Source organism: Culex quinquefasciatus, chromosome 2, assembly GCF_015732765.1.
Source record: "Culex quinquefasciatus strain JHB chromosome 2, VPISU_Cqui_1.0_pri_paternal, whole genome shotgun sequence".
NCBI lineage: Eukaryota > Metazoa > Arthropoda > Insecta > Diptera > Culicidae > Culex > Culex quinquefasciatus.
In genome coordinates this window covers 140,408,471-140,552,649 of record NC_051862.1, presented here as the reverse complement: position 1 = coordinate 140,552,649, position 144,179 = coordinate 140,408,471, and the positions used below count along the sequence as shown (strand labels likewise).

Below are 144,179 nucleotides of genomic sequence, written 5' to 3'. Positions count from 1 at the left end.
TCTGAATTTAACCATATTAAGGTCTCCAATTGCAATTATAAAATCAAAACTCATTGAAGCAATCATTGAAAATTAACCTCAATTTCAAATTTCTTGTAAATTTGGGAGGGGCGCCAAATTGATGCTTCGCCAAGGGCGCCGTGGACCCAAGGTACGGCTCTGATTGTAGTACTTTTTTTTCAAAAACAACATTAAAAACAAATAGCTTCGTTACCAGCTTAAAATCAACCGCAAATGATGCCTTGCTTAGCCCCATAAAACAAATCAAAAATATTCGAACATTTGGAAACATGTACGTATTTTAAGAGGTTTTTAGTAATAAAATATGAAATAAAACATATTTTTTCTGTGTTCCTATTATTCTGAAAAGTCCCAATTATAACCTACGACTTTACCGGAGACAACAAATCGATCAGAAAACCCCTCCTCAAGATTTTTGAATATTCACATGCTCATTTGGTATGACCAGTTCTTGTGCGAATAAAATAACAATGCCAAATGGCTTCTTTTGACAAAGGAAATACATGGTCAAAGTTTCATTCAAATAAATAATTTAAAAAAATCGATTTGGAAAAGGGTCACAGTTACTGAATAATGAAGGTAACATTTTCAAACAAAATGAAATCTGGAGTTTTTTTTAAAGGTCCTATAAACCAAATTTTCAGATTTTGCTTTTTGGATGTTTTTTAATACCCCTGAACCAAGGCGGTTTCAAAAACACCCAGAAAGCAAAAACTGAAAATTTCGTTTATTGGACCTTCAAAAAAAAAAAAACTCCAGAAATGAATATCAGAACAGTTACAAATTTAATTACTTCAACATTTCCCAACTCCACAAAACAACACCGTCTATAATGTCAAAACAGTAGTTTATCGGACCATTAGTTCGATTTGCAACCGTGAAAAAAAACCCCACAATCCGAGAGCCGATGGCGCTTTCGATCGAGTAATTTATGGACATTTTATACTTCTTTTTTTTCTCCACTCACTGCTGCTGAACCATGTGTTCAAGCCCACTCCGGATAGTGTTTCCTGTTCCGAGGAGCAAGGTCGAACGGGTTTCGCAACAAGTTGGCAAATTTTGTGCTGGCTGGCCACTGTGTGCTTTTGGGTGAGCAGCCCTGATGAAAGTTTGGGGTAGGAGAGTTTTCCGGGTGTGTGTGATAAATATGGCTATTTGTCTGACACTGGCCGTTAATATATGGTACGTGTGTGTGTGTGTGTGTGTAAACATGTGTTTGTATGTGCAGTTGGGGGGAGAAAATATGTTGTTTAGAATACTCTTGTTTAATGATGTGGATGATAGCGTCTGCAAGTTAGGCGATGAGTGTGGCTAATGATGTGAAAATGATCAACATGTTTCTTTTTTTCTTTGTTCTGAATTTTGTGGAAGCGATGAATATCAATTGGAAAATTTATGGAAATTTTATCGATGCTTGGAAAAGGTCAGTGGATTGTGAAATTTCCCACGATTTGAATGCGAAACTGTTTTCAAAACCTTTGTTTCGATTTTCACCCTTATTATTAGTTTTGGGTAAAAGTAAAATGATACATTTAGCTGCATAATGAAAAATTGGAATGAATATGAGGAAAAATGTGTAGCGTCGATACACAGTTGCACAATCAAGGTAGATGGGACTCATCTGGCAATTTTTTGATATTGACATTTTTATCATGTCAGTAAAATGTCATATAATCATATTTTTTGAATAATTTTGAGTGGGAACGAGTTGTTGTTAATTACTTATTCGAGCGAAAATTATTTTTGTCTTATTTCTTGTCATTTATCCTACCATCTGTCTATACCATATATGAACAAATTGCATAAACTAACGATACTTACAAAACTACACACAAAGAAAAAATACTATAAATTTAAATAGATCGTTCGTTGGATTAAAAGTTCGCGTTGGTAAATACTCGTAGAAAGTTCAAACTGTTTAATTCAAAAGTTGGAAAGTTGTTGATACTATTACGCATTTCTGGAACAAAATCGTTGTATCGGTAAAAGTTTTTTACTTTTAATATAAGAAAAAACTTTTTATGGCAAGAGTAAATTCCATTTAACATTACAGTGATGATTTCCGAAGAAGGTGATGGATTTTATTACAATATTTTAATATTAAAACAGTATGTTTTCGATTTTTTTCGTATTTCACGCGTCTGCTTATGATTGGCCAACTTCCGCGCTCAAGCTGTACCGATTCTTACGGTACGCCCCCGGTCACGTCCGGCCTTCATTTTGGAGCGCGACAGCGATGTAGAGAACAGGGTGGTCTCGTTGCCGGCCATCATTTGGACAGGCTTGGAGGAGTTGGCCATTGCTTGTTGATTCGGGAAGGGAAGTCGAAGTTTTCCGGCTGGGAAGTGAAGCGGTTGAACCAATAGTTGCCGATCACTTCGTCCTCCTTCGAGATGATACAGATGTTGCCAACTCGCCGTCAAAGCTCATCCGGCCGAAGCTGCGCCGGCGCGAGATGAGCGTTTGCCGGCGGGAGTTGCTGAAAGAGTTTGAAAGTAAATTAAATTGGCTAGACACTGAACACATTCTCAATACTCACAGGTGACTTCTTCGGTATTCCAGGTAGATGTTTTTGACCAAGTTCGTTGGATCTCGCTCGAACCTTGTAACCTGCCTGCTGCAGTTTACCATCGCAACAGTAGGAGTCTGCGAATAACAAGAAGAATGCCCTAAGCCATCCCAATCAGGGCAAAATTTAATCTTTTGTCTTCTAGAATTTTTATAAAACCACTACACTTACAACACAAACAAGAAGCCAAGAACCATCATCATCATCGATCGCGGCTTCCCAGCAGCCGATCGATGCCGATTGCGCGCTTACTCTCGCGAGTGCGTGATCTCCCAGCTAACCGTACGCACATAAGGCACGTATGCACTAGATATTGGGCAATTTCAAAACCGAAGGCCGATCGTTGGATGATTACCTAGCACAAAACACAACATGCACATCCACCGATTATGTTTATGCTCATCATCACATCAACATACCGGACCGACATCAACCATGCCAGCATCAAACTAATTTCCCGTTGGGGAAATCAAGTCGAGCAGCCACCCTGGCGACGCCCCGGTACTCACTCTCCAATCTCTTATCGGCCGACGCCAACTAGAGCCGTGAGTGATAAAGCGAGGCGCGATCGGTCAGGCAATATAGCCGATCGTCGCCCGCGGATCATCATCAGTCACTGGTTTATCGTAAAGGAGACCGCGTCGATCGTCAACCCGATATATTTTCCGCCAGACGATCGACCTGAAGAAGAAGTTTAGTTCGAGGAATTTCTGTGGTGAAAACCGTCTCACCAGTGTAATTTTTTGCGGATTTTGTGATGTGAGCGTAAATTTAAATGTAATTTTGATTGTTTCGCCTAGGAGGAAGAACAAGGCGTGGAATAATAACCGCACTGGAGTGCGAGGTGCCGCGACACCGTAAATTGGTCGTGGTGGAGAGGTAGAGTGGCGACCCTCCCTCGTGTGCTTAATTGGTGTTAATTTGAGTTTTTTTGTACTTTTTGTGTGCTAGTGAGGTGGCGTCTACGATCAGCATGGAAAGCATGGCCATGCTGGAGTAGATAGGAGTACTTGAGATCGGTAAGAAAAAGCTGCTAAACCGTCTCTAAAATAAGTCCCAAAATGTGCTTCGTCCCTGAAATGTGTGCTAATTTCTATTGTCTGCCATTGTGCAGGCCTTCATTTCCTGTTTCACAAGCTGAATTCCCGAATCATCAAAATCAAAACCATCCAAAGATAAGGAGAACAAGAAGAAGGAAGATGAGTCAGGGAAGAAGAGTAAGAAGAAATCGAAATCTAAAGATGATAAGGGAGGTGCACCTGATTTAGACCTTGATAAGCCACCTAATTTAGATGATGTTAAGCCGGATGACTCTGAAAAACTTTTGCCACCTGGATTTAACATAAAATCAGCTTCTTTTGATAATGTTAACTTTTCAAATAATCCGTTGTTTTACAACATGAACACTTCTGGTAGGGCGAATAAGAAGACTTTACCAATTTCGCAGTGGCCCATCAAATACAGTGGCACAGACAATGGTATAGGGTTAAATTTGTTTTTGCGCAGAGTAGAATTTTTTGCTCATTCTGAGCGGGTGACTAAATCAGAGCTTTTTGAGTCAGCACATTTGTTACTGGTTGGGCCAGCTCAGGATTGGTTTGTCTCGAAGTGGCCGACTTTTAGGAATGAAGATTGGGATTTTTTCATTCATGCTTTGAGACATCAATACCTACCGAACAACATTGATCATTACATCAAAGTGAGATCGTTTTCTATGTCACAAAACAAAAATGAAACTTTTTCAAACTTTTTGGTCAGGATGGAGCAGTTCTTTTGTGCCGAACTACACCACTAGCTGAAGAGGACAAATTTGATATTATTTGGCACACCATGAAGTGGCACTACAGGGACAGGTTGGCGCTAATCAAGAGAAAGGGAATGAGCATCAATGAGCTGGAAGATCTGTGTGGCAGAATTGATAATTGTAATGAAGGGTTGATGAATCGTCTTGTACAGTCGTTTGATAACCAAAATATTCACGAAATCATTACGGAAGGACCATCTACGAGTTACAAACCGCAAGAACCTCATGAGCGTAGGAAAAATCAACAAAATCAGAGCCAGGTAGTTAATCAAAGTCGTGAGAATAGTCATGTAGGTCAATCAACAACAAGAAATGATCAAACAAATCAACAAAATAGTAACCGATACAATCAAACAAACCAAAATGCCACAAGAAATAGTCAGTTTAACCAAAATCAATCAAATACAGGTCAGTCAAGTTCATACAATCAAAACAACTATAGAAACAACCAGCAACAACAACAAAATTACCAGAATACAAACAGAAATCAAAGTACTCAAGAAAGAGGAAGAACGCAAGAAGAGTTCTATCCAGAGAATGGTTGGAGATCGTTGAATAGGGAACAAATTTTGCACTATTACAAACAACCTGATGGTCGTATTTGTTTAAATTGTCGTAAGTTTGGACATCATTTTAGTACTTGTTATTCTCGTCGTAATGTTTTTGTTGTATTTGTGGTTTGCCAGAATTTCATTATGAGGAGTGTCCGTTCTGTGAAGAAAAAACAGGCGAAGGGAAAATTGAAGGAGGTGGTTTTCCCCTCCCCCGCAAATCCTCCAGTTTGTAGAACTGAACCGATGATAGATTTATTTCAGCAAATAGCAGATGAAGTTGATGTGGGTGGAGAGTGTGCATCTGATTCAGAGCATTCTGATAGGGAATATGAAAGGACATTTGAAAGTGTGAATGAAGTTTGTGTTGATTTTAGTGGCGATCAGCGATATTTTCTAAAATTCAATGTTTTAGGGTTGCAACTGCATGGATTGTTAGACAGTGGTAGTAATGTGTCAATTGTAGGAGAAAATTTTGGAAATCTTACTAGCTTTTTGGAGATTCAACCGTTAGAGAATGAGATTTCAATTTCGACAGCGAGTGGTGATCCGATGGATGTTTTAGGTTTTGTTGATGTACCTTTTAATGTGGATAGAGTTACTAAAATTTTACCTTGTTTAGTTGTACCAGAGTTAGACAACAGGTGCATACTAGGGATGGATTTTTTTAAACTGTTTAATATTACTTTGTCATTTTCTGGTTGTGATCGTAATAATGTGTGTTGTATTGAGCAGTCAACTTATTTTGTTAACAATACTGAATCTAGTCAAAATCTAAATCCCGATTCTCATGTCCTCACTGCTGAGCAAGCAGAGCAATTGAAAGTAATCTCTGATTCATTTAAGGTGTCAAAACCAGGGACTTTAGAAACGTGTAATGTAATGGAACACACAATTGAACTTAGTGATAGCACTCCAATTCATCTTAATCCACACCCATTTTCACCTGCGATTCAAAAGAAAGTTTATACAGAAATTGATCGTTTACTTAAGATGGAAATTATAGAACCTTCAAGATCTGACTGGGCTTTGCATGTTGTTCCAGTTCAGAAAGAAAGCGGTGAAATGAGGCTGTGTCTTGATGCTAGAAAATTAAATGCAAAAACAATTAGAGATGCTTATCCATTGGCTAGTACGATGAGAATAATTAGTAATTTAGGCAAAAACAAATACTTTTCTGTGATAGATTTGAAGGAGTCGTTTCTGCAAGTGATGTTGTCTGAGGAGTCTAGAAGATTGTGTAGTTTCAAAATAATAGGAAGAGGTTTATACCAATACAAACGATTACCATTTGGACTAATAAATAGTAGTGCAACTTTGTCCAGGATTTTAGATAAAGTTTTGAAAGAGGGAATGTTCGAGCCATATATTTTTCCTATCTCGATGACATTATTGTTGCGACAGAGACTTTTGAAGATCATGTGAAGTATTTAAAAATTGTGTCCGAGTGTTTACGTGAAGCAAATCTGTCTGTGAATATTGATAAATGTAAATTCTGTCTGCGTAAAATCAAATATTTAGGTTTCATTCTTTCTGAAGAGGGCTATCAACCCAACCCTGAGAGAGTAGCAGCGATCTCCAAGTTTGTTAGACCGCAAACTCCAAAGGAGATTCGCAGATTTTTGGGAATGGCAGGATATTATCGTAATTTTATTCCAAATTTTGGCGGGATTTCGGCCCCAATCTCAGATTTGCTCAAAGGTAAACCCAAGAAGGTTCAGTGGAACGATCAGGCTGAGCATGCTTTTATTAAACTAAAAGAATGTCTCATGTCTGAACCTGTTCTCGCTAATCCCGATTGGTCGAAAGAATTTAAAATTCAAACTGATGCAAGTGATCTTGCCATTGCAGGTATTTTAACGCAAGAGGTTGAGGGGAAGGAACATATTATTGCCTATTTTTCCAGGAAGTTGAGGTCGTGTGAGAAAAAATATGCTGCGACAGAAAAGGAAGGATTAGCTGCACTTGAATCAATTGATCATTTTAGAACATATGTTGAGGGTTCACATTTTGAATTGATTACAGACTGCTCAGCGGTAACATACATTCGAGATTCTAAGTGGAGGCCAGGGTCACGGTTGTCTCGCTGGTCAGTGCAACTGCAAGGCCATGCGATGACCATTAAGCATAGGAAAGGTAAGGAGAATATTGTCTGTGATACTTTGAGCCGAGCGGTATGTGCTATCTTCACTGTTTCCACGTCAGCTTGGTTCACAAATTTGAAACAAAAAGTAACTAGCAACCCCGAAGACTACCCGAATTTCAAAATTGAGAATGGAGATTTACACAAATTCATCGCGGCAAGATCAGACTTTGAAGGTAACCGGTTTGAGTGGAAGTTAGTTGTTCCACCAGACAAAGTCACACAGTTAGTCATAGAACAACATGAGCAACTAATGCACCTAGGAACTGATAAAACGTTAGAAAGAATCAAATTAAAATATTACTGGCCAAAAATGAAATCAGATGTGAAACGAATTTTGTCTAAATGTGCTAAATGTAAACAAGCAAAATATCCAACTGTTGCAACTGTACCGCCGATGGGGAGCATAAAAATGCTACTCGTCCTTTTCAAATGATCGCGTTAGATTACATAAGTGGTTTTGTTCGTAGTAAACATGGTAATATGGATTTGTTAGTTTGTTTAGATATTTTTACAAAGTTTGTCAGATTATTTCCTGTGAGAAAGATAAGTGTTGAGAGTTTAACTGAAATTATAGAAAAGAATGGTTTTAAAATACGGTTCTCCGCAAGTTGTGATATCGGATAATGCTGTGACGTTTCTAGGCAACAAATTTCAAGATTTATTACAAAAATATCATGTTCATCATTTTAAAAATAGTCGGAGACATTGTCAAAACAACCCTGTAGAACGCGTCAACAGAGTTATATTAGCTTGTATTAGAACGTACTGCCAGGAAGATCACCGAGTGTGGGATAGTCGCTTATCAGAAATAGAATTTGCAATTAACAATACAAAACATTATTCAACCGGATTTACACCTTTCTTCTTAGCGCATGGTTTTGAGTCGGTTCTAGATGGGAGAGATCATCATCAAGGTGGTCAAACTTCTGACCCATCACCTGACCGATTTGTCCAGCAGAGAAGGGCAGTGCTTGGTCCGTTGTATGAAAAAGTGATTGAAAATAACAGAAAACAATTTGATAAATACAAAAAGAGTTATGATAGCAAACATAAAACTGTACCGCAGGGATTTAGTGTTGGTCAAAAAGTGTATAAGAAGAACTTCAAAATTTCAAGTGCCCCAGATAATTATGCAGCTAAATTGGGCCCAGTTTATGTTCCATGTAAAGTGATTGGGAGAAAAGGCGCTTCATCTTATGAGCTAGCCGATGAAGAAGGAAGAAATATTGGTATTTTTGCTGCTCAGGATTTAATACCCGCATAGATTCGTACTAACTGATTAGGTTTCAATTTTAATGTGTTGTGATTATTTATTTAAGTGAAATTAGTGTGATGTAGGATGATTGATAGTATAAATGAGGGTTGGCCACCCAATTAATGAGTGAGATTGTTTGATAGTGAGAGTGATTGGATAAAAATGATTGAAGTGATTTAGTGTTGATTTTAAAGTGTGTGAAAGTTTAATTTATTATTTTAAAGTGTTGCATGAACGACTTTGAATGAATGGGATGAATTCAATTTTACCTAGGAATTTTTGAAAGACTGTGTGTACCAAGAATGTATTTATCGAAACCTAATTGAATGTACTGAATCAAGAATCCAATTTATGATCAATGAACAAATGGACTATCAAAAAGAAAAGAACGGTATCATAATAAGACACTGGGATTGTTTTAACTGTGAGTTTATTAAATTGGATTCCGCTTGTCTGTTGTGGGAGAGTGGGTTACGAGGAGTGTCTAGCGACCACAGCAATACTGGTCTTAGATATCTTCCTTTGGTTGATACTAATCCCATATTTCTGTCTGGTGTGGGGGTATTGTAACCTGCCTGCTGCAGTTTACCATCGCAACAGTAGGAGTCTGCGAATAACAAGAAGAATGCCCTAAGCCATCCCAATCAGGGCAAAATTTAATCTTTTGTCTTCTAGAATTTTTATAAAACCACTACACTTACAACACAAACAAGAAGCCAAGAACCATCATCATCATCGATCGCGGCTTCCCAGCAGCCGATCGATGCCGATTGCGCGCTTACTCTCGCGAGTGCGTGATCTCCCAGCTAACCGTACGCACATAAGGCACGTATGCACTAGATATTGGGCAATTTCAAAACCGAAGGCCGATCGTTGGATGATTACCCTAGCACAAAACACAACATGCACATCCACCGATTATGTTTATGCTCATCATCACATCAACATACCGGACCGACATCAACCATGCCAGCATCAAACTAATTTCCCGTTGGGGAAATCAAGTCGAGCAGCCACCCTGGCGACGCCCCGGTACTCACTCTCCAATCTCTTATCGGCCGACGCCAACTAGAGCCGTGAGTGATAAAGCGAGGCGCGATCGGTCAGGCAATATAGCCGATCGTCGCCCGCGGATCATCATCAGTCACTGGTTTATCGTAAAGGAGACCGCGTCGATCGTCAACCCGATATATTTTCCGCCAGACGATCGACCTGAAGAAGAAGTTTAGTTCGAGGAATTTCTGTGGTGAAAACCGTCTCACCAGTGTAATTTTTTGCGGATTTTGTGATGTGAGCGTAAATTTAAATGTAATTTTGATTGTTTCGCCTAGGAGGAAGAACAAGGCGTGGAATAATAACCGCACTGGAGTGCGAGGTGCCGCGACACCGTAAATTGGTCGTGGTGGAGAGGTAGAGTGGCGACCCTCCCTCGTGTGCTTAATTGGTGTTAATTTGAGTTTTTTTTGTACTTTTTGTGTGCTAGTGAGGTGGCGTCTACGATCAGCATGGAAAGCATGGCCATGCTGGAGTAGATAGGAGTACTTGAGATCGGTAAGAAAAAGCTGCTAAACCGTCTCTAAAATAAGTCCCAAAATGTGCTTCGTCCCTGAAATGTGTGCTAATTTCTATTGTCTGCCATTGTGCAGGCCTTCATTTCCTGTTTCACAAGCTGAATTCCATCATGGCTGGAGCCGTGGTGTGGAGCAGTGCGCTGCTGTGCATTCCTGCCGACTGGACGGCGGGGCTAATGCACCGGATGGCCGGCGTTCTCGCCGGTGACCAAGCTGGGTTCTGCCCGGGCAGCAACGTTGTTCCGGATCGTCGAGGGATACACGGGGATCACACACACACACACAGGTTTACACCCGCAACTCTAGTTTTAAGGACGCCAACTAGGTTTAATTCGTCAATATAGATGTAAGTACGCTAAAATCCCTCTTTTATTTCTGTGTAGGTTGAATTTATCCTTGTCTTGGGAGGGCTGGTTGATTATCTGGGATTCTGTTGGAATTCGACCCATTTTTATTGTTTGCTGTGTTCTTTTGCATCTGTGCAGGAAATAGTACTCCTGCTATTCAATAGTCCTCCATCTTGTCTCATGCTCGCACTTTCCCTGGAAATGGGAGGTGACAACCTCTGGAAGTAATCCGAGTACGACAGCTCCAGGACCTGCGGCTTTCGTAAAGACGGTCCTTCCAGAACTGGATGTTTAGGTAATACTCGTCAAACATGTCCCGCAACGAGAAATGGACTGCGAACCCTAGGGACATCCCACACTGTCCCATCATCACTTCCGGCACATAATGCTGCTGATGGTCGTAAACCGCCGACATTGAGTGCAACATGCCGCTTCTCGTCGTTTTCCTCTTCTGTTGGATCACTCTCCTCACCGTTTAAATTAACTTTATCGTACTTTTAATGTAGCAAATTTTGACCACTTTTTCTTTCAAGAGTAAGTTACTTTTGACATTACAGTAATATTTTTTTGTGTGTAGCAATGGAACCGTCTGGAGCATTTGTATTTTAACACTGGAACGCCCAACGCATGTCAAACTTTCACGGACGCCCGAGCCTCCAAAAAAATGGAAAGGTAACTTCTGGATTTTTTTGAAAAGGTCCAATAAACCAAATTTTCAGTTTTTGCTTTTTGGGTGTTTTTTAATACCCCTGACTCAAGGCGGTTTGAAAAACACCCAAAAAGCAAAAACTGCAAATTTGGTTTATTGGACCTTTTCAGAAAAAAAACTCCAGACTTCAACTTGCTGGTTCTCCTCTGGGATGGGACTGGGACATTGTATTTCCACGAATGCCCTGGACACTATTTGCCGTGGTTATAGCGCCACAACTCGCTCTCACACGGGTGAACTAGTTACACAAAATGGCTTCTTTGGTCATGGGGAAGGCCTCCACAAAGTTTGAGCCAAATAAAAAATACATTTAAAAATCCACTTTCGGGTTTGTTGGAGAATTGCTCTCCTTATAATTTTCTTAAATTTAAAAGTTCTTCTTTTTAATGCTTCTTTAAGATCAATTTTGTACATCGAAGCCCGCCAAAATGCGGGGTTGTATTGTAGAGATTTCAATGCTCATTACTGAAAAATATTTTGAATTCAATTAGCTTTAGAGAAAAACAAATGAAAAATCGTGACGGCTTTTATGGACTAATGCATCAGTTCGCAATATATTTCTTTCAAGATATCTTTAATCGCGGCGCAGCGAAGAATTGCTTCATCTTCCCGATGTCGATCTTGCTTTACGGTGAAATTAGTCGCTCGCAATTATGTGTGGAATCAATCATATAAGAGCAATTCTAGCTCAAATCAGGAATTTTTCTGGTACTTTTGTACCCGACCCTCTCCGATTTCAATGAAACTTTGTAGACATCCTAGGCCTATATCAGGCATTTTTGTGTATATGGAGCCAATAGTACTCGAAAATAACATTTGAGAAGGGCGTAAGGTATTTAAATATTTTTGTATTTTGCAATTTAAAAATTACTGTATCTCGAAGCCGTTGCAACGTATGAAAAAGTGGTCAAAGACAAACTTGTAGGAAATTGGACGGGCTTTCTGAAAAAAATACACTGAAACAAAAATACACGCTACTTCTATGAGATTTTTCAGTTTTTAAGTTTAAAAGTTAAATTTGATGGTGATGTCACGATTTTTTTTCGCTCAAAATTTTTGACGAAATAGCTTATAATGTTACAAAAAGACTCACGAAAAATGCAGGATGGTATGTCTCTCTTAAAAAATACAAAAATCATTTACTACAACTGTTTTTTTGAAAAGTGGTCTAGACGTCAAAATTTTTCAGAATCGATAGTGGGAATCGATTTCCCAGACAATTTTACATAAAAGTCTCCATATTGACCATTGTCCTATGTCCAATCCTTGGGAAGATACAGCGGTTTAAAAAAAAATGTTGAAAAAATGGGTTTTTTGGTGGTTTTTGGCAATTTCTATATGACAGACTTGGTTTTTCAGTCTCGTTAATATTTTTACCGGAAAGCTCGTCCCATTTTCCATAAGTTTGCCTTTGACAGTTTTTCAATTTGACTTGTCTTATTATTTACGTAAGCTTATTTACTATCCAGGTTTCTACCACACTGAAAAAAATATTCTATTTACAGTTATGAGCGATGTAATTAAACTTATATCTGTAAGCCCATACAAATTCCTGATTTGAGCTGGAATTGCTCATAATTTGTATAGAGACGAGTTTGCATTTTGCAAAAACGCTCAACCAAACCACAATAATATGATATTCGAACTTTACGATTCGTGAGCTTGAATAAAAATCTTAAATTTGTTTTATGGTAAATTGAATCATCTGACAATTTTCAACTGGGCAGACCTGTTTCAAATCACAACCAAAAGTAAACGTCCTTTCAACTGGCTATGATGATGTCCATGAAGTTGGACTCTCCTCCCAAAAAGGACCATTTCTTCAAATTCCCTCAAGAGACAACACAGCTTGCTCAAAGTTCCTGTGGCAAAGTTTAAAAGTTACGCCGATAAAATTCCCCTCCCTGTAACCGTCCCCTTAGGTCCTCCTCCCGAACTCATCCCACGGGAGCAATGGTCTGTAATTGTGTGCACACAGAAATTCAACCTCAGGGAGTGTGGGCTGTGGTTATGTTTTGTAATGTGCTGTAAAAAAAAGAGGGCTCTGAATTGGGTGAAATTAGATTTGGCTTGTCAATTAAGGGGTGCGCGCGCCCGTGTACGTGACGAAGAGGGTGAAATTATCCTGGTTTTGTGCGGTTGCAAAAGGGATTAATTCGTTTTGTGGCACGTTAAAACTCAAACAACCCTAACGCTGTCCTTCTGGGGAATTGCGAAGGGGGACCCGGCGGCGATGACTTACGACGTGAAATGGACTAATTTGAATTGCTCCTCTTTGAGCGATGCTCGAGGGCACAATGTGGTAAATATTAGCCTTTTTATTGTTTCTGGTAATTTACATCTGGTACGATTGTCTTTTTTAGAAGATATTAAATAAATTTTAATATTTTGGAAAGTAAAAAGTATTTTTTTCGGGCCCGTATTTACAAAACGGGTTCAATAGCTAATTCTTGGTTTTATCCCTTATCCCCGAATCCCACTTTCCCGAATCCCATATCCCCGAAAATCATTTCCCCGAAAATTCCACATCCCCGAAAATCATTTCCCCGAAAGTGCCACTTCCCCGAAAATCATTTTCCCGAAAATTCCACATCCCCGAAAATCATTTTCCCGAAAATTCCACATCCCCGAAAATCATTTTCCCGAAAATTCCATATCCCCGAATGTCATTTACCTGAATGGCCATTTTACCGAACTGCCGTTTTCCCGAATTTACATATACCCGAATGGTTACTTTACCAAAATATCATTTTTTCCGAATGATGACCTACATATAAACTAAATTGTTATTTAGGGTTTTTTATAAAAATATGACGTTAATATTAAATTCTCCTACGTGTTTTGTAAGATTAAAAAAAAACAAATAACTGTAGAAGGCCATTAATAAACCACGCGGACACTTCAAGAGTGCGGGGTATTGAGATCATCCACGCTCCATAAAAAAAGATTTTTTTTGTAGCGGCCATTTTCAGCAAAGGACAATTTTCCAAAACGGTATCTACGTGGTAAGGATAGAACAGCAACGATAGCTTCATGCGACGACTCGATGCGCAGGATTCAGTTTGTTCTAGATTTTGTTTATCTGAACTAATTTGTCTTTATCAATTTTGGCTAGATGAAGGCTTTGAACAATTATTTTTTATTTTTTTACGTCCAATTCGAGTTCTGCGACCAACACTTTTAATCAAATCTAAATAGTAAATTATTGAATTACAAAAAGCATTTTTTGAATATTTCATCACCGCCATTTTAGATTTAAAATAACTAAATCACTTTAAAGTAGTTTAGGGGCTATACTTAAGCTCGACAGCTGATTTTGGTTGCCAAGGTCCCGAGTAACAATTACAAATTTTTGCGGTAGTCGGGCCTGAACGTGTGTCAAACACGTTCTGACCTGAAATCCCTTTGGCCAGTTGTCGCACTTACATCAATTTGAATATTCAAAATTCAAGTGAAGCTCGGAATTTTTTGAACGTTCAATAGAGTAATCAACGTTCGTTTGTATTGCGTGTACGTACACAAAAATTGAGTGAGGTTAAATTTTGTCTGCCATCAAAATAAAATGGTGCACTAGTGTGCGTACGCGAAACGTCATAAAGCTCTATTGTGGACATGATACTTTATTGATCGCTACTTCCCCGAACCCGGTTAGGCGGGTATGGCCGTTGTCCAGAACCGCGCGCGGTTCTGGGCAACGGACATACCCGCCTGACCGGGTTCGGGGAAGTGGCGTTCGGGGAAATGGCCGTTCGGGATTATGGTCCTTCGGGAAAATGGTTTTCAGGGATGTGGAAAATTAGGGGAAGTGGCCATTCGGGAAAATGGTTTTTAGGGGAAGTCGCCATTCGGGGATGTAGCCGTTTGGGGAAATGGATCGTTCGGGGAAATGATTTTCGGGTAAATGACATTTCGGGAAAGTGTCTTTTCGGAGATGTGGCATTCGGGGAAATGTCTCTTCGGGAATGCGGGTTTCGGGGAAATGTCATAGATTCCTAATTCTTAACTTAATGTTAACATGTTGAGGTTAAGGCTATCGGGCAGCAAATCCAAATTTTTTGGGAGAATATTTATTTCTCGAATTCTAAGATGTTTTTCAAAAAACCGTCTTTAACATATGTTGACAACATCCCAAAGTATCTCTGGGTAAAATTTGAACATGATTCATTGAGTTTTACGTAAAATATTGGCTATTTAGTGGCATATTTTGGTAGTATGTCGAATTCGCATGAATATTTTGTACATATAAAACACAAATTTAGGCATGATATTTTATTAGGTTGTAGTCGAGATAATTCCCTACAATTTGGTGTATAGAAAGTCATAGTTTGCCTAACAAATATTTGCATATTTGGCTATTTCCGAAAAAAATTTGAAAGCAAATATTTCCACGTGTTTTTGCACTCTCACGCTCTCTCCCGCTTTTCTGCTGTTGGGTCCGATTACAGTGATGCCAGAATAATTTCTTGTATTTCTTCGTAAAAGTTTATGGTACAATATTTTTATTTTGAACATAATATTTGGTGAAACTATTTTTGGGAAAGTCGACAAAATAGCATGTGACCACCGGCATGTTATGTCAGTTATGTCGATTTCTTGTTATGTCGACTAAGGGTTTTGTGATCATGGTATGTTGATTGTCGAAAAATATTTTATCATCAAACCTTCGGACATCTACTAGTATGAGGTATTTTCGACTTGGAGGTCATGCTTGCGTAGCTTCAGGGTGTCTCGGGAATTTTGTATGTAGTGATGTTTTAGGTCATCCAAAGATACTCTATTGTTCCTGTAGAGATGTTTGAAGTTCTCCAAGAACTTCCGGAAGTTACGGCCCAAGGATCTACCGTCGTAACAAGATAGAGGTGGTTGGTTCCTGACCTCACGTCATATACGGATAGCCTCAGGGAGGTTCAGGGACTTGTCAACCGATACGTGGTGATGTTCTGGGTCTTCTATAGAGTCCCGGAGTTACGGCCCATGGATCTACCGTCGTAACAAAGTAGAGGTCGGTAGTTTTTGACCCCAGATCATATCCGGATATCTTCAGGGAGACTCAGGGACTTGTCTACCGATACGTGGTGATGATCTGGGTCTTCTGTAGAGTCCCGGGAGTTACGGCCCATGGATCTACCGTCGTAACAAAGTAGAGGTCGGTAGTTTTTGACCCCAGATCATATCCGGATATCTTCAGGGAGGTTCAGGGACTTGTCTACCGATACGTGGTGATGCTCTGGGTCTTCTGTAGAGTCCCGGAATTACGGCTCATGGATCTACCATCGTAACAAGGCAGAGGTCAGTGGTTTTGACCTCAGATCATATCCGGATAGCCTCAGGGAGGTTCAGGGACTAGTCTAACGATATGTGGTGATGTTCTGGGTCTCCTGTAGAGTCCCGGGAGTCACGGCCGATGGGTCTACCGCCGTAACACGGCAGAGGTCGGTGGTTTTGACCTCAGATCATATCCAGATAGCCTCAGGGAGGTTCAGGGGCTAGTCTACCGATACGTGGTGATGTTCTGGGTCTTCTATAGAGTCTAGGAGTTACGGCCCATGGATCTACCGTCGTAACAAGGCAGTGGTCAGTGGTGTTTGACCCCAGATCATATCTGGATAGCCTCATGGAGGTTCAGGGACTTGCCTACTGATACGTGATGATGATCTGGATCCTCTGTAGAGTCCCGGGAGTTACGGCACATGGGTCTACCGTCGTAACAAAGTAGAGGTCGGTAGTTTTTGACCTCAGATCATATCCGGATATCTTCAGGGAGGTTCAGGGACTTGTCTACCGATACGTAGTGATGTTCTGGGTCTTCTGCAAAGTCCCGGGAGTTATGGCCCATGGATCTACCGTCGTAACAAGGCAGAGGTCGGTGGTTTTTGACCCCAGATCATATCCGGATATCTTCAGGGAGGTTCAGGGACTTGTCTACCGATACGTAGTGATGTTCTGGGTCTTCTGTAGAGTCCCGGGAGTTATGGCCCATGGATCTACCGTCGTAACAAGGCAGAGGTCGGTGGTTTTTGACCCCAGATCATATCCGGATATCTTCAGGGAGGTTCACGGACTTGTCTACCGATACGTGGTGATGTTCTGGGTCTTCTATAGAGTCTAGGGAGTTACGGCCCATGGATCTACCGTCGTAACAAGGCAGAGGTCGGTGGTTGTTGACCTCAGAATCATATCCGGATATCTTCAGGGAGGTTCACGGACTTGTCTACCGATACGTGGTGATGTTCTGGGTCTTCTATAGAGTCTAGGGAGTTACGGCCCATGGATCTATCGTCGTAACAAGGCAGTGATCGGTGGTTTTTGACCCCAGATCATATCTGGATAGCCTCATGGAAGTTCAGGGACTTGCCTACTGATACGTGATGATGATCTGGATCCTCTGTAGAGTCCCGGGAGTTACGGCGCATGGGTCTACCGTCGTAACAAAGTAGGGGTCGGTAGTTTTTGACCTCAGATCATATCCGGATAGCCTCAAGGAGATTCGAATACTAGTCTACCAAAATGTAAAGGTATTTTTGATTTTCTGTAGTGTCCCAGGAGTAAACAATATAAAAATACAAAAATACAAAAAAAACAAAAATACAAAAATACAAAAATACAAAAATACAAAAATACAAAAATACAAAAATACAAAAATACAAAAATACAAAAATACAAAAATACAAAAATACAAAAATACAAAAATACAAAAATACAAAAATACAAAAATACAAAAATACAAAAATACAAAAATTTAAAAATATAAAAATATAAAATATAAAAATATAATATAAAAAAATAAAAATATAAAAATATAAAAATATAAAAACATAAAAATATAAAAATATAAAAATATAAAAATATAAAAATATAAAAATATAAAAATATAAAAATATAAAAATATAAAAATATAAAAATATAAAAATATAAAATATAAAAATATAAAAATATAAAAATATAAAAATATAAAAATATAAAAATATAAAAATATAAAAATATAAAAATATAAAAATATAAAAATATAAAAATATAAAATATAAAAATATAAAAATATAAAATATAAAAATATAAAAATATAAAAATATAAAAATATATAAATATATAAATATATAAATATAAAATATAAAAATATAAAATATAAAAATATAAAAATATAAAAATATAAAAATATAAAAATATAAAAATATAAAAATATAAAAATATAAAATATAAAAATATAAAAATATAAAAATATAAAAATATAAAAATATAAAAATATAAAAATATAAAAATATAAAAATATAAAAATATAAAAATATAAAAATATAAAAATATAAAAATATAAAAATATAAAAATAAAAAAATATAAAAATATAAATATATAAATATATAAAAATATAAAAATGTAAAAATATAATAAATATATTATTATTCAAGAAAAAACTAATCTGATGTAATATTGAAATAAATTATTCGGGAATGTAACAGGTAATCACCAGCTCAACTAATTTGAGGTTGCTATACTCAAATATGACTTCAAAAATACCCCAAAGCACACAGAACGACGCCATCTTGGATTACACATTCCCTGTGTACTCTGGAGTATTTTTGAGGTCATATTTGAGTTTAGCGACTCCAAATTAGTTAAACTTCAGATGCTGATTGCTTGCTAAACTTCTGTATAAACATTTCCAATATTCTACTACCACCATATTGGACGCCATCTTGGATTACACATTCCCTGTGTACTTTAGAGTATTTTTGAGGTCATATTCGAGCTCAACGACCCCAAATTAGTTAAATTTGAGATGCTGATTGCTTGCTAAACTTCTGTGTAAACATTTCCGATATTCTACTACCACCATATTGGACGCCATCTTGGATTACACATTCCCTGTGTACTTTAGAGTATTTTTGAGGTCATATTCGAGCTCAACGACCCCAAATTAGTTAAATTTGAGATGCTGATTGCTTGCTAAACTTCTGTGTAAACATTTCCGATATTCTACTACCACCATATTGGACGCCATCTTGGATTACACATTCCCTGTGTACTTTGGAGTATTTTTGAGGTCATATTTGAGTTTAGCGACCCCAAATTAGTTAAACTTGAGACGCTGATTGCTTGCTAAACTTCTGTATAAACATTTCCAATATTCTACTACCGCCATATTGGACGCCATCTTGGATTACACATTCCCTGTGTACTTTGGAATATTTTTGAGGTCATATTTGAGTTTAGCGACCCCAAATTAGATAAACTTGAGACGCTGATTGCTTGCTAAACTTCTGTATAAACATTTAAAATATTCTACTACCGCCATATTGGACGCCATCTTGGATTACACATTCCCTGTGTACTTTGGAATATTTTTGAGGTCATATTTGAGTTTAGCGACCCCAAATTAGTTAAACTTGAGACGCTGATTGCTTGCTAAACTTCTGTATAAACATTTCCAATATTCTACTACCGCCATATTGGACGCCATCTTGGATTACACATTCCCTGTGTACTTTAGACTATTTTTGAGGTCATATTCGAGCTCAGCGACCCCAAATTAGTTAAATTTGAGATGCTGATTGCTTGCTAAACTTCTGTATAAACATTTCCAATATTCTACTACCGCCATATTGGACGCCATCTTTGATTACACATTCCCTGTGTACTCTGGAGTATTTTTGAGGTCATATTTGAGTTTAGCGACTCCAAATTAGTTAAACTTCAGATGCTGATTGCTTGCTAAACTTCTGTATAAACATTTCCAATATTCTACTACCGCCATATTGGACGCCATCTTGGATTACACATTCCCTGTGTACTTTAGACTATTTTTGAGGTCATATTCGAGCTCAGCGACCCCAAATTAGTTAAATTTGAGATGCTGATTGCTTGCTAAACTTCTGTATAAACATTTCCAATATTCTACTACCGCCATATTGGACGCCATCTTTGATTACACATTCCCTGTGTACTTTAGAGTATTTTTGAGGTCATATTCGAGCTCAGCGACCCCAAATTAGTTAAATTTGAGATGCTGATTGCTTGCTAAACTTCTGTATAAACATTTCCAATATTCTACTACCGCCATATTGGATGCCATCTTGGATTACACATTCCCTGTGTACTTTGGAATATTTTTGAGGTCATATTTGAGTTTATCGACCCCAAATTAGTTAAACTTGAGACGCTGATTGCTTGCTAAACTTCTGTATAAACATTTCCAATATTCTACTACCGCCATATTGGATGCCATCTTGGATTACACATTCCCTGTGTACTTTGGAATATTTTTGAGGTCATATTTGAGTTTAGCGACCCCAAATTAGTTAAACTTGAGACGCTGATTGCTTGCTAAACTTCTGTATAAACATTTCCAATATTCTACTACCGCCATATTGGATGCCATCTTGGATTACACATTCCCTGTGTACTTTGGAGTATTTTTGAGGTCATATTTGAGTTTAGCGACCCCAAATTAATTAAATTTGAGATGCTGATTGCTAGCTAAACTTCTGTATAAACATTTCCGATATTCTACTACCGCCATATTGGACGCCATCTTGGATTACACATTCCCTGTGTACTTTGGAATATTTTTGAGGTTATATTTGAGTTTAGCGACCCCAAATTAGTTAAACTTGAGACGCTGATTGCTTGCTAAACTTCTGTATAAACATTTCCAATATTCTACTACCGCCATATTGGATGCCATCTTGGATTACACATTCCCTGTGTACTTTGGAATATTTTTGAGGTCATATTTGAGTTTAGCGACCCCAAATTAGTTAAACTTGAGACGCTGATTGCTTGCTAAACTTCTGTATAAACATTTCCAATATTCTACTACCGCCATATTGGATGCCATCATGGATTACACATTCCCTGTGTACTTTGGAATATTTTTGAGGTCATATTTGAGTTTAGCGACCCCAAATTAGTTAAACTTGAGATGCTGATTGCTTGCTAAACTTCTGTATAAACATTTCCAATACTCTACTACCGCCATATTGGACGCCATCTTGGATTACACATTCCCTGTGTACTTTGGAATATTTTTGAGGTCATATTCGAGCTCAGCGACCCCAAATTAGTTAAATTTGAGACGCTGATTGCTTGCTAAACTTCTGTATAAACATTTCCAATATTCTACTACCGCCATATTGGATGCCATCTTGGATTACACATTCCCTGTGTACTTTGGAGTATTTTTGAGGTCATATTTGAGTTTAGCGACCCCAAATTAGTTAAACTTGAGACGCTGATTGCTTGCTAAACTTCTGTATAAACATTTCCAATATTCTACTACCGCCATATTGGATGCCATCTTGGATTACACATTCCCTGTGTACTTTGGAGTATTTTGAGGTCATATTTGAGTTTAGCGACCCCAAATTAATTAAATTTGAGATGCTGATTGCTAGCTAAACTTCTGTATAAACATTTCCGATATTCTACTACCGCCATATTGGACGCCATCTTGGATTACACATTCCCTGTGTACTTTGGAATATTTTGAGGTCATATTTGAGTTTAGCGACCCCAAATTAGTTAAACTTGAGACGCTGATTGCTTGCTAAACTTCTGTATAAACATTTCCAATATTCTACTACCGCCATATTGGATGCCATCTTGGATTACACATTCCCTGTGTACTTTGGAATATTTTTGAGGTCATATTTGAGTTTAGCGACCCCAAATTAGTTAAACTTGAGACGCTGATTGCTTGCTAAACTTCTGTATAAACATTTCCAATATTCTACTACCGCCATATTGGATGCCATCTTGGATTACACATTCCCTGTGTACTTTGGAGTATTTTTGAGGTCATATTTGAGTTTAGCGACCCCAAATTAGTTAAACTTGAGACGCTGATTGCTTGCTAAACTTCTGTATAAACATTTCCAATATTCTACTACCGCCATATTGGATGCCATCTTGGATTACACATTCCCTGTGTACTTTGGAGTATTTTTGAGGTCATATTTGAGTTTAGCGACCCCAAATTAGTTAAACTTGAGACGCTGATTGCTTGCTAAACTTCTGTATAAACATTTCCAATATTCTACTACCGCCATATTGGATGCCATCTTGGATTACACATTCCCTGTGTACTTTGGAGTATTTTTGAGGTCATATTTGAGTTTAGCGACCCCAAATTAATTAAATTTGAGATGCTGATTGCTAGCTAAACTTCTGTATAAACATTTCCGATATTCTACTACCGCCATATTGGACGCCATCTTGGATTACACATTCCCTGTGTACTTTGGAATATTTTGAGGTCATATTTGAGTTTAGCGACCCCAAATTAGTTAAACTTGAGACGCTGATTGCTTGCTAAACTTCTGTATAAACATTTCCAATATTCTACTACCGCCATATTGGATGCCATCTTGGATTACACATTCCTGTGTACTTTGGAATATTTTGAGGTCATATTTGAGTTTAGCGACCCCAAATTAGTTAAACTTGAGATGCTGATTGCTTGCTAAACTTCTGTATAAACATTTCCAATATTCTACTACCGCCATATTGGACGCCATCTTGGATTACACATTCCCTGTGTACTTTGGAATATTTTGAGGTCATATTTGAGTTTAGCGACCCCAAATTAGTTAAACTTGAGATGCTGATTGCTTGCTAAACTTCTGTATAAACATTTCCAATACTCTACTACCGCCATATTGGACGCCATCTTGGATTACACATTCCCTGTGTACTTTAGAGTATTTTTGAGGTCATATTCGAGCTCAGCGACCCCAAATTAGTTAAATTTGAGATGCTGATTGCTTGCTAAACTTCTGTATAAACATTTCCAATATTCTACTACCGCCATATTGGACGCCATCTTTGATTACACATTCCCTGTGTACTTTAGAGTATTTTTGAGGTCATATTCGAGCTCAGCGACCCCAAATTAGTTAAATTTGAGATGCTGATTGCTTGCTAAACTTCTGTATAAACATTTCCAATATTCTACTACCGCCATATTGGACGCCATCTTGGATTACACATTCCCTGTGTACTTTGGAATATTTTTGAGGTCATATTTGAGTTTAGCGACCCCAAATTAGTTAAATTTGAGACGCTGATAGCTTGCTAAACTTCTGTATAAACATTTCCAATATTCTACTACCGCCATATTGGATGCCATCTTGGATTACACATTCCCTGTGTACTTTGGAATATTTTTGAGGTCATATTTGAGTTTAGCGACCCCAAATTAGTTAAACTTGAGACGCTGATTGCTTGCTAAACTTCTGTATAAACATTTCCAATATTCTACTACCGCCATATTGGACGCCATCTTGGATTACACATTCCCTGTGTACTTTAGACTATTTTTGAGGTCATATTCGAGCTCAGCGACCCCAAATTAGTTAAATTTGAGATGCTGATTGCTTGCTAAACTTCTGTATAAACATTTCCAATATTCTACTACCGCCATATTGGACGCCATCTTTGATTACACATTCCCTGTGTACTTTAGAGTATTTTTGAGGTCATATTCGAGCTCAGCGACCCCAAATTAGTTAAATTTGAGATGCTGATTGCTTGCTAAACTTCTGTATAAACATTTCCAATATTCTACTACCGCCATATTGGACGCCATCTTGGATTACACATTCCCTGTGTACTTTGGAATATTTTGGAGGTCATATTTGAGTTTAGCGACCCCAAATTAGTTAAATTTGAGACGCTGATTGCTTGCTAAACTTCTGTATAAACATTTCCAATATTCTACTACCGCCATATTGGACGCCATCTTGGATTACACATTCCCTGTGTACTTTGGAGTATTTTTGAGGTCATATTTGAGTTTAGCGACCCCAAATTAGTTAAATTTGAGATGCTGATTGCTTGCTAAACTTCTGTATAAACATTTCCGATATTCTACTACCGCCATATTGGACGCCATCTTGGATTACACATTCCCTGTGTGCTTTGGAGTATTTTGGAGGTCATATTTGAGTTTAGCGACCCCAAATTAGTTAAATTTGAGATGCTGATTGCTTGCTAAACTTCTGTATAAACATTTCCAATATTCTACTACCGCCATATTGGACGCCATCTTGGATTACACATTCCCTGTGTACTTTGGAGTATTTTTGAGGTCATATTTGAGTTTAGCGACCCCAAATTAGTTAAATTTGAGATGCTGATTGCTTGCTAAACTTCTGTATAAACATTTCCGATATTCTACTACCGCCATATTGGACGCCATCTTGGATTACACATTCCCTGTGTGCTTTGGAGTATTTTGGAGGTCATATTCGAGCTCAGCGACCCCAAATTAGTTAAATTTGAGATGCTGATTGCTTGCTAAACTTCTGTATAAACATTTCCAATATTCTACTACCGCCATATTGGACGCCATCTTTGATTACACATTCCCTGTGTACTTTAGAGTATTTTTGAGGTCATATTCGAGCTCAGCGACCCCAAATTAGTTAAATTTGAGATGCTGATTGCTTGCTAAACTTCTGTATAAACATTTCCAATATTCTACTACCGCCATATTGGACGCCATCTTGGATTACACATTCCCTGTGTACTTTGGAATATTTTTGAGGTCATATTTGAGTTTAGCGACCCCAAATTAGTTAAATTTGAGACGCTGATAGCTTGCTAAACTTCTGTATAAACATTTCCAATATTCTACTACCGCCATATTGGATGCCATCTTGGATTACACATTCCCTGTGTACTTTGGAATATTTTTGAGGTCATATTTGAGTTTAGCGACCCCAAATTAGTTAAACTTGAGACGCTGATTGCTTGCTAAACTTCTGTATAAACATTTCCAATATTCTACTACCGCCATATTGGACGCCATCTTGGATTACACATTCCCTGTGTACTTTAGAGTATTTTTGAGGTCATATTTGAGTTTAGCGACCCCAAATTAGTTAAATTTGAGATGCTGATTGCTTGCTAAACTTCTGTATAAACATTTCCGATATTCTACTACCGCCATATTGGACGCCATCTTGGATTACACATTCCCTGTGTGCTTTGGAGTATTTTTGAGGTCATATTTGAGTTTAGCGACCCCAAATTAGTTAAATTTGAGATGCTGATTGCTTGCTAAACTTCTGTATAAACATTTCCAATATTCTACTACCGCCATATTGGACGCCATCTTGGATTACACATTCCCTGTGTACTTTGGAGTATTTTTGAGGTCATATTTGAGTTTAGCGACCCCAAATTAGTTAAACTTGAGACGCTGATTGCTTGCTAAACTTCTGTATAAACATTTCCAATATTCTACTACCGCCATATTGGATGCCATCTTGGATTACACATTCCCTGTGTACTTTGGAGTATTTTTGAGGTCATATTTGAGTTTAGCGACCCCAAATTAGTTAAACTTGAGACGCTGATTGCTTGCTAAACTTCTGTATAAACATTTCCAATATTCTACTACCGCCATATTGGACGCCATCTTGGATTACACATTCCCTGTGTACTTTGGAATATTTTGGAGGTCATATTTGAGTTTAGCGACCCCAAATTAGTTAAATTTGAGACGCTGATTGCTTGCTAAACTTCTGTATAAACATTTCCAATATTCTACTACCGCCATATTGGACGCCATCTTGGATTACACATTCCCTGTGTACTTTGGAGTATTTTGAGGTCATATTTGAGTTTAGCGACCCCAAATTAGTTAAATTTGAGATGCTGATTGCTTGCTAAACTTCTGTATAAACATTTCCGATATTCTACTACCGCCATATTGGACGCCATCTTGGATTACACATTCCCTGTGTACTTTAGACTATTTTTGAGGTCATATTCGAGTTCAGCGACCCCAAATTAGTATAATTTGCTTCTTGATACCAACAATAAGCACCTGTTTTGAATTCGTGTCTTGCCTATAGTGTAAAACACACAGTCTGGCAGCACGGCACAGCAACGAGAGAGTTTTCGTCGCATTCGCCGCTCGCGCTGAGAGCGACAATAACGTAAACAAAAAAGCGAAAAAATCGCCCCGCCGGCCTGACCTCAAGCCTTAATGCTAACATTCCATAGGTCGCCTTCACTACACAGTAAAAAAAATCATGATAAAATTTCATCTAAAAAGGCGTACATCTTTTATGTAAAAAAGCTTTAATTTTACCTCTAATAATGTGTAAATTTACATCTGGCAGACGCTAGGGAAAAATATCTAAAAAAATCAAATCAAATTATTCGCTCTACAGCATTGCCCTGGCGTTCTCGATTGCGAGATTGTTGAGGCAATTGCAAACCTCTTTTTACACCTTAGCTTCCATCCACCCCGGGATTCGAACTGACGACCTTTGGATTGTTAGTCCAACTGCCTACCAGCGACTCCACCGAGACAGGGCCCAGGGAGACGACTCCTGTACCTGGACTGAGCTAACGACCTAACCACTAGGTTAGACCGGGACCAACATTTACTTCCCTGTCCGACGGAAGGCGTGATCAGACAAATCTCGTCTCAAAATTTACCACCGGGACCTTCTGGGATCAAACCCAGGCCGACTGGGTGAGAGGCAACCACGCTTACACCTACACCACGGTCCCGGCCCTATATGCAGTAAATATAGTATACAATGTACGGAACACATAGAGCTACATTGGCTTTAATCGTACAGATTTTCACAGCGGCGAGATGGCCGTGCGGGTTGGGGCGCTCACATTATTAGAGGTAAAATTAAAGTTTTTTTCTGACATAAAAGATGTACTCCTTTTTAGATGAAATTTTACCACGATTTTTTTTTACTGTGTAAGGTGTCGTAATAAGGTCCAGTTCGTGACGATACACTACCTTCCCTTTACTAAGGAATCGAATCCAGAAGGGAAAAGATCACCAGTTTTGTAGGTCCGAGTCGAGATTTAATCCGGATTTTCAGAAAGATTGGACAATAATCTGAAAGAGTTTTTGTTTCTGCAATGTAAGGTTGACTTATCATTGCCTTGTAAAACAATTCTGATTTTTCTCGTATATTTATCATTTATCTGTTTTGATTTAATTACAAAATTGGCACATTGAAAAGTAAATCAAATTAACATACTTATTTGTTAGATATAAATTTTGGTATGAAATTTAACCACTTCATTCCTCAAATTCGTATCACCTTTTCCTTACAGAATAACAAACTGATTATTGTTGATCATCCTTTGTGATACATATGTTTATCAAAATATCAACCATTACCATTTTTTTCAAATCTCATCAAATATTGTTTGACGAGATTATTAATTGGAGCCCATTTTTTCCTCGAAATTAGCATGCTGAACAAAAGGTTCACAAATTTCACGGACCATACGGCAATTATTGATGGTGCATTGATTGTTCGGTATGGCATCTGTCTATTTAAATTCAATTCAATCAACTCAATCAATACGAACAGAGGCTTCATTATTGGTCAAATATTTAAAACGTGGTCATCATTTTCGGTAATAACAACCCACTCTTTTGGTTGATCTGAATTTTATTGAGCTCACTCATTCTTCACATTTTTTTTTGATAGTTCATATAATCCCACGAAATACCCCATCCGAGCCTAGGGCAAAATACCACTCACTGTCGCTCCAGTACGTCCGGCTTGAAGTTGCCGCAGCGGGGAAAATCGGCAGGCGGTTTCGGCATTTGGTCCACCTCGCCCACCTGGAGAACCAGGCCCATGCCGGTGGCCAGATGCCACTCGAAATGGCAGTGCACGAGCCAGAATCCTGCGAATGACAGTTGGTGAAGATTTTTAGTGGAAAATGATTTATTTTGGGGTTGAGTGCCGTTTGTTTACTATGTAAAATACTATGACTTTAGTTACACGTACTAATTGCTGTCTTTGAAAAAAGGTCTTTTTAATCCAGAATCAAAATATTTTTTATTAAATCCTTTATTTAAAGCTTTGTATGTAGAAATTTTACAAAAACCATACATTAATTTTGGACTAGGTTTTAACTGTGCACGCCATTCATACACATTGCAAAGAATAGTCGTATTCAACTCAGAAGTACCTACATACAACAATCCGATTTAACTTGGCATTGATAGGATTACCACGGCTCGAAATACAAACAAATTATACCTGTTACTATAGGAACATGAATTTTGATTGTGATTGTCATTGATTGAGAAAGTGAAAAACAAAGACATGTATAAATATGCCTTTAAAGAATACTTAACCAACTTTAAACGTATCTTCTGCGAAATTAGATGTAAATCAAATTAGCTTCACTCAATAAGGTTTAAAAAGCTAAGGGTTACGAAATAATAGTACACATAAAATCCGCTTTTGATGCAAGCTTTCTATGATCCGTTTTTATGAGCGGTTATGTTCGATATCAGGTAAAGCTTTTAGTATTATGGTTAATTAATGCGGATGAGGTGGCGAGTGTTGGTTAATACGCAGTCCAGATTTGATTTTCCGGGCGGTTTTAGAAAAGCTCAACATCGACTCATTTTTATTGCAGGTTCTAAATTCAACAGGAGGTCTTGATCTTGATACACGGTAAAAAAGTGGTTATTTTTAATTTAACTTTTTGTCACTTAAACTTGATTTGTAAAAAAACACTATTTTTATTTTTTTTTATTTTTTGATATGTTTTAGAGGTCAAAAAATGCCAACTTTTCAGAAATTTCCAGGTTGTGCAAAAAATCTTTGAGCGAGTTATAAATTTTTGAATCAATACTGATTTTTTTTAAAAATCGAAAAATTGGTCGCAAAAAATTTTCAACTTCATTTTTCGATGTAAAATCAAATTTGCAATCAAAAAGTACTTTAGTGAAATTTTGATAAAGTGCACCGTTTTCAAGTTACAGTTGACTCTCTGGTTGTCAATATCCAAGGGACCGTCGAGGAAGTTTACAGTTTACAGAACGATGCAAAATGAAGACTCGATTGAAATAGTAGTTTATGCAACAAGCTGCAAAAAGATGTTTTTTCAGAACGAGTCGTACATTTATCCAACGAGGTTCACCGAGTTGGATAATTACGAAGAGTGCTGAAAAAATCAAGTTTTGCAACGAGTTCCATACAACATTTTTTGCAATTCCAAAAAACACACACTGAGTGGAATTTTATGTCAAATTTTCATGTATTTTGTCAATAAATCGTTTAAATCAAAAAAATGTTGAAAAGTGTTACTTTTCGAAACAAGTGCTGAAAAGTCCAACTTTTCAGCACCCATTTGAGTGCTGAAAAGTAGAACTTTTCAGCATTTATTTTGAAAAGTGTTGCTATTCGATTCTGCTATTTTTGGTACAGAAAAGTAGTCTATTTCGTCGTTCAAGAAAGACAGGAAAAGTAAGTAGTTTCACGACGGAATTGCAAAAATATTTTTTCTTGATACCCAGCTATGGGAAAGAAGCATGGCAACGTCCATCAAACAAAAACAAACTAATGTCAAACACCCTTCAAAGCTTCGTTTCGCCAAGAAAAATCTCTATGCAAGCCATAAGAAAGTGAAATTATTGACAACCGGAAGAGATTTTTAAAGCAAACAGAATCCAAGGGACCGTCGAGGAAGAGATCCTTCAAGCAAGGGAAAATATCGAGGAATGAAGATAATTGAAGTATGCAGATTGAAGGGACTGAAGAATTCATCGATAGATGGAGAATTATTGATATCGAGAAGATCGACAGCCAGAGAGTCGACTGTAAATCCATTTTTAGGTGACTTTTTTGAAAATAGTCGCAGTTTTTCATTTTTTCTTTAAATTAGTGCACATGTTTGCCCACCTTTGAAAAAAAAATTTGAAAAGCTGAGAAAAATCTCTTTATTTTGCATTTTTGAACTTTGTTAATACGACCCTTAGTTGCTGAAATATTGCCATGCAAAGGTTTAAAAACAGAAAAATTGATGTTTTCTGTGTCCCACCCAACAAACACACCATTTTCTAATGTCGATATCTCAGCAATTAATGGTTCGATTTTCAATGTTAAAATATGAAACAATGGTGAAATTTTTCGATCTTTTTGAAAAAAATATTTTCAAATTTTTTAAACTGAGACTAGCATTTCAAAAGGGCCAAACATTCAATATTACGCTCTTTTAAAATGTATGTCTTGGTTTAAATTTTTTTTAAATATTTTTTTTCGAAAAGATCGGAAAAACAAATGTTTCATATTTTAACATTGAAAATCGGACCATTAGTTGCTGAGATATCGACATTAGAAAATGGTGTGTTGTTTGGGTGGGACTCAATTTTCCTGTTTTTAAACCTTTGCATGGCAATATCTCAGCAACTAAGGGTCGTATCAACAAAGTTCAAAAATGCAAAATATAGAGAATTTTCTCAGCTTTTTATTTTTTTTCAAAGGTGGGCAAACATGTGCACTAATTTAAAAAAAAATGAAAAACTGCGACTATTTTCAAAAAAGTCACCTAAAAATGGACTTAACTTGAAATCCTTGCACTTTATCAAAATTTTATTAAAATACTTTTTGATTGCAAATTTGATTTTACATCGAAAAATAAAGTTGAAAAATTTTTGCGACCAATTTTTCGATTTTTTGAAAAAAAAAAAAACAGTATTAATTCAAAAATGAATAACTCCACATCGGTAGAACTTGAGATTCAAAAAGAGGGATTTATACAGTGCTGCCTCTAGCGGTGGAGAGCTCCAACTTTTATAACAGATTTTATAATAGATTTAACCGAGGGGTTGATCAACAGCACGATTTTTTCTCCAGCCTGAGCAAATAACTCGAAACACAACTTTAGAACCCCTTGACTGATAGAAACTGGAATAAACTGTTATACACATAAAAGAAAACAACATCGTAGCTGGCCATGCAAAAAAAAAAAAAAAAACAATTTTCTAATGTTTACAAATTTCCGTCCATCTTCAGGAACCATTTCCGTTCATATTCCATTGCGTCCTAAAAGAAACGGATCTCCATAAAAAAAAATTGATGAAAAATGTTTAGTGTGAACATCATTTAATCGAGAACCGGAGAAGTGCCATCTGAATGGATTATTTTCCGGTGGTTGGGGATAGTTGGATTTGTTACGAGCATTATTTTTATGAATCTTGTACAAAGAAGACATTAGTTGAACTGAAATAAACATTACGCTTGAAAGGAACGGTAGTTATTTGAAAACAAGTGGTTCAATGAAGCAATTTTAAATATGCCTCCAAGTGATCACTTCTGTTGTCTTAGTTGATGTCACCAGGCCAAGTTTTTTTTAACTTTCAATCTGTACTCTTGTTAAGATGGTTGTTTATGGAAGACGCAAAACGCAAAACGCTTAACATTGCGTGTGATGGCCAGTTTAACGGAAACACATTTTTACTCAATTTTTAGTTAATAAAATGTTGCAAATCGTGATGAGCTTGTTTGTTTTGATTCGTTGCCACGAATGTCAGTCTAACTGGTATACATTTTCTTTTATGAGATCGTAGTGTGCTGAGAAATCATCCAGGACAAATTTATCGTAGAACACTAATGAACTGATTTCTCGTCACACTTTTTGAGCAGAAATTTGTTCAGAGTTCCACGGATGTATAACTCGCTCAAAGATTTTTTGCACAACCTGGAAATTTCTGAAAAGTTGGCATTTGATGTCCTCTAAAACATATAAAAAATAAAAAAAATAAAAATAGTGTTTTTTTGCAAATCAAGTTTTAGTGACAAAAAGTTAAATAAAAAATCACCAATATTATTATTTTTACCGTGTATCATTTTTTCCAGTGTAGTCCATATCCATACCTACAACTTTGCCGAAGACACCAAATCGATCAAAAAATTCCTTCAAAAGACACAGATTTTTGAATTTTCATGCATCATTTTTGTATGGCCAGCTGCCAAATTTGTATGGAAAATTAATGATGCAAAATGGCTTCTTTGGGCATATCGAAGGCACCAAAAAAGTTTCAGTCGAATTAAAAAATACAAAAAAAAAATCGTATGACCGAAATCTGAGAGAACTGCTCATTTATAGAAAAATCTGATCGGCGTAAAACTTAAATTGCGTAAGAAAAGCATAATATCGACATGGTCTGCTTTGTCTGTTTCAACATCATGTTGTGGTATTTTATCAATACTTGTCCGCCCCTCGCCCAGTGCACACATACATACCGGGATTATTGGCTCGGAAGCGCGTCCGGACGAAGCCCTGGTTCGGTATGGACACGGTATCCTTGTACGGTGGGTTGTAGTCGGTGCCCGGTTTGCGGGCGTGCTTTCCCTGCTTCAGCCGCTGAAGTCGCTCGTGCAGTCCTAGCTGGGGCAGGCGGCCCATGTCGGTGACGATGAACCGGTGTCCGTGGATGTGGAATGGGTGGTAAAAATCTTGCGCATCTGTCCGAATGGAATTTTCCAAATTAGGGGGTCGCCGACGTATAATGCTTGTTTGCTGGAATAAAACCACTTACACGGTGCCGTGTCGTACAGCACAATCTCGACAATGTCGTTAAGGTCTACCTTCAGCAGGTGGGTACAGAAGCAGTGCGTTCGGTTTGCGCATTTCGGTGGGAGATTTGTCTCGTTGCAAAATTGTTGCTGTACGTCCGTAATTTGCTCCGGCTGGGTCAACAGGGGAAAGCTGGGTGGCACCAAGCTGATGTTGTTCGTCACGCCAAACACGTTGAACGCATCGCGTACGGCTGAATGAAAGTTAAATTGAGTAGGAATTTGACGAATCGATAGCCTGAAATGCACTTACTGGTAAACCGAACGAATCCCTCGTTGGAGAACAGCCAGCTGTTGTCCGCCTCAACGATAGTGAATCCCCAGTAGAACTGCTTGTCCGGCACAGCGTCAATCAGCGCACTATCCCGATGAACTTCGTGAGATTCAAGCTTTGAGGTGCAGATATTCTCGTCCTTGCCTCGGTAGCAGGAATCCGTGTGACGGTTTAAGATTATACCTTCTGGATATTCGTGCTCGTACTTAGGAGGATCTTCCTCGGGATAGCTGAGCGCTTCCGTCGAAACACTTGGATCGGCGTAAGACAGCACCGCAAAACCTTCGACCGGGTTCTTGTTACAGAACGCAATGCCACGAACTCGGATCCAGTAGTTGCCCGGTGGTTGATCGGCCGTCAGTACAAAGTCGTACCGTTCACCGGATAAGGAAATCAGGGTGTCCACCATTTGGGGTTGGACCGCGCCTCCGTCCGTGGAAATGATTTCCATCCGGTGTTTCTCGATCTGCATCTTGAACGGGCAGTACTGGCTGCCTCCGCTGATCATCCTGAACCGGTAGCGTTTGTTCGGTTGTACTCGGAATACCGCCAACGGGACAGCCGTGGCCCACTTCTTGGTGTAGTTCTGGAATATTTTGTTTTACGTTTTTCACGGTACGTTTTGTATTATTAATTATAAAAAAATGACGGGCTGTTGAAAATTTATGGTGATTCTATAAATGAACAGCATAAAAATATATTTTTTTCTGACAAAGGGGATCCTCGAAACTATAGTATACAATCAATAATAACGGCAAGAAAGACCTTGGGTCGTTCTAACCATAAGTCCTTTCAGGATGCTTCCTTCGAGTTGGCTGCGCTTATGTCCAATAAGATTACTAGATTGATGAAGATTTCATTGTATTTATTATACCTTTTTCAACTTACATTATAGTGCCGCCCACGTCCATTGATCAATATGGAGTCCACCTTCAGTGCCGAGCTCTGCTGTCCGGGGATCCAATTTTCCACCGTATGTTCCGACCAGTCGGAAAGCAGCATCACGTGCTCGGTCAGATCGTAATCGTACAGGTTTATGTTCACATCGTGGGGATTCCTCACGACTGCCACCCCGAGATGTCCGTTAGCCTTCTGGTAGCCGGAATGCGAGTGATACCACTGAGTTCCCGGGTCCACTGCCTGGAACCGGTACCGGAAGCTCGTTCCCGCCGGAATTGGACACTGCGTTACCATGGGGACACCGTCCATCCAGGGTGAGTCGAGCTGGTGGAATCCGTGCCAGTGAATGGCCGTCGCAAGGCCGTCCATCTCGTTCGAAACGTCCACCACGATGGTGTCGTTGCGGCAGACCACGATCGGTGGACCCGGCACCTTCCGGTTAATCGACACGATACCACGCTCCCGACCACTACCAGTTACGCACTGTGCGTGAAAGCAGTGGGCACGATTCCCGCGAATACAGTCCCAGCAAGATCTGCAAGAAGTATGTTCAGCAACATAGTCTCGACACAAAACCGTTCCATCTTACGATCCCATTGCGGTGTAGCTCTCCATAATCCAGTGGTAGTAGCAGATCCTGGGAGGTTCGTTTGGATCACAAGGTCGGTCACACTCTTCCCCGGGGTACTCCAAAGGATGGTTGACGACCAGGACACTGGTGGGAATCAGCAATTCCCGCCATAAATACTCTAAGGACCATTATCAGGTGAGATTCTTCAACGATTCTTAACAACATTAAAACAAAACTCACTTGGTTCGGTAATCAGTGGGAATCCGAAAAATGATTCAACATCCTTGCTCAAAACGGTTAATCCTACAACATAAACTAGCAAGTTCATGGCGACACAGCGCCGTACTCGCGGCTCGAGAACAAAACAATGACTAAAGCAAGTGGAGTGATTTGTTCTTGGGTAGTCGTTTTTTTCTACCGATAATCAGCTTCCCGAATTTTTGGCTTATCGCGTTGTCTTACATTTCATAACGTTAGGAAACCCAGTCATACAGTCTATATGGGAAGCTGTGACCTTCTCAACGTTGGAAAACGTAGAGATTTCATTCTTAAATCTGATTGATAGTACTTACTAATTACTGAGTAGAATGGCAGGGTGGTCATTTGGAGTTCACATTATTTCCGGATCGTGTGACATTTTTTAAAATTTTTATTCTATGGCTCTGGTGATTGTTCATATCGCTTTGATTTTAAATTCTTTCGGTATTAACTTGCGTGTACTCTTCACATCGCGTCTCGTTTCATTTAGTTTAACAAATAGTTCAAATTTAATCAATATGAATAGAAGGAATGCAAATTGTTTCTAAATGGATATTTTCCAACACAGGTCGTGAGTTTACACAGCATGCCCCTGCTGAGTAAGATAAGTACGATGACAACAACATCTTTTTCGATCCTGAAAAAAAAAATCTTTGAATCGTATCGTAAATTGGTTGTCGAAACTACCGACTTTTCATCGATTTTCAGCATCCATTTGAGATTACTTTTCAGTAGTTTTAACGAAAAGTAATACTTTTCGATGGGATTTAGGACTTATTTTGAAGGCAAACAGCATTAAAGTAGGGACACAAACGTTTAACTGAAAAATCAAATTGAAATGGAATTTTCCGGAATTGCAAAAAAAGGTGTTTCAACTCGTTGCAAAACATGATTTTTCAGCACTCATCGTATTTATAATAAAATAATTACAGAGGACAGATAAATTACAGAGGATTTTTTTTATTTTAATTTTTATATTTTTCAATCCTGCTGAAATTTTTTTGGTGCCATCGGTATGCCCAAACATGCCATTTTGCATCATTAGTTTTTCCATATAGGGACCATCCATAAACCACGTGGACACTTTTTTGGGAATCTCTTACCCCCCCCCCCCCTTCGTGGACAATTGTCCATACAAAAAAAACTTTTTTGTATGGATCGTAGACAATCGCCATACCCCCCCCCCCTCTAAAGTGTCCACGTGGTTTATGGATGGTCCCATACTTTTCCATACAAATTTGGCAACTGTCCATACAAAAATGATATATGAAAATTCAAAAATCTGTATCTTTCGAAGGTATTTTTTGATCGATTTGGTGTCTTCGACAAAGTTGTAGGTTTGGATACGGACTACACTGAAAAAAAATGATACACGGTTGGTGATTTTTTATTTCATATTTTGTCACTAAAACTAGATTTGCAAAAAAAAAAACACTATTTTTATTTTTTTTATTTTCTGATATGTTTTAGGGGACATCAAATGCCTGCTTTTAAGAGATTTCCAGATCAGGCAAAAATACCTTTGACCGAGTTATAAACTTGTGAATCAATACTGATTAAAAAAAAAAACAATTTTACAGTCGCAAAAATTTTTCAACTTCATTTTTCGATGTAAAATCTAATTTGCAATTAAAAAAAAGTTTAGTGAAATTTTTATACAGTGGACCGTTTTCATGTTAAAGCTATTTTTAGGTAACTTTCTTGAGAATAGTTGAAGTTATTATTTTTTTAAATATGTGCCCATGTTTGCACACTTTTGAAAAAATATTTTTGAGAAGCTGAGAAAATTCTCTTTATTTTTTTTTACTTTGTGGATACGACCCTCAGTTGCTAAAATATTTTTTTATTTGAAGAAATCAGTTTTAATTCAAAAATTCATAACCATTCTGAAAATTTCTGAAAAGTTGGAATTTAATGTCCCTTAAAATTTTTATAAAAAAAATAGTGTTTTTTTTGCAAATCAAGTTTTGGTGACAACAAGTGAAATTAAAAATCATCAAACAATTTTTTTACCGTGTATCTTCTTTTTCAGTATAGTCCTTATCCATACCTACAACTTTGCCGAAGACAAAAAATCGATCAAAAAATACCTTCAAAAGATACAGATTTTTTGATTTTCATGTATCATGCTGCCCAATTTTTATGGAAAATTATATGGACAAGCTAATGATGCAAAATGGCTTCTTTGGGCATACCAAAAGCTTCAAAAAAGTCTCACAGAATTGCTCAATTCATCACTCTTGGACGATGGAAAGCAGGCTATTTTGTCACTTAGGAAGTACAGAAAAATAAGTAGTTTCATAGAGGAGTTGCAAAAAATATGTTTTTGCAATTCTGTCGTGAAACTACTCGCTTTTTTTTCGGTGAACCTTGTTGGATAAATGTACGACTCATGCTGAAAAAATCCTCTTTTTGCAACTTGTTGCATAAACTACTATTTTTTTTTGCAGATCCATTGCTTTTAATTTTCTTTTTTTTTCTTCTTTTCATATATTGGGTCACTTGAAGTTTGTTTTTTTTTGTGATTTATATTAGGAACAATCTCTCTTAATTTGATTGGTCTTCTCGTTCCTGAGATACACATTTTTTAATAAAAAGTAACAATAACTGCGAAAAATACTTTGCCCGTACTCTCTAGAAATATAAAAACAATTTTAAGGCTGTGAAAGGCATCATTGCATATCGTGATTATTTTTGTATTTCTATTTAATATTTCTGGACCCTTGTTTCTGAACCATCAGTCAAAACCCCAAGATTGAAACACTTTTTCTACGACTTTAAAGTGCGGATTTTTGGAGTTCCATTTTTGAGTAGTAGTTTTTCGGAATAGTTTTTTTTATTGGATTTTTTTTTCTGGACAGGATTAATTGATGTCTACAATTTGTCAAAGATACCAAATGAATCATAAAATGTATTTTTTTAAACAGTCCGGAAAGCTAAGAACATTTCACAGAAAAAATGATGGCAATATTCTTAAGGAAATTGTGGCAGAATTTGTGTCCAAAAAATGTGTAATATTACATCAGGAATTGGTGAATTTTCATCAGTATCTGATGAATATTCATCAGGTTCACATTTTTACTCTTTTTTGTAGTAGTACTAAAAAAATGTGAAATATTCAACCAACCAAGTTTACAACATCCCAAAACTCAACATTTTTTTGCAGTGTTGTTATTCATCGTCTCGACAACAACATCAGATGTTTGCCTTGAGAGAAATAATCAAAACCCTAAATAATTAAACGAAATTGTCTTGACAACAGCATTCGATTGTAAGCCTTGGAAAAAACTCGCACACTATGATAATGATCGCAACCTGTCGCAACGCTTGCTTAGAGTATATCCCAGACCTATTACCTTCACAGAAAAAAATGATGGTGATATTCGTCAGGACATGGTGACAGATTCTGTGTCAAATTTTTTTTATAAATTTTACCCCAGAAAATGATGAATTTTCATCATTTTTTGAGGGCATCGTGGCGCGGTGGTTAGCGGCTTCGGCTGCCGATCCCTCAGTGTCTGGGTTGATTCCTGCCTTATCCTCATGGCCTTCTATCGGATGGGGAAGTAAAACGTCGGTCCATTTGGGTGACTCACCACACATAACCTTCGGATGCCTAGAAATGAGCAGAAACTTGCAGCAGAGCCCACAAAAGACCTGGGGGTTGTTAAAGTGGATTGCTTTGCTTTTTTTTCGTCAGGTTCACATTGTTACACATTTTTATGTAATATTATTCAAAAAAGTGGTAATATTCAACCAACCAAATTTTCAACATTCCAAAATTCAACTTTTATTTCTGTGTTTCCAAAAACTGTACAACTCCAAGCAATGCTTACTAGGTGATACCAAGAAGAAATTCCCTTATCCCCTTAAAAAAGCGGAACATTAACACTTCTTGTCTTCCAACTCCTTCTCCTTGTCCATGGTGCGCGGTGAAGATGGGAGCGGTCGGCATTGAAAGGCAGTCAAGGTGGTGAGAATCTGGTTCAGGTGGAATTGGTGTTATTCCTACACTCAAAAAAATAAGTTCGCGTAAACGTGATCAGAATTCATGCCACCGGGAACCAGGAAGAAAACTGTTCAACTTTTATAGTGCATTGCACCATGAAAGTGAACAGTTTTCTTCCTGGTTCCCGGTGGCATGAACTCTGTTCACGTTTACGCGAACTCATTTTTTTGAGTGTAATTGTCGATTCCTCGGCAACATGGGCTTAGATAATCACCACATCACATGGCGAAATCCTGTCTGCAATCCGCTAAAATCACCGTCTCCTAGCGAAGCAAAATTGCTGAATAAAAATTTGGTGTTCTACAGATTTCACAATAAAAAAATGGGGGCAATTAAAATTGTGTCGCGAGGTTTTTTGACAGTGCAGTGCAATGAATTTCGGACAGTTTAGAAATGAAAAATACATCACCTGGCTGTATATGAATAATACTAATCCGGTACTTCAATCTTTATTTTCTCTTGATTTTGTCATACACTTTTCATTATTGACTTCGATTGATGAAACATTTGCACTATCTAATGGTTACATATATATATATATATTTTTCTCTTTACTTCAAACAATATAAGTCTCATTTTGTTAGTAACACAGACTACAGGACAGGGCGAGGAGGATCTGATTACTGCACAGGGGAAAATTGCACCAGTTTTATTTTTTCAAACTTCTCTTCAACAGACTTTTTTAAACGGAGTAACTTTTACCTCTTCCGCAGATAAAAGGGCGGTTCGAAAAGAAAAACTATTTCAGTGGAGAGAGAAAGTTCCTTTTTACATGGTTAAAAAACGCTGCATTGGTAGAAACCTAAAATTAAATTTACATTTCACTTTGCCTCTTTTTCACATTCACTTCCTCGCTTCTTTTCTCTCCCGTTTGTGGAAGGGATGCAGCTGCTGAGCTTTGCCTTCTGTTAGTGTTTGCCATTTGTCGTGTAACCGGGTCAGCATCCTGCCTGCTGGGCTTGAGCTTTCGGGGCCACGTGGCACGGTGCCTTCATTGAGCATCACCGGAGGGAAACCAACCTGACGTGGCAGTTTTTTTCCGGCTGTGATGGTGCGAAAGGGAATTGGTTTGATGTCATTTTGTTTTTGAGCGCCGAAAAGTAAAAAAAAATTAAAAAGTTTAAAACAATGAAGATCACAAAATATTAAGACTTTTTATTATTAGGTTCTATAAACATATAAAACACAATAGCTTAAAGGATCTTCAAAAAAACTCCAGATATGACTTGTTGCAAAAATGCAATTATTTGATCTGTAAGTGTTAAGTGAGTATTTTGGCCTTAGGCATTCGTATTTTGTATTTTTTGTATTTTTGTATTTTTGTATTTTTGTATTTTTGTATTTTTGTATTTTTGTATTTTTGTATTTTTGTATTTTTGTATTTTTGTATTTTTGTATTTTTGTATTTTTGTATTTTTGTATTTTTGTATTTTTGTATTTTTGTATTTTTGTATTTTTGTATTTTTGTATTTTTGTATTTTTGTATTTTTGTATTTTTGTATTTTTGTATTTTTGTATTTTTGTATTTTTGTATTTTTGTATTTTTGTATTTTTGTATTTTTGTATTTTTGTATTTTTGTATTTTTGTATTTTTGTATTTTTGTATTTTTATTTTTGTATTTTTGTTTTTTGTATTTTTGTATTTTTGTATTTTTGTATTTTTGTATTTTTGTATTTTTGTATTTTTGTATTTTTGTATTTTTGTATTTTTGTATTTTTGTATTTTTGTATTTTTGTATTTTTGTATTTTTGTATTTTTGTATTTTTGTATTTTTGCATTTTTGTATTTTTATATTTTTGTATTTTTTTTGTATTGTTGTATTTTTGTATTTGTAATGCTTTTAACATTTTTATTTTTTTTTAAATTTAAGATTGTATATCATGTGTACTAGCGTATAATGTGCTTTGCGAATTAAATAAAAAAAATAAAGGTTTTTTTCTCCGTTTATTTTTGTGGCAATTTGCGAAAACGTTGAGAATTATCATCAGGTTTGTTGATTGAATTAAACCAAAATCTGGTGATGCTTGCACCTCGACACCGTGGCACGTTCCGAATCTCAATCGCTAGTGTAAATTGATTTGCGTGGGTTTCCCAGCTACAAACAATCGTTCCATTCACACAATATAATGCTAACAATGGTAACTTATTCCTACTCCCACTCATCTACTCTCTCACACATACACTCACACACACATACACACATGTACAATTTCGTATTACATTTTGTTTTCACTGTTTAACCTAATTTGGCTCCAGGAGCTGGCTGGCGCCACCCCAGCTGTGTGTTCCGTCGTTTTGTGCATCAATCCGGGCCCGCCGCTCCGCCTTCACCGGCCCACTTTCACCTGGTTCACCTCCGGGTGGTCTCAGCCACCGGCGGGAAAGCTCGCGCCAACTGCCATCGGCGTGGCAAGTGGCGACTTTCGGGTTGCGCCAGTGCCAGCAACAGTAACAGCATCAGCAGTAGCAACTGGCGCAGTGCCGCGGCCGTGGCCACCACCGGGGCACTGCCGCTCGTGGCCGCCGCTTTGGTGGCCGGATCCGCTGCCTGGTCCAGGTTGCCACCGCCGCCGCCGCCGCCGCCCTGACTTCGGTTGGCGTGCTGCATCGCGGCTGGCTTTTCACCTGGAGCGGGGAAAAAAAACGAGTTGAAAGTTAGTGGAGTTGTTTTTTTTTGTGGAGTGGGAGGGAAATTAAATTTTTATGTGCAAATAGTTGAGGTGTGCTGCATGCTCCCGCAAGGGAACGAGTTGAGAGTTGGGTCGTTGTTAGTCAGTCAGCGGTGATGGAGGAGGTGGCGGAAGTGGTGGCTGGTTGGCAAATGGAAATTTATGAAACACTGTAATTAGGTTATTTTGGGAGAGTTTTCCAGCGTACTTGTGGACCACTTTGTGCTGCTCAATTCAATTTCAATTTTACATTTAGTTGGGGGAGATTGTTGTGGGGAAGCGTGGTGGCTTGGTGGCAGCTGCAAAAAAGATCAAAAGATTGCTACTCAACTCAAGACTTTTTTTTTAAATATTGTCCAGGCCTCGTGGCGCGGTGGTTAGCGGCTTCGGCTGCCGATCCCTAAGTTGCTATGGGGCGCGGGTTCGATTCCCGCCTTATCCTCCTGGCCTTCTATAGGATGGGGAAGTAAAACGTCGGTCCATTTGCGTAAAAGAGGTTTTGGGTGACTCATCACACATAACCTTCGGACCTCAATCGCGATACCTTAGGTAGATAGCCATTGGCGTCGCGAGCATTGAAAACTTTGAAAACGATATAAACGATGAAAAGCTTAGAAAGCTTCTATTGGAATCCGATTAAACCTGTTAAATAAACTTACGAAATCACGACAAAATGAAGCCTACTTAAAGGCGATTTAAGGAGCACACGGGTAACAAATTATTTGTAGCCGGATGGAATGTCCTTTGTCACAAAGTTTTTGCATGAACATTAGACAGTTATCCAAAAATGGAAAGGGCAAAAGAAACCGAAAAGCTACGATATCTTACATGTTGTAGGAAACATCGGTAGACAAGCTACTGCAAACGAGTATATCTCGAGCCACAAAATATATGCGCCAGTATTCGAAGCTCAACTTGATAACTTGGCGACGAAGCGTTGAAAATCGATGCAGTGTGATTTTTTTTGGCGATTTTTCCGATTAAAATTCATGCTGATTCGTAATATTTACGAAGATGAAAATGTTGTCCAGCCACGATTATGGGAACTCTTTTTTCTCCGTATAATCTCATCTAATTTAATGAGTAGTGCGGTGCCTGTCCTGTTTTTTCGTGCTATTTTCCGTCTCTTTTGTGTCGCTGTTCGAGTGCATGGGGTGATTGGTCATTATAATTAAATAATGGCATCAGTAGTGCGGTGCCTGTGTGGACGCGCAGTCCTGTTTTTTCGTGCTATTTTCCGTCTCTTTTGTGTCGCTGTTCGAGTGCATGGGGTGATTGGTCATTATAATTAAATAATGGCATCAGTAGTGCGGTGCCTGTGTGGACGCGCAGTCCTGTTTTTCGTGTTATTTTCCGTCTCTTTTGTGTCGCTGTTCGAGTGCATGGGGTGATTGGTCATTATAATTAAATAATGGCATCAGTAGTGCGGTGCGTGTGTGGACGCGCAGTCCTGTTTTTCGTATTATTTTCCGTCTCTTTTGTGTCGCTGTTCGAGTGCATGGGGTGATTGGTCATTATAATTAAATAATGGCATCAGTAGTGCGGTGCCTGTGTGGACGCGCAGTCCTGTTTTTTCGTGTTATTTTCCGTCTCTTTTGTGTCGCTGTTCGAGTGCATGGGGTGATTGGTCATTATAATTAAATAATGGCATCAGTAGTGCGGTGCCTGTGTGGACGCGCAGTCCTGTTTTTTCGTGTTATTTTCCGTCTCTTTTGTGTCGCTGTTCGAGTGCATGGGGTGATTGGTCATTATAATTAAATAATGGCATCAGTAGTGCGGTGCGTGTGTGGACGCGCAGTCCTGTTTTTTTTGTGTTATTTTCCGTCTCTTTTGTGTCGCTGTTCGAGTGCATGGGGTGATTGGTCATTATAATTAAATAATGGCATCAGTAGTGCGGTGCCTGTGTGGACGCGCAGTCCTGTTTTTTCGTGTTATTTTCCGTCTCTTTTGTGTCGCTGTTCGAGTGCATGGGGTGATTGGTCATTATAATTAAATAATGGCATCAGTAGTGCGGTGCGTGTGTGGACGCGCAGTCCTGTTTTTCGTATTATTTTCCGTCTCTTTTGTGTCGCTGTTCGAGTGCATGGGGTGATTGGTCATTATAATTAAATAATGGCATCAGTAGTGCGGTGCCTGTGTGGACGCGCAGTCCTGTTTTTTTGTGTTATTTTCCGTCTCTTTTGTGTCGCTGTTCGAGTGCATGGGGTGATTGGTCATTATAATTAAATAATGGCATCAGTAGTGCGGTGCGTGTGTGGACGCGCAGTCCTGTTTTTCGTATTATTTTCCGTCTCTTTTGTGTCGCTGTTCGAGTGCATGGGGTGATTGGTCATTATAATTAAATAATGGCATCAGTAGTGCGGTGCCTGTGTGGACGCGCAGTCCTGTTTTTGTGTTATTTTCCGTCTCTTTTGTGTCGCTGTTCGAGTGCATGGGGTGATTGGTCATTATAATTAAATAATGGCATCAGTAGTGCGGTGCCTGTGTGGACGCGCAGTCCTGTTTTTCGTGTTATTTTCCGTCTCTTTTGTGTCGCTGTTCGAGTGCATGGGGTGATTGGTCATTATAATTAAATAATGGCATCAGTAGTGCGGTGCGTGTGTGGACGCGCAGTCCTGTTTTTCGTATTATTTTCCGTCTCTTTTGTGTCGCTGTTCGAGTGCATGGGGTGATTGGTCATTATAATTAAATAATGGCATCAGTAGTGCGGTGCCTGTGTGGACGCGCAGTCCTGTTTTTGTGTTATTTTCCGTCTCTTTTGTGTCGCTGTTCGAGTGCATGGGGTGATTGGTCATTATAATTAAATAATGGCATCAGTAGTGCGGTGCCTGTGTGGACGCGCAGTCCTGTTTTTCGTGTTATTTTCCGTCTCTTTTGTGTCGCTGTTCGAGTGCATGGGGTGATTGGTCATTATAATTAAATAATGGCATCAGTAGTGCGGTGCGTGTGTGGACGCGCAGTCCTGTTTTTTTTGTGTTATTTTCCGTCTCTTTTGTGTCGCTGTTCGAGTGCATGGGGTGATTGGTCATTATAATTAAATAATGGCATCAGTAGTGCGGTGCGTGTGTGGACGCGCAGTCCTGTTTTTTTTGTGTTATTTTCCGTCTCTTTTGTGTCGCTGTTCGAGTGCATGGGGTGATTGGTCATTATAATTAAATAATGGCATCAGTAGTGCGGTGCCTGTGTGGACGCGCAGTCCTGTTTTTCGTGTTATTTTCCGTCTCTTTTGTGTCGCTGTTCGAGTGCATGGGGTGATTGGTCATTATAATTAAATAATGGCATCAGTAGTGCGGTGCGTGTGTGGACGCGCAGTCCTGTTTTTTCGTATTATTTTCCGTCTCTTTTGTGTCGCTGTTCGAGTGCATGGGGTGATTGGTCATTATAATTAAATAATGGCATCAGTAGTGCGGTGCCTGTGTGGACGCGCAGTCCTGTTTTTCGTGTTATTTTCCGTCTCTTTTGTGTCGCTGTTCGAGTGCATGGGGTGATTGGTCATTATAATTAAATAATGGCATCAGTAGTGCGGTGCCTGTGTGGACGCGCAGTCCTGTTTTTCGTGTTATTTTCCGTCTCTTTTGTGTCGCTGTTCGAGTGCATGGGGTGATTGGTCATTATAATTAAATAATGGCATCAGTAGTGCGGTGCGTGTGTGGACGCGCAGTCCTGTTTTTTCGTATTATTTTCCGTCTCTTTTGTGTCGCTGTTCGAGTGCATGGGGTGATTGGTCATTATAATTAAATAATGGCATCAGTAGTGCGGTGCCTGTGTGGACGCGCAGTCCTGTTTTTTCGTGTTATTTTCCGTCTCTTTTGTGTCGCTGTTCGAGTGCATGGGGTGATTGGTCATTATAATTAAATAATGGCATCAGTAGTGCGGTGCCTGTGTGGACGCGCAGTCCTGTTTTTCGTGTTATTTTCCGTCTCTTTTGTGTCGCTGTTCGAGTGCATGGGGTGATTGGTCATTATAATTAAATAATGGCATCAGTAGTGCGGTGCGTGTGTGGACGCGCAGTCCTGTTTTTTCGTATTATTTTCCGTCTCTTTTGTGTCGCTGTTCGAGTGCATGGGGTGATTGGTCATTATAATTAAATAATGGCATCAGTAGTGCGGTGCGTGTGTGGACGCGCAGTCCTGTTTTTTCGTATTATTTTCCGTCTCTTTTGTGTCGCTGTTCGAGTGCATGGGGTGATTGGTCATTATAATTAAATAATGGCATCAGTAGTGCGGTGCGTGTGTGGACGCGCAGTCCTGTTTTTTTTGTGTTATTTTCCGTCTCTTTTGTGTCGCTGTTCGAGTGCATGGGGTGATTGGTCATTATAATTAAATAATGGCATCAGTAGTGCGGTGCCTGTGTGGACGCGCAGTCCTGTTTTTTCGTGTTATTTTCCGTCTCTTTTGTGTCGCTGTTCGAGTGCATGGGGTGATTGGTCATTATAATTAAATAATGGCATCAGTAGTGCGGTGCGTGTGTGGACGCGCAGTCCTGTTTTTTCGTATTATTTTCCGTCTCTTTTGTGTCGCTGTTCGAGTGCATGGGGTGATTGGTCATTATAATTAAATAATGGCATCAGTAGTGCGGTGCGTGTGTGGACGCGCAGTCCTGTTTTTTTTGTGTTATTTTCCGTCTCTTTTGTGTCGCTGTTCGAGTGCATGGGGTGATTGGTCATTATAATTAAATAATGGCATCAGTAGTGCGGTGCCTGTGTGGACGCGCAGTCCTGTTTTTTCGTGTTATTTTCCGTCTCTTTTGTGTCGCTGTTCGAGTGCATGGGGTGATTGGTCATTATAATTAAATAATGGCATCAGTAGTGCGGTGCGTGTGTGGACGCGCAGTCCTGTTTTTTCGTATTATTTTCCGTCTCTTTTGTGTCGCTGTTCGAGTGCATGGGGTGATTGGTCATTATAATTAAATAATGGCATCAGTAGTGCGGTGCCTGTGTGGACGCGCAGTCCTGTTTTTTCGTGTTATTTTCCGTCTCTTTTGTGTCGCTGTTCGAGTGCATGGGGTGATTGGTCATTATAATTAAATAATGGCATCAGTAGTGCGGTGCCTGTGTGGACGCGCAGTCCTGTTTTTCGTGTTATTTTCCGTCTCTTTTGTGTCGCTGTTCGAGTGCATGGGGTGATTGGTCATTATAATTAAATAATGGCATCAGTAGTGCGGTGCCTGTGTGGACGCGCAGTCCTGTTTTTTGTTATTTTCCGTCTCTTTTGTGTCGCTGTTCGAGTGCATGGGGTGATTGGTCATTATAATTAAATAATGGCATCAGTAGTGCGGTGCCTGTGTGGACGCGCAGTCCTGTTTTTCGTGTTATTTTCCGTCTCTTTTGTGTCGCTGTTCGAGTGCATGGGGTGATTGGTCATTATAATTAAATAATGGCATCAGTAGTGCGGTGCGTGTGGACGCGCAGTCCTGTTTTTCGTGTTATTTTCCGTCTCTTTTGTGTCGCTGTTCGAGTGCATGGGGTGATTGGTCATTATAATTAAATAATGGCATCAGTAGTGCGGTGCCTGTGTGGACGCGCAGTCCTGTTTTTGTGTTATTTTCCGTCTCTTTTGTGTCGCTGTTCGAGTGCATGGGGTGATTGGTCATTATAATTAAATAATGGCATCAGTAGTGCGGTGCGTGTGGACGCGCAGTCCTGTTTTTCGTATTATTTTCCGTCTCTTTTGTGTCGCTGTTCGAGTGCATGGGGTGATTGGTCATTATAATTAAATAATGGCATCAGTAGTGCGGTGCCTGTGTGGACGCGCAGTCCTGTTTTTGTGTTATTTTCCGTCTCTTTTGTGTCGCTGTTCGAGTGCATGGGGTGATTGGTCATTATAATTAAATAATGGCATCAGTAGTGCGGTGCCTGTGTGGACGCGCAGTCCTGTTTTTTCGTGTTATTTTCCGTCTCTTTTGTGTCGCTGTTCGAGTGCATGGGGTGATTGGTCATTATAATTAAATAATGGCATCAGTAGTGCGGTGCGTGTGTGGACGCGCAGTCCTGTTTTTCGTATTATTTTCCGTCTCTTTTGTGTCGCTGTTCGAGTGCATGGGGTGATTGGTCATTATAATTAAATAATGGCATCAGTAGTGCGGTGCCTGTGTGGACGCGCAGTCCTGTTTTTGTGTTATTTTCCGTCTCTTTTGTGTCGCTGTTCGAGTGCATGGGGTGATTGGTCATTATAATTAAATAATGGCATCAGTAGTGCGGTGCCTGTGTGGACGCGCAGTCCTGTTTTTTCGTGTTATTTTCCGTCTCTTTTGTGTCGCTGTTCGAGTGCATGGGGTGATTGGTCATTATAATTAAATAATGGCATCAGTAGTGCGGTGCGTGTGTGGACGCGCAGTCCTGTTTTTTTTGTGTTATTTTCCGTCTCTTTTGTGTCGCTGTTCGAGTGCATGGGGTGATTGGTCATTATAATTAAATAATGGCATCAGTAGTGCGGTGCCTGTGTGGACGCGCAGTCCTGTTTTTCGTGTTATTTTCCGTCTCTTTTGTGTCGCTGTTCGAGTGCATGGGGTGATTGGTCATTATAATTAAATAATGGCATCAGTAGTGCGGTGCCTGTGTGGACGCGCAGTCCTGTTTTTTCGTGTTATTTTCCGTCTCTTTTGTGTCGCTGTTCGAGTGCATGGGGTGATTGGTCATTATAATTAAATAATGGCATCAGTAGTGCGGTGCGTGTGTGGACGCGCAGTCCTGTTTTTTTTGTGTTATTTTCCGTCTCTTTTGTGTCGCTGTTCGAGTGCATGGGGTGATTGGTCATTATAATTAAATAATGGCATCAGTAGTGCGGTGCCTGTGTGGACGCGCAGTCCTGTTTTTCGTGTTATTTTCCGTCTCTTTTGTGTCGCTGTTCGAGTGCATGGGGTGATTGGTCATTATAATTAAATAATGGCATCAGTAGTGCGGTGCCTGTGTGGACGCGCAGTCCTGTTTTTGTGTTATTTTCCGTCTCTTTTGTGTCGCTGTTCGAGTGCATGGGGTGATTGGTCATTATAATTAAATAATGGCATCAGTAGTGCGGTGCCTGTGTGGACGCGCAGTCCTGTTTTTTTGTGTTATTTTCCGTCTCTTTTGTGTCGCTGTTCGAGTGCATGGGGTGATTGGTCATTATAATTAAATAATGGCATCAGTAGTGCGGTGCCTGTGTGGACGCGCAGTCCTGTTTTTTCGTGTTATTTTCCGTCTCTTTTGTGTCGCTGTTCGAGTGCATGGGGTGATTGGTCATTATAATTAAATAATGGCATCAGTAGTGCGGTGCCTGTGTGGACGCGCAGTCCTGTTTTTTCGTGTTATTTTCCGTCTCTTTTGTGTCGCTGTTCGAGTGCATGGGGTGATTGGTCATTATAATTAAATAATGGCATCAGTAGTGCGGTGCGTGTGTGGACGCGCAGTCCTGTTTTTTTGTGTTATTTTCCGTCTCTTTTGTGTCGCTGTTCGAGTGCATGGGGTGATTGGTCATTATAATTAAATAATGGCATCAGTAGTGCGGTGCCTGTGTGGACGCGCAGTCCTGTTTTTTCGTGTTATTTTCCGTCTCTTTTGTGTCGCTGTTCGAGTGCATGGGGTGATTGGTCATTATAATTAAATAATGGCATCAGTAGTGCGGTGCGTGTGTGGACGCGCAGTCCTGTTTTTTCGTATTATTTTCCGTCTCTTTTGTGTCGCTGTTCGAGTGCATGGGGTGATTGGTCATTATAATTAAATAATGGCATCAGTAGTGCGGTGCCTGTGTGGACGCGCAGTCCTGTTTTTTTGTGTTATTTTCCGTCTCTTTTGTGTCGCTGTTCGAGTGCATGGGGTGATTGGTCATTATAATTAAATAATGGCATCAGTAGTGCGGTGCCTGTGTGGACGCGCAGTCCTGTTTTTTCGTGTTATTTTCCGTCTCTTTTGTGTCGCTGTTCGAGTGCATGGGGTGATTGGTCATTATAATTAAATAATGGCATCAGTAGTGCGGTGCGTGTGTGGACGCGCAGTCCTGTTTTTTCGTATTATTTTCCGTCTCTTTTGTGTCGCTGTTCGAGTGCATGGGGTGATTGGTCATTATAATTAAATAATGGCATCAGTAGTGCGGTGCCTGTGTGGACGCGCAGTCCTGTTTTTTCGTGTTATTTTCCGTCTCTTTTGTGTCGCTGTTCGAGTGCATGGGGTGATTGGTCATTATAATTAAATAATGGCATCAGTAGTGCGGTGCGTGTGTGGACGCGCAGTCCTGTTTTTGTGTTATTTTCCGTCTCTTTTGTGTCGCTGTTCGAGTGCATGGGGTGATTGGTCATTATAATTAAATAATGGCATCAGTAGTGCGGTGCGTGTGTGGACGCGCAGTCCTGTTTTTTCGTATTATTTTCCGTCTCTTTTGTGTCGCTGTTCGAGTGCATGGGGTGATTGGTCATTATAATTAAATAATGGCATCAGTAGTGCGGTGCCTGTGTGGACGCGCAGTCCTGTTTTTTTGTGTTATTTTCCGTCTCTTTTGTGTCGCTGTTCGAGTGCATGGGGTGATTGGTCATTATAATTAAATAATGGCATCAGTAGTGCGGTGCCTGTGTGGACGCGCAGTCCTGTTTTTTTGTGTTATTTTCCGTCTCTTTTGTGTCGCTGTTCGAGTGCATGGGGTGATTGGTCATTATAATTAAATAATGGCATCAGTAGTGCGGTGCCTGTGTGGACGCGCAGTCCTGTTTTTTTGTGTTATTTTCCGTCTCTTTTGTGTCGCTGTTCGAGTGCATGGGGTGATTGGTCATTATAATTAAATAATGGCATCAGTAGTGCGGTGCCTGTGTGGACGCGCAGTCCTGTTTTTTTGTGTTATTTTCCGTCTCTTTTGTGTCGCTGTTCGAGTGCATGGGGTGATTGGTCATTATAATTAAATAATGGCATCAGTAGTGCGGTGCCTGTGTGGACGCGCAGTCCTGTTTTTGTGTTATTTTCCGTCTCTTTTGTGTCGCTGTTCGAGTGCATGGGGTGATTGGTCATTATAATTAAATAATGGCATCAGTAGTGCGGTGCGTGTGTGGACGCGCAGTCCTGTTTTTTTTGTGTTATTTTCCGTCTCTTTTGTGTCGCTGTTCGAGTGCATGGGGTGATTGGTCATTATAATTAAATAATGGCATCAGTAGTGCGGTGCCTGTGTGGACGCGCAGTCCTGTTTTTCGTGTTATTTTCCGTCTCTTTTGTGTCGCTGTTCGAGTGCATGGGGTGATTGGTCATTATAATTAAATAATGGCATCAGTAGTGCGGTGCGTGTGTGGACGCGCAGTCCTGTTTTTCGTATTATTTTCCGTCTCTTTTGTGTCGCTGTTCGAGTGCATGGGGTGATTGGTCATTATAATTAAATAATGGCATCAGTAGTGCGGTGCCTGTGTGGACGCGCAGTCCTGTTTTTGTGTTATTTTCCGTCTCTTTTGTGTCGCTGTTCGAGTGCATGGGGTGATTGGTCATTATAATTAAATAATGGCATCAGTAGTGCGGTGCCTGTGTGGACGCGCAGTCCTGTTTTTCGTGTTATTTTCCGTCTCTTTTGTGTCGCTGTTCGAGTGCATGGGGTGATTGGTCATTATAATTAAATAATGGCATCAGTAGTGCGGTGCGTGTGTGGACGCGCAGTCCTGTTTTTCGTATTATTTTCCGTCTCTTTTGTGTCGCTGTTCGAGTGCATGGGGTGATTGGTCATTATAATTAAATAATGGCATCAGTAGTGCGGTGCCTGTGTGGACGCGCAGTCCTGTTTTTCGTGTTATTTTCCGTCTCTTTTGTGTCGCTGTTCGAGTGCATGGGGTGATTGGTCATTATAATTAAATAATGGCATCAGTAGTGCGGTGCGTGTGTGGACGCGCAGTCCTGTTTTTTTTGTGTTATTTTCCGTCTCTTTTGTGTCGCTGTTCGAGTGCATGGGGTGATTGGTCATTATAATTAAATAATGGCATCAGTAGTGCGGTGCGTGTGTGGACGCGCAGTCCTGTTTTTTTTGTGTTATTTTCCGTCTCTTTTGTGTCGCTGTTCGAGTGCATGGGGTGATTGGTCATTATAATTAAATAATGGCATCAGTAGTGCGGTGCCTGTGTGGACGCGCAGTCCTGTTTTTTCGTGTTATTTTCCGTCTCTTTTGTGTCGCTGTTCGAGTGCATGGGGTGATTGGTCATTATAATTAAATAATGGCATCAGTAGTGCGGTGCGTGTGTGGACGCGCAGTCCTGTTTTTTTTGTGTTATTTTCCGTCTCTTTTGTGTCGCTGTTCGAGTGCATGGGGTGATTGGTCATTATAATTAAATAATGGCATCAGTAGTGCGGTGCCTGTGTGGACGCGCAGTCCTGTTTTTGTGTTATTTTCCGTCTCTTTTGTGTCGCTGTTCGAGTGCATGGGGTGATTGGTCATTATAATTAAATAATGGCATCAGTAGTGCGGTGCCTGTGTGGACGCGCAGTCCTGTTTTTTGTGTTATTTTCCGTCTCTTTTGTGTCGCTGTTCGAGTGCATGGGGTGATTGGTAATTATAATTAAATAATGGCATCAGTAGTGCGGTGCGTGTGTGGACGCGCAGTCCTGTTTTTTCGTGTTATTTTCCGTCTCTTTTGTGTCGCTGTTCGAGTGCATGGGGTGATTGGTCATTATAATTAAATAATGGCATCAGTAGTGCGGTGCGTGTGTGGACGCGCAGTCCTGTTTTTTCGTGTTATTTTCCGTCTCTTTTATGTCGCTGTTCGAGTGCATGGGGTGATTGGTCATTATAATTAAATAATGGCATCAGTAGTGCGGTGCGTGTGTGGACGCGCAGTCCTGTTTTTTCGTGTTATTTTCCGTCTCTTTTGTGTCGCTGTTCGAGTGCATGGGGTGATTGGTCATTATAATTAAATAATGGCATCAGTAGTGCGGTGCCTGTGTGGACGCGCAGTCCTGTTTTTTCGTGCTATTTTCCGTCTCTTTTGTGTCGCTGTTCGAGTGCATGGGGTGATTGGATTTCTTCTTCTTCTTTTTTCATTTATTTTTTGTTCGCGCGTTCGTTGGCCGATGAGTTTTATTTTTGTTCTCTTTATATAGTTTTCGATACAAACGATCCGATTTTTGTTTTTTGAGACAAGCAAGTCGTATTGCTGGATTAAGTCCTTTCCATATCATCGAGGATCGGAAGGCACGTCGACGGATATGTTTTAAGGCTTATGATATAAAATAATTTTAATGAATGAAGCCCTTCCTACATCACCGTTGATCGGAAGGCACGCCGACGGAGAATTTCTGAAGAATCGCGGTCGAATTAATACTATATTTAAATCCCTAGATAGGTATCTTTCCGCAGCCGGCTGCCTAAGATTTTTAAAATTTCAACCCATAAACAAATTGCTCATGGTCGCATCACCTACCACAGTGAATCCTGACCTCATACCCATCTTACTAACCCCTCAAAACTCATGTGATACTTTGTCGGAGACGCAGTCGATTTGGCGGTCCCATCACTCAAGTATCGGCTAACATTCCCATCCACTTCCCCGTGTCTTACCACTGGTCGTGGCCGGCGTCGGTATTGATCAGCACGATAGGGACCTTTGAAAATTGCAAAGGGGTGATGATTGGTTCCTACTTTTCATCTGTGGTCCACGGAGCAATGTTTGGGGGTCCTGGTCAATAACGAAGTAGCAGCTACGGGTAGACACCAATGCTATGCTATGCTATGCGTATAATCTCATCTAATTTAATCAAACCCTACACCCAAAACTGGCAGCGCTAGTCCGAGAGAATGATGGTCTCGAGTCGAGAGAATAGTGGTACCATTCACGGACGCAGAGAACACAGCTCGAGATGGGCGATAGAACTATTCTCTCGAGGTTCATTTGCAAAAAAAGTTCATCCGTCAAACAAAAAACCAAAAGTGTCGACAACGGGAATCGAACCAGAGACCTATTGACAAACCAATCCAATGACTTAGCTGCCTCGGCCACCACAGCTTGGTGACTAAGGAGAAGTCAGAAGTCGATGTATGACACTTGTTGGAGATTTATTGATTCAACTAACGAATGAACTCATTTGTTATGATGGTGTGAGTTGGTACCATTATTCTATCGATTTTGACACTGAGCCCTCAATAAATTTTGAGAGAACGATTATCTCGACTCTGAATTTTGGGTGTAAGATGATCTAACAGCACTGCGGATGTAGGTGGGCTCCTTCCGAGATGTCTCTCGTCTGAGCGTCAACCGAAAATGTATTCATCCGCTATTGGCCTGTAGAAAATATGCGTCATATTTTCATGTGAAAAATGAAAGTATTGTAGAATTAACTTTCTACGACCTTACCCCGCCTCTAGTCGGGCTTCGATTTAGAAAAATCGCCAAAAATCTACTTTTCATTTTGCATTGGAAAGAATAACTTAAAAAAATAGAAAGTTTTAGTGTTGGAAGTTTTACTTGCGTTATGTGACTTTGCCAATGTTTAAAAAAAAACAGTTTTTTTAGGGGTCAACTATGACTGCGTTTTTTACTAACATTTCGTATATTTTAAATAGTATCCCAGACTATGCCTCGACGCATTTTTTTTCAATTTAAATGATAATAGTGTTATTTTATAGCAGAAAATGTGAAAAACAAACAAAAAATTTGAAAAGTCACCGTAAGAACATGATAAAACTATATTGGCAAAATATAATGATAGGAGGTGGTAGAATAGGCCAAATACTATCAAAAACAAACATATACTAAACAAGATAAATGCAAATTATAATACTAAAAATGAAACAAGAGAAGTAAAGTATTTCTTGAAACAAAAATGGGAGACATTGGCTATAATCTCGCTATCGGGAGCGAGTTGTGGCGCTATAACCACGGCAAATATTGTCCAGGGCATTCGTGGAAATGCAATGTCCCATCCCAGAGGGTCCCGGAGTACCAAACCTTCTCCCAATGAATACAACCACATCTCGGAGCGTATGGTGGTGTGTCCCCACGCTTCTTCCTCCCCTGTCGATTCAGAATTGTGTTGTTGTTCGAACACTCAGTGCCAGCGATGGAATAATCATCATCAAAAGAAAACCATTGGATGTTCATCGAGAGAAAAAATCCGAAGGGAGCATGCTCTCTTCTCTCGCGCACGAAAGATCGGTAAAAAGAATCTAAAAAAAATCATCATCTTGATTATTCGGCGGAACATCTTTATCACTACTACACTTGCAAGTGTAACGTTACACGTCGAAAATTGACCTGTCACATTTTGTAGATGGGCAATGTGTGGAAACAAAGTGAAATCAATCATTTTAAGTGGTGCTGACAAGGAAATTAAAAAAAAATCAACAGCAGATTGATTTTCTGGGAGAATTTCAGGAGCGATTTTCTTTTGCTTGATTTGCCTCCTCTCTCTTTCGCGGGTGAAAAAAGTTCGCAAGAGAAATTGATTGTTTTGCGATTATTCCATCCCTGCTCAGTGCTCAAACTCAACCCAATTACGAGTCATCTCTGCGATACGGATTTGCGCAGTAGGCCTGGCTGCTTTAACGCTTGTGATGTTTCAATGCATTCTAATGCAATGGCGCACTACAAATGTTAATAAATGACAAGAAGAGTGCTAGGCGTCATCTAACCTAAGGCACTCTCCAGGATCCCTTCGAAAGATTGGATGCGCTAGGGTCTGATTAGATTAGATTAGATTAGATTAGATGGGAGACATTGGCTATAATCGTATGAAAAATCATACTTACTTCATAAATTTATATTGTTTTGGAATCGGTATGATGTTAACTATCGATTGCACTTAAGTTTTCACAAAAATACGTATTTTTCATGTCTGTTAAAAATGTAATGTTTTCGAAAAAATACTCAAAAAAATTTTTATTGCATTGAATGATCGGGATTTTTTATACAATAAGAATTTTTTTTTTGAAAATACTAATTTTTCACAAAACAACGTATTTTGGAAAAAAGGACTCAAAAATTCAGTTTTTCACAACATAGGTATCAAACGATCAGGATTTTTTCATACATTTAGAAAGTTGTAACACATTTTTTTGAAAATAATCAATTTTTTCACAAAACTACGTATTTTTGAAAAAAAATACTCGAAATTTCATGATCGTTTTTTTTTTATATATTTCGAATGTAATGAAATTTTTTTTAAATACAAAAAAATCACAAAACTACGTATTTTCGAAAAAAGTACTCAAAGTTTCAGTTTTTTTCAATATAGATAACAAATGATTGCCATTTTTTCATACATTTTGAGTATAGTATAATTTTGTTGAAAATACTAAAAAAAAAAAATGCGAAGCTACATATTTTTGAAAAAAAAAAACACCAAAAAATTCTGTTTTTTACAATATGGTCATCAAACGATCAGGATTTTTTCATGCATTTCAAAAGTTGTAACAATTTTTTTGAAAATAATCATTTTTTTACAAAACTACGTCATTCAAAAAAATAAAAAGTGCTAATAATTTTAGTTTTTCACAATATCGGCGTCAAATGATCAGATTTTTTCTTACATATCGTGTGTAATAACAACCTCCAAATTTTAAAATTTATTGCATTCGAATGTCGAATGTTTGAAAAAAAAAAAACGGATCATTTGTTACCCAACTGAAATTTTTAATGTTGTTTTCGAAAATACGTAATTTTGTGAAAATTTTGAGTATTTTCAAAAATGGTTGTTATTACTTTTGAAATGTATGAAAAAATCCGATCATTTTATACCCATGATGTGAAAAAAAGAAATTTTGACTGTTTTTTTCGAAAATACGTAGTTTTGTGAAAATTTTGAGTATTTCAAAAAATGTTGTTATTACACTCCAAATTTATGAAAAAGTTCCGATTGTTTGATACCCATATTGCAATAAACTGAAATTTTGCGTATTTTTTCGAAAATATGTAGTTTTGTGAAATATTTTAGCATTTGATACCAATACTTCAAAAACTTTAATTTTGATTATTTGTTCAAAAATACGTAGTGTTGTGAAAATTTTAAGTATTAAAAAAAATGACATTCGAAATGTATGACTAAAACACGATCATATGATACCAATGTTGCAATAAAAATTTTTCTTTAGAGTTTTTTTAGAGTATAAACGTGGCATTTTCAAAATACATGAAAAATACGTATTTTTGTGAAAATTATCATGTAACTATAATTACAATTGATTGCTGCCATCATCCCGATTCCAAAACACTATAATTTTTTGATGTTTGTATGATTTTTCATTCGATTATAGCCAATGTCTCCCATATAGTTAAAATCCCATAAGCTCTGTGCTTCAGTTATGCACGCCTCGGTTTTGCATCTCCCGTATGCGGTGCTAAACCGAGGCACGACTGTAGTAGAAATAAATCTTTTTGAGTCTTTTAAAACTTTAGGGTTGATTTGAAAATTTAAAATATTTTCATTCGAGGGTTTTTAAAAATTCCACGATACGTTCTTTTTATGACTCTGAAAATTCAACGCCGTTTTGGTGAAAACCTCGTTTTTCTTGTGTAACCTTTTTTCGGAGGCTGTATCGTTGGTCTAATCTTTAACATGGATAACGGCCATTTAAAACTTCAATGCGACTTAAATCAATTTTTAAACTAGACAGATTGTTTGCATACGGCTTATTTACCGTCTGCCAAACAGAGAAGTTTTTAAGATACGGCGTTTTTAACTGATAAGTACGTGTTTCCTGAATATATATTCTCTAGTTAAATTTGCATGGTAGATTACTTATTTTTACGCAATTTTGACCGCCATATTGGATTTAAAAATTTCGTAAGTCTGGCATGTTTAACTCGAGGCTCGAGCCAAAATTCTCACTGGGCTCAAAATATGCATTTTAATCATGTTAAAATCTGTTACAAAATGAGATTTTTCAGAAATATATTTTCTGCGTATAATCAATTTTTTTCTTGACCTATTATTCAGCGTCAAAAGTGCTCTTCTGTTCCTAACGCCGAGACTCTATCGTCACTCGGTAAACTTTTGAATGACCCGCAATTAAACTTTACACTCTATCGCGAATCGCTTTTCCTTCCCGCCTGACTGACCCAGGACAATACGATCTCCAAAAACCAACAATCTCCCCTCATTCTAAACTCACCCTGCAGCACGTGCACGGTGATGCTGGCCGGTTGCGTGTTGGACGGGGCGCACGTGTAATTTCCGGCGTGCTTCGAGTGGACCCCCTTGATTGTGAGGACGCTGGTGGCGGGCGACAAAATGCGCGAATAGGGCAGAAACGACGTTGCCCCAGTGTGGTTCCAAAGTGGCCACCCGCCATCGTCGTCCGTCTCCGCGAGCAGGCCCGAATCCGGCGGCAGCAGCAACCCTGGCGGACCCATCAGCTCGAGCGCGTTCAGGCCAAAGCTGTCATCGTCCTCGTCGGCGTTGGCGGCCGCGTCGCCGTCACCAGTGTTGTCCTCCAAGCGGCGATGATTATGGCCACCACGACGCCGATGGTGATGATAACGATGATGATGGTGGTGATGATGGTGGTGGTGGAACGACCCGAGGTGGTTCAAGTCCACCGGGACCGCTCCGACACCGTCGTCGTCGTCGTCGTCCAGTGTAGTGGTGGCAGCACCGGGCAGGGCCGTTCCCGCTGCCGGTTGGAACGGCGTCACCGAAAAGCCATTCTGTTGGTCAAAGTTAACCATGTTCTGCTCGTGGTACCTGCAACGAAGGAAGTAAGTTACGATAATATTTTAATCCAGTGGTTTTCAAAAAAAAAAAAAAAAACTATGTTTTCAACCCTTTCAAAGTTCTACGGGAGTGGCCACAATCCAGAATAACCGGGAGCCTGCAGGGATGATCCGACACAGAGAAATTTACGAACCGTGGAAGCATGGACTGTTTTGGCTTTTGGGTGTCGAAATTCAAGCTTGTAGATACTTGGTATAAAAATGGACCTGTTACAGAAGCGGCCACAATTCTGAGTATACAGATTCTTCAAAATAGAACCTTTTTATTTTTTCTGTTATCCACTAATGTTCTTTGTCATACTGGTCATGTCTGTTAAATAACAACCTGGAATCCAGCAACATTTTTAAGCCTTAGATAACGATTCAACGCAATTTCGTCGCCGTCGTGCTAACTTGTCGTACGTGCATTTTGTGCCAAATTGAGTTAAGAACGCCATTTTGTGCAGCTCACAATGCTTCACCGTTTGACCTTCAACGATCCCCAAAATTCGATTTCAATCCTGAGATATTCAACGAAATCCGAAAAAAAAACTCCGTGCATTTTTGTCACTCAACATATGAAAGTAGTTTCAAATTGCAGGGCTGCGGAGTCGGGTCATATTTCAAACGACTCCGACTCCGACTCCGATTCCGGCTTTCTGAGATAAGCCGACTCCGACTCCAACTCCGGCGTTCAGCCCCAGCCAACTCAGACTCCAACTCCGGCCTACCAACTCTAGCCGACTCCGACTCCGACTCCACAAATGGTTGGCTCCGACTCTGACTCCAGATATTTTAAAATGTTTAAAAAGTTAGTTATCTAATACTTTGAAAACATTATTGATAATAAGGATTATTTAAATACTCTCTACAAGTCTTATTTTTCTCAAGGAAAATAAGCTCAAACCACAAAACGGAAAATTAGTTTCTTGGTTACAAGTTTTATACGTCATTGAAACAGAAATAAAAAAATATCTCCAGTTTGAAGGCGTTTTCAAAAGATTAGTTTTGTAAGCAAATTTTGATTTATTTACTTAACCTCAAATTAGCATTCAATTGACGAAGAAGAAAAGACGCTTAAAGGTTCCTTTTCAAATATCCGTGACCTATAAAATATATTACCTAGGAGTTTTGATTTATAGTAATTTTGAAATTTTCTATATATTTAAATAGAGGCGCACGATATTTCTTGAACCTTCACCCAAAATTAAGCTTTACGAATGATCGTGCGCTTCCATCAAAATATATGTAAAAACTTAAAATTGGATAAAAACTAAAATTCGCAGGTAACATATTTTACAGTTCACGGATATTTCAAAAGGACCTTTTAAGCTTTCTTTCCAAAAAGATATTTTTTTTAGCTACATTGATTTGCAATATTAATCACCTTACATCATATTGGCGTGGGACATACAGTATGAGAAAATTCTTACCGGTTGAATAATATTTTGATCTATTGGAAAAATAAAATGAAATCCCATAATTCTTTACATTTTTCAAAATTAAGTACCACTGAAATCTTGAAATTTGTTCAACGATAATTTGCAACGATATCAAAATACAGTCAACTCTCTGACTGTCGATCTTCTCGATATCAATATTGCTCCATCTATCGATGAATTCTTCAGTCCCTTCAAACTGCATACTTCGATTGGCTTTATTCTTCGATATTTTCTCTTGCCTCTTCCTCGACGGTCCCTTGGATACTGTTTCCTTTAAAAATCTCTTCCGGTTGTCAATATTGTCACTATCTCATGGCTTTGCATAGACATTTTTCTTTGCGAAACGAAGCTTTGAAGGGTGTTTGACATTAGTTTGTTTTTGTTTGCTGGACGTTGCCATGATTCTCTTCCATAGCTGGGTACCAAGAAAAACATATTTTCAATCGAGTCTTCATTTTGCATCGTTCTGTAAACTGATGCTTCTCTTCCTCGACGGTCCCTTGGATATTGACAACCAGACTGTAGTTTGCTTAAAGATCAACAATCTCAGATTTTCGTTGAGAAATAGTAAGATAGAGATATTTAACATATTCAATGATTATTTTAAAACTAGTTGACAATTCTTTTGATATCTTTTCCAGTTTCAATTATTATAAATGCAACACTTTGATTCGTTTATACTTAATTATAAACAAAAAGCTCATGTAGAGTTCCAAGTAATGGATTTGCATAATCGTGTATAAAAAAACAGTGAGTTTTTTTAAATCTTTTTATGTACCTCTTTACTTTTTTCATTAAAAATGATTTACTTAAAACCTCCAAGACATTTGCTTTCGGGGTACAAGATGACTAATTGTGTACTTTTTCAGAAAGAACTCGATTAAATTTGGTCAAATTTGGATTGAAAGGGTACATAAATAAAGGCAAAAGAAAGCAAAAAAGAATTAATTAAAGTCAACCAATATGGTTTATAATTTTTTGAGTTATGATACTAAATACTTGGGTAAGAAGGGATTAACAGGTTATCATTTAGTGATCATAGTGAAATAACACATTAGGGCTTCCTTATAACAATAAAAAGATTCAACAACAAAATGGCATCTGATAAATCTTTTTGAAAAAATAAAGAAAATTAAAAAAAAAACAATTGAAAATATAAGAAATTTTGTAAATTAAACAGTTTCATAGCAAAAACTGAACAATAAAAAAAACATATTTTTTGTTGAATTTGAGATAACTCTGACTCCGACTTCAAATCCGGGTTATCAGAATTTTCAGCTCCGACTCCGACTCCAGCTGTTCGAGTTTTGACGACTCCGACTCGGACTCCAGGTCTCCAAAAGACCCGACTCCACCGACTCCGGCTCCGACTCCACAGCACTGGTTTCAATCTTGTCGTGCTATCTTGTCACTCCCTAAAAATTGATGTAAATGCGACAACTGGCCAAAGGGATTTCAGGTCAGAACGCGTTTGACGCACGTACAAGTTAGACTACCGTAAACATTTGTAATTATAACTCGGGACTCCAGCAACCAAATTCAACCAAACTTCGGGACAATGCACATAATCACATAGGTGGAACTTAATTTCAAAAAGAGAGAATCGTACGGTCCTGCCTCTAGCGGTGGAGAGCTGCAACAATTAGACAAGATTTTCTGCCAGATGGGATCGAGGGGTTTCAAAACTGTGTAAAACATTAAGATTTCAAAATCTATACCCCTCGTATATTGCTGCCCGGTGAAACTAGAGATCCTTAATAGGGAGACTGGTCGAAGTGAATTTGACGTACCCAAACAGACACGAGTTTGACGTATCCAAACGAGCATTTGCCTTTACGCCCAGCAAAACTTATCAGTGTTGCCAAGCTCAAAACATACGTTGCCAGATCGATTTTGCCAGCTTAGACCAGTCTCCCTATTTAGGGTCTCTAGGTGAAACTCTCATGGTATAAACCTGTCAAAACACAATCAAAGTAATCCATGGATGAAACTGGGACAGTCAATCAAAACGATTGACAAAATAAATAGAAATGGTTGGAAATGGAATAATCCTTAAATTGCTTTAGATATAATGCCGTTCAAATCATTTAAGTTTATTAACCTACTTATAAGTTTTCCATATTGGTTTCACGCAAGTATAAATCTAACAAAATTTGTGGAGTTGCTGCTAATGTTTTTGGTGATTGGTCATTGGACTTGTACTACAGACAGTCGTGTTTCTTCAAGCAGCTTGACGGGGTCAGCAACTTTTCCTATGTGCTTAAAGGAAGCTTCTACAGTAAGATTTCAGTAATATTACTTGCTGAAATGTTTTAGTTGAAAATACCTCTCAGCTGCGATTAAATAATACAATTTTTCGCATCCGTAAGCAGAGCTTGATTGTTTACGTTTGGTTTCTGTCTATCTGGTATAGTGAAATTTCTTTGGTCAAATGCCATGACAATGTCGTGGACAAAATCCTTATTATACCACTAGACAAATCTTTCCGGGCCCACTTTTTGAGAGAGAATTTGTACGGAGTTCCACGTATGTGACATAATGGTCAGCCAAACAAAACGTGTTTGTTATTGTTTACACTGCGTGTTTTCATTTTTACGACATGATAGCTCGACAGCAGTGATTTTAAGATGAACGACAGATTCTCTGAAATTTGTCTTAAAAAAACTCACATAAATATAAAAATCCTTTTGTGAGATAGGTTAAACACCAGAAACAACCTATTTTTTACGGAGTAAAATCTAAAAAATGTTTTTGAGTCACACAGAAACTTGAGAGCCACTGCCTACTTTGCAAGTTTGACGTTCCCTAACGAGATTGCATTAAAAGTGCTTTAGTGTTGCAGACTAAAAGCTGCATACTTCAGGTGAAGGATCTGCTGATGCTGGATTAAAGCGAAAGTCGACGATTGTGGGTTTGTAAACTTTTCCTTTTAGCCTCTTTGCCAGTCATTTGATCAGCTTTTCACACTTTGCGAGGAAAGTTTGGCCATGCTGATGGGAGGAAACTTTATTGCATTACGTGTGGAGAGTTTTGGGAATTTTGGGCGCCGCCATTGTGGGACAAAAGTGGCAAACTTTACGAACATGGAACGTATGGGCGGCGGTGCTTGCCAATCATGGTTATTACTTGGATGTTTCGTATAGGTGCTCTCCAATGCAGCATGGTCCCAAGTGGGTTGCAACTTTTGCGTAAAAAACGTTTTTATTTATTTCTATTTTAGATCGAACAGTGATTGATGATGACAAAGACCTAATATCAATCATGCCACCTATTGATTGCATGATTGATTTTAAATTTTTTGTAGGAGGATGTAGGAGTTCTGGTTATTTCAATTAAAATTTTCCAGAAAGTTATTAGGTACAGCTATATGAACATCATATTCGGTTTCAGAAGCATTCCTATGAATGTAGTTGATATAATAAGTGATGTCTTGTTTCTGTATTATTAAATTACAATGAATTTTCAGATGCATTCAAAATATCGTTCATCATGATGATTCTAAGAAATTGTATCATCATTCAGCCAACTATCAGTGGGAAAATACGAGGAACTAGCAATTACGAGACATAGTTTCCATGATGGTTTTCCTGGAATTTTGTGTGATTGCTTCAACAGCTATTTCACAACTAAACTTATTTGTAGCCCTCCCAGAAATACTGTTATTAGTTGTGAAAGAATGTGAAATTAAAACCAAACTGGATTTTTTAAAAATAAAAGTCAAGAAAAATAATGTGTGCTTTCTTTTCAAACATCAGTTGTTTCCTTTTTGGAATTTTGAAAAGAAAGGGAAGATGTTGCAATTTTTTATCACATATTTTTGTTTTGTTTGTTGAGAGAGAATGGATTTAAAATAATTAATTAGCATCACTAGTGTGCATAGGGTTGGGCAACAATGGACAACTGTCCCATCATCATCCAATTTGTCCAATTTGTAATGGTTACGAGCAAAACCCTAAATGAAAAAATGACAGTAATGGGTTATTAAAGGTTCGAAAAGTAAACTGTATTTCCCTTCAAATGACACGTCCTAATTTTTTTTACAGCTGAGTAACAAAGTTCAATTTTACATAAAAGTCTCTTTGACACCAAATGTCCATCTCATCAACACTTCAGGCTAGAGGTGGGCAAAAAAGAGCGAGCCGCTCAATGAGCCGGTTCATTAAAAAGAGAGAACGAACCATGATTTGATTTGATTTGATGTGATAACCAACAGGGCCACAAGGATGACCTATGTAGCGGATGCCTAGAATTACAGTGGCTCAGACTTAAAGGGAGCATCTTCAAATTACTGCCGTATGAAGGGCCAAAAGGGGGTGGTTGGACGCGAACGAGCAAAATCACTCACGGTGTCCTCAGGGGAAGAGAATCTCCTTCCGACAGTAAGCTCCAATAACTCCGAAAAAAGTCTGACAAAGCTGAAAAACAGGGCTCGCATCCTGTTGGGGGCTTAAAAGGGCGCGGCAGACAGCTGGAGACTGACAGAGGTCAATAGATGTAGTAATTGGACAATCCTTAAGAATTGTATAATTACTAAACCATTTTCCCCTTGTGACGTAGTTCTGGTCTTTCACTATCTACATTCAATCTCCGCCATTACAGCATACCGTCCACTGCCCTGATGCTCCCTCCCCGATCCCCGGCTTTGATTCTAACTACTAATAAAAAGGAAAATCATAGATGAGAACAGGTCAATGCGGATGGAGAGCAAATCGAGCTCAGTATCCCCTCACAAAGACTGGTAGTAAGTGTGAAAAAACAATGAAAAAAAGAAGAAAGATAAGAAGAAAATGAAAAGATAGTACGTCAATGCGGATGGATCGATGATCCCCTCACAAGGACATAAAAGAGACAGATGGTAGGAAGAGCAAAAGAAGAACAGAATATCAGGAATAAGATACATTCAATAAGGATAGAAGCAAATTGGACTCTCCTCAAAAGACATCAATATAGAGAAATATTCAACAGATTACTTCAATCTTTTGAAATGATAGAAATATTGGCGTGGATTGTCTTAAATGAAATGTGTGTATGTCAGTGTAAATGAAAGAATCTTCTGATATTTAAAAGGAAAGATCTCACCAAATCAGAAATCTTGGGCTTCAGTCCATTTGATCGTCTGAATCTTCGAATTAGATGGAATGCATTTCCTGAAGCTCTTCTGGTTCTGCACGATCGACAGCATCAAGTTGAACCACCCGACTGCACCCGATGGAAGGTCATTCCTTGGCCAATTCGTTCTGGTGGTAGGAATCGTGGCCGTGCTCAGCGCTTGTCAAACGGGAAGCATTTCTTCGGAATGGGACTGCTGAAAACATTCCTCAAGCAGTTGTTCACTGGATTCGGGCAGGATCAAGTAAGAACCACGAAATGCCTTCGCCGATGGTCACTTTGTATATTTCACATTTTCCGCTGTCTCTTCCTTTCCGCTGACGACAACCGTGAGTCACAATTTAAAAATTTCACCGAAACTACCAAACATTTCTTATTGCCACTACCGGTATGGATGGCCACCGGAACGGAGAAAGGAATTTCCGTAAATTCACTGATTTGTAATAACAAAATAAAAATTATCAGAAAGAGTTAAGAATTTTGAATCGAAGAAAAAACATGACGCAGCAAAAACTTTTCGCGCCCGCACGCACCGATTACTACGATCGGAAAAGCCCAAATTTTTTTTTCGAAAATATTTATTTTTCCCGTATTCAGGAGGTCATTTTGAGCAACTTTTGTTCTACGAAAAACTTTACTTCTCTTGTTTTATGTTTTTCTTGTTTTATTTTTTGTATTTTAATTTGCATTTATCTTGTTTAGTTTATGTTTGTTTTTGGTAGTATTTGGCCTATTCTACCATCTAATATAATTACATTTTGCCTATCTAATTTTTTCACGTTTTTACAGTCATTTTTTCAATTTTTTGCATGTTTTTCACATTTTTTGCTATAGAATGGCACCATCATTATTTAAATTGCGAAAAAATGCGTAGAGGCATAGTCTGGGACACTACAAAAATTACTGCATACTTCTTTTTACTGAAAGTATAGGAAATGTTAGTAAAAAACGCAGCCAAAGTTGACCCCTAAAAAAATATTTTTTTTAAAACACTGGCTAAGTCACATAAAACAAGTTAAACTCCCAACCCTGAAATTTTCTAAAATTTTAAGAGTTCTTCTTTTCAATGCTTTTTAAAGATCAAAAATCGGTTGGAAAATGGATTTTTGGCGATTTTTTAGATTGAAGCCCGTCTAGAGGCGGGGTTAGGTTGTAGAGGGTTAAAAAGAGAGAACGAACCATGGCTCACAAAAAAGAACCGCGGTTCTTTTTTAAACTCCGGTCTTTTGAAAGAACAGGTCCAAGATAGAATGATTTTTAAACTTGTTATAAATATATTTCATCGAATTTCGAACAAATTGCATCACACAATTTGTTTTTAAGAATTGAAAATGCAATTTTCAATTGAAAAATAATTGCTTATAAAAAATAATATCAAAAAAGGCATTGCTGCCAAACACCACTTTAAAGTTTTCAAACTCATTTTCAGTTTCCTACTTTTCTTTGAAATTCATTAAAGTACTACATTAAAGTATTATCCGAATACAAATTTGAGCATTTAAAATTGCAAAGCTTGTAAAATATTACGTAAAATCTACTAAATAGCTGAGAGATTATGGAAAAAAAATAATGCTCTTGCCTGATTTAACTTCAGTGTTTATAGACTTCATTGATTAAATCAGAATTTAGGAAAGAGTTCGCAAAATCACACAATTCTTAAAAACCCGATTTTATCCCACCTGGGGTGAGATAGAGCCTTTCTTAAAGAATATAACAATAGTAGAACTTTTTCTTTACATTCATAACAACGACTTTGTTTATTTATAACGTCAGTACAAAAGAAAGTCTAATGATGAAAGCAAAGTATTATAAATGATATGCTTTCCAAAAGAAATAAATAACGCAATTTTCACCAAAAGAATATTTCTGGAATTTTTTTTAAAAAGGACTAATAAACCAAATTTCCAGTTTTTGCTTTTTGGGTGTTTTTGAAACCGCCTTGAGTCAGTGAAAAACACCCAAAAAGCAAAAACTGGAAATTTGGTTTATTGATCCTTTAAAAAAAAACTCCAGATTTGTAATCGTACATATTCTTAATCAAACAAGAGTTTATGACAAACGCGAGTATAGCAAGCTTCCCATGCGTCAGTGACAACGCACACCGCAGCATTGAAAACTTTGAAAACGATATAAACGACGAAAAGCTTAGAAAGCTCCTATTGGAATCCAATGAACCCTGTTAAATAAACTTACGAAATCGCAAAAAAGTGAAGTCTACTTTTAGGCGATTTAAGGAGCACACGGGAAACAAATTGATTGTAGCCGAATGAATGTCCTATGTCACAAAAGTTTTTGCATAAACATTGGACAGTTATAAAAAAACGGACAGGGCAAAAGAAACCGAAAAGCTACGATATCTTACATGTTGTAGGAAACATCGGTACACTGAAAAAACCAATTCTCGAAATCGTGAATTAAGTTCACGAATGTGAGAACCACGAAGGAATTTATTCATGAGTATGGTGCATTTGCACCATAAACGTGAATATATTCCTTCGTGGTTCTCGCATTCGTGAATTTAATTTACGATTTCGAGAATTGGTTTTTTTCAGTGTAGACAAGCTACTACAAAACGACTATAAGTCGAGCCACAACATATATGCGCCAGCATTTCCGCGCCATTATTCGAAGCTCAACTTGACAACTTGTCGACTTGGCGACGAGGCGTCGAAAATCGATGCAGTGTGATTTTTTGACGATTTTTCCGATGAAAATTCATGCCGAATCGTAATATTTACGAAGATGAAAATGACGTCCAGCCATTAAGTAAACCCTATACCTTTCTTTAGTAAGAAAGGCAAAATAACCTTTTTATCATTTTTTTTAAATGAGCGAAAGAGCCGTTCAAAAGAGTGGCTCTTTTTAGTGAGCGAACGAAAATGAGCAGCTCCTAAAAAGAGCGGTTTTTCCTACCTCTACTTCAGGCTGTAAGTTATTGAACAAAACGTATTTTTTCGAATGTTCAAAAATATAAGGGGTCCGCCCCTCCGTCAAGAGATATCGACAAGACAGGGACCCCATAGGACAAAATTTCACGCAAATCGAAGAGGGTCGGGGCATTTCTTGTGAGTTGGCGGAGAATTATCCTTATAATATTTTGAAAGATTCCGAATTACAAATCCGATACAAACTTCGCCTAATCGATGCTTCATAAAATCTAGTCTGGACTGTATTATCCTTTAAACAATTGACTTTTAGTTGATCCATGGCACATAGGTTGTTTTGAAAATTTAAGCTAAATTTCAGATTCAATTTTCAGTTTTCACTTGGGAATCTTGCAACACAACGGAACATTCAATATTCGAAATGGAAAAACAGCACGGGAATCGCAACCGGTAAACTACACTAATTGCACTTACCAGAACACGTACTCCGGATACTCGGTGGCTCGTTTCAGCTTACACTCGAGCCGCAACGTGGAGCCCTCGTCGATGTGCAGATCCGGTGCCCCCACGATGTCCGCAACGGCCTCTGTGGATGAATAGAAAAGAGAGGAAAAACTTTTTTTTTTTTGCAAAGAATTGTCCTAATTATTTTTATTTTTACTTGAATTTTGTTGATTTATTTCAAAAGTAGCTCCCAGTAAATCCTGCACTAACCTAATTTAAATTTGCTGAGAAAAAAACAACCAACGCAACACAATCCAAAAAGGTTATTTCTCCCAAAAACCAATCAGCACAGCGCACAGGCCTCTCTGACCTGTGGGACCTAGGGCAAGGAATCTAAGCTGGTGGTCAGTGGGCGATGTGTCCCGGCCAAACGGATGACGAAAGAGGGAAGTCGTCAGTCGTGCGGAAAAGGGATCTAAACTTTTAACTTAGTTGAAGCCAGATACGGGACAGGAAAAGGATGGTCCTGGTTTGGACGTGTGTCTTCTGGGAGAACATTAGGGTTTGGTCCGTCCAGGGTTCAGGTCCAGTGTGTGAGTATGTGTGTGTGTGTATTTGTGGGGGCAATTCAATTAAAACGTCCATTAGATGGAGGGTTTCTTTGGGTTTGTTTTCTCTTCCTGGGATTTTTCTGGTGGATCTTTATCGTACGGTATTTGGATCCGATCTGTTGTATGTAATTCCTTTTTAAATAAGGCAGGGTTACTGGTTTAAAAAAAGAATAACCTGAAATCGTTATAATCGGTTGAGATTTCCCAAAAAAAGTGTCCTCTTGGTTTGTGGATGTTCCCTTAGCATGGTTGAACAAATCTAACAAATATGTGATTTTTTTTAGAGATGTTGATGCACAGTAGGGTGACAATAAAAAAATCGACATCTGAGATACCCTCTGACTCGATTCCTAATGCAAAAATAAGTATCTGTGCCAATTTTGAGCCAAATCGGTTAAGGCTAAGGGGTCGCTTTTCATCGTTGAAGTTTATTTGGGGAAAATCACGGAAATGTATGGAGAAAAACATCGCTTCAGGATTTTTGCAGCAGGTGGCGCAGGTCTCGCCCAAAATTGTCCAAGTGTGAGATTCTTGTAGGGAATTTAAATACCTACAACTTTGTAGAAGGGTGCAAGACGATCCGAGTTGATCCTGATGAGTTATTAGCAATGCGATGAAAAGAAATCGGCTTATATACTTGAAAGTATACAAGGGGTATATAGGAAGTATATAAGAAAATATTTTTTTCTAGAAAAATCACCAAAAATCAAAGGCAAACTTTTGGGAAATTGGACGAGCTTTCCGGTAAAAATATTTACAAGACTGAAAAACCAAGTCTGTCATATAGAAATTGGCGAAAACTACCAAAAAACCCGTTTTTTCAACATTTTTATTTTTAAAACCGCTGTATCTTCCCAAGGATTGGACATAGGACAATGGTCAATATGGAGACTTTTATGTAAAATTGTCTGATCCCAACAACTTGTTTTTAAAAATTTTGACGTTTAGACCACTTTTCAAAAAAACAGTTTTAATAAATGATTTTTGTATTTTTTTATGAGAGACATACCATCCTGAATTTTTCGTCAGTCTTTTGGTTACATTTTAGGCTATTTCCTCAAAAATTTTGAACGAAAAAAAATCGTGACATCATCTTTAAATTTAAGTTTTAGACTTAAAAATCAAAAAAATCTCATAGATGTGGCTTGTATTTTTGTTTCAGTGTATTTTTTTCAGAAAGCCCGTCCAATTTCCTACAAGTTTGTCTTTGACCACTTTTTGATACGACGCAACGGCTTCGAGATACAGTAATTTTTAAATTACAAAATACAAAAATATTTAAATACCTTACGCCCTCCTCAAATGTTATTTTTGAGTACTATTGGCTCCAATACACAAAAATGGCTCTTATAGGCCTAGGATAACATGTCTACAAAGTTTCATTGAAATCGGAGAGGGTCGGGTACAAATACCAGAAAAATTCCCGATTTGAGCTGGAACTCTCGTGTTCGGTTTTTGAAAATTTTGATGTTTAGAGCACCTTTAAAAAAAAAGTTTTAGAAAATGATTTTTGTTTTTTTAGGTGAGTTGCTCCATTCTGCATTTTTCGTGAGTCTTATTGTAACTTCTTAGGCTATTTTCACAAAAAATTTGAACGAAAAAAAAATCGTAAGCTCACCATCAAATTTGGCTTATAAATTTGGAAATCAAAAATTCTCATAAAAGTGGCGAGTTTTTTTGTTTCAGTGTATTTTTTTCAAAAAGCCCGTCCAATTTCCTTCAAGTTTGTCTTTGACCACATTTTGATACGTTGCAACGGCTTCAGATACAGCAATATTTAAATTAAATTAATTACATAAAAATGGCTTATATATGCCTAGGATAACATGTCTACACAGTTTCATTAAAATCGGAGAGGGTCCAGAAAAAGGTAAAATCCTGTTTTGGGCTGGAATTGCTCAGTGTTTTTTTGCCAATCAAGTTTTAGCGACAAAAAGTAAAATTAAAAATCATCAAAATATTCAGTCATTGAAATCGAACCCTGGCGACGAGTTTGTTGGCAAACTCGGTTTGCTTTTGAACCTTCTTTCTTGTTTGACTTTTAACACTGTTCTGTTTGAAACAGGGTTTTTGTCAGGTTCGCCGAACAATTGTTTGGACCGGTGTTTGAACATTTGTCTAAAACAAAAGATTTAAACAGTACACGAGCTTTGATTTAGCTTTAACAAGTTATTTTATTAAAATCCAAGTCATTTTTCAGACAAAAAAATGTTTTTAGCAGAGAAAACCGTGTAAACCAAACAATAATAATTGTTGTCACCAGATTTCAAACCCAAAGTCAACAAAGTTTGAAACTCTAAGTGAACTTGGATTTGTGTTCGAACATCCGCACAAAAGAGAATCGGAAAAGAGTTGCTGTTTGGACGCGGGTGAGAAAATTTTGACAGAAGTTTAAACAACAAACGGTATAGCCAATAATTGAAAAAAAAAAATATTACCGTATATCATTTTTTTTTCAGTGTAGCCCTTTGCCGAAGACTTGGTGTAGATCAAAAAAATTCTTCAAAGGATACAGATTTTTGAATTTTCACATTTCATTTTTGTATGGACTGCTGCCAAATTTGTACGGAAAATTATATGGGCAAACTAATGATGCAAAATGGCTTCTTTGGGCATTCCGAAGGCACCAAAAAAGTTTCAGTCAGATTAAAAAATACAAAAATTAAAATTGAGGAAAAAAGACCGATTTCGTAGAGAATTGCTCTAGAGCGAATTTTTTTAAAGAGTTAATCTACTAATATATTGCTAAATCTTATTGCTACAATATTTCATGTTTCAAATAATGTCAGTGCAATAAACTTTAGAGTGCATGTTTTCGTTAAGATTATAAAGTTATAAATAACATTATTTGTAACAGGCCCAATTTTAATTCCATACAATTCAATTAAAATTAACTAATTTGCAAACCCTACCCCTCCCGGACATTCAGCAAACTATTTAGAATCAAAAACGTACTAAACTCATTCCTCCAGAGTCCATTTCGGGGTAGATTCAACATTGCCATTTCGTTCTCACCTCTCTATCTCTGTGGTACGATCGGCAAAATTTAATTTGTTTCGAAACTTATTCCAACCCTCTTCCGTGACTTCCGACACCGGGACTAAATCCCGACCAAGGTGTGACGTCGGCTGGTGGGGACACGTGCTAGTCTGGCTTCTTCCGGCTCGGTGGGGACCCGAATTTTGAAACTAAGATTTATTTTATTTATACTTTGGGACCATTTGGGAGTCGAACGGAGAGGGTTTGTTCGACTGTGCAGTGCAGACTAAGTTGGATTAGGACCGGGCTTGGGAAGAAAGCGCCACACACAAAAGAGAAGCTTTGTTTTACCCCTATTGGAAAGCCATAACCGTTTAATTTGGCCCTAAATCGTACCGAAATTGGGCGGAAAGTTGTGGGATCGTGCGCACTTTTTGGGGGTGGAGATTATTTTGAAAGCCTGTTTTTCCGGGAAAATTTATGCATTCCACACAAACAGTACACACGCAGAGCGGAAAAGGACGCAAAAAGACGCAAATGGAAATTAAATTTTAATTGCGTGCCGAGGCTAATCTAACTTTGGGAATTCATTATCGCACCTTTGCCCCGTTTCGCTTTATTTGCCGCTTAATCGCGTATCAGTTGTGACAATTTCAATTGCTTTAAGTGGTTCAGCTGCGAGAGATGAGAGATTTACGATGGAAAGTAATTTGAAATTAATCAAAGGGAAGTTAATTAACTGGGTAAATGTAATTCACTGATACTTGGCTTAATTAAACACTTTAATTGGACATAATACACAACTTTATCTGAAGTCTGAATTGAATTGGAGCAATTCTCTACCAAAACCGGAAATGGATTTTATATGTATTTTTTGATTTGGCTCAAACTTTGTGGGGGCCTTCCCTACGACAAAAGAAGCTATTTTGTGTCATTGGTTCACCCATACAAGTCTCCATACAATTTTGGCAGCTGTCCATACAAAAATGGTATGTAAATATTCAAACAGCTGTAACTTTTGAGTGAATTTTCTGATCAATTTGGTGTCTTCGGTAAAGTTGTAGGTATTGTTGAGGACTTTTGAGAAAAAAATAGGTACGCGGAAAAAAAATTGCAGATTTTTTTATCAACTTTTTTTTCACTAAAACTCAATTTCCCAAAATACGTATTTTTTTATTTTCGAGATTTTTTGATATGGGCTCCGTTTTCAAGATATAGCCACCGAAAGTTTGATTTTAGCGAAATATTTGCAGTTTTTCAATTTTTAAAGATAGTGACCATGAGTGACCGTTTCTAAAAATATATTTTTTGAAAAGTTCAGGAAATTTGCTATAAAATTTCGTAAGAGACATTGAAGATTGGACTTCGGGTTGCTGAGATAGAGCCGCTTTAAGAAAAAGAAACACGAATTTGAAATTTTCTTTATCTCACCAAAATAACCCACCATTTTCTAATGACCATATCTCAGCAAATAATGGTCCGATTTTCACTTTTGATTTATGAAAAATTCGTGAAATGTTCCGATCTTTTCGAAAAAAATATTTTGAAATCACTATTTTTTCAAAAATTCATAACTCGGCGGCGGATTTTTTTGACCATGTTTCTCTATGGCTCAAAAATTGCGGATTTTTGTCCCCTAAAACGTATCAAAAAATCTCGAAAATCAAAAAATACGTTTTTTGGGAAATTGAGTTTAAGTAAAAAAAAGTTGATTGAAAAATCTGCAATTTTTTTTCCTTGTACCTATTTTTTTCTTAATAGTCCTCAACAATACCTACACCTTTGCCCAAGACACCAAATTGATCAGAAAATTCACTTAAACAGTCAAACAGTTGTTTGAATATTTACGTACAATTTTTGTATGGACAGCCGCCAAAATGGTATGGAGACTTGTATGGGTGAGCCAATGACGCAAAATAGCTTATTTGGTCATAAGGAAGGCCCCCACAAAGTTTAAGTCAAATCAAAAAATAAAAAAAAATAAAAATGGTCGAAATTGGCCGATTTTGTAGAGAGTTGCTCATTGATGCTTCTTCAATGCCGTCAACTCGTCAACTCGAGACTACAGTCTAGAATGGAACAGCAGTTTTTTGGATTCGCTTGCATAGTTTTGAATGCATTTTGTGATTACGAAAGGAGAATGGGCAAATTTGTATGGGAGCTGGTCCAAGGATGTACACGAACGGGACCAACTTTTTTCGAAAGATCTCGCCGAGACTTGAAAAAAAGTCTACTGGACCAACTCTCTAAACCCCGGGGTTCAAAAGTTACAAGTTGTTGAAGTTTGAGTATTTTGGGTTAAATTGTACAAAAAATCTAATTTTTGCTGTTTCTAAAATCATTCATAAAATCTCTGTTTCATTATGGATTTCGATTTTCTTGACTTCATTCGACGCGTATCACCGAAAACTATAAGTTCTGATATGTTTTAGCATGATTGAAACATGAATTCCGTTTGAACCGTTTTTGCAAGAGGCTTACCATAGAAACAAGCCGAAACTTGAATATTTTGAAAACGAATCCTACCCAGACTGCTTTAGTGAGTATGGAAGGCTACAGCGCAATGTGTAACAACTTATTGGGATGTTCTGAGTCTTCCGAGAACTCCTTGGAGTTAAGACCGGTGAGTCTACCACCGTAACAAGCAAGATGTCGGCGGTTTTTGACCACTGATCATACCCGTATGGCTTCAGTGAGTATGGTAGACTACTATGCTGATGTGTTGGAGTGTCCTGGGTTCTCCTAGGATTCCCTGGAGTTAAGATCTGTGGGTCTATTACCGTAACAAGCAAAATGTCGACCGGTTTTGACAACGGAACATACCCGTATAGCTTCAGTGAGTGTGGTAGACTACTTTGCTAATGTGTTAGGATGTCCTGGGTCATCCAAGGACTCCCTGGAGTTATGATCTGTAGAGCTACAGCCGTAACAAGCAAGAGGTCGACGGTTTTTGACCCCGGAACATACCCGCATAGCTTAAGTCAGTATGGTAGACTGCTTTGTTATTATGTTGGGATGTCTTTGGTCATCCTAGGACTCCCTGAAGTTAAGATATTTGGGTCACTGTAACAAGAAAAAGGTCGACGATTTTTAACCGCGCATCATAACCGCAAAGATTCAGTGAGTATGGCAGACTGTATTGCTGTTATGTTGGGATGTTCTGGACCATTCCAGGGAGTCCTTGTAACAGCCGTAAACCTACAGATCATAACTCCAGGGAGTCCTAGGATGACCAAAGACATCCCAACACATTAACTAAGAAGTGCACCATACTCACTGAAGCCGGCGATCCGGCGTCAAAAACCATCGACCTTTTGCTTGTTACGGCTGTAGCTCCACAGATCATAACTCCAGGGAGTCCTTGGATGACCCAGGACATCCTAACACATTAGTAAAGTAGTCTACCACACTCACTGAAGCCATGCGGGTATGCTCCGTTGTCAAAACCGGTCGACATTTTGCTTGTTACGGTAATAGACCCACAGATCTTAACTCCAGGGAGTCCTAGGAGAACCCAGGACACTCCAACACATCAGCATAGTAGTCTACCATACTCACTGAAGCCATGCGGGTATGATCAGTGGTCAAAAACCGCCGACATCTTGCTTGTTACGGTGGTAGACTCAACGGTCTTAACTCCAAGGAGTTCTCGGATGACTCAGACCATCCCAATAAGTTGTTACAACATTGTACTGAAGCATTCCATACTCACTGAAACAATCTGGGTCGGATCCGGTTTCAAAACCTTGAAGTTTCGACTTGTTTATATGGGATGCCTCTTGGCCAAACGGTTCAAACGGATAAAAACAAGAGAAATCATGTTTCAATCATGCTAAGACATATCAGAACTCATAGTTTTTGCTGATACGCGTCGAATGAAGTCAAGAAAATTGAAATCCATAATGAAACAGAGATTTTATGAATGATTTTAGAAATAGCAAAAATAAGATTTTTTGAACATTTTTACCCAAAATGCTCATACTTCAACAGCTTGTAACTTTTGAACCCCGGGGTTTAGAGAGTTGGTCCAGTAGACTTTTTTTCATGTCTCGGCGAGATCTTTCGAAAAAAGTTGGTCCCGTTCGTGTACATCCTTGGACCAAATTCGCCCATTCTCCTTTACCAAATTTAGCGTTTTTGCTCCAGTAAGCCTGGATTTACTTTCAATCAGCTCCGTTGGCATTTTGCAAGACGAGATTTGTCTAATCACGCCTTCCATCGAAAAATTCTATGTGTTAATACAGTAGTTGTTCGGTAATTGGGCTGCTTTATAACTGGGCGCTCGATAACTGGGCCGTAGCCCAGTTAAAAAGCAGACAAACGTCAATAAACCAAAACAAACCAAAATGACTGAGGGGTTAATGGATGCAAAAATCATATTCAATAAATAAAAAATCTTTTTTCAAGTTTTAGTTTAATTTTAAGTTACAGTTAAAGAAATATAAAAAGTAAGAATTGTAAATAAATTTTAGCAACTTTTATTTTTATATTTCATCTGGAAAATATTATTCATCGGTGGTCCCCTCGTTAATTTTTGTTCAGCCCAGTTAACGAGCAACATTCGGTGACTGGGCTACGTTCTCAGCCCAGTTACCGAACAACTACTGTATAAGTATTCGGTACCCTCTCCAAAAAATTGATTTTATTTTGAAAGCGGGAAAATGCATTTCAAATTTCTTATCAGTCATTAGACTTCTTTTCCCATTAAAATTTAGTTTTATTTTTATTTTTTGATTATATATTTTTTTGCCCCCTGATTTTTTTGACCGATTTTGAAGGGGGAAGGGGGAAAAGAAACGGGGGAGCGGCCGTGGCTGACTGGTCACGGTGTTCGCTTTGTAAGCGAATGGTCCTGGGTTCGATTCCCATCTGCTCCCAACGAGAAAGTAGAGGAAATATAAATCTTGAAACTCTGAACATGAACGAAAAATCAAAGTCGCTCGAGTCGGGGTTCGAACCCCCGTCCTTGGATTGGTAAGCAAAAATGCTAACCACTAGGCCATCGCGACTTGGTGAGCTATGATTGGAATTAGGAATACTGTTACTATCAACTATATACGCGCTGGGTCCTTGTCCATTTGACAAGGGTTCGGAAGTTCTAAATAACGTTTGAATCCGATTGGTCCAAACGTTCTTCAGGGCGGGGCTTGTCGAGAAAGCTGGAGTACCTCGCGCTCGGCTAGCCAGCGTAGAAATGGGTCACCGAAGCTCGGCAGAGCTAACACCTTCCAAATGCCTATGCGAGTTAATTGCATGTATAGAATGTATATCTAAAAAAAATACATGGAAACAACTCAATTTGTAAGAAGCGACCGCGTGGTCCCGTTTGGTTGGTTGCACACACACACCACACAGGGGGAAAAGAAACGTTTCTAAAACATTCTTATCTGACGAGTCAAACTGATAACAGTTAAATTGTTAACAAATTAACATGCTTTTTTATGCATTGTTTTCATTGATGGGTTGTTCGTCTCGTCCTACTAGTTGAGAAGAATGTAGGGGAGAGTGGGGAGACTTGATCCCCGGGGAGACTTGATCCCAAGCCTGTATCTCGTCAGCATGTGGGTAAAATAATTAGCTTTGTTCTAGAAAATTGTGCGAAATTGACTAAAACTCATTAAAGAAAACAAAGAAAAAAATTAAAAAATGTCTAGATTGAGTTACACACATTTTTCTAAGAAGTGCTGCAAAAACTTCCAAGAGATCTTTTTCTTTGTTTTAATAAGTATAGAAAACACTAAAAATTATTCAAAAAATATTTTTATACATGAATTGATTGATAAACATATCAACTCCAAAACCCTTACGCATTTGACGTTAAATTTATCGTCATACTATTTTAACAATCAGTTGCTTAAAAAGTGCGTTTAGGGAGACTTGATCCCTGCATTTTTACAGTCACTGGAATCAGCCTCAAGATTAATTAATTGAGCTGGGTTTTCATACATAGTTTCCTTTAGTATAGTTGTACATAACTTACTGCAGTTTGAACCATTTTTCAAAAGTTTTGTAAACAAAATTACCAGCTTCTGTAAACATGCTCAATTTTGGTCTAAAAAGAAAATTTTAAGTTTTTAATTATTTTGCATGCATAACTTGTTATATTTTGAACAAAAACGTACAGGTTTAATGTGAAATTGCTGTAACTTATAGAGAATTAAAAGTTTGGATGAATAAGAAACATTTTGCTTAAGATTTCTTAAAAATGTTGAAAGGGGGATCAAATTACCCCCAACATTTTGAAAATGCCGGTTTAAAATATTTTTTTAAAACGCTTGGCATGATTCGAAGAGTTTATCTGGTGAAATACCCTTATCAGCCAAACATAGTTGAATGTTTAAGCTTTCAATTCATGCAAAAAGTTTATAGTTTTGTGAGAAATTGACAGAGTTATGTGCGATACAAAAAAAGGGGATCAAGTCTCCCCACTCTCCCCTACTGAAAATCAATAATTTTTAAAATCAATTTTTTATCGTGCTAAACAGGATTTTTTAGAAACTTGTTCTATCAAAGTCTTAGTCAAGACCTGGAATAAGGTGATTATCAAATCATCCTACACATTTTTTACGTTTTTAATGAGTTTTAACGAGTATTTACTTAGCTTGTTACACTTGCAAGGTCAGGTGTATAGGTCATTTATGCGAGCATGGAATGTGTAAGATCGTTTAAGTTGGTAATACAAAAACGTCATACAAAAACGTCTGTTTAAAATTGCTTATAACTTTTCAGGATCAACTCAGATCGCAGTACATTCTTTGACAAAATTGCAGAGCGTAAAATTCTACATTATAATCTCACACGTTACAAAATTTCGACACACATTACAGCACCTTCAGGAAAAAAAAAAATAAAAAATTGCTTTTCTCCATAATTTTTTTCAAAAATTTCCATGCGACTTTCAACACTTTTTTATAGCGTCCCCTAAACCTTAATTGATTTGGCTCAAATTTGGCACGGATGATTAAGTTTGCCTAAGGAATCGAATCAGGGGGTATCCCCGAGGATTTTCCAAAATTTTCATGTTTCGTTGTCACCCTAGTCTATAAGTATATCTTGCACAGCCTTAAGCAGAATACAGTAGAGACTTTGGTGCATCGAAGTCTTTGGTAAATTAATCCGTTCTCCAAAAATAACGATACAATATATCTCAACGACATTTCGATTAATTGTTCGCGATTAGTCTTTTTCATCCGCCAAAAAAAAAAACAACGATATGCTCCCATAGATATAAACAAAATCCCTCCACCCCACTTACCGACGACTTTCAGCTCGACGAAGACGGACTGCACCGGGTGGACCGAGAGCTGGCACTCGTACAGGCCCTGGTCCTCGTCGCGGACCGTTTTGATTCGCAGCGCCCAGTGGCCCATGTGGCGAATGTGCTCCACCAGGAAGCGCTCGTCGCTGCTGTACGTGGACAGACCCACCGTGAGCAGCTGGAAGTCCCTCCGTCGGACCCAGGACACCTGTGTGGACAGCAGCAACCCCAGGTACACGAGAGAAGGAAGAGTTTAATTAAAACCTTATCTTTGTGTGTCCGCCGCTTCGGAGCAGGGACACTTACCAGGGCCGACGTCTGTGACAGGACGGTGCACGGAAGCAGTGCCGTGCCACCCTTTTGTGCCGTGACTTTTGTGTTGTTCCGGGTAGCGAAGAAACCGTGTGTTGTCACCGGAGCAGGATAGTTGGCAGCACTGGGATCTGGAAGAGAGATGGTACAATTATTGTTTAGAATCAGGGTTCAAAGTTCAGATTCTGATTTACTGGAAAAAGACTACTGGTTGCCTAACACAGAATCGAAATATCAGCTGCTTAAAAAAAGTTTTCTGTTTAGAAATTGGAAAAATTCAAATAATTCTGTTATATCAAGTAGGGGGAGAATGGCCCGCCTTAGTAAAATGCACCAAAAACCTTAGAAAAACATACAAATTTATTAATTTATTATAGGTGAAATTCTCGTCTGTTTGGCAGGTTAAGCACTCGCTTTTTGCTTTATAAACATAAGCGGTTTGCTAATAATCATCACGAGTTATCGCGATTTTACGAAAAATGGTTTGAAAAAGTTGGTCGTCGTTGACCATGGCCGTTCATGGTCACCCGCGACATACACGGACAACGAAACAAAGAGAAACGCAAAAAGTAATGGCCTATCTACAATCACTTAGCTTAGAATAGTTAAGTAAAGTAAAACTTAGAAAATGTACACAACTTACGGCCGTCATCCACAATCAACTTAGAAAATTTGCTGGGCTGATATACGTTGCTATGCAGTTGTTTGTTTACCTTTGATATGGAAACGTCAACTTACCGTAGATTTTGAAATTTTCCAAACCATACGTCAAGTTTCTAATTTTATTCTTTTTCATTGTAGAAGATCAGATTCATTTCCATTGATTCAAACTCCTAAGCTAAGTGAAATTTTCTAAGTTAAGTGATTGTAGATAGGCCATAACTTCCCTTGTGAAACTTATTACTTTTCCTGTCATTCTCGCATGGCGAAAAGGCCTACTTTTCTCTACTGAGCAATTCCATCTCAAATCAGGAATTTTTCTGGTACTTTTGTACCCGACCCTCTCCGATTTCAATAAAACTTTGTAGACATGTTATCCTAGGCCTATATAAGCCATTTTTGTGTATACGGAGCCAATTGTACTCGAAAATAACATTTGAGAAGGGCGTAAGTTATTTAGATACAGTTAAACCTCGTATAAGAGCGCCTCGCATATGCAACTTTGCATATACGAGTCATTCCACCTGATTCGGTTTTGTCGCAAGAGTTGCATATACGAGGTACAGGGCTTATAGGATTTTGGCTATATGGGAGACATGGGCTATATTTTTATAAAAAATCAACTAAACTATACAAATTTAAAGTGTTTTGGAATCGTTATGAAGTCAGCTTTACAGCTACACCAAATTTACATGGTTTACGATGTTCTAGGTCATCCGAAACTTCGTCATGTTAAGGCCTATGTGTTCAACGCCGTACAAGTATGAGGTAGGCGATTTGACTGTGGTTTTTGACCACAGGTCATATCCGGATAACCTCAGGGAGGTTCAGGGACTAGTCTACCGATAGGTGGTGATGTTCTGGGTCTTCTGTAGAGTCCCGGGAGGTACGTCCGATGGGTCTACCGCCGTAACACGGCAGAGGTCGGTAGTTTTAAACTTCAGATCATATCCGGATAGCCTCAGGGAGGTTCAGGGACTAGTCTACCGGTATGTGGTGATGTTCTGAGTCTTCTGTAGAGTCCCGGGAGGTACGACCGATGGGTCTACCGCCGTAACACGGCAGAGGTTGGTGTTTTTTGACCTCAGATCATATCCAGATAGCCTCAGGTAGGTTCAGGGACTAGTCTACCGATATGTGGTGATGTTCTGGGTCTTCTGTAGAGTCCCGGGAGCTACGTCCGATGGGTCTACCGACGTAACACGGCAGAGGTTTGTGGTTTTGACCTCAGATCATATTCGGATAGCCTCAGGGAGGTTCAGGGACTAGTCTACCGATATGTGGAAATGTTCTGGGTCTTCTGTGGAGTCCGAGAGCTACGCCTGAAGGGTCTACCGCCGTAATAAGGCAGAGGTCGATGGTTTTTGGCCTTAGATTATATCCAGATAGACTCAGGGAGGTTCAGGGACTAGTCTATCGATATGTGGAGATGTTCTGGGTCTTCTATAGAGTCCCGGGAGTTACGACCGACGGGTCTACCGCCGTAACAAAGCAGAGGTCGATGGTTTTTGACCTTAGATTATATCCAGATAGCCTCAAGGAGGTTCAGGGACTAGTCTACCGATATGTGGTGATGTTCTGGGTCTTCTGTAGAGTTTCGGGAGGTACGTCCGATGGGTCTACCGCCGTAACACGGCAGAGGTCGGTAGTTTTAGACCTCAGATCATATCCGGATAGCCTCAGGGAGGTTCAGGGACTAGTCTACCGGTATGTGGTGATGTTCTGGGTATTCTGTGGAGTCCCGAGAGCTACGCCAGAAGGGTCTACCGCTGTAATAAGGCAGAGGTCGATGGTTTTTGGCCTTAGATTATATCCAGATAGACTCAGGGAGGTTCAGGGACTAGTCTACCGATATGTGGTGATGTTTTGGGTCTCCTGTAAAGTCCCGGGAGTTACGGCCGATGGGTCTACCACCGTAACAAGATAGAGGTCGGAAGTTTTCGACCTCAGATCATATTCAGATAGCCTCAGGGAGGTTCAGGGACTAGTCTATCGATATGTGGAGATGTTCTGGGTCTTCTATAGAGTCCCGGGAGTTACGACCGACGGGTCTACCGCCGTAACAAAGCAGAGGTCGAAGGTTTTTGACCTTAGATAATATCCAGATAGCCTCAAGGAGGTTCAGGGACTAGTCTACCGATATGTGGTGATGTTCTGGGTCTTCTGTAGAGTTTCGGGAGGTACGTCCGATGGGTCTACCGCCGTAACACGGCAGAGGTCGGTAGTTTTAGACCTCAGATCATATCCAGATAGCCTCAGGGAGGTTCAGGGACTAGTCTACCGGTATGTGGTGATGTTCTGGGTCTTCTGTAGAGTCCCGGGAGGTACGACCGATGGGTCTACCGCCGTAACACGGCAGAGGTCGGTGTTTTTTGACCTCAGATTATATCCAGATAGCCTCAGGGAGGTTCAGGGACTAGTCTACCGATATGTGGTGATGTTCTGGGTCTTCTGTGGAGTCCCGAGAGCTACGCCAGAAGGGTCTACCGCTGTAATAAGGCAGAGGTCGATGGTTTTTGGCCTTAGATTATATCCAGATAGACTCAGGGAGGTTCAGGGACTAGTCTACCGATATGTGGTGATGTTTTGGGTCTCCTGTAAAGTCCCGGGAGTTACGGCCGATGGGTCTACCACCGTAACAAGATAGAGGTCGGAAGTTTTCGACCTCAGATCATATTCAGATAGCCTCAGGGTGGTTCAGGGACTAGTCTACCGATGTGTGATAATATTCTGGGTCTTCTGTAGAGTCCCGGGAGTAACGGTTAATGGGTCTACAGCCGTAACTAGTCTACCGATATGTGGTGATGTTCTGGGTGTTTTGTAAGATTTCGGGAGCTACGGCCGTTGGGTCTACCACTGTAACAAGATAGAGGTCGGAGGTTTTTGACCTCAGATCATATCCGGATAGCCTCAGGGAGGTTCTGGGGCTAGTCTACCGATGTGATAGGTCTTTTGTAAAATCCCGGGAGTTACGGCCGATGGGTCTACCGCCGTAACAAGATATAGGTCTGTGGTTTTTGAGCTCAGATCATATCCGAATAGCCTCAGGGCCGTTACTTCCGGGACTCTACAGAAGACCCAGAACATCACCACACATCAGTAGACTAGTCCCTTAATCTCCCTGAGGCTATCTGGATATGATCTTAGGTCAAAATCCACCGACCTCTGCCATGCTACGGCGGTAGACCCATTGACCGTAATTCCCGGGACTCTACAGAAGACCCAGAACATCACCACATATCGGTAGACTAGTCCATGAACCTTCCTGAGGCTATCCGGATATGATCTGAGGTCAAAATCCACCGACTTCTGCCTTGTTACGGCGGTAGACCCATTGACCGTAGCTCCCGGGACTTTACAGAAGACCCAGCACATTACCAGAAATCGGTAGACTAGTCCCTTAACCTCCCTGAGGCTATCCGGATATAATCTGAGGTCGAAAACCTCAGACCTCTATCTTGTTGCGGTGGTAGAGCCATCGGCCGTTACTCCTGGGACTCTACAGAAGACCCAAAAAATGACCACACATCGGTAGACTAGTCCCTGAACCACCCTGAGGCTATCCGAATATGATCTGAGGTCAAAAACTTCTGATCTGTATCTTGTTACGGTGGTAGACCCATCGGTCGTTACTCCCGGGACTCTACAGGAGACCCAGAACATAACCACATATCGGTAGACTAGTCCTTGAACCTCCCTGAGGCTAACCACCGACCTCTGCCGTGTTACGTCAGTAGACCTATCGGACGCAGCTCCCGGGACTCTACAGAAGACCCATAACATCACCACATATCGGTAGAATAGTCCCTGAACCTCCCTTAGGCTATCTGGATATTATCTAAGGTAAAAAACCATCGCCCTCCTCTGCTTTGTTACGGCGGTAGACCCGTCGGTCGTAACTCCCGGGGCTCTATAGAAGACCCAGAACATCTCCACATATCGGTAGACTAGTCCCTGAACCTCCCTGAGTCTATCTGGATATGATCTAAGGTCAAAAACCATCGACCTCTGCCTTGTTACGGCGGTAGACACTTCAGGCGTAGCTCCCGGGACTCCACAGAAGACCCAGAACATCACCACATATCGGTAGACTAGTCCCTGAACCTCCCTGAGGCTATCTGGATATAATCTGAGGTCAAAAAACACCGACCTCTGCCGTGTTACGGCGGTAGACCCATCGGTCGTACCTCCCGAGACTCTACAGAAGACCCAGAACATCACCACATACCGGTAGACTAGTCCCTGAACCTCCCTGAGGCTATCCGGATATGATCTGAGGTTTAAAACTACCGACCTCTGCCGTGTTACGGCGGTAGACCCATCGGACGTACCTCCCGGGACTCTACAGAAGACCCAGAACATCACCACATATCGGTAGACTAGTCCCTGAACCTCCCTGAGTCTATCTGGATATAATCTAAGGCCAAAAACCATCGACCTCTGCCTTATTACGGCGGTAGACCCTTCAGGCGTAGCTCTCGGGACTCCACAGAAGACCCAGAACATTTCCACATATCGGTAGACTAGTCCCTGAACCTCCCTGAGGCTATCTGGATATAATCTAAGGCCAAAAACCATCGACCTCTGCCTTATTACGGCGGTAGACCCTTCAGGCGTAGCTCTCGGGACTCCACAGAAGACCCAGAACATTTCCACATATCGGTAGACTAGTCCCTGAACCTCCCTGAGGCTATCCGAATATGATCTGAGGTCAAAAACCACAAACCTCTGCCGTGTTACGTCGGTAGACCCATCGGACGTAGCTCCCGGGACTCTACAGAAGACCCAGAACATCACCACATATCGGTAGACTAGTCCCTGAACCTACCTGAGGCTATCTGGATATGATCTGAGGTCAAAAAACACCGACCTCTGCCGTGTTACGGCGGTAGACCCATCGGTCGTATCTCCCGGGACTCTACAGAAGACCCAGAACATCACCACATACCGGTAGACTAGTCCCTGAACCTCCCTGAGGCTATCCGGATATGATCTGAGGTTTAAAACTACCGACCTCTGCCGTGTTACGGCGGTAGACCCATCGGACGTACCTCCCGGGACTCTACAGAAGACCCAGAACATCACCACCTATCGGTAGACTAGTCCCTGAACCTCCCTGAGGTTATCCGGATATGACCTGTGGTCAAAAACCACAGTCAAATCGCCTACCTCATACTTGTACGGCGTTGAACACATAGGCCTTAACTTGACGAAGTTTCGGATGACCTAGAACATCGTAAACCATGTAAATTTGGTGTAGCTGTAAAGCTGACTCCATAACGATTCCAAAACACTATAAATTTGTATAGTTTAGTTGATTTTTTATAAAAATATAGCCCATGTCTCCCATATAGCCAAAATCCCATAAGCCCTGTACCTCGCATATGCGTGCTTCGCATAAGAAACCCCCATATGAGGTACATATGCGAGGTTTAACTGTATTTTTGTATTCTGTAATTTAAAAATGACTGTATCTCGAAGGCGTTGCATCGTACCAAAAAGTGGTCAAAGACAAACTTGTAGGAAATTGGACGGGCTTTCTGAAAAAAATACACTGAAACAAAAATACACGCCACTTCTATGGGATTTTTCAATTTTTAAGTTTAAAAGTTAATTTTTAAGGTGAAGTCACGATTTTTTTTCGTTCAAAATTTTTGAGGAAATAGCCTAAAATGTGACAAAAAGACTCACGAAAAATGCATGATGGTATGTCTCTCCTAAAAAAATACAAAAATCATTCACTAAAACTGTTTTTTTAAAAAGTGGTCTAAACGTCAAAATTTTCAAACACCGATAATGGGAATCGATTCTCCTGACAGTTTTACATAAAAGTCTCCATATTGACCATTGTCCCAAGTCCAATCCTTGCGAAGTTACAGCGGTTTAAAAAAAAACTTGATTTTTCAGTCTCGAAAATATTTTTACCGGAAAGCTCGTCCAATTTCCCATAAGTTTGCCTTTTCAATTGGATGCATGGGCTTACGGATATAAGCTTAATTACTTTGCACATAACTGAAAACAGAATATTTTTTTCAGTGTGGTAAAAATCTGGAAGGTAAATCATCCTACGTAAATATTAAAACGAGTCAAATTGAAAAGCTGTCAAAGGCAAACTTATAGGAAATTGGACGAGCTTTCCGGTAAAAATATTTTCGAGACTGAAAAATCAAGTCTGTCATATAGAAAATGCCAAAACCACCAAAAAAGCTGTTTTTTCAACATTTTTATTTTTAAAACCGCTGTAACTTCGCAAGGATTGGACTTGGGACAGTGGTCAATATGGAGACTTTTATGTAAAATTGTCTGGAGAATCGATTCCCACTATTGGTTTTTGAAAATTTTGACGTTTAGACCACTTTAAAAAAAAAACAGTTTTAGTAAATGATTATTGTTTTTTTTAGGAGAGACATACCATCCTGCATTTTTCGTGAGTCTTTTTGTCACATTTTAGGCTATTTCCTCAAAAATTTTGAACGAAAAAAAATCGTGACTTCACCTTAAAAATTAACTTTTAAACATAAAAATCAAAAAAACTCAAATAAGTGGCGTGTAATATTGTTTCAGTGTATTTTTTCAGAAAGCCCGTCCAATTTCTTACAAGTTTGTCTTTGACCACTTTTTGGTACGATGCAACGCCTTCGAGTTACAGTCATTTTTAAATTACAGAATACAAAAATATCTAAATAACTTACGCCCTTCTCAAATGTTATTTTCGAGTACAATTGGCTCTGTATACGCAAAAATGGCTTATATAGGCCTAGGATAACATGTCTACAAAGTTTTATTGAAATCGGAGAGGGTCGGGTACAAAAGTACCAGAAAAATTCCTGATTTGAGATGGAATTGCTCTACTAAAAATAAGAGTTTCGAAAAGTGATACTTTTCGATACAAGTACTGAAAAGTTCTACTTTTCAGCATTGAAATGGGTGTTGATAAGTTATTTTTTAGCACTTGTGTTGAAAAGTTAAATTTTTCAATATTGTTTTGATTATGTCAGTGAATTGACTAATGAATTGTTGTCAAAACCATCCTGACCTTCAAAAATCTAATTTTCGCTCCGTTTTTAGATCTGTGTCAAATTTAAAAAGTTTGTGTTTGTCTGTGCTTCACAAAATGTCTGGACACAACTTCAAAAGTCTGTGAAACACAGACAAATCTGTGTACCTGGCATCCCTGGTGTAGAAAATGTATGGTTTCAGGTTAATTAGTTCTATATAAAGATTGATTTAGATAAATCAAAACGATACTCAATCACTAAAAACTAAACTTGTGTGAATGAATGATTAAATTATGTTTACTACACTGAACTATGCGCTATCTTCCTATTGAATTATAGTTCTATCACAAAATCATTATTTAAACACATGCTCAAAAACTAAAATGTCAAACTTATTCTTCAACATGTGTCCAAATTACCTCACAAGGCATGCATATTACCCCCACACAAAAATACAGCACGTGGCAGAGCAATTTCCTTAGGGTGTCCTAATTGCCCCACACTCCCCTACAGTTGCTGTCAATATTTTTAATAATTTAAGTAATTTATAATTTCGACACTGCAATAAGAGTAATTAATTGACTGACTTGCAAGTAATAAATGCTTCTGTCAACCCTTACCACAAACTTTACATAAGTTTTTGGTTTTATAGAACAAAACTTAGCGAAAGCGTTACAACGGGCCTTATGTATGGGGTTTCCAACAAGTTTTGTGGATTTCTGAGGAATGCTCCTGCTTTCTGTGTCCATGCATGACAATAGAGATCAAAGAAGAAAAAAAAGTCCTTAGAGTTTACTCCGGGAAAAAATCTCTGAATTTAACACTTAGAGCCAAGCTTTTGGCTGGTTAGAAAATCACCAGCTTTCCTAGCTAGTCCACCGCTTCCCTTCTTTTGTCTAAGCTTACCTGAGTGGGGTGCTCCCATGGCGATGGTAAAAATAAGTATCACAGCTAGTAGTTGCCGCTGGTTACAGCTGTAGCAGCAGCAGCAGCCGCAGCACCGACTGTTGTGGTGGCTCATTACGTCTCTCCAGGCCATCTTGCTTCAGTCATTTATTTTCCGCTGCCACCTGGTGGATGCTGCAATCTCCGGGAAGAGCTCTGTCCTCAAGGATGAATAGAAGGGGGTTGTGCACATGTGTCGCACCTGCACGCGTCCCTTTTTTGTTTGCTACTTTGACTATTGTTTTGTACAGCTTGTTCTATTTTACGTTACACAGTTGGACGATTCTGGCGCGAGCAGCACCTGAATGTAGGCAGCAGCAGCAGCACAGCTGGGACGCGTTTGTATTGTGCTTTTTTTTCTCTCTCTATCTCCCTCTCCAACGATGTCATTCTGACTGCAGCGCACTCGCTTTGTGTATGTAACCGGAAGTGAACAACGGAACAGTTGTGTCACAGAGACTTTGATGTTGCCTCCTAGCGGTGCACGCCAAATGGCGCGCCAGTTGTCGCAATTTCCCGTTACACCTGTTTGCTGGCTGATTGTTGTTGGTGACGATTGCAGTCGGAGGATGTCATGCTCTCGTAACACTGCCGCAGCAGCACATGGCAATGGTTCCACTTCCGGTTGGATGTGCTGTGAATAAATCAGAAAGTACAACGTGTGCGCTCATTAGTATGCGATGTTTACGGCTGTTGACCGATTGTGACGGCGTGGAGTACAATAACAGTCACGGCATCATATGTGTGTGTGCGTGGAATATGTATTTGCGTAAACGATTGCAAAACAGCATTCTATTGAATTGTTTTTTTATATGTTTGCTTAAAACCGGTGTGTTTTTCGTTGTTTCTATTTTTCTCTAACAATATTTGTTTAAGTGGGACTAAAGTCTGAATACCGGCAACGGTTTTGCCTTCCTCACAGAGGTAAGGCTTTAATCCTGCTCTAAATATGAACTTTTCACAGAAAGCTAGTAAACCCACCTTCATATACATACCTATCGACTCAGACTCGAAAACTGAACAAATGTCAGTCTGATATAAAGGGATGTCAGATAAATGGCCGAACATCGTACCAAATATCGTGTTGTTATATATTGTTTGATATAGGTTATCTAAAGACCTTTCAAATGAATAAAAAATTGTGAAAATTTGGCAAACCTGTTTCAAGTTATGACCACCTGTGTAAAATCTATGTACTTTTTTTGAAGCCGAATCTCATATATCAGTATGAAAACTATGTCCGGATCAATCATGGGACATATCGTTGGATAGGTAATCGGTATCGATAGAAAATCGATACTTTCGAAGATCTGGCATCTCTGTTTCATATTATGCCTACGCAATATGCATGTAATTTTTAAAGCTAGATTGTACCAAAAGTCAAGTTTGTTGTTAGACGTGTGACCCGTTTTTGGAGTGAGGAAAGCACAAATCACATAGGTGGATTTAGCTAGTTTTTAAAATAATTGACGAAAATTTTGGATAAATAATTCAATTTCAAATGTTCAGAAGGCTCAGCTTTGCAGGCATCAAAAGAAAATTTTGAAAATAATTCCATAAAATAGGACCAGGAACCAGCTAACCAGGAAAGCTCGCAACAATACCATACAATCTAGATGGGTAATTCTCCGCCAACTCACACGGCAGTTGCCCCAACCCCTCTTCGATTTGCGTGAAATTTTGTCCTAAGGGGTAACTGGTCACGAATCCGAGGTCCGCTTTTTGATATTTCGTGACGAAGGTACGACCCCTTTCATTTTTGAACATGCGAAAAAAGAGGTGTTTTTTTCAATAATTTGCAGCCTGAAACGGTGATGAGATAGAAATTTGGTGCCAAAGGGACTTTTATGTTTAATTGGACGCCCGATTTGATGGCGTACTCAGAATTTGGAAAAAACGTTTTTTCATCGAAAAAACACTGTAAAAGTTTTAAAAACTCTGCCATTTTCCGTTACTGAACTGTGAAAATTTATGGAATATGCCTTTTTAAGTAAAATTAAATGTTCTTTTCGAATCTATATTAACCCAGAAGGAACATTTTTTCATTTAGAACATTTTTTTTATTTTAAAATTTCGTGTTTTTTTCTAACTTTGCAGGGTTATTATTTAGAGGATAACAATGTTGTACCAAGTTGTAAAGCAGACAATTACAAAAAAATGATATAGAAACTTAAATGGTTTGCTTGTAGTTATCACGAGTTATCGCGATTTCACGAAAAAAGTTAATCAACAGCTACAAAAAAAGTTTTGAAATTTTACACAAGGACTATACTCAACACAAGTTAGATGTTTCAAAGACTTTTGAATGAAGCGGTTTTTTCGAAATCCAACTTCAAGTATTGTTTTTTTGTTAGAAATTTTCGTCGAAAAAAGTTTTTATTTTCTTTTCAAGTAAACTGGGGCACTTTTAGTTTTTGACATATTTTTAAAGCCAACCCCTGAACCTACAGTTTGGGTGAAATATTGAGAATGCCCCTTAGAAGATAAACTAACGTTCAATGACATAAAAAGCCTTATGACATTTTTAGTGAAAAATTGTACATAATGTTCACACAGAATCACAAAATCTAGCATAGCATAGCATAGCATTGGTGTCTACCCGTAGCTGCTACTTCGTTATTGACCAGGACCCCCAAACATTGCTCCGTGGACCACAGATGAAAAGTAGGAACCAATCACCCCTTCGCAATTTTCAAAGGTCCCTATCGTGCTGATCAATACCGACGCCGGCCACGACCAGAGGTAAGACACGGGGAAGTGGATGGGAATGTTAGCCGATACTATCGGCTGCTTCTCCGACAAAGTATCACATGAGTTTTGAGGGGTTAGTAAGATGGGTATGAGATCAGGATTTACTGTGGTAGGTGATGCGACCATAAGCAATTTGTTTATCGGTTGAAATTTGAAAAAACCTAGGGCAGCCGGCTGCGGAAAGATACCTATCTAGGGATTTAAATATAGTATTAATTCGACCGCGATTCTTCGCTTCGCTTCGCTAGGAGACGGTGATTTTAGCGGATTGCAGACTGGATTTTCGCCATGTGATGTGATGATTGTCTGAGCCCAAGTTGCCTAGGAATCGATAATTGGGAATAGAACCAATTCCACCTGAACCAGATTCTCACCACCATGGCAGCCGTCCATTGCCGGCCGCTCCCATCTCCACCGCGCACCAGGGACAAGGAAAGGGAATTGGAAGACGGGAAGTGTTGATGCTCCACTTTTTTAAGAGTATTAAGGGAAAATCTCCACGGTATTCTCAAGTAAGTTTCGCTTGGAGTTGGACGGTTTTTGGGAAGGTGAATGGTCTGAGGAGCCACCCTAGGCGAGTGGTAACGACCTTTGGCATTGTTGAGTATTAATTCGAACGCGATTCTCCAGAAATTCTCCGTCGGCGTGCCTTCCGATCAACGGTGATGTAGGAAGGGCTTCATTCATTAAAATTATTTTATATCATAAGCCTTAAAACATATTCGTCGACGTGCCTTCCGATCCTCGATAATATGGAAAGGACTTAATCCAGCAATACGACTTGCTTGTCTCAAAAAGCAAAAATCGGATCGTTTCTATCGAAAACTATATAAAGAGAACAAAAATAAAATTCATCGGCCAACGAACGCGCGAACTAAAAAACATGATAAAAGAAGAAGAAGAAATCCAATCACTCCATGTACACAAACAGCGACACAAAAGAGACGAAAATAACACGAAAAAACAGGACTGCGCGTCCCCACAAGCATCGCACTACTCTGTTCACACAGAATCACAAAATCTCTATCAAAAGAACAATAATATTGGGATGTAACAAAATGGGTCAATTTTGTGGGCATATTTTGATCTTAATATTTGAAAAATCTATTCGCACTCTTCGGCAAAGTTGTTCTCTGGAACACGAATTATGAGCTTTAGAGGTTTTTGAAAAATGCAAAAATTGTAAAGGGGCTCAAAACTGGTAAAAATCAAAACGCACCGATTTTACGGGTTAAATCTAAATCAAACATCAAAGTCAAAGTGTCAGGCCCTTTCGCAACCAATCAAGCTTGGGAATTTGGGGAGCTTGCAATTTGGAATTCGGTCTCAGTACATCATGCTCTGAGAATCTCAGGCTGAGATGCCCGCAAAATTGACCCATTTTGTTACATCATTTGTACACATTCAACGCAGACTTTTGTTTCCAATCTGGTTGCCAAATTAAACTCCGTGCTGAAACTGGAAACAATTTCGAAATGTTTCAATGGGGTGTTCGTAGTCAACGTGGGAAGTTTATTTGATTATTTTGTCAATACGGTTTCGATTACACAGAGGAGGTAAATACTACAAACTGCTGTTCATCTTTGTTTGGCCAGATTGTATCGATGCTATCATTTTCAAAATTTACGTTCCATTGTCAGTTGTTTCCGTATGCAATACAGTATATTCTGAAATGTAAATCCCATCGCGATATTTAAATATTGTGTTGGAGTCATTTTTTTTAATTTCGGCTCGATTTTATTTTATTTTGACATTTTGAAATCAGTTGCCGTTTTGCAGTGGATTTATTCTCCCCATGAATCCCTCCAAGGTGCAAGGAAAGCATTTCTAATTTAGTTCCGAAACTTTGCTCGTAATCCGCTTAAGTCACGCAACTCGTTTGACGTCTGAGGAATTTGTTCGCTCTAAATTTAAACTTTTCGAAAGCGTTTGCCAAGAGCATTACGATTAATAACTAATGAGCACAAGCTCAACAATGTGCCTTTGCGTGATGCGGTACAACTGGTACAGCATGGAAGGTAGCGTCCCGAAATGTCACATCATCAAGCTCTGTTTTCGCTCCGCGGTGGTTGTGGTGCTTTAAATAATTTAGTAGCTTTTAGGGGGTTGCCGAATGAACGGCCGCCTCGTGGGCTCCAAAAAGCGGGGGTGGCACTTTTGGCTGCAGGGGCGTTTCCGGAAGGAGTTTAGATCGTTATTTGAATTTCTAGTCAAAATACTTACAACTTATAAAGAGAACAAGGTATATTCATTTCGGTCTTTCAATTACCTGTCCAACGATGGAACATATGATGGACCAGGACACAGTTTTCATCGAATTTATTGAGATCAGATTTTGAAAGGCACGAAGATGTCTTTTGAGTTACAACTTCAAGAGACAGAGTTGCCAAATCCAAAAGATGAGACAATCCAAGCTGTCAATCTTTCCGTCATTTTGCCAGACAAAAGTTCGCCAACCTGTTGAAAGCGAACGCCCCTGAGCTTTGCCAAAAACCCGGCGGCGTCAACGACAAGAGTCCTCGGTAAAAGGTCGCAATCTGCATATTTTAATGTGGGGTTGTTTCACTCAAATTTGCAAATGAATTTCCCCACGTCGCTCGGTGATGGCATCGGCAGCAGTGTTGCCACCTCCAGGCACGGGTTTCTTGCAGAACTTTGTGTTGTGTGAGGCAACGTGCTGATGTTTTGTTTGATTGCATGGAATGTGCACAATTAAAAAAAGTCTGTCACAAAATAAAAATTGCCAAGTTTTGAAAGAAACATAATTGCGTTTAAAAAAAGATAAGTATATTAAAATTAAATTTGTTACTGTGTCGCAACACAGCCTTGATGTGCTTTTCGTACGATTTCCGCGAATCGACACGTGGCGATGATTAACTGATGGAAAAAACGTGTTGATACGACCAAAGATTCTTCGAAATGATTTATGTTTTGGTGAAATCGCTAAGCATTTCCATTTCAAAAACATGTTCTGGGTACACGCGTTGTGGGACTGGGGCAATGCTTTTATGATTCGAAGGACGTTGAGGCATTCCTGCGAGGGCCAATTCCATTTGCACATTCAATTAAAACTTGAAATTACATTCCCCGTGTGCGCAGGTCGATTCCAATAACATATAACAGATATAACAGAATTTCTTAATTAAACTTGAAATCAATATTCATGGAGGCAATCGTATGACAAGTGCTAACATGCCCTGAAAAAATGGCCACCAGGCAATAACTAAATTCCATTCGTGTCCAATCCGAAATTCTGAATGGACCATGTTCGATGGACCGTGGCCCACACGTTAATGGAGCTGAGGCGATTTGGAAAATGGAAATTGAGAGCTGTTTGAAAGCGCATGCATAAATGGGAAATTTATGGGGCACAGCTGTTGGGCAAATTTGTCATTAGTGGTGTAATTAAGAGCGCATTTTGAACACACTTCATTTAGGTGAGTTAAGCAGCTTAAAAATGTTCAATTCGTCTGATTTAATATAAAAATAGCATACAAAGGAGAATGGGCAAATTTGTATGGGAGCTGGTCCAAGGATGTACACGAACGGGACCAACTTTTTTCGAAAGATCTCGCCGAGACATGAAAAAAAGTCTTCTGGACCAACTCTCTAAACCCCGGGGTTCAAAAGTTACAAGTTGTTGAAGTTTGAGCATTTTGGGTTAAAATGTACAAAAAATCGTATTTTTGCTATTTCTAAAATCATTTATAAAATCTCTGTTTCATTACGGATTTTGATTTTCTTGACTTCATTCGACGCGTATCAGCAAAAACTATGAGTTCTGATATGCTTAGCATGATTGAAACATGATTTCTCTTGTTTTTATCCGTTTGAACCGTTTGTGCAAGAGGCATCCCATTGAAACAAGTCGAAACTTCAAGGTTTTGAAACCGGATCCGACCCAGACTGCTTCAGTGAGTATGGAAGGCTTCAGTGCAATGTTGTAACAACTTATTGGGATGGTCTGAGTCATCCGAGAACTCATTGGAGTTGAGACCGGTGAGTCTACCGCCGTAACAAGCAAGATGTCGGCGGTTTTTGACAACGGATCATACCCGCATGGCTTTAGTGAGTATGGTAGACTACTATGCTGATGTGTTGGAGTGTCCTGGGTTCTCCTAGGACTCCCTGAAGTTAAGATCTGTGGGTCTACTACCGTAACAATCCAAATGTCGACCGGTTTTGACAACGGAACATACCCGCATAGCTTCAGTGAGTGTGGTAGACTACTTTGCTTATCTGTTAGGATGTCTTGGGTCATCCAAGGACTCCCTGGAGTTATGATCTGTGGAGTTACAGCCGTAACAAGCAAGAGGTCGACGATTTTTGACCCCGGAACATACACGCATAGCTTCAGACAGTATGGTAGACTGCTTTTTTGATGTGTTGGGATGTCTTTGGTCATCCTAGGACTCCCTGGAGTTTAGATATTTGGGTCACTGTAACAAGAAAAAGGTCATGATTTTTAACCACGCATCATAACCGCAAAGATTCAGTGAGTATAGCAGACTGTATTGCTGTTAGGTTGGGGTGTTCTGGACCATTCCAGGGAGTCTTTTAACAGCCGTAGACATACAGATCTTAATTCCACGGAGTCCTAGGAGAACCCAGGACACTCCAATACATCAGCATAGTAGTCTACCATACTCACTAAAGCCATGCGGGTATGATCCGTGGTCAAAAACCGCCGACATCTTGTTTGTTACTGCGGTAGACTCACCGGTCTTAACTCCAAGGAGTTCTCGGATGACTCAGACCATCCCAATAAGTTGTTACAACATTGCACTCAAGCCTTCCATACTCACTGAAGCAGTCTGGGTCGGATCCGGTTTCAAAATCTTGAAGTTTCGACTTGTTTCAATGGGATGCCTCTTGCACAAACGGTTCAAACGGATAAACACAAGAGAAATCATGTTTAAATCATGCTAAGACATATCAGAACTCATAGTTTTTGCTGATACGCGTCGAATGAAGTCAAGAAAATCAAAATCCATAATGAAACAGAGATTTTATAAATGATTTTAGAAACAGCAAAAATACGATTTTTTGTACATTTTAACCCAAAATGCTCAAACTTCAACAACTTGTAACTTTTGAACCCCGGGGTTTAGAGAGTTGGTCCAGAAGACTTTTTTTCATGTCTCGGTGAGATCTTTCGAAAAAAGTTGGTCCCGTTCGTGTACATCCTTGGACCAAATTTGCCCATTCTCCTTTAAAAAATAACACAAAGTTTTCTCTGCTGAGCAACTCTCTTAAAGCCTTTTTTTAATTTTATTTTTCGTTTTTTTATTTGCCTTAAACTCCGTAAGGACCTTCGGTACAAGTTTCCATTGAAATTGTACAGCTGTTTAGTAGGGTGTCCAGAATATTGGACTTTTTCTCAAAACCTCGCTCTACAAGCTGAATATTGTTCTTTGAGCTATTTTAAGACTCTGGGCTAAACATGAGCAAAATCAACATTTACCCATTGATACTCGAAGGTGAAGTTTGTACAGGAAAAATTGAAAAAATGTATGGCAAACTCGACTTTCTTACGGTTTGGTCTGCACGGTGCGCTACTTCCATCCAAACAATCCCAAAAGTGAGATTCTTGTTGAAAATTTAATGCTCTACAACTTTGTAGAACAGATCAAATCTGTAAAACTTAATCCTGAAATGTTACAGTCGACTCTCTGGTTGTCAATATCCAAGGGATCGTCGAGGAAGAGAATCATCTGTTTACAGAACGATGCAAAAGGAAGACTCGATTGAAATTTTTTTTCTTGATACCCAGCTATGGGAGAGAAACATGGCAACGCCCAGCAAACAAAAACAAACTTATGTAAAACGCCCTTCAAAGCTTCGTTTCGCGAAGAAAAATGTCTATGCAAGCCATGAGAAAGTGAAATTTTAATAGCAAACAGAATCCAAGGGACCGTCGAGGAAGAGATCCTTCAAGCAATAGAAAATATCGAGGAATGAAGAGAATTGGAATATGCAGATTGAAGGGACTGAAGAATTCATCGGTAGATGGAGCAATATTGATATCGAGAAGATCGACAGCCAGAGAGTCGACTGTATTAGCGATTTAAAAAATTCATTTTTTTATGAAAAACATTTTTTTCCCCAACATTATACTCGGGTATCAATGGGTTGAACTCAACCAATTTCGCTCAAAATTTGCACAGATGCTTAAAATAATCCAAAAAAACGGTATCCGCTTGTGAAGCAGGGGGTCATTTTTTCTGGGCACCCTACACAGAAAAAAACCAATTCTCGAAACCGTGAAGTCAGTTCACGATTATGAGAACCACGAAGGAATATATTCACGTTTATGGTGCAAATGCACCATACTCATGAATAAATTCCTTCGTGGAACTCACATTCGTGAATTTAATTCACGATTACGGGAATTGATTTTTTTCTGTGTACTGTCCATACAAAAATTTTATCCAAATATTGTAGAATCTGTATTTTTTAGTGAATTTTCTATATTTTGTGTCTTTGATAAAGTTGTACGTACACGGAAAAAATCAATTCCCGAAATTGTAAGTTGTGTTCAAGAATGTGAGAACCACGAAAAAAAAATATTCACGTTTACAGTGCAAATGCACCAAAGAATAAATTCCTTCGTGGTTCTCACATTCATGAAATCTATGCACGAATACGGGAATTGATTCTTTTTCTGTGTATAAATATGGACAACTAGTGAAAATAGGGACACTCTAATAAAAAAACTAACTTAACTAACTTGCCTTCCTCACTTTTTACCAACAATGGGTAATATGAGTGGTTTGGACACATATTTCAGCTTTTTTTTTAGATCCAGAAAAATACGTACACACATATAACTTAAGCAATCCTAACTCGAGACAGGGTTGCCAGATCTTCAATGTTTTGAACTCGTTGGAAAGGTTTTTCGATTACCTAACCAACGATGGGTTGGATGGTGGATCCGGACATAGTTTACATACATTTAAGTGGGATTCGGCATCAAAAAGTACAAATATATCACTTAAGTGGTCACAACTCGAGACAGGGTTGCCAGATCTTCAATGTTTTGGACTCGTTGGAAAGGTTTTTTGATAACCTAACCAACGATGGGTCGGATGGTGGATCCGGACATAGTTTACATACATTTAAGTGAGATCCGGCTTCCAAAAACTACATAAATATTACTTAAGTGGCTATATCTCGAGACAGGGTTGCCAGATCTTCAATGTTTTGGACTCGTTGGAAATGTTTTTTGATAACCTAACCAACGATGGGTCGGATGATGGATCCGGACATCGTTTACATACATTTAAGTGAGATCCGGCATAAAAAAAGTGCATAAATATTACTTAAGTGGCTATATCTCGAGACAGGGTTGCCAAATCTTCAATGTTTTGGACTCTTTGGAAAGGTTTTACGATAACCAAACCAACGATGGGTCGGATGGTGGATCCGGACATAGTTTACACACATTTAAGTAAGATCAGGCTTCCAAAAACTACATAAATATTACTTAAGTGGCCATATCTCGAGACAGGGTTGCCAGATCTTCAATGTTTTGGACTCGTTGGAAAGGTTTTTTGATAACCTAACCAACGATGGGTCGGATGGTGGATCCGGACATAGTTTTCATGCATATAAGTGAGATCCGGATAAATGTGAAAACACATTTTATATATAACTTTTGAACTACTTATCGAAACTTCAAACAATTCAATAGCGATGTATGGGACCCTAAACCATGTCGAATGCAATCGGTTTGATCAAAATCGGTCTATCCAGTGCTGAGAAAACTTGGCAAGAATTTTGAACACATACATACATACACACACACACACACACACACACACACACATACATCCCCCCCGAAGTTATACCGAAAGGTGGTCCCGGGGGGAAAAGGGCACGGCGTTCAAGGACTGGTTTAGTGGGTCGGGAAAACTCTTTTGTTTTCCCAACCCCACACTACCTGAGAAATGAATTCTCAGGTGTCTGGTAGCAGATTCCGACCTTGTAAAAAAAAAAAAAAAAAAAAACACACACACATACATTTGTTCAGTTTTCGATTCTGAGTCGATAGGTATACATGAATATAGGTCTACGATCTGTTTTTCAAAAGTTCAATTTTCGAGCAGGATTATAGCCTTACCTCAGTGAGGAAGGCAAAATATTGTTCACATTTTTATAGCAAACAAAGTTGCGCAATATAATTTTTGTACTGCTCTATTTTAAGGTAATTTAGAGAATAAAAAAAAAGTTTTGAACAAGAATCTGCCAAGTGCAAAACACACTTGACAGCATTGCCATTTTTCTCATGGTTGTGGGAAAAAATTGGAGAAAAGCAACTGTCTTGCTGTTTTACCTGCGGAGGGTACCTTCATTTGTCCGATTCCAACAATTTCTCAGATGTAGAACCTTCGTTAAATTTAAGAACAACTTTTCTCAATACACCATATTTTCAGGATTTTTTTCCCGAGAAGTTGACCATTTTTGCATTGAGAATCAAATTTTTGTTCTCATTGAAATTTTGAACTCTTTGTCGAAAAGAAGTGCAAATCGTTTCTATATTCCAATATCTTGTTATGTGCTTAAAATCTATAGAAATCTAATTCAGAACGGTTTAAAACAACCCATGGCACGGAGTTTAGTCAATAGTTCCCAGCATAATCGGATCACGTGCTTCCAGGGAAACCAAAGCTCGTTTCGCTCGACTTGTTTGCCTCGCCAGGCCTCAGGCACGAAATTAATTCGGATCGACGTGTATGTGCTCAAAGAATTCACCGTCGTTGAATACCGGTGATGATGATAATGCAGGAGCAAAACGGTCTACAAGGGTGACCTAGTATCTTTTATGTTGTTGATTTAATTTTATCGCCATTTTCTATTGTAAAATAAAGTAAACAAATAAAACATATTTTTAACTCCGATTATAACTCTTTCTTGATCATTTTTTTTCAGCGATAAATCCTAACATCAATCAAACCATCCACATTAACGACCCCCGGGTCTTTTGTGGTCTCTATTGCAAGGTTCATCAATTTCCAAATTTTAAACTTTTATTTGCTTTTAAAATTGCGGTCCCAATTCAGACTTTTACTAGCACTATACAGAAAAATCTTGTCACCCTGCTTCGCTTACTTCCCACGTGGAACAACGGCGGCGCGCGGTGTTGTACTGCGCTATAATGTATGCCTCCCCGAGGAGCAGGCTCTGACAAGGCACACAAATTGCAACCGAGCATCGTATAATGTGTGTAATGTGTAGGAGCAGGTGGCTTTTTTTTTGGTAAATTGATGTAAATTTTGCATGACGTCGTATTTTTTCAGTATGGATTTTTACTATAGTTTTTATGTTTTGCTTCAAGAATTTTTCAATTTTAGTATTCTTCAATTTAAATTTCATTCATTCGTTAGCGATTTATTTGAAAAATTAAAAAAATCTAATTATTCGCTCTACAGCCTTGCCTTGGCGTTCTCGAATGCGAGATTCCTACTCGAAACTAGGTGTCCGAAGGCTTGATTGTTGAGGCAATTGCAAACCTCTTTTTACACCTAAGCTTCCATCCACCTCGGGATTCGAACTGACGGCCTTTGGATTGTTAGTCCAACTGCCTACCAGCGCCTCCACCGAGACCCAGGACCCAGGGTGACGACTCCTACACCTGGGTTGAGCTAACGACCTAGCCTCTAGGATAGACCGGGGCCAACATTTACTTCCCCATCCGACGGAAGGCGTGGTCAGACAAATCTCGTCTCGAAAAATGCCACCGGGACCGTCTGGGATCAAACCCAAGCCGACTGGGTGAGTGACAACCACGCTTACCCTGGTGTGTCCCAGCGTAAAAAAACGTTTTTAATTATTGACTGTTATGCCACTCTAAGGAAAGTTCGTCATGCTATTACGCTTCTTATTTCCTGATTGTTTGTTGGACGCCTTGTAAATATAATTTTTTTTGTAGTAAGTTTGGGTGAAACAAGAACGAAATTGAATTCACCGTTTTCCATTTCAGACATAGTAAAATACATTAATGCATCTTTCTGAACGTTTTATTATACTTGAAACAGTAATCAAATTGATTTTAATGAAGATTAAAAAGGATCATCCAACAACTGCTTAATTAAGCATTTCTTTCGCGTTCTCTTTTTTTTGGTCCAATTATTTACGCATTTCACACACCGCCTTGTTGAGTAGGATTGCGTTTTTCATCGATGGCATTGGCACTTGAAATTCGACTAAACCATTTCGAGTGGGATTCACTTAACAGCGATTAACCATGTGTTTGGTTTTATTATTTTCGCGTAGCAGCAAAAGTTATTTTCAAAAATCACAAGAATTTGTTTAACAAGGCCGTTGCAAGTATTTTTTGAAGTTCATTTCCCTCGACCAGTGTCAGTGTCGATATTTTAAGTGTCAGATTTACTATTAGCCGTTCCAAATTTCGATAGTTTTCATATTTTTATTTTTTTTTGTAAATTAAAAAATACTTTTTGATTATGATAAGCAAGCTAGTTGCAAAATCAAAATTTTGTAAATAAATATTATTAATACAAATAATTTATTTTTTTTAACCTTTTTGACATCCAGTGATCAGAATTCAACATAACTTTATTTTTTAAATTCATAACGACCCTACAATTCCTCATTCATTATTGTTAGATTTTTGTCTGCCAGAATTTGGCAGAATTTTTATCGCCATTTTGCCAGAGTTTGTTCAATTTTGACCTGGCAACCCTATCTTCGAACCTGACCAACGTCGAGGGAGAGTTGGTGTTAAAAATGTATATTTGTTTTTTGCCAAAAAAAAAACTTGTTGCTATACTGTACATTGGAATTGAATAAAATCAAATCAATATATTTTAATACGAATTCAAACATGCAAAATATGATTATCAATACAGGAAAATGTATTATGATTATTTTCAGATTATTAGATTACTATTTCCATTATAATAATGAAGTATTCAATCCAAAGTTTAAAACTTTCACTCTCTACTTTCGGGTCAATTGAGGCGACAAATAAGTTTCAAAAAAATGAAATGGGTTAACAAGTTTGAAACCTTGAGCAATTTTTTTCATGAATATATTTTTGAATTGAGCATTAAAATTTTGATTATTTCATCGAAAAACCCTTGGAAATAACAATTATCTGTTAAGATCATTGATCTGAGCCTTATTGGCAATATTTCAATTGAATACGTTAGAAATGTTTTAGGAGGACAGAGGACAAAAATTTTAAATTTTTGAGCTACAGTGTATATACTATATATTTTTGTAAGCACGTATAAACTTCAAGTTCGGGCAAAATATTTTGGAAAAAAAAATCAAAGTGCAAGATGTTCCACGAATTTGGAATGAGAAAATTTGTGTTTTTACTTGGTTGAAATAAAAAAAAAAATCAAATCATTCGCTCTACAGCATTGTCTTGGCGTTCTCGATTGCGAGATTCCTACTCGAAACTGGGTGTCCGAAGGCTTGATTGTTATAATAATTGCAAACCTCTTTTTACACCTTAGCTTTCATCAACCTTGGGACTCGAACCGACGACCTTCGGATTGTGGCTCCAACTGATTACCATCGACTTCACCGAGGCAAGATTCAAAAATGTTTATGAACAAAAGATTTAAATTGTACCTGCAAATAATAAGGTGCTATTCAAACCAATTGCGATAGAGTGAAGAATGAAAATTTTTAGTTTTGGAATTAATTAATTGGATTTTGGTAGATCAATCCAACCAAAAGTAACATGCTTCTCCATAGAAATTATTTTCCAAAACGGTTTGCTGGAGACGCCTGATGCTTAAAGTTCAATTCTAGAGTTTTTTTTTGAAAAGGTCCTATAAGCTATTGTGATTCATATGTTTCAAGTACCTAATAAATAAAAGTCTAGAATTAATGTACATTGTACAGTCATCCCACATATTCTGAACCCCTACAAATTCGAACACTTTTTTGATAATTTGTCATAAGCATGCCAAATACAGCTTTCTGTCGACACTGCTATTTTCAGAATCTTCATTTGGACATTCTTTTGCTATTTCACTAGTAAAAGTAGTACTTTTTGAACAAAAAAAACCTCATTTCAAGACTAGTTTATCCAGATCAGCAAAACACTGCCTCCAAATTGCCTGTTCCATAATTGTTGGATATTATTGTGCCTCGCACAATTTTACTGATATTTTCACAAAAATAGTGATCATCCCATGCACAAAACATCACATAGCTTGAGTTTCACTGGTTTCAGTATGTGAAGTCATTATTTTGTTGAAAATGTGTCCTCTCAGAGAGAACCAATGTTAGTTTATAAAAAATAAGAATATAAAACGTAAAAATTTACAATCGGTCGATACATCAACCAAGAGATTACAAGAAAAGCTTTCACATGAAGGTAAAAGCGAATCATTTTGTTCGACTGTCGATTTTCTGATCGTTGGCCGATCTTTAAGATGTTTCGAATATGTGGGACGACTGTACCTAAATTGGAACAATTTTGATTTGGATCTTGCTGGTTTGATGTGGAATCGCTGGATTTAATAAATAAATGTACTAAAAAATAAAAAAAGCTTGAGAAATAATCCTTTGCCAGATATTTTAGAAATTAGTTTGAACCATGTGTCAAAATTTATCGAAAGTGTAAATGAACCATAGATTTTTAGAATGGAACATTTCAGACTTAGGCTTAAGCACATCCTTAAAAAAACTTCATCACGTTCAACGTCTTTTTTACCAGCCACGTGCTTTTTTCCTCTCGCCAAACTAGAGCCAAAAATGCTCGCCAAGTGTTTGCTGCACACCATGTGAATTGAAAATGAGCTCTCTTCAAAACAGAGAAAAAATCACCTTTCAAGCGAGCACGCAGGCACGCACGCACAAGTTTTCACCGGAAGCGCAAACTTTTCAATCAAAAACTTTGCAATAAATGAAAGCGTGGCAACTTCTCGCGCATCGAAATGAAGATCTATTAAGCGACCGAATCGAAGGTTGGAAAGCTCGTTCGCTCTCCAGGGTCGAGGAAATCCGAAACGAAAACTGCGAATGAAAGAGTGTTTTTCTAATCAACACTTGACCTTTTTTTTTCCTTTCTTCCTTTCTTCCTTTCTTTCCTTCTTGTGGCTACGGTTTTTCCGTATCGTGAAAAACTTGACTCCCACTTGATATCGGATTGCTGGCTTTGAACTGGACCAAAGACTAGTGGATTGAGAAATGGGAGCTGATTGTAACAGTGTTTATAAACAGAGTAACTATTTTATGAAAAAAATAAATTAACAGTCAAATTGAGTAGGCACATTATATTGAATAAATATATATTTTAAATAGATGAAAATATACAATTTTAATGTAAAGACTTGTGGCCATTTTATAACAAGATTTAGAAAATTAAATTGTTTTTTTTAATATTAAAAAGTAATACCACAATTTTGAAATTTTCCAGACTTGTGTTCTAAAGAGTACAACTTAAGCGCTAATTTTGTTATCTTCCTGTTTTGTTAGCGGGTGAACTTCTCCGTTTGTCTTGTTGAATTTTGTTTCGTTTTCCAACCTGAGCAGGACCAGCAAAGTCGAGTAGGATCCCAAAAAGTCCAAGTAAAGGTTCAGGGCCCCTCCCAGGGAAGCAAACAAACAGCCGAGGGTAAAGTTTAGGAATGTTGATAAACTTCCGGTTGAGAGAACAAACTCGCCCCGTGTACCAAAGGGAAACAGAATGCTAAGTGAACGAAGTCAAGGTGTTTGACCGAGGCGTGAGTTTAAAATTTAATTCAATTTCTATGCTATAAATTTTTAAATGAAGTGTTTAAAGCTGCACAAAATAGTATTCTGTGTTTACTCAAAGGACGGCTAAACATAACATGTCTGTCTGGAGTCGTCAGACTTTGAGATTAAAAAAAATCACTCATTTCGACACATTTATATGAATAATGGATTTCGTTCATTCTTTGAAAAAATACAAAATAACAAAGAAAATGTTGAAAAAGCTGAGCTTTTTGTAGATCTATACACACTAAAATATAACAAATAAACCATTTTCATGGTGATGAGATAGACATTTTGTGTCAAAGGGACTTTTGTGTAAAATTAGACGCCCGATTTGATGGCGTACTCAGAATTCCGGAAAAACGTATTTTTCATCGAAAAAAACACTAAAAAAGTTTTAAAAATTCTCCCATTTTCTGTTACTCGACTGTAAAATTTTTTGGAACATATTATTTTATGGGAAATTTAATGTACTTTTCGAATCTACATTGACCCAGAAGGGTCATTTTTTCATTTAGAGCAAAATTTTTCATTTTAAAACTTCGTGTTTTTTCTAACTTTGCAGGGTTATTTTTTAGAGTGTAACAATGATCTACAAAGTTGTAGAGCAGACAATTACAAAAAATTTGATATGTAGACATAAGGGGTTTGCTTATAAACATCGCGAGTTATCGCGATTTTACGAAAAAAAAGTTTTTAAAAAGTTACTTTTTGCGTTTTTCTTCGTTTCGTCGTCCGTGTCTGTCGCGGGTGACTATGAACGGCCATGATCGATGACGACCAATTTTTTCAAAACTTTTTTTTCGTAAAATCGCGATAACTCGTGATGTTTATAAGCAAACCCCTTATGTCTATATATCAATTTTTTTGTAATTGTCTGCTCTACAACTTTGTAGAACATTGTTACACTCTAAAAAATAACCCTGCAAAGTTAGAAAAAACACGAAATTTTAAAATGAAAAATTTTGTTCTAAATGAAAAATGACCCTTCTGGGTCAATGTAGATTCGAAAAGTACATTAAATTTCCCATAAAATAACATGTTCCAAAATTATTTACAGTCGAGTAACGGAAAATGGGAGAATTTTAAAAACTTTTTTAGTGTTTTTTTCGATGAAAAAAACGTTTATTCGGAATTCTGAGTACGCCATCAAATCGGGCGTCTAATTTTACATAAAAGTCCCTTTGACACCAAATTTCTATCTCATCACCGTTTCAGGCTGCAATTTATTGAAAAACACCTCTTTTTTCGCATGTTCAAAAATGGAAGGGGTCGTACCCAAGTAGCACACTTTGTTCACCAAAAGATTTCCGAACTTGTTGTTGAACTCATTTACTATGTTTTCCCAACGTCCCAGAGAACTCTTGAACGCTGAAAAAAGCGCACGTTTTTTTGTTGTTGAACATCTCTTAACCCGTTAGAAATGTGCGTGGTTTAATTAAGTTTTACCAGCGCACGCCCTACTTGCATAGAGAACGTTTGTTGAACATGTCATAAGAACTCTTGACTATAAGATTCTGAACCGGGTTGGATAACGTCGTTAGAACCGTTTAGCAACATTCTGCCTTTAAGATTCAGGAGGGAGTTAGGCAAACGTTTTTATAACCGTTCAAGAACATATCGTGGCAGACAAGAATGTTTAACAGGCTTTTCATAAAATATGTTCAAGGTGTTCGCTCAAAAGTTATTTTTCTTCATTTAATCCTTTATTTGTGAAAAATGTCGCTTTACGATATTTAACTACCAGTTTTTTGTAATTTATTAGTTTGGACAGGGATACGCCATTTATGAATGATGGGTAATAAAAAAATATCAACCATAAAAAATCATTCAATTTCTTAATTATGCCTTTGGGATTTTTTTTTTCAATTATGTTTGAGTGCTAATTAACATCGCTTGCTACTACTACTCCACTACTGTTGCTGGTTCCCGGTGCTGCATTTTCAGTTTTCCTTTTTGATGAAGAATGCTCAGGGCAAGTATCGAACTCAAGATCACTCCAAATGTCAAGTCCGGGCGCGCGTCTGCTTTTTTCCACGAGGGGTTATGTTGGATGAGCAGGCCTAAACGTCAATAAGAAGTCTACGGGCATCTAGGTTTTACCAAGTTTACTAACAGTTTGCCAAAACTTCTTTTGAACATAAGCTGTTTCTATTTTTAGAACTATGTGTGCTTGTTTCGTCAACATGTTCTTGCTCGATTTTTAAAATAAAACGCGAACTTCACATAAACAACTAGTTTACGAGAAATGCCAGCCGAAGCCAAAGGTCAAATCTACTTTGTTATGACGTTTAGCAAACTGAAATGAAACATCATGTCTGCAAATGTCATTTTGCTTTTCGAGTTCTACAAGCATGTTGTATTGAGGTCAGAATAAACTTCAAAATGAACTGTTCATAATCCGTTGCTAGATTTGGCATTTGTGTTACACAGCCATGTTGAACAATGGTTTTTTGGTCAAAATGTGAACAATTGACCAAATTTTTTAACATTTGTTCAATAATTAACGAATAAAAACACTTATGCAGCAATTGTTGAACAACAAAATAAAGAGCGATGTTTTTCTTGCTACTTGGGTACCGCCCCTCCGTCACGAGATATCAAAAAACGGACCTCGGATTCATGATTAGGTACAAAAGTTACACCATAGGACAAAGTTTCACGCAAATAGAAGAGGGGTCGGGGCAACTTCTGTGTGAGTTGGCGGAGAATTACCCTTATACGAAGGCTTTGGAAAAAAAATCAATTCGGATAATCGAATCTTCGGATAATCGATTTATTTTAATAGTTTTTTTTCAAATTCTAGGAACCGGGACAAAAGATAAAAATTAATACTGAAATTTGCATAATTTGCAGTACGGATATCAAACAAAACAGATTTTTTTTTCAATTTATTTAAGTTTTTTACATTTTCACAAAATACCGTAATTTTTTGAAAATACACAAATTTTCAATATTCAAACGTATTGAAATTTCGTATGCTTTTTAAATTTATTAGAGTCGTTTTTTTTGAAAATACTAAATTTTTTACAAATTACAGTCAAGATTCGATTATCCGAAGCCTCGGTTATCCAAAGTTTCGATTATCCGAAGGTTTGTATGGGACTTCCGATAATCGAACCACAAAAAAAATTTCGTATTCTTCCATTTTCTTGTTTTTAACATACAATTTGAGTTCTACGTCCAATTTTAGTCAAATTTGAGTTGTTGATTGCCTTTAAATAAATAAAATGCATTTTTTCAATATTGCATCACCGTCATGGCCGCCATCCGGGATTTAAAAATTCTTAATAAAGTTAGCGTAGTTTAGGGGTCATACCTATGCTCAACAATCAAAAATTAGACAACGAATTTTTTTTTCCGTGATTCGATTATCCGAAACCTTCGGATAATTTTGTAATTTAAAAAAACTCAATTAATGTGAAAAAGCAAACCAAATTTCGCTTCGTTTGATACCCATGTTGCATATTTATTTTTTTGGAATTTTCAAAAAAAATACGGTAATTTGTGATTTTTTTGTATTTTTCTAAAATTCTAATAAAGTGAAAAAAGACAAAATTTCGCTTTGTTTGATACCCATATTGCAAGCTATGCAAATTTGAGTACTTTCGAAAAATACGGTATTTTGTGAACAATTTTGAGAACATATTTTACTTTGAAACTCACTACATTTTCAAAAAAGATATTGTTATTGAAAGCATTAAAAATTAAACATGATATGGTTGAATTAATCGATTTGAGAAAGATTTTGATAATGAGTTATCGCCGATAAGATTATCGTTGATAGAATTATCGAAATAACGATAACGATACATTTTTGATATCGTCCCGATAACGAGCCTCGATAATTTTATCGTTAATAACCTTGCAAAAAATCTAAAATACGAGTTATAAAACATACTAACTACTTAGAGCAAAACAAAAGCATGATTAAATATTTGAAAAAAAAAAAAAATACGTTGCACTCACAATAATGGTAACACGCCCCGCATAATCAAAAACCATCGGGGGAATAGTCCAAACTATATTACTACTAAAAGAGATGTAGTTACCACATACTTAACCATTATCATATAGTTACGGCACTATACAAAACCATAACGAAACTGATCGTCAAATGATGACGTTTTTTTTGAAGTAAATCTAATGATTCTAACTATTTTTGAACTATTTGGGGTACAATAACCTTACACTAAACAGTTCGGATTGTTTAGACAACGTGACTCAACGAAAAAATGTACAAATCCAAAAAGTTCAAACAATTTATCAACTTTATTGAGAACAATATAGCAAAATTCCACAGATTTTAGATTTTTATAGTCAGAACCTGTAAGAACTAAAAACCTACTATAAATGCGGCGGCCACATTTTTTTCGATAAGTTTGTATAATCCAAATAATTTGTCAACTTACATGAAGTAAAATTACTATACACCATACTATTTTGAATTAAAAATTTCTATAAGTCCAAATAGTTCAAACAATATTTCAACAGTATGGAGTACAATTACAGTTTGTTATATAATCTAACTATATGTTAAACGATTGGTACAAAAATTTCAACTTTTATCAAGTAAATTGATCACAGTCGATTCCTCTGGATGATAGAGAACCTTCAACACCCCCACTTCTCCTCAGATTATCAGAAAACTCCCCAAAAGAAGAAAAATGTTGCGAGGGCTCATGAAATTGACTTTCACTATTCCAGAAAAAGTAGGCATGCTGTTCTTACCATACACCAAAAATATGTGAACTACATGGTGGACTATTACTGTTCACTATAAAATGAGTCAATTGTTTGGACTACTTGGACTTATCGAAAAATACTTGCCCCCGAGCTTGCTCCTTCTAACACAACATGTCACCAAAACCACTGAAAAACCACCAACAGATATAGATCAATCGGATAAGGCGGCAGCAGTTCGGCAGCAACGTAAATAACATCACATATAATGGCGGTAAACATTCACCAACTATCGATAGAACTTAAAAATCAAATTTGATTATATCCGAAGTAGTTATCACAACAATTGTAGGGTTCATTTTTGCGGTTTTTTTAAAGTGTCGGCAAAGTAGTGTCGGTAAAGTAGTTTTTCAGAAACTATATAGGGAATAGTCAATTTTTGGGCAATGACTATTTGACGTAAAATCCAAGTTTATAAAAATATTTACATATGTATGAAAACCTCATATAGTTTTCTGCCTAACAACTAATTTCTCATATAGTAAAATCGACCAAAACTATTTTGGGAATGGAATTAATGGTTTGATATATCGTACATATATAGTTGGGTTACAATTTAATGAATAGTAGAGACCATTTGATAAATAGTTGAGTAACTATTTGTCATAAAGTAGTTATATAGTTCATGACTATGCGGGGCACATTTTGCCCTTTAAAAAAACGTGAAACATGTGCTTTCATTGTGCAAACTTTTTCAACAGGAAATTGTTGTACTGCAAAACATCAATATAGAATGCTTCATTACGTTGCCCATTCATTTTCCTGTAAAACAATCTGCGTTATTTTTATTACTTCGGAAGGCAAAATCTGGAAGGGAAACAGGAAAAAATAACAAACTTTCAAACAACAATGCAGCAACATCCTTGGAACGAGCTGTTCATTACGACTGGCGCTGGCGCAAGCCAAAGTTTTCCCATCATTTTTCAATATCCTGCGGTAAACTCCTCATGAATCGGTGTACCTCTTTATCCCTGGATATTTCGCATATTTTTTTCGCATATGGAAAGGATCGTATTTTTTTTGTGTGCTCTCTGACTGAAATCCCTGTGGTAGAATTTCCGTTGGCATGTGTGTTACACATCGTGAAACATATGTGTAGCTGAATGGAAAAACTTTCTCATTCACGGTGAAGACACTTTTCACACTCTTTTAACAAGCAACACGTGTGAAAGTTTGCGTTTTGCAATATAATTTCACATCATATTTTTTGCTAGGGTAATTTGAACAGTGTTCTAAAAAATGAAAAAAAAAAAGAAAATCGGTCATTTTACCCTTCCAAACATGTTCGTTATCAGCTGACGGCATGAACCACGTACACACAGAAATTATGCGTTTCTTGTCACCTTAATCAATCGCTTGATGACATTGACATCCCATAAAAGAGCTATTCATGCGAAGTATTACAGCCGTTTCGTCGCTCGTGTAAGAAAAATAGAGCAGCACCTTAGCTGGTTTAGTTTATGGTCAATATTTGATGTGTTACACAAAACAGATCGTGAGAAACGTTTAAAAAATGACCCGATAATCAATAAAATGTCAATAAGTCAACATTCTGTAAAGTATACAGTATTACAGCTTGATACCATAGTGTTGTAAATATTAAACTAGATAATGTGAATTCAAACATAGTTATCGCTGTAAAATCCAAATTTGATCACTTTTTGCTAAGTTTGATTTTTCTATTCATCTACCATTGTCATTTTGTTTTGACAAAAATGTAACCCGTAGGGTTTTTTTCGCAAAATTTATTTTCCCTGAAAGAGCACTAGCTTGCAAAATCTACACCCAAAGTAGAAAGCCGAGGGAATAGCTCTACCAACATTAAATGGAAGGATAATCGTCTCGCGGGTGAACCACCACGAAATTGTATTCATTTGTTCATTGAAACAGTTCATCCCATTGAGTGGCTTATATTGCCAAATTACCACCTCATAGTTATAGTACTTTGATGGCCAATACGGCAAAGTCACGGTTCGATATGCCAAAGGTATTGGGTTCGAGTCTCGTTATCGTTACTTTTTTTTTGTTGAAAACTGTTTGGAAAATGAACCCATGAGAATAACGCTATCGTCAATCTCGGGATTTATCCTCTGTGTCCGTTTACAGTACCTTTATACTATCAGATCGTGTTCTTTATTCTCTCGGATGGCGCTGCCCAACTGTGGGTGTAAACGTAGAAATATGTACCCTCCCTGTGCAAAGGCTTATGAATTAATCTCAGTTGAAAGGTTCTCCAAATCTTTGAAACGCAAATGTGACATCTTGGAACAGAACTGTTAAATTCTAATAAAAACACAAATTGAATTGAAAAAAATGTTACCCTGTTTTCCCTTAAGTAACATGTAAATCTGTAAAATTTTGAAATTCGTTTTGAAGTTGAGAAGTTTTTCAATTTATTTTTTCATGTTTTTTTATTTAACAGCAAAATATTTAAAAGACAAAATTATCCCGTGAAAATAAGTCGGAGCTCACGCACCCAAAAATCATCAAAGTATTTTTTTACCACAGTATGGCACTGCTAAAACGTCAACCGGATTATGATTCAACGAGAAGAGAACCGACGAGACTGCTTACAAAGTCACGTCATAACCATCCAAACCCCCAGCGGAAAAATCCACCCACATGTAGTTTTTTGTTTGATATTTGAGTATTTAAGCAGTCGTTCAGTAGGTTGATGAGGTTGTAATCATTTGGTTTGTTAGAAATTTTGCGAGGATTTAAAATTGCAATTTTTAATGAATTTTACTATCTCGTCGCTTGTGTGCTATCTTGTGACACGTCTGCTGTAAAAAGATAGTACGTGTCACAAGCAAGCACAGCAAACAAGCGACGATCTGTTAATAATTCTTATTTCGTTTAATGTAAAAATAAGCAATCTTTTAGTTTTACGCGAAATTATACAGTTAAACAATTAAGATTATCATTTGCACTAAACCAGCACAACACCCACCTGTTGTTGGTAAAACCATTCTGAAAATCTGTTTGTTTGTGTTTGTCGGATATCTTATTTCATGGGCCAAATGTCAGCTTGCAAGCCAACACAAAAGCCAGGTAAAATGTGCGTGTTTATTTTTCGGCTAACGATATGCTCGACATCTTCCTCCTCATCCCCCTACGGAAAATAATCAAGATCAGCTGGCGAAGTATTACATGTGGGAAATTATGAAACCTCCAGCAAACAGCTTCGCGTGTCGGCTTTGTGATTGCGATACCAAAGATTGGAGAGCTCTCAGACGGTGGTGTCGTGGGTTGAGCTATTGTTTTGGTTCATTGTGAAACATTTTAATAGCATGCAAATTGTTCGCCAGATTGGCAAACATTTACATTATACATGTTTTTAAAACTGGAAATTATCGTTTGAAAATGCTATGGCAAAAAAATCATTTTCGCATGTGAATTTTCTTCACCCTCGAAAAAAAGAGGAGACGGATTACGAAAAAGAAAGTCACTAACGAACTTCTCCGAAAAAATCAATCTTTTGAGGGTTTTTGGTGAATTTCCTTGTCAGCACCTCTTAAAATTGTTTATTTCGCTTTGTTTACCCACATCGCACATCTACAAAAAGTCACAGGTCATTTTTCGACGTGTGACGTTAGTGTGTGTGTGTGTAGTAGTAGTGAAAAAGATGTTCCACCGAGAAGATAAGAAGATGATTTTTGGAGATTCCTTTTACCGATTTATCGTGCGCGAGAGAGGATGAACGACAAAAGATTTTCTTTTAACATTCCAACGCCCATGGCTCCAAAAAAGTGGGAACGGTAACATCAATTCGCTGGTTCTCGGGCATAACTCACCCAATCAGGATGTTTTTTTCAGCTATTTGTCAAGATGTCTAGATGATCTTAGGACTTTGCAGAACTCAATTTGATCAAATCTGTAATTTTTGCGATCAAAAACATCGTTCCAACTTTTTTTCGCGTGTGAAGAAAACGCCAAAAATTGCGCTGTGGCAGTCGTTTAAAAAAAGTGGGAACGATGTTTTCGGTGGCAGACATTACAGATTTGATCAAAATGAGTTCTGCAAAGTTCTAGAATCATCTAGACATCCTAACTAATCACTGGAAAAAGAATCATCTTGATTGAGTGAGTGATGCCCGAGAACCAGCGAGTTGAAGTTACCGTTCCCACTTTTTTGGAAGGCTTGACATTTGTTCAGTTTTCGATTTTACAGTCATGCCCCAGTTTTGCACGCCTCGGTATTTGGCTATATGGGAGACATTGGCTTTAAACGTATGAAAAATCATGCAAACATAAAAAAATTATATTGTTTTAGAATCGGGATGATGTCAGCTATTCATTAAAATTATAATTTCATAAAAAACTTCACAAAAATACGTATTTTTCCTATATTTTGAAAATGTTATGTTTCTCGAAAAAATACTCAAAATTTCAGTTTTTACAATATGGGTATCAAACGATCAGGATTTTTTCATACATTTCGAATGTAATAAGGCCGATGCAAATATTTAAAAAAGTTTTTGTCCCTCGGCCTTGGCCGAGGTCAAGGGGGGGGGCAAAAAAATATAAAAATTTATATAACAAGCCATAGTCTTCACATTTAAATGAAAAAAGTGTTTTAAAATGCATTTTACACTAGTTCAGTTGTTTTGCAAACATTAGTTTTCAAAAAATCTAAGATCTGACAAAAACAAAAATTGTATCGAAAAAAAAAATTTTGCATCGAAAATTTTCAAAAAATCTTAAGATTTTTTAATAAACCCAAACATGCTAAAAATGATTTTTTAATGCAGAAGAATGTATTTTAATTTGATTTCAGCTGGTTGCACTTGAATTTTCATTGAAATTTTGAAGTTTATTGTAAAAATATTTTTTTGCCCCCTGATTTTTCGGGCAAATTTTGAAGGGGGTTGACAAAACTTTTAAAAATATTTGTACCAGCTTAACAACATTTTTTGATAACACTTAAAAATTTCATAAAACTACGAATTTTCGAAAAAAACTCAAAATTTCTGTTTTTACAATATGGGTATCAAACGATCGGGATTTTTTCATACATTTTGACATAGTTTGAAAAAACTGAAAATTTTCACAAAACTACGTATTTTCGAAAAAATACTCAAAATTTCAGTTTTTTGAAATGGTCAGATTTTTTTTTATACATTTCGAATGTAATAACAACATTTTCAAAAATACTGAAAATTTTCACAAAACTACGAATTTTCGAAAAAAATACTCCAAATTTTTGTTTTTACAATTTGGGTATAAAACGATCGGGATTTTTTGATACATTTCAAATGCAATAAAACTTTTTTTGGAAATACTCATTAAAAAAAACTACGTATTTTCGAAAAATTACTCATGATTTCAGTTTTTACAATGTGGGTATCGGGAATTTTTCATGCATTTCGAATGTAATAACAACATTTTTTTAAAACACTCAAAATTTCCACAAAGCTACTAACAAATGCATGAAAAAATCCCGATCGTTTGATACCCATATTGTTGAAACTGAAATTCTGAGTATTTTTTTCAAAAATTCGTAGTTTTGTGAAAATTTTGAGTATTTTCAAAAAATGTTGTTATTACAATCGAAATGTATGAACAAATCCTGATGGTTTTACACCCATATTGTAAAAACTGATATGTTGAGTATTTTTTCGAAAATACGTATTTTTGTGAAAATTTCAAGTGTTTTTAAAAAATGTTTTTATTACATTCGAAATTTATGAAAAAATCCCGATCCAAACGATCCCAATTGTAATAACAGAAATTTGGATTGTTTTTTTTCGAAAATACGTAGTTTTGTGAAAATTTTGAGTATTTAAAAAAATTATTGCATTCGAAATGTATGAAAAAATCCTGATCGTTTGATACCCATATTGTCAAAAATACGTAGTTTTGTGAAGATGTTGAATATTAAAAAAAAAAAAAATCTTGTTATTACAATCAAAATGTATGAAAAAATCCTGATCATTTGATACCCATATAGCAATAACAATATATTTTTGGTTCCTTTAGAGAAAAAAAGTAAATTTTAAAAATACAGGAAAAATACGTATTTTTGTGAAAATTTTCATGAAATTTTACAATTACAGTAGGTTTTTTGATAGTTTTTTCCTGCTCCTGTCAACCCCTTTTCAAAGTTTAAAACATCGATCGATTATCATGTATCTAGGTATAGCTGAAAGGAATCCCATATCTCTATTTAATGTATTTAAATACCACAACTTGTAGACCGATTAGTACCACTAATAAAATAAAAATTGAAATTGAAATTGAATTCATGAAATTATAATTTTAATGGATAGCTGACATCATCCCGATTCCAAAACACTATAATACTTTTATGTTTGCATGATTTTTCATACGATTATAGCCAATGTCTCCCATACAGCCAGAATCCCATAAGCTCTGTGCCTCGGTTATGCACGCCTCGGTTTAGCATCCCCCATATGCGGTGCTAAACCGAGGCATGCCTGTATAGGTATCGAAGTTCTTCTAAAAAGATATTTTTTATAGATTATAGCCTTACCTCAGTGAGGAAGGCAAAATTAATTTAAAAATTTAAAAATTATTTGGATTTTTTTTATTTATCTTTTCATTTTAAAATAAATTACTTAAGTCTTTCTGAATTATCAAATAGGGACCATCCATAAACCACGTGGACACTTTTTGGGATTCTGTTACCCCCCCCCCCTTTCGTGGACAATTGTCCATACAAAAATAAACTTTTTTGTATGGATCGTGGACAATCGCCATACCCCCCCCCCCCTCCCCCTAAAGTGTCCACGTGGTTTATGGATGGTCCCATAGCAACTTGCGATGCAACTATATCTTTAAGTCTGTTGAAAATATATCTTTTTCTTCTTTTATATATAAAAAATCGACGGTTTTGTTCGAACGTACACAGCTTAAAAAGTAGTAATCCAGCTGCGTGGATTGGCCTGGGTGTAAAATAAATATTGCATTATTTCATGCAATTTTATGTGACTTTACACCCTGAAATATGTAGCCCATCAGTATGGGAAACCTACTTGACCGAAATGTCAAGCTGATATATGCGTTTATCCTTATGATGGCCGAGTGGGCTAAGGCGCCAGTCCTTACTGTTGGTGCTGGGTTTGAATCCCGTCGGTTGCAACTTTTTTTTTGTGTTTGCAAAAAATGTACATGCAGTGTGTTATTAAGTGTTTATTTTGACGAAGGTGATGTGCATGCTTTTGCATGCGATTTTACCATCGGATTTTTTTCTGTGCATATCAGTTCAATATGGAGCGTTGGATCAAGGTGCTATTTGTTGAGTTTGGCTCGTATAAGTCCAAGGAAGGTTCTAACGCCAAAAATTGACAACTTTCGTCACTCTGGAACCGATTCCGGGAAATCTGCAGATTGTATGGTAACCGTCGCGTATAATAAAGGAGGCTGAATAAGCAAACATGCTAAAAACGTCAAGAAACGCAAAAAAAAACAAAACGAAGTTTGTCGGGATTAGCTTGTATTTTATAAATGTCATTCTGGTTTAAGGTACCTATTTTATAGTACATACCAGCCTGCAAAATTGTGTGAAAGCTTGCATGGAACAACTAATAAACTGCAAAAATCTGACTGTAAAAATAGTCAAAGTTTGCTGTAAATCATTTTGTATACAGTATTTTGGGGGATGAATACAAAATAACATCAAAAGTTACCGTAGTTATCAAAATACTATATTTTGAGTAACAGAAATCTCGGTACAAAATCCTTGGTTGATGTGCACCGTTAAAATTTTAAAAAAGTCGTCTATTTGCAGTTTTCAGAAAACGTTATTCATATGTTTCACAGTACCGAGCCACGTAGCCCAGTGCACAGTGGTCCGAAACCGAAATCTAGCGTCACAAAATTGATACCGGCCACACAGATTTAGAGCTATGGTGTCTTGGGGACAAATGATCAAGGTCAATAGGGGCATCTTTTGGTATGTTGTACATTAGGGTGGTCCAAATTTTAGTGTGGTTCAGAATTTTTATTTTGGCGGGATGACGAGATAGCGCTTTGGTGTCTTCAGAAAAGTTGTAGAGAACACCATTCTGAGCAACTTTGTTGAAGAGCACAAAGCTCTATCTTCAAACGGGAAGTTTCTAGAGCCATTTTTGTAATTTAGGTTGAAGTGTTTATGAAAAAATGAGTTTTTTGAATTTATCAACTCAGGCTTGTGTCGTAGCGAGTTGGTGTCTTCTAGACATTTGTAGAGCTTATCAAAACACACATTTATCTTCCAAGAGAGCAAAAATCGGACCTTTAAAACGAAAGTTATAGCCAAAATACGACGAAAAAGACGCTATTTTGAATTGTGAATAACTCGAAAGGGTGGTGGAGTTTGACCTCGCTCTTAGAAGCATCTGAAAGTACACATTTTAGAATACATTTGCTGAAAATATCTCGGGGGTCTTTTTTGTTTAACTTATTTAATCTCAATTTGAAAATGAGCATTTTTTAATCGTTTTTTGCCCATAACTTTTGATAGAATTGACCAAAATTCATTTTTCAAGAATAAAAATGTTCATTTTGACAAGCTCTACAATTGTCTAGAAGGGCTAAAAAATGTACAAAATGATCTAGTGGTTGTAAAAGAAGAAACAAGTTTTGGTTGAAATATTTCAGGAATAAATTTAATTATTTTGTTGATTCCTGAAATATTTCAGCCTAAACTTGTTTCTTCTTTTACAACCACTAGATCATTTTGTACATTTTTGAGCCCTTGTAAACAATTGGAGAGCTAGTCAAAATGAACATTTATATTCTTGAAAAATGAATTTTGATCAATTCTATAAAAAGTTATGGGCAAAAAACGATAAAAAAATGCTCATTTTCAAATTGAGATTAAATAAGTTAAACAAAAAATACCCCCGAGATATTTTCAGCAAATGTACTCAAAAATGTGTACTTTCAGATGCTTCTAAGAGCGAGGTCAAACTCCACCACCTTTTCGAGTTATTTACAATCCAAAATGGCGTCTTTTTCGTCGCATTTTGGCTATAACTTTCGTTAGAGCGAGTTGTGGCGCTATAACCACGGCAAATAGTGTCCAGGGCATTCGTGGAAATACAATGTCCCATCCCAGAGGGTCCCGGAGTACCAAACCTTCTTAGCATGGTGCTCCCAACGAATACAACCAAAATCTCGGAGCGTATGGTGGTGTGTCCCCACGCTTCTTCCTCCCCTGTCGATTCAGAATTGTGTTGTTGTTCGAACACTCAGTGCTCAAACTCAACCCAATTACGAATCATCTCTGCGATACGGCTTTACGCAGTAGGCCTGGCCGCTTTAACGCTTGTGATGTTTCAATGCATGCTAATGCAATGGCGCACTGCAAATGTTAATAAATGACAAGAAGAGTGCTAGGCGTCATCTAACCTAAGGCACTCTCCAGGATCCCTTCGAAAGATTGGCTGCGCTAGGGTCTGATTAGATTAGATTAGATTAGTATTTTGGCTATAACTTTCGTTTTAAAGGTCCGATTTTTGCTCTCTTGGAAGATAAATGTGTGTTTTGATAAGCTCTACAAATGTCTAGAAGACACCGACTCGCTACGACACAAGCCTGAGTTGATAAATTCAAAAAACTCATTTTTGCATAAACACTTTAACCTAAATTACAAAAATGGCTCTAGAAACTTCTCGTTTGAAGATAGAGCTTTGTGCTCTTCAACAAAGTTGCTCAGAATGGTGTTCTCTACAACTTTTCTGAAGACACCAAAGCGCTATCTCGTCATCCCGCCAAAATAAAAATTCTGAACCACCCTAAAATTTGGACCACCCTAAAGTCCACCATACCAAAAGATGCCCCTATTGACCCTGATCATTTTTCCCGAAGACACCAAAGCTCCAAATCTTAACGTGTGGCCGGTATCAATTTTGTCACGCTAGATTTCGGTTTCGGACCACTGTGCAGTGGTAACGCTTCCGCCTCGTAAGCGGTAGATCAAGATTCAAATCCTGGCTCGGAACAATACAACTGGTGATCTTTTCTCTTCTGGATTCGATTGCTTAGTAAAGGGAAGGTAGTGTATCGTCACAAACTGGACCTTATCAAGACAGACACCTTAGGAAGACAACCTATGGAATGTTAACATTAACCTTAACATGTTAACATTTAGTTGATTAATAAACTGTCACTGAATCCGCTTTGTAAATGCCGGCCCGATACTCTACACGGGTGTTCCTTTAAAGCGATTTAAACAGAGCAGATCCCATAGATCCAACAAAAAAATGGATGACTCGATCGACAGCAAGCAGCGCTGCAGGGCACGAAGATATGAACCGCTAATGGGATTGAATGGAAAACATTTGCGTAAAATATTTAACTATTGCTGACGGTGCTGCAGAAATATGAGAAACGAAGAAAAAAAACCAAACTTCACATCGCGTCACTGCGCTCGAAATTGCGCAAATCCTTTCTGCAAATTTTGTTTTTTTGTTCGTTGATTTGTGTGTGTGTGTGTGTGTGTGTGTGTTTTTGCATCGCAAACAAACTTTTTTTTCTTCTTGGTCCCAGTTGACGCAGCCCAGCCAGGGCAAAACGGTTTGTCGCTTGGCGCGCGCTTTATTAAATTTTCCTCCGCTGCTTTATTATATTTATTCACTTAATTTTCATTTTAAATTCAAATTTAGATTTATGCTGATGCTCGAAAGTGGTCCCGCGCGCCACCGACCTTTCCACTCGAGCGCGATGGGATTTTTTTTATGCCGGTTCATATTTTCGCTTTTATTGTTCCGATCTAACCCGGGGACCCTCGCGGACCACCAGAGTCGGGTGCCGGGGGACAGTTTTTGTTTGGCGATTTGCATCGCACTGCGGTTGCCAGTTGCAGGGCAATATTGTCAAACATTTTCATTGAAAACATTATTTCGTGCAATTTACACAAAATTAAAACTGTTTCAAAATGTAAAATAAATCAAAGGATTTTTTTGATGATTAAAAATTCAGAACTTTTAAGCTTAATAAATTTAATGCAGTTTGAGCTCTGGAAGGATGAAAGTTTTTCGGGAAAAAAATATTTAGATAAAATTTAAAACCCTTCAAGTAAATACTCAATTTATTTATTTTTTTACTAAATGCCAGTGATGGCAACACCAGTGGAGGTTTTAAAACGTTTTTTTCCTCGTATTTCCCACAACCGTGGCCGCGATTGTGGATTGAAGCTTGTTCGGGAAAAAGTGTGACAAAAGTGTGAGATGAGATACACAAAAAAATCGCTGTCACTCTTTGATTGAGCCAGGGATGCTTCGGACGGTCGGCGTTGAACATCGCATCTCAATTAGCGCGCCCGGCACACTGTCATGAATTGCGGATGAGCTGCTTTGCATCGTGAGCTTTAGCTGAGCGAGCAATTGTGGAGGGAAAAAGAATGGTTAATTTGATGGATTTCAAATGTTTTGAGCTGCAGAAATTGAAAGTTTAAACACTTAAGAGTTTAACACCTTGATGCCATATCAGCACTTTGACGTTCAATTACAGCTCATTTGCAACTGAAATCGGATGATAAATAGTACAATAAGAAGTGAGCAACTAAGCTTCTATAAACAGTTCTCCAAAATAAGTTGTTTTCATAGTGACAATTAGTAAATTGGATGGAGTTAGGAGCGAGTGTTTAACCTGTCAAGCATACGAGTATTTTCCTTGATGTCGAATTACGTTAACAAAATAACCATTGCATCGATCCACAAACATAGTCATCTACATGGCGTATTTTAAACGGCCATAATTTACAAAAATCCATCCAAACGAGCTTGGGTCAAACTCTGTAAAATTATGTCGTTTCCAAATTTTAAGTGAAGAGTGAGTTTAAACCGCTCTTCTGTCACGGTCACGTCACGGACATTTAAAAAAAACAGTTTCATAATTAACAGAGTAAAATAGATATTTTATAAACAGTTGATTGGTCTCTTTCTCATTACTGAATGTTTAACCAAGGTATTTCATGATTTGAGCAAGCCTGAGACGATTTTTTTTCAGAAAACACGAAGTTCAACTACAGATGCTATGATATCTCGGCACTGGATGAACCATATGGATCCGCGGATTTTTTTTCCGATTACAAATTTGGTTAAATTGAGTTCTGCTAAATTCTAGGATCTATATTTCCTTACAATTCATTAAAAAAAAATATCCCGTTTGTTTGAGCCTGAGAATAAGCGGGTTGATGTTACCATTAAAAGTTTTTTAAGAGGTTGGGAGTTGGAATGTTTATCAATTTAGCGGTGCCAGCAGGGTCATTGCATTTTGCAAATTTGCCAAGTTGCCGATTTGTGCTACGCCTTCTTGAAATCGATTTATCGCCCTCAGGAGGTCCAGGGCGCCCAAAATGTATTTTTTTTTTTGCAAATTAAAGGAAGAATTTAAGTGGTCAACACTTGAGACATGGTTGCCAGATCTACGAAATTTTGTGATCGTTATGAAGGTGCCGATTACCGTAAACTGGGGTCAATCGGGACACATGGGGCGAATTGGGACAGCAGTTTTAACCATGTTAGAGCACAATATTTTGATTTTTCTGGTTGGTTTTGGTTAGAACCAGCCCTCTGTCACGACGGCCATGTTTATGAAACCTGAATGTTCGACGCGAACATGAAGACAACAAAAAAGATGAAGAACGCATTTGCTGTCAAAATTTGAAAATAAACAAACCGCGTGGTAAAAAATGCATAATTTCATAATGTTGAAATGATTTTCATGAAAAAATAAAGGCAACGGAGGGATTTCCAAACACAAGTTCCCGAAGGACCCTATCCGCCAGAGACTATGGATAAATGCCCCACGAAGTGGCGATGAAGACGGTTTTGCAAGTTCAAAGCTCAGATTTGTTCGGACCACTTCGCGATGAACTTCTTGTGAGTCCACAAAAGGTCGGATTCTACACAAGCACGCGATTCCTTCGATTCCCTGTGCAAGTCGACAGCGGGAGTGGGCCAGTTCTCGAAGAAGGATATCGAAGGATGCTCGGAAAGACCAGCTCCGCCACAATCACTGGAATCACGGATGTTTCTGCACTTGGTCGGTTACTCCCTGCCGGAGATTGCAGCGAGTTGTTCGGAAGGATTAACAGCGGGACTTGGCCAGTCCCCGGTCTAGTACTACCCGGCAAATCTTACCGGTCAATCGGAAGCAACATTTTTCATATTTTTTCGTAACAGATTTGAACACACAAAAAGTGATGTTTCTTGAAGATTTGGTGTAAACAAACAGACAACATCAATACTACTACGTGGGCTCTTCGAGGTTTTGGTGACTGTCAAAAGTTCTAGCTATTTACAGTGGTGCCAGAGGGTTGGTTAGAACAGACTCTGGCCAACAAGATGTGTACATCCATTTCCAAATTTAAAAGCTTTAAGTGCTCTAAAAACTGCTGTCCTTATTCAGACTGTAGTCCCGATTCACCCCAGATTACGGTACCAATCTATAGATTCGGCTTCAAAAAAGTACTTATGGGTTGCCAGTTTTTTGATTTTTTAAACTCGATGTAAATGTCCCTCCATTAACTATCTAACGATACACCCAAACGGCGGTCGCATGATTGTGATGCATGGCGGCATGAAAGAATATCAGAATCTGCATGAAAACTGTCCTCATGCATTTTTTGCGATATAGGGGTATGACATTTTTGCCCGTTACCGACAATTATCGACATTACCGACGGCTTTTTTGTTGTATTTCACAAAAAAATCCTTGACAGAACGAGAATTCAACCACCAACTTCTTGATTATTGATCCGACACGCTACCACCACGCCATGGTCGCTTGATGAAATGAAAGTGAAAGAGCACTAATATATTCTTCTCTTTGGAGTGTTGCATTATATGTGTTGGTAAGAACTGCAGATCGCTGACATGTTTACACGCGGGCAAAAATGATCTACGGGCTTGCTGCAAAAAATGTTATAAAATGTGACAGCAAATCCACTGTTGCAAATTTTGAGATATGTTTTTCCTTTGGGTGTAGGTCAGATGATGGACCCGGAAATTGTATTGTTTACAAGCAAATAGGTGCGATCCATTTTTTAAACAGAAAAGTATAAATGTTACTTAAGTAGTCATAACTTAAAACATGTTTGCCAGATTTTTCAAATTTTGTGATAACTTTAGACTGGGTTGCCAGTTCTTCAAACTTGTAAACTCGTTGGAAATGTATTTCAAGTACCTGTAACATGGTGTAACATGAAAGTTTTTTAATCAACTTCTGGTCATTTATCAAACATCCGGATAGATGAGAACTAGTAGTTTATGCAACAAGTTGCAATTTATCCAACGAGGTTCACCGAGTTGGATAAATACGAAGAGTGCTGAAAAAATCAAGTTTTGCAACGAGTTCCATACAACATTTTTTGCAATTTCAAGAAACACACACTGAGTGAAATTTTATGTCAAATTTTTCATGTATTTTGTCAATAAATCGTTTAAATCGAAAAAAATTTGAAAAGTGTTACTTTTCAAAACAAGTGCTAAAAAATTCAACTTTTCAGCACCCATTTGAGTGCTGAAAAGTAAAACTTTTCAGCATTTATTTTGAAAAGTGTTGCTATTCGATTCTGTTATTTTTGATACAGAAAAGTAGGCTATTTGTCGATATGTGTGAAGGTGGGTCTAAGAAGTTCTTTTGAAACGAAAATTTTTCGAGCAGATTATTTTGTTAATTTTTTAAATTTGTTTCATTTCAATTCATTTATTTCCTTGTTTGAGCATTACCTGTGTGAAGTTAATATCTTAAGCAAATATGCAAAGAGAGTCCTCTCTTTAGACATATGATTAATTCAAAGTTGGAAACAGAGTTTGTGGGTGCCTAAAGAATCGAGTAAATGTACTGAAGGAAAAAATGTTACAAAATTATCTTCGAAATAGGTAACAGATGGGGGATTGTTAGTGAAAAGCTTTGTCAATTTAGTAAATTTTGTGAGATTTGGAAATTTTGTAGATTTTGTAAATTTTGTAATTCTTTTAAATATTCTAAATTTTGTAAATTTTGTAAATATTACCGAAGTGATCATAGCTTCAGACAGGTTTGCCAGATTTTCAAATTTTCAGACTTGCTGGAAAGGTCTTTCAATGACCTATTCAACAAAAAGTCACATGGTAAATTCAAACGTTGTTTACATTAAGCTCAGAGAGATCCGACTGAATCAACGTTGATAATTATTTCTCTCGTGATTTCAACTTGGAACAGGGTTTCCAAATCTGAATACTTTTGTACTCGTTGGAACGGAGAGAGGGCACCGAATATCTTTATTTATATAAATAATATGATTTCCTCCACCCGGAGATTCTAACTGGCGACCTTTGTATTGTGAATATAGCGCACGGTCAGATAAATTCATACAAGCAGAAAAATAAAAGTCATGTGACTAGTCATGACTCAAAATTGAAACATTGAAAATGCAAATATTTGTAAAACATTGTTTGTGGCACATTCGATTTAAAAATGTTCAATCCAAATGATATCTTTTTCATGATCGTCACGTATTGTAAATTGCACATCCCAACATGCAAGTTTCAACCCACAACCCAAACAGGCACGAGCTGCACATTTGGTAGTCAAAGTGGGAAATGCAAAAATGGTTAATGAAAATTTAACACTTTTTTTCTCCTTCTCTTGCCCGCTCTCCGCGGCCATCCGTGTTCGGTCACCAGGACCACAACGGCTTTCGGAACCGGAAGGTTGTCACCAGTTTCGTCCACGGGCCCGTTGCATTGTTTTTCTCGGTTGACTTTTCATTTTGTGATGGGCCAACAGAAGAGATTTGGGATCCGACCTCGAAATGGGCCGGAAATGGCTCGATTGGGTGTGCTTCCGCCTTTCGGGCTGTTTGGGTGTGTGCAATTCGACTCGGCTCTGTTAAGCCCTTAAACAAAGGTCCGTCCTAAAGCGGTGCAAAATTATGGCTTCCTCCCTCTTTGTACGATAGGGGGTGTGAACTGTTTGTGTGTGTGTGTTCTTGTATGCATGTTTGAGCTCTGGATTTAATGCATTGCATTGCTGCGAGGGAACCACGAAAGCTGCTGTGGTTTAGAGTTTGTGGACGACAGGCCATGTAAAACTGGAAAATGCCTTGGAGTTACTGGTTTAGCGTTACAAAAAAAAAAACTAGAATTTATGGCGTTCAACTTTTTGGAATTTTATTTGCCATCCTTCAAGAATTTGAGCTTTTTTTTGCGAGATTCTATTTAGCTCGTTTGAATTGTAAATCTTACTTAATTAGGATAGCTCATTTTATGAGTTTCAAAATTGATTTGTCAACTTGAGGCAAGAAATAATCGTTTTACATCTGTACCCATCATTTTTGCATCGCTCCAAATACTTTCAATGAACCAACAGGCTTCTCAAATGAAACGCCGTTAGAAATTTCCATGCAGCAAAATAATATAAATAAATGCAAAGAAAAGTCAAACGCAAACCACTCCGGTCATGATTTATTCAAGCGATACGCAGGACTCCAAAGCAGGATAAAATGGGTTGCGGCGTCGACCGGGACAGAATCCATTTGCACCTTTTCAGAGCTTTGGATTATCTGGGAAGTCGGATCTGCTTTTCCCAAACCGACAGACGGCCAATGGCTATATTTGGTGCAATTTGTGGCTTCGCATCCACTTAAGACCACTACAATGTTCCAGGTATTTGGATGAGAAATATGGGTTTTCTTTGCAAAATGTAAAGTGAAAGGATGAGCAGAAGCTCAGCATTTCTACAGTAGTGAAAACAAAAATACTTACTTTACAGTCGAAGATTTGTCCAATGGAAGCTTTTCAATCCTGTAAAGAAAACATATAAAACAAATTTAAGTGAGTTTGTCAAATCATAAATTTGTTCTGAATATTAACTACGTTGGATAGCGTGGAATAAATCAACTCACAATAATTGAGACCCATAAATATCGTCCCTTAGGCTAGCATGTTGTTGAAATGGACTACAATTAGCTGAATTATGTCGGCAAAAGGTTTCCCCTGAAACTGTGAGGGGGCGGATATAAAAACTCTGCTCCACTCCAGGCAAAAAGCTATAAAACTTTCTCGATTGCGTAAGGCGCGAAGCCTCGGTAGGCCGGCAGCAACATATTTTCACAATTGCCACCCCGAGCAGCTGTTTAAGGGCGGTGAGTGGTTGTGTTCACATTCTTAAATAAATTGAAAAATAAGTTAAACTTCGCATACTTTTAAAGCACTCTGCACATCTACACAGTAGCAACAGAGAAATTTTGTTAAGTTGAAGAAATTGATGGTTTAATCACCTATTTTTAGGTATAATTTAACCTTAACTTAATTTTTTTGCAATTGAGCAATTCTCTATCAAAACCGGAAATGGATTTTATATGTATTTTTTTTATTTGGATCATACTTTGTGGAGGCCTTCCCTATGACCAAAGAAGCTATTTTGTGTCATTAGTGCACTCATACAAGCCTCCATACAATTTTGGCAGCTGTCCATACAAAAATGGTACTTAAGTATTCATAAATCGGTAACTTTTGAGTGTATTTTCCGATCAATTTGGTGTTTTCGGCAAAGTTGTAAGTATTGTTGAGGACTATTGAGAAATAAAAGGTACACGAAAAAAAAATTGCCGATTTTTTAATCAATTTTTTTCACAAAAACTCAATTTCCAAAAAAACGTATTTTTTTATTGATAAGATTTTTTGATGTTTTAGGGGACAAAAACCCGCAACTTTTGAGCCACAGAGAAGTATGGTCAAAAATCTGCCGCCAAGTTATGAATTTTGAAAAAAAAAAAAAAAAGATTTTTGGAAAAAAATCGTTATTTCATGCGAAACTAAATTTGACCCCATATTTTTATGCAAAATTAAATTTGCAATCGAAAAGTACTCTATAGATTTTTTGATGAAGGGCTCCAATTTCAAGATAAAGCCACCGAATGTTCGATTTTAGCGAAATATTTGCAGTTTTTCGATTTTTGACCATTTCTAGAAATATTTTTTTAAGTTCAGATAATTTGCTATAAAATTGTCAAAGAGACATTGAAGATTGGATCTCTGGTTGCTGAGATACAGAGGCTTAAACAGAAAGAAACAGGAAAATTGAAGTTTTCTAAATCTCAACCAAACAACCCACCATTTTTTAATATCGATATTTCAGTAACTAATGATCCGATTTTCAAGGTCAAAACATGAAACATTCGTTAAATTTTTCGATCTTTTCGAAAACAATATTTCTTAAAAAATTTGAGTCAAGACTAACATTTCAAAAAGACGTGACCCTTTTGGCAGAATATTGAATGATTGAAGAATTAAATTTTTGCAAATTTTATTAATTTGGTCAATCAAATTGCTGAAACTTAATCCTCAAAAAAATCAAACCATCCACATTAACGACCCCCGGGTCTTTTGTGGTCTCTATTGCAAGTTTCTGCTCGAACCTAGGAGTCCGAAGGCTTGAATGGGGAGAGCACCCAAACCTCTTTCTACTCCAAGGAACCTTCCACCCCAGTGTTTGAACTGACGACCTTCGGATTGCGAATCCAACCGCCGCCAGCGATTCCACCGGAGTAGGTTTGGTTTGGTGTGTTGTTTGTACTTATGGCATGGAGACGACTCCTACACCTGGAATGACTTAACGGCCTAACAACCAAGGCCGGGACCGACATTTTGCTTCCTCATCCGATGGAAGGTTGCAGCAGATGGGAATCGAACCCAGAATCATCCGCTTACAAATCCGCTTGTTTTATGTTTTTCTTGCTCTATTTCTTGTACATATTTTAATTTGCATTTATCTTATTTGGTTTATGTTTGTTTGTTACCACCTTATATAATTAAATTTAGCTGATCTATTTTTTCACGTTTATACAGTAACTTTTTCAATTTTTGTCTGTTTTTCACAGTTTTTGCTATAGAATGACACCATCATCATTTAAATTGTGAAAATTGCGTAGAGACATAGTCTGGGACACTACAAAAATTACTGCATACTTCTTTTTACTGATAATTTAGGAAATGTTAGTAAAAAACACAGCCACATTTTTAAAACATTAGCAAAGACACATAAAACAAGTTAAACTTCTAATCTAATCAAATCTAATCTAATCAGACCCTAGCGCAGCCAATCTTTCGAAGGGATCCTGGAGAGTGCCTTAGGTTAGATGACGCCTAGCACTCTTCTTGTCATTTATTAACATTTGTAGTGCGCCATTGCATCGGAATGGATTGAAATATCACAAGCGTTAAAGCGGCCAGGCCTACTGCGTAAAGCCGTATCGCAGAGATGACTCGTAGTTGGGTTGAGTTTGAGCACTGAGTGTTCGAACCACAACACAATTCTGAATCGACAGGGGAAGAAGAAGCGTGGGGACACACCACCATACGCTCCGAGATTGCTTACCAACCCAAAGGACGGCGGATCGAACCCCGCCTCGAGCGACTTTGATTTTTCGTTCATATTCATCATTTCAAGTTTATGTGTTCTTAACTTTCTCGTTGAGAGCAGATGGGAATCGAACCCAGAACCATTCGCTTACAAAGCGAGCACCGTAACCAGTCAGCCACGGCCGCGCCCGCATAAAACAAGTTAAACTTCAAACCCTAAATTATTCTACAATTTTAAGATATCTTCTTTCCAATGCTATTTTACCCTTTCAGGTCTGATAGGTCATATATATATGACTATGACTATATATGATATATGACTCAAAAATCAAAATTTTTTACGGTAGCCTTTAATTTTCGTTTTTTGAAAATTCAGGCCTGAAAGGATCCTTGGATGGCCCACCTCTTACCCATACACAGTTTTTGTAGCATGGAAGGATTACGAGCAGATATCTTTCGATAATTCTATCGTCTATTATTGAGAGTGTCCTTTAATCTAACTCTACTTCCGTGTATGCCCATCCGTTCCTCTCTTACTTCATCTCAAGGCGCTCTTACAAAATCCTGTGTAGAGTCCTTTTGTCTTTCACTCAGATTGCAGCTTCCATTTAGGGTATTGAGAGCATTTGCTATCCCACACACATATGAGCACATAGGGTTAAAACCGCGCCCAGATTCGCGTTACTTTTGATCAAGCTTACATCATATGAGGCCCAAAGTGATCCCATGCGACATGTACCGATAATGAAGATGGCCGGCCGTCATAACATGCTCTTCCTCACAGTACAGTCGTGGTTCACTTTTACTCCATCGGTCGTTGACGCACGAAATTCTTACACAAGTTTTTGAACTCGTTGATGTTCCTTGTGTTCTTTGCTGCTTCCGGTAGCTGGTTGTACATGCTGTATCCTTTGTAGAACAGTGAATTCTGCGTACACGCCTTCCTGCACATCTGCAATCTGAGATTGTCAGCTCCTCTGGTGTCGTGCTGATGGATATCCCTCCCGTATACCACCGTACCTGTCAAGTATTTGGGCGCCATCCCTTTAGTTACACGAAACACAAAAATTAACGTATTGTACTCGATCCTTTGACGAACAGACATCCATTGTAAACAATCCAGCATGTTTTGCCTTGGTGTTAAACGATCACATTGTAAAATTAGTCGCATCACTTTGCTCTGCAGGACCTGCATTCTTTTCAGTTGTTGACGAGTTGCTAAAAACAGGATAGAGGCACAGTAGTCGAAGTGAGGAGCAATCAGGGATTTGTACACGTCTATTTTGGCTTCAGTCGTCAGGTAACGGTTAATTCTGCAGAGTACTCCAAATTTTCGGGCTGCTTTCCGTATTGTGTAGTCAATGTGGTCATTAAAGTTCAATTTTTCGTCCAGCATCACTCCGAGGTATTTGATCGTCTCGACCCTCTCGATTTCCTCGCCATCTATCCGAACCGCTCTGCTTACGCCGTCGCTTGGTCGTGTGGTCACTATCATGCATTTTGTTTTGCTGACATTCAGCTGTAGTTTCTTCCATCTCAGCCATTCGGTAAAACTGGCAAGCTCAGTATTCATCACGTTAAAGCACTCTTCAAAGCTAGTTCCGGTCAGAAACAGTACAGTATCATCAGCGAAAAGGTTTACTTGAACTCGTCTCAGTGCTTGCTTCAGGTCGTTGATATATAAAATAAAGAGAAGCGGTCCAAGCACACTGCCTTGAGGAACTCCAAGATCTACTGCCATGGCTGCTGACGTGGAGCCGTTGTAACGAGTCACCTGCGTTCTGCTGTCCAAGTAGCTGCTAAACCATTTGAGCGCTGAACCGCGAACACCGTAGCGACGCAGTACTGCTTTCAGTTTGGTTCGGTCAATGGTCTCGAAAGCTCGCTTCAGGTCTACGAACACCGATAGGACAATTTTCCCTTCTTCAATTGCTTGTTTCCATTTCAGCAGTAACAGGTTGAGCGCTGACTCACAGGAGTGATGCTTTCGGAAACCAGACTGCTCTTCGAGTAAAACTTTCGTCCGATCCACAAACGCCAGGAGCTGCTCCTTTACTATAGTTTCCAAAACCTTTTCATAGAGTGGCAAGATGTTGATTGGTCTGTGATCTTCCGGGCGCGTCGATTTCGGTACCTTAGGTATCGGTATCACCAAAGTCCGCTTCAAGGTTGTGGGAATTCTCCGCTTTCCAGGGATCTGTTGACAATCGCCAACAGCTGCTCTCCAACAACGTCAAATGAATCCGTCATGACCCGTTTAGTCACGCTATCAACACCAGCGCTGTCTTTTAACGAGTAGACTGTTTCTTTCAATTTCGTCAAGGTGATTGGTTGAAGCTCTGTTAATAAGTCCTCGCTGCCATCTTCGTTTACCCTTACTTCTGCTGGTACTACTGCTGGTTCCACCTGGGCTGGTGGGATGTTTCTATGGATTGTCTCTACACTTTTCACGAAGAACTGATTCAAGCGTTCCGCCGTTTCCCTCTCGCTTCGCGCTCCCTCGAAAACAATTTCCATTGGAGGTTCTCCACCAGGCCGAATCAGCGATTTCAGGCTTCTCCAAAGCTTCTTGGGATTTCCGTGACAACTTCGAATTTCCTCTTCTACTGCCAGGTTCTTTGATGATCTCAATCCTCGGACGTAGCGGTTTCGAAGCACTTTGTAAAGGTTCCAATCATCCAGCCTTTTTGTATGTTTGAAGGTCCTGTAGGCATCATCCCGCTCGGTTTTCAGGTTTCTCAGCTGCTCTCCATACCACGCGTTTGAGACTTTCCGGTCATTGCTGCATAGATCGGTCAGCTCCGCAACCGCCGTCGCCAGTGTTGAGCCAAAAGTTTGTGCAGCTTCTCCAACGGTCACTCCAGCGTCAGCTCTCCTCAGTTTTGCTCGTAGCGCAGCTTGCAGTCGTTCCTTTGTATACCGTTTCCAGCTAACGTAACTCTTTTTCTGCTCCGGTAGGTTAATCGTGGTTTCTCCGACGTGAATACAGATGGTCTCGTGATCAGTTATCTTAAGCTCTTCAGTGACGCGCGCCTCCACCTCCAGGTTTGTAAAGACAAGGTCAATAATTGTACTGCTACTGGGACCCACACGCGTCGGTTCTGATACTATCTGCTTCATCCCTAAGGCTTCGGTAACGTTCTTCAGCTCACGTGCGTATCCCGGTTCGTTCCATCGGATGTTGAAGTCGCCAACGAGTAGATTTGTCCTGCAGTCCTGGAAGACCGTCCTCAGCCAACTCTCAAAGCTGTCTATGAAACCAGCGTCACTGCTGCTGGGAGAATGGTAGATTCCTCCATAGATTCCATTGAGCGTTGTACTTTTCACGTCGATCGCCAAGAACCAGTTATCTCCTGCCACCGTATTCGAGACAATCTCATACTCCAAGCGGTCGTCTACATACACCATCACCCCACCCGTGTGTGCTGATCTGGACAGACAGCAACTGCAACGGTAATTCTGGATCTCAAATTCGTCTAGGTCGTGCTTTTCTGTCAAGTGTGTTTCCGTCAAAAATACTATTTTAGGTTTTGTGTTCTGCATCATCAGTTTCAGCTCGTCAAGATGTGATTTTATTCCAGCAATGTTCAGGTACAGTATTTCTCCGCATTGTTTTGGTTGCTAGATTGTGAAATCCACCATTTTGTTCCGTTTTTCCTGCTCTTTGATGAATACTGGACATTCGCTGCTCCAAGCCGAGTGGTTGACATCAATGTTGAGTTTGCGTTGCACGCGTAGTTTCTCGCAGTTGGCACACTTCTCTGTTTCAGCGTTACAGTCCTTCCATTCGTGGTCTTCACTGCAGATTGGGCACACTAAAGTCTCGGCCTTGCAGTCCGCTCCCTTATGGCCGTATCCGTTGCATTTGTAGCACCTTGTCACTTGAAGCCCGTCGAAAACACGACACCGATTCCAACCACAGTTAACTTTTCCCTGCTCCAAAACTTTGAAAAATGTCTCCGCGTCAAGCTCAACGAATGCAGCATGGTTGTTAAAGCGCCACTTCTCGATCTGGAAAGTTTTGCGCAACTTGAAGTGTTTCAGATTCGCAAAGACGTCATTCTGCTCCACCAACGACGCTCTCAGCTCTTCTTCACTAAACTCGTCACTCATTCCGATGATTTTGATCGACGGCTTCATGCTTTCCCGTAAGCGAGCCTCAAATCGACCTCCTAGCTGAGCATCCACGCTTGCTTTTAGCACTCCGACTGACGCTTCATCCTTCAGCTCGACGATAACTGAACCATTTTTGCTGCTGGTGACGCGTTGAACATTCAAATTCTTGGCGCTGATTTTCTTCTGCACCTCTGCTCGCGCGTCTTCCACCTGTACCCCTTCTTTTGGCTTGATGACAACGACTGGATCTGGTTTTCTTGCCTGTTTCTTTTGACCTCCTCCTCCGTGACTTTCACCCGCTTTCGAAGCGCTTCAGCAAAGCTTGTTTTCGGCGTCACAAATCCTATTCCGGTTTCCTCAACATCCTCTGCCCTGTCTTCCGCTTTCCGCTTGCCTGCTGCTGCTTTTGCTGCCGATCGAGTAAATATTTTACGCGTTACTTCCGGTTTTTCCTCCGTCACTGTTTTTTTCACATTCGCACGCACTAACTCTTCACGCACTATTTTTTTGACAGCCGAATCAAAGTTTTTCACGAAATCAATCACGCCCGTCATATTGTTCAATTTCGCGTCAATATCTTGCAACATTTTCTCACAGTGTCTGTCGTCATATTCTTGCAAAGCCAGACACGTATCGCACACAAATACTGCGTTAGGCATCTGGCGAAATATTGCTATCCCTTCTGCCGGTGCCCTAGGCAAGCATCTCACATGAATAGAGAGTCTGCACTTCCCAAAACAATCGACAGACTCGTCACCGTCCGCGATCGGCGCTGCGCATTGTCCACACGGGTACGAGGATACGTTTCTCCCTCCCTCCTTCCCTCGCCCGTGTCCATCGCCTCGGACATCGCGCCGGGGCAAAATAAACACACAATAGACGATCGTGATACTTAGCTTCGGGTTGCAGGTGAAAACTATTCGGCCAAGTAATCAACAGTATAGACCATTAGTCGATTAAACTCCACCGTCCACTTGAAGCATTCACTTAATTCGTCACTTTGTACAAAAAATCTAGTCCTTCAGCGGAACAGAACACCCAAAAAATTATGATAAACGATCGGGCATTAAAACTGCAACTGTTGCTGAGTAACACAATGGTTGAAAATGGATTTTTGGCGATTTTTTAGATCGAAGCACGTCTAAAGGCGGGGTAAGGTTGTAGAGGGTTAATTTTTTATTTGATAGGGGAAAGTGGGGCAAGTTTAACAAGCTAAGGAAATGCTCGTTATAACCCATAAAAACGTTAAAAAACATCCTGTTTTTTAATGTAAAAAATTGATTTTCCGTACGTTCTACTCAACTAGTGGGGAAAGACAAACAACCCGTTGGGGCATGAGGAACAATGCATGAAACAACATTTTAATTTACTAACAACTGAACTGTTATCACTTAGATACATCAGATTACACGGATAGAAATCCGGTCCGCAAATCCAAAATCAAACTGTCTTGAAATCGAAAACATCGTTTGTTTTCGATTTCGTTTCAAATGTTTTCAAAAACGACAACATTTTCATCACATTCGAAAACATTTGTGTTTGAAATCGCCCCCCGCTTTTCTCAAATTTTCTGAAGCGTAACAACTGTCAAACGCAACCAAAACCGCAACCCAATTCCAACGCGCGAGTGCGACTGTTTTTGTTTATGTTTTGATTTTTGCCAGAAGTGGAAGTGTCATCGAACATGAGGAACAATTCGTCGCCGTGTGGTTATTTGACGACCTCCGGATCACGTTCGGTTCTTCTGCCGCGGAATGACGGGGACGACCCGTCCTGGTTCTTTGGAAGTCCACCAGCATTGCGGCGCGTAGTTCTTGTTCGACGTTGGCCAGCGACACGTAGTTCTTCGGCGATGATGGTTCTTGGAGCGGCCCGTAGTTCTTTTTCGGCACTGGCCAGCGGAACGTGGTTCTTGTCCGGCGGGTCCGCGTGTTAGCCAGCCGCTCGTCCGACGTCTTTGGCCGCACCTAGTTCGGCCAGGTTTCGACAACGGCGCCGATTCTGAATCACGAGTGCCGATTCTCGACAGCGTTCTCCCGTCGCTCCGATGTTTTCCCTCAGCGGTGTTTTTATTGGCACGAACTATGCTGGCAACGATTTACTTTTCCCGCTGTGGCTTCGCGCGGCTCGGCGTTGATTCGCAACTCCATGAAGTGTGGTAAGTTTGAATGATAAAAACCCCCTGAAATATCGTAACCTAATCAACCATTTCCCTCAATAGACCTCCTCCTTATCATCCTGCTCCACGGCCGGCGAGGAAGAAGATGTTGTCCAGTGGAAATCATCAACGATTCGTTGCCGTGCTGCCGTTGATTGACGTCCCTTGAAAACTTGGAGAATTCTTGTCAGAATCGATGCTGACGATGCTGATCGACCTTAGACCTTAGACCTTAGACCTCCTCCTCCTCCTCCTCCTCCTCCTCCTCCTCCTCCTCCTCCTCCTCCTCCTCCTCCTCCTCCTCCTCCTCCTCCTCCTCCTCCTCCTCCTCCTCCTCCTCCTCCTCCTCCTCCTCCTCCTCCTCCTCCTCCTCCTCCTCCTCCTCCTCCTCCTCCTCCTCCTCCTCCTCCTCCTCCTCCTCCTCCTCCTCCTCCTCCTCCTCCTCCTCCTCCTCCTCCTCCTCCTCCTCCTCCTCCTCCTCCTCCTCCTCCTCCTCCTCCTCCTCCTCCTCCTCCTCCTCCTCCTCCTCCTCCTCCTCCTCCTCCTCCTCCTCCTCCTCCTCCTCCTCCTCCTCCTCCTCCTCCTCCTCCTCCTCCTCCTCCTCCTCCTCCTCCTCCTCCTCCTCCTCCTCCTCCTCCTCCTCCTCCTCCTATTCTAAGATTCTAAAATTCTAAAACTTTAAATTCTTAAAATTTTAAATTCTTAAGTTTTAATTTCTAAATTTTTTCAAATATTCTAAATTTCTAAAATTCCAAAACACAGAAACTCTTAAAATCTATAATTCTTAAATTCTGAAGTTCTTCAATCTTATAAAAAATCAAAATTGTTAAATTTTAAGATTCAAATTCTATAATTTTTAAATTTTAAAATCAAATTTTATAATTCCAAAATTCTGAAATGTTTAACTTTAAATTTCTAAATTGTGAAATTTCAAATATTCTAAATTTCAAAAATTCCAAAACACAGAAACTCTAAAAATCTATAATTCTAAAATTCTAAAGTTCTTTAATCTTAAAAATTTCGAAATTGTTAAATTTTAGGATTCAAATTCAAAAATTCTACAATTCTAAAATTTTAGAACTCTGAAATTCTAAAATTCTAAAATTCTGAATTTTCAAAACACAGAAATTCTCAAAATTTATAATTCCTCAATTCTTCAATTCTATATATATATTTATGAGGTTCTAAAGTTCTATGATTACAATGTTGAAAAATTTTTAAATTCTATATTTCTTAATTTATGAATTTATTTCAAAAAATCGAAAATTATATTTTCTTAATTCTAAACTTCTGAATTTCCATAGTTCTAAAGTCTAAATTCGAAAAATTCTAAAATTCTTAAATTCTAAGATTCTAAAATTCTAAAACTTTTAATTCTAAAAAATTTAAAATTCTTAACTTTTAATTTCTAAATTTTTCATATATTCTTAATTTCAAAAATTCCAAAACACAGAAACTCTTAAAATCTATAATTCTAAAACTCTGAAGTTCTTCAATCTTAAAAAATTCAAAATTGTTAAAAATTAAGATTCAAATTCTAAAATTTTTAAATTTTTAAAACAAATTTTATAATTCCAAAATTCTAAAATTTTAAATTTTGAAATTCTTAACTTTAAATTTCTAATCTTTATTCTAAATTTCAAAAATCCAAAACACAGAAACTCCTAAAATCTATAATTCTAAAATTCTTAAGTTCTTTAATCTTAAAAATTTCTAAATTGTTAAATTTTAGGATTCAAATTCTAAAATTCTAAAATTTTAAAATTCTAAAATTCTAAAATTCTAAAATTCTAAAATTCTAAAATTCTAAAATTCTAAAATTCTAAAATTCTAAAATTCTAAAATTCTAAAATTCTAAAATTCTAAAATTCTAAAATTCTAAAATTCTGAAATTCTAAAATTCTAAAATTCTAAAATTCTAAAATTCTAAAATTCTAAAATTCTAAAATTCTAAAATTCTAAAATTCTAAAATTCTAAAATTCTAAAATTCTAAAATTCTAAAATTCTAAAATTCTAAAATTCTAAAATTCTAAAATTCTAAAATTCTAAAATTCTAAATTCTAAAATTCTAAAATTCTAAAATTCGAAAATTCTAAAATTCTAAAATTCTAAAATTCTAAAATTCTAAAATTCTAAAATTCTAAAATTCTAAATTTCAAAATTTAAAATTCTAAAATTCTAAAATTCTAAAATTCTAAAATTCTAAAATTCTAAAATTCTAAAATTCTAAAATTCTAAAATTCTAAAATTCTAAAATTCTAAAATTCTAAAATTCTGAAATTCTGAAATTATAAAATTATAAAATTCTTAAATTCTAAAATTCTAAAATTCTAAAATTCTTAAATTCTAAAATTCTTAAATTCTAAAATTCTTAAATTCTAAAATTCTTAAATTCTAAAATTCTAAAATAATAAAATTCTTAAGTTCTAAAATTCTAAATTTCTAAAATTCTAAAATTCTAAAATTCTAAAATTCTAAAATTCTAAAATTCTAAAATTCTAAAATTCTAAAATTCTAAAATTCTGAAATTATAAAATGATAAAATTCTTAAATTCTAAAATTTTAAAATTCTAAAATTCTAAAATTCTAAAATTCTAAAATTCTAAAATTCTAAAATTCTAAAATTCTAAAATTCTAAAATTCTAAAATTCTAAAATTCTAAAATTCTAAAATTCTAAAATTCTAAAATTCTAAAATTCTAAAGTTCCAAAATTCTAAAATTCTAAAATTCTAAAATTCTTAAATTCTAAAATTCTAAAATTCTGAAATTATAAAATTATAAAATTCTTAAATTCTAAAATTCTAAAATTCTAAAATTCTTTAATTCTAAAATTCTAAAATAATAAAATTCTTAAGTTCTAAAATTCAAAATTTCTAAAATTCTAAAATTCTAAAATTCTAAAATTCTGAAATTCTAAAATTCTAAAATTCTAAAATTCCAAAATTCCTAAATTCTTAAATTCCCAAATTTCTAAATTCCCAAATTTCTAAATTCCTAAATTCTCAAATTCCTCAATTCCTTAATTTATAAATTCCTAAATTCCTAAATTCCTGAATTCCTAAATTCCTAAATTCCTAAATTCCTAAATTCCTAAATTCCTAAATTCCTAAATTCCTAAATTCCAAAATTCCAAAATTCCAGAATTCCAAAATTCCTAAATTCCTAAGTTCCTAAATTCCCAAATTCTCAAATTCCCAATTTCCCAAATTCCCAAATTCCCAAAATCCCAAATTCTTAAATTCCCAAATTCTTAAATTCCCATATTCCCAAAATCCCAAATTCCCAAATTCTTAATTTCCTAAATTTTCAAATTCCCAAATTCACAAATTCCAAAATTCACAAATTCCCAAATTCTTAAATTCCCAAATTCCCGAATTTCTTAATTCCTAAATTCTCAAATTCCCGAATTTCTTAATTCCTAAATTCTCAAATTCCTTAATTCCTAAATTCCTAAATTCTTAAATTCCTAAATTCCTAAATTCCCAAATTCCTAAATTCCTTAATTCGTAATTCCTAATTCCTAAATTCCTAAATTCCTAAATTAAATTCCTAAATTAAATTCCTAAATTCCTAAATTCCTAAATTCCTTAAGTCCAAAATTCCTAAATTCCTAAATTCTTAAATTCCTAAGTTCCTAAGTTCCTAAATTTCGAAATTCCCAAATTCTCAAATTCCCAAATTTACAAATTCCCAAATTCTTAAATTTACAAATTCCTAAATTCCTAAATTCCAAAATTCCTAAATTCCCAAGTTCCTAAATTCCCCAATTCTCAAATTCCCAATTTCCCAAATTCCCAAATTCCCAATATCCCAAATTCTTAAATTCCCAAATTCCTAAATTCCCAAATTCCCGAATTCCCAAATTCCTAAATTTCCAAATTCCCAAATTCCCAAATTCTCCAATTCCCAAATTCCCGAATTCCTAAATTCCCGAATTCCCTAATTCTTTAATTCCCAAATTCCCGAATTTCTTCCTAAATTCTCAAATTCCTTAATTCCTAAACTCATAAATTTCTAAATTCCTAAATTCCCAAATTCCTAAATTCCTAAATTCCTAAATTCGTAATTCCTAAATTCCTAAGTTCCTAAATTAAATTCCTTTATTCCTAAATTCCTAAATTCCTAAATTCCTAATTTCTTGAATTCCTAAGTTCCTAAATTCCTAAATTCCTAAATTTCTAAATTCTTAAATTCCTAAGTTCCTAAATTCCTAAATTTTCAAATTCCCAAATTCTCAAATTCCCAAATTCTTAAATTTACAAATTCCTAAATTCTAAAATTCCCAAATTCTCAAATTTCCAATTTCCCAAATAAACAAATTCCCAAATTCCCAGATTCCCATATTCCTAAATTCCTAAATTCTCAAATTCCTTAATTTCCAAATCCCCAAATTCCCAAATTCTTAAATTATCAAATTCCCAAATCCCCTAATTCTTCAATTCCCAAATTCCCAAATCCCCTAATTCTTCAATTCCCAAATTCCTAAATTCTGAAATTCTCAAATCCCTAAATTCCTAAATTCCTGAATTCCTAAATTCCTAAATTCCTAAATTCCTAAATTCCTGAATTCCTGATTTCCTTAATTCCTTAATTCCTTAATTCCTAAATTCCTAAATTCCTAAATTCCTAAATTCCTAAATTCCTAAATTCCAAAATTCCAAAATTCCTGAATTCCTTAATTCCTAAATTCCTAAATTCCTAAATTCCCAAATTCCTAAATTCCTAAATTCGTAATTCCTAAATTCCTAAATTCCTAAATTCCTAAATTCCTAAATTCCTAAATTCCCAAATCCCCAAATTCACAAATTCTTAAATTCCCAAATTCCCAAATCCTAAATTCTTCAATTCCCAAATTTCCATATTCCTAAATTCTTAAATTCTCAAATCCCTAAATTCCTTAATTCCTAAATTCCCAAATTCCTAAATTCTTAAATTCCCAAATTTCTAAATTCCCAAAATCCCAAATTCCCCAATTCCCAAATTCACAAATTCCCAAAGTCCCAAAATCCCAAATTCCCAAATTCCCAAATTCCCAAATTCCTAAATTCTCAAATTCCCAAATTTCCAAATTCCCATATTCTCAAATTCCCAAAATCCCAAATTCCCATATTCCCGAATTCCCAAATTCCTAAATTCTTAAATTCCCAAATTTCTAAATTCCCAAAATCCCAAATTCCCCAATTCCCAAATTCACAAATTCCCAAAGTCCCAAAATCCCAAATTCCCATATTCCCAAATTCCCAAAATCCTAAATTCCTAAATTCCTTAATTCATTAATTCCTAAATCTCTAAATCCCATATTATCAGGTTCTTGAATTCCTAAATTTTCTAATTCCGATATTCCCAAATTTCTTAAATAACATAATACCAAGTTCCTAAAATCACAAATTCCCTAATTTTGATTCAGGATTCCCAGATTCAGAAAATCCCAAATTCCCAAAAACTCCTTATTCTTTAATACCCAGATTCCCATATTTCCTGTTTGTCAAAACACTAATTTCTTGTATTCCCATATTCCAAACACACACACACACACACACACACACACACACACACACACACACACACACACACACACACACACACACACACACACACACAAAGATTAGTTTTTTAATTAATGATGCCTCAATAAATAAAAAAAACGAATCAACTGTTTTACTGAACCAAAAGAAATATCCAACGGTCAATTCAAAAACCAAATCCAACGGTCAATTCAAAAACCGAATAAATCGTTCGGGATGGCTGCGTGCTTTCTATTTTGCCAGACGTCACCAACCGTGACGACTCAAAATCAACAACATTGTTCTCGATTTTGATGCAAATGTTACCGGACGACTGGTCGACAACATTATGAAACGATTTTCAGAACGAATCGAGAACAATGTTGTCGATTTCCCGGACAGGATTTCTATCCGTGTAGAATGTTTTTGAAACGTTTCTTTCATTTTTAGATTGAAAAATAATATTTTACTTAAAATTTGATCATTTTTACGAAAAAAATATTACTTAGATGATGAATATCTAGTATGGAATTTTTTTTAACAATTTTTTATCAGTTTTATGTACTTTTATGTATTTATTTCACAATAAAATTTGTTGTTGCAGCAATTCATAATTTTTTCCATACTAAAAATTCATATGGTACACTTGCTTCACTTGAATCTGATTTTTTAAATGCTTTCAACAAAAATAACTAAAAGTTATTCACACGAAATCGGGAAAAGTTGCCCCGACCCCTCTTCGATTTGCGTGAAACTTTGTCCTAAGGGGTAACTTTTGTCCCTGATCACGAATGAAACGGTGATGAGGTAGAAATTTGGTGTCAAAGGGACTTTTATGTAAAATTAGACGCCCGATTTGATGGCGTACTCAGAATTCCGAAAAAAACGTATTTTTCATCGAAAAAAAACACTTAAAAAGTTTAAAAAATCCTCCCATTTTTCGTTACTCGACTGTACAAATTTTTGGAACATGTCATATTATGGGAAATTTAATATACTTTTCGAATCTACATTGACTCAGAAGGGTCATTTTTTCATTTAGAACAAAATTTTTTATTTTCAAATTTTGTGTTTTTTCTAACTTTGCAGGGTTATTTTTTAGAGTGTAACAATGTTCTACAAAGTTGTAGAGCAGACAATTACAAAATTTTTAAAATATAGACATAATGGGTTTCCTCATAAACATCACGAGTTATCGCGATTTTACAAAAAAAAAGTTTTGAAAAAGTTACTTTTTGCGTTTCTCTTTGTTTCGTCGTCCGTGTCGCGGGTGACCATGAACGGCCATGATCGATGACGACCAACTTTTTCAAAACTTTTTTCCGTAAAATCGCTATAACTCATGATGTTTATAAGCAAACCCCTAATGTCTATGTTATCAAAATTTTTGTAATTGTCTGTTCTACAACTTTTAAAATGAAAAGTTTTGTTTTAAATGAAAAAATGACCCTTCTGGGTCAATGTAGATTCAAAAAGTACTTTAAATTTCTCATAAAATGACATGTTCCAAGAATTTTTACAGCTGAGTAACGGAAAATGGGAGAATATAAAAAAAAATGTTTTTTTTCGATGAAAAATACGTTTTTTCGGAATTCTGAGACGCCATCAAATCGGGCGTCTAATTTTACATAAAAGTCCCTTTGACACCAAATTTCTATCTCATCACCGTTTCAGGCTGCAAATTATTGAAAAACACCTCTTTTTTCGCATGTTCAAAAATGGAAGGGGTCGTACCGCCCTTCCATCACGAGATATCAAAAAACGGACCTTGGATTCGTGATCAGGGACAAAAGTTACCCCTTAGGACAATGTTTCACGCAAATCGAAGAGGGGTCGGGGCAACTGCTGTGTGAGTTGGCGGAGAATTACCCACTTTATAATAGGTGCAAGTCATTGGTAGGGATACTGCTGATCTAGAAAAAATAGCATTTTGATAAAATGAGCCTTAAAACGATTCCTAAGCCTTATTTTGTACTTTCCAAATATTATAAGAAAACAAAGGTTTTGAAAAAAAACTTCATTCAATCTTATGCCCAGAGGCGTTTACCTCGTTTTGGCGGTTATGTGGTAGTAAAATCAGCTAATTGCATTGCTAGCAACAATTCCTCATTCTAGAAATAATCAAAATTGTAAAAATTACTGCCGTACGAGCGATTGTTCCTCTTGCCCCACCTTCTCCTACTTTCCTCTTGGCATCTTTGCCCAAAATAAAATCGAGAACTTTCAAAGTTAATGTTGGAAATAAACGCAAACTTAACTCAAAATCATTAAATTGTCCCTCAGTGGCCACAGTCTTACCAAAAGATTAGCGCTGACAGCGTGGAAAATGTTTTCGAAACGGCTGAGGGAAAGAAAGATGGTCCTCTTCCGCTGTGTGCGCCGGATTCATTGATGTTGTTTTTTCGCCTTTTTCCCGCGCTTTTCCGCGAATCTCGAACGGAAGCATTCGCTCGGGTCTATAATTTACATTTTATTCTATCGTTGAAAAAATATTTCGAGCCTGGCATTGGGGTTCTCGAGGCAGGGGGGTAGGAGGGCGTGGTGTGCAAACGAGCCGAAAATGAAAGCCGGGGAAAAACTTCCATAAATCATTTCGTACTTTATTCATCAACACGCCGCAGCTCGTCGAGGACGGTTAGGAAAAGCCAGAGGTCCTCTACCGGAGGTGGAATTCTTCTCGGAAGGAGGAAGGTTAGGCTAATTAGCCTTCAAGGAGCATCCGGCTAAGAGTTAACTTTTTGTTGGATTTTGTTTGGCTGTTGGTGTAGGAAGTGTTGAAAGGAGGTGGAAATTTTCAAAGGGTCTCATTAAGCTTAGAATATTTGACGGTTAAAATGCGCATTTTTTTTACTGTGATGGTTCTTCTAAAATTGCCGATTCTTCAAAAAGAATTTCTTTGAAGTGTTCAATAATGATTCGATCTCCGTTTTGATAGTTTCAATAAAATAAAAAACTTTCAATCGTTAGAATCAGCTTGAGAACCTCTGGCCAAGAGCACGACTCCAAGAGTTTGGCAGACGGGCCTTCCTGGACTGAAATTTTGAGTCCCAACAACATGTGTTCGTTCTTTGGCAGAATGGCAACTCACCAGTGGAAACAGCCGAGTGTCTTAGAGTATATTAATGCTTATTTATTCACTAACGTGCGAAGATTAAGTGAGAGTCGGTTTTCAAAGGATTTTCGACCAGCAGACAGCAAAGTCACTCTCTTGGCGGGTTGTTTTCGGATGTTTTTGGAAAATCCGGGAATACTACAACCACGACTACGCACGTGGTGACACGCAAAAGTGGACTTGATAAATTGATTATTTTTTATTGCTTCGCTGGACGCGAGCGAGCAGGTTGTGTGTTCGTTGCCGCGGGGAATCACGGTGACGAAAACCGGTGCTCTTGAGGTTTGTTTACTTTGAAGAAATATTAATGGGATTTATTTTTATTTGGAGTTTAGTATGTGCATCTCTTATTGTAAACACAAGCTTATTCCGGATAAAATAGTAGTTTCTGGACTATGATAATACGAAAAAATACATATTTTCCATAATTTGCAGCCTGAAAAGGTGATGAGATGTAAATTTGTTGTCAAAGGGTCTTTTATTTAAAAATGGACGCCCGATTCGATGGTGTATGGCGTTTTCATCGAAAAAAAAAACACACACACACACACACAAATTATTGTCTTTTTCGAATGTTTAAAAATGGAAAAGTTCGTACCGCCCCTCCGTCACTAAATATCGAAAAATGGACCTCGGATTCGTGATCAGGGACAAAAATTACCCTTTAGAACAAAGTTTCACGAAAATTCAAAGAGGGATCGGGGCGACTTTTTTCCGATTTCGTGTGAGTTGGCAGAAAATGATCCATATTTAATCTTTAAAAACAACGGAGCTTATTACTGGTGCATATCAACTAGAGCTTTTGTACCCAGATATACAGACATTTTAGTAGATTCAAAACTACGGGAACTATCGATTGAATTTTTATTCATCTTCTAAGCTACTATTAAAGATGAATTTACATAAAAAAATTGTAAATTTGTTTATCAAATTATTTTAGGATTGGCTCCGTAAGTTCAACCATTTTTTTTAAACAAAAAAAATCTAAAAATAAAGTGTCTTGTTAATTCAATGACGATCTTAGCTTTGAGAATTGGATAGTTATTGCGCATTCTACAGGTAAAAAACTGATGCTTTTTTTCCATACAATTTGATGATTTTTCCCATAAAAACTTTAAGGACTTAGAGTAAGGGGTTCCCGTGGTCAGAATGAGCTCGAATTTGGATTTAACCTAGTTATGGGTCAATCTTTGATTTCAAAGGGTAGCCTCGAAGAAGCTCGGATTTGGACCACTCTATTGTCTTATGTCTTTTTCAAGCATTTTAAATCGTATAGAGACTTTTTATCCTTTTAACAAATCAATGCCTTTGTCTTATGCTAACTAGATAGGAAAATCAGCATTGAATTTTTGGTAGTATCAAACCTAGAGTGATGTGTAAACCATTTTGTAATACCATTTCTGGAGTTTTTTTTTGAATAGGTCCTATAAACCAAATTTTCATTTTTTGCTTTTTGGGTGTTTTTGAATATCCCTGACTCAAGGCGGTTCTAAAAACA

At 38.0% G+C, this 144,179-nt stretch overlaps 2 protein-coding genes and 2 long non-coding RNA genes across 4 annotated transcripts; 2 read left to right on the top strand and 2 right to left on the bottom strand.

Annotated features, from left to right (window-relative positions):
- The first annotated feature begins 2,980 nt into the window (after positions 1 to 2,980).
- LOC119767724 lies at positions 2,981 to 3,735 on the top strand. The gene is made up of 4 exons (XR_005277679.1): positions 2,981 to 3,325; positions 3,391 to 3,469; positions 3,542 to 3,609; positions 3,705 to 3,735. It is a non-coding gene; the product is annotated as an uncharacterized LOC119767724 (long non-coding RNA).
- Positions 3,736 to 9,030: 5,295 nt separating this feature from the next.
- Positions 9,031 to 10,239, top strand: LOC119767234. Its single transcript, XR_005277407.1, has 4 exons — positions 9,031 to 9,612; positions 9,678 to 9,756; positions 9,830 to 9,897; positions 9,993 to 10,239. It is a non-coding gene; the product is annotated as an uncharacterized LOC119767234 (long non-coding RNA).
- A 17,147-nt stretch (positions 10,240 to 27,386) lies between these two features.
- On the bottom strand, positions 27,387 to 34,445 carry LOC6031780 (laccase). The gene is made up of 7 exons (XM_038257947.1): positions 34,319 to 34,445; positions 34,097 to 34,256; positions 33,496 to 34,042; positions 32,587 to 33,193; positions 32,297 to 32,527; positions 32,001 to 32,222; positions 27,387 to 27,645 (listed from the first exon to the last, which is right to left on the bottom strand). Exons 1-7 carry the CDS (start codon positions 34,404 to 34,406, stop codon positions 27,494 to 27,496), a joined length of 2,007 nt encoding a protein of 668 aa, XP_038113875.1. The 5' UTR covers positions 34,407 to 34,445; the 3' UTR covers positions 27,387 to 27,493.
- Positions 34,446 to 40,102: 5,657 nt separating this feature from the next.
- LOC6031781 lies at positions 40,103 to 125,247 on the bottom strand. The gene is made up of 7 exons (XM_038257062.1): positions 125,192 to 125,247; positions 87,237 to 87,909; positions 78,667 to 78,803; positions 78,358 to 78,568; positions 67,543 to 67,654; positions 57,053 to 57,624; positions 40,103 to 40,971 (listed from the first exon to the last, which is right to left on the bottom strand). The coding sequence occupies exons 2-7, from the start codon at positions 87,367 to 87,369 to the stop codon at positions 40,697 to 40,699; spliced, it is 1,440 nt and encodes a 479-aa protein (XP_038112990.1). The 5' UTR covers positions 87,370 to 87,909; positions 125,192 to 125,247; the 3' UTR covers positions 40,103 to 40,696.
- Positions 125,248 to 144,179: the final 18,932 nt, after the last annotated feature.

Coding starts and splice junctions, on each gene's coding strand:
- LOC6031780 (XM_038257947.1), bottom strand. CDS start 34,406: ATGAACTTGCTAGTTTATGTTGTAGGATTAACCGTTTTGAGCAAGGAT. Junction 33,194..33,495: donor GACGTGGGCGGCACTATAAT/GTAAGTTGAAAA, acceptor AAAATATTCCAG/AACTACACCAAGAAGTGGGC. Junction 32,223..32,296: donor GCTGTACGACACGGCACCGT/GTAAGTGGTTTT, acceptor CCATTCGGACAG/ATGCGCAAGATTTTTACCAC.
- LOC6031781 (XM_038257062.1), bottom strand. CDS start 87,369: ATGGCCTGGAGAGACGTAATGAGCCACCACAACAGTCGGTGCTGCGGC. Junction 78,804..87,236: donor CATGGGAGCACCCCACTCAG/GTAAGCTTAGAC, acceptor TCTCTCTTCCAG/ATCCCAGTGCTGCCAACTAT. Junction 57,625..67,542: donor TATCCGGAGTACGTGTTCTG/GTAAGTGCAATT, acceptor CCTTCGTTGCAG/GTACCACGAGCAGAACATGG.